Below are 143,794 nucleotides of genomic sequence, written 5' to 3'. Positions count from 1 at the left end.
AGCAAAGCATCTCTCCGTCTTGCAGCTTCCAGCTCTCTCAAACAACTCTGGCTGTTTTTATTCTAGGCAGGCGAGGGGGGGGGGGAATTCCCAACACTCCCACCATTCCTGTAGAGCACCATCACTTAGTCATAGCTCTTGCACCCTGGCTCATTTTTTGGGGTGCTTTTGAGGGAACTCAACTGGCCAGCCAAAGCCATTGCCATAGCAAAGGAACTGGTTTGGCATTCTCCTCAGCCCTTACTGGATACAGGATAGCAGACCTGGAAGGGATTCAAGGACATCATCCAGCCTTATACAAACACCCCCGCCACAAACCCAGAACAATATCGATACAAGTGCCTTGAACCTGGTCTGGCTGAAGATTTATTTCTTCCAAGGCTCTCTCTCAAAAGAGCATTTTAGAAAGCACAAGAGTGAGATAATATCCTGCCGTGCCTGGAATTTATTCTTCAATCAGCTGCATATTGTTACAAACGCGACGTAAAGTGCTTTTTTTGCCCCGGTTTAGCCTGCTGAGGCATGTGATTTACAAAAACATTGCCAAATGAAAAGCAATTCAAGGCCGCAGAGCTAATAATGATTTGAAATGGATTAAAATGCCGGCGAGAACAAATCGAGCAAGCCCACAATTTAAAAACAAAAGGAAATATTCCATGCCACTGCGAGATGGAGAAGCTCTTGGCCTTTCGTAATGAACAGTCTGCTGAAAGTCAAGCGTCAAAGCGTTTAGGTCTGTCATATTTGCCTTGATTCTGGCATAAACTTTAAGCTAAACATACGCCTTGAGCTATACTGTCAAACATGCCTTATCCCCACCCCCTCATGCTCTTTCAAAATAGAATCATAGAATCTCAGAACCGTAGAGCGGGAAGGGACCCCAAGAGTCAATCTAATCCAACCCACTGCAATCATAGAGTTGGAAGAGACCACAAGGGCCATCGAGTCCAACCCCCTGCCAAGCAGGAAACACCATCAGAGCACTCCTGACATATGGTTGTCAAGCCTCTGCTTAAAGACCTCCAAAGAAGGAGACTCCACCACACTCCTTGGCAGCAAATTCCACTGTCGAACAGCTCTTACTGTCAGGAAGTTCTTCCTAATGTTTAGGTGGAATCTTCTTTCTTGTAGTTTGGAGCCATTGCTCCGTGTCCGCTTCTCTGGAGCAGCAGAAAACAACCTTTCTCCCTCCTCTGTGTGACATCCTTTTATAGAATCATCTCAGCTAAAGCATCCATGGCAGATGGCCACCCAAGCTCTGCTTAAAAACCTCCCAGGAAGGAGAGTCCCCTAACGCTAGAGAGAGTCTGTCCCACTGTCAAACAGCTCTTACCATCAGAAAGTTCTTCCTGGTGTTTAGGTGGAATCTTCTTTCTTGTAATTGGTTCAAGTCCTGCCCTCCAGAGCAGGAGAAAACAAGCTTGTTCCGTCTTCCATGTGGCAGCCCTGGAGATATTTGAAGATGGCTCTCATATCTCCTCTCGGTCTCCTTTTTTCCCAGGCTAAACATACCAAGCTCCTTCAACCATTCCTCATCAGGCTTGGTTTCCAGACCCTTGATCATCCTGGTTGCCCTCCTCTGCACACTTCTCAGCTTGTCAACATCCCTCTTAAATTGTGGTACCCAGAATTGGATACAATATTCCAGGTGTCATCTGACCAAGGCAGAATAGTGGTATTATTACTTGTCAGGAGTTCAGCCTACACTCGAGTAGGACTCTGGCAGAGACACATGCCCAACTGGCATGTTCCTTCCCTCCTGGTTGATCATTCGGGAGCTTCAAAAGCTTTCTTCTGCCCGAATGTTATGTACTGAGTTGAATAGGATCCAAACTGCAGCAGTCTGATTGGTCCTAGAACAATAGGATCCAAAATGCAGCAGTCTGATTGGTCCTAGAACAATAGGATTCAGAATGCAGCAGTCTGATTGGTCCTAGAACAATGCAGCAGTATGATTGGTTGGCAGGAACCACCCAATCATGCTCCAGATATAAGTGAATCCACAACCTGATTGGCTTACAGTAGAATTCCAGAATTAGCCAATCATGTGCAGCCCATTGTGTAAATAATGTATATAAAGCAGATACTTTGAGGGGACTTTCATTCCTCCTCACCACTATGAGCTGAATAGAGCATGAAATCACTTTGCGACTCTGAGTATATTTCACCGAACATCACAGCGACCGATGCCAACCAACACCGGCACACTTAGGGATCCGCAGAGTTTGTGCAGCTTGAGTGACAGACCTCAGCAACTCAGCATTTTGGCTAATCTACTTTATTTACATATAAGGACACACGGAGCACTGCAAAATGGCTCCCTCTCTCTCTAGCATCAGACAGCAAAGAGAAACAGAACAAGGGACAATAGTCCCACTTCACAGAACACAGTAACAGAAACATCCTGTCTCCGTCACTTCCCACTCTGTGGAGTCAAAACATACACCGTCATGTGATAGACAACAATCCCATGACTGCAGACACGGAGCAGGAATTCTAACATTACTTCCCTTGATCTGGACACTATTCTTCTGTGGATCTCTCTCTCTCTCTCTCTCTCTCTCTCTCTCTCTCTCTCTTTGCTGCTGCATCACACTGTTGACTCATGTTAAGCTTGTGATCCAACAAGATCCCTCACAGTAGGGCTAGTCCTGACTTATGTGTTGTATTCACACCCCACCTGTTTCTCCAAGGAACTCAAAGTGATATATATGGTTTTCTCCACCCCTCATTTAATCCTCACAACAACCCTTTGAGGTAGGTTAGGCTGAGATGTTCAACAGTGGAATGGAGTCCCTCAGGAGGTTGTGGACTCTCCCTCCTTGGAGGTTTTAAACAGAGGTTGGATGGCTGTCCATCATGGATGCTTTAGTTGAGATTCCTGCATCGCAGGGGGTTGGACTAGATGACCCCTGGGCCCTTCCCAACTCTACAGTTCTATGATTCTGTGAGATGCAGTAACTGGCCCCTGAGGTCATCCAGTGAGCTTCATGGCTGAGCAGAGAGTTGAGCCCTGGTGTCCCAGGCCCTAAAAGGTAAAGGTAAAGGTACCCCTGACCATCAGGTCCAGTCGTGACCGACTCTGGGGTTGCACGCAAATCTCGCTCTATAGGCCAGGAGCCGGCGCTTGTCCGTAGACAGCTTCCGGGTCACGTGGCCAGCGTGACTAAGCCGCTTCTGGTGAGCCAGAGCAGCACACGGAAACACCATTTACCTTCCCGCCGGGGAGCGGTCCCTATTTATCTACTTGCACTTTGCGGTGCTTTCGAACTGCTAGGTTGACAGGAGCTGGGACCGAACAACAGGAGTTCACCCCGTCATGGGGATTCGAACCGCCGACCTTCCGATCGGCAAGTCCTAGGCTTCACAGCGCCACCCGCGTCCCTCCTCCCAGGCCCTAGTCAGCAGCAAAAAAAATTCTGGCCGCAGTTAATAGATGATACATTAATTCCCTGTTGTCTATTAGTACAGCTTCTCTGAGGTATCCAAATATCAGAGGATCCTTGGGTAAAGCGTAGCTAGTTAATCATTCTGAAATGTTGGAAATTCTGTTCCTGAATCCCATCTAAGGCGGCCCCCTGATACAGGAGAGACACAGAGGAGAGTCAAAACTGTTGTTCATTTTGCTGGGGGCTTTGTGCCCCCACGAGAGCTTGAAAATTGAGTCTTGCAATGATAGCTGTTGCCGCTGGTTCTTCTAGGCGTGGAAGTCCCATTCAGTGCATGAGAAGCTGCTCTTTATTTCCACAACTGCTAATGTTTGCCACTGCTTGACAAAAAGGCAGGCAAAGCTGTTTTATTGCTGACACATTGCTCTTTACTTTGCCAGTTTTCTTTCCCCCTGGGGGAGGGCGTCCCTCTCCCCCCCCCCCCATCTGCAAAGGGCCCCCACTAAACAGCCTGTCACTCTGAGCTTCAAGCCTCCCGACCTCCGTCAGTTTAAGCGAGACCTTTAATGCTCTTTAAACACAGATTTCTGAAAGTAATAGAATCATGCAGGAGGAATGATGCCGTATGTCACATAAAACGAGATGTTAAAAGGTACCGTAATGCAGTAATGTGGTTCTCAAGCCTGCCAGGATGCCCTCGCTAAATGAGAATTGATTTCCGCCACCCATTCCCACCCCTTTCCCTTCTTCTCCCCAAGGATTCTTCAACTGGGCAAAATAAATTGAATCTACGTTTTAGTTTTATTTGTTTGAAAAATCTTTGTTCCCTCTGTTCAACAGGGGATGGAGATGCAGAGGAACATTGTAATAAATTAAAAGAAGATCAATTATACCCAACAGGTTGTTGAGCATTGCCAGTTATGAAATGTTTTATATCTGCAGAAGCAGAACCACCGCAGAGGAAGGGTGCCTGTAGATGCACGAACATGTTGATTAATTGGCATTTCTTACAACTCAGATTGTGTAGCCGACGGGTCTGGCTCTCTTCTCACCTGATTTATTTAATTGTTCTGTTTCTCCTTTTGAAGTGAACTGGGTGCCTTTGACATGTGAGAAACAATCCTTTTTGCGAGTTCAGACCTTTAAACCTCCCCCTTAAATAAATTCAGACAAGACTCAAATTTTGGTTTGGTTTTTGGCAGAATTTTTGCCACAACTTTATTGATTACAGCATGTGAGTGGTTGCATAGGCTCTGGTACGACTAGCTCCGTTGCAGGTATCACTGACCCAGGGCACCAGGATAGGTCAGCCTAGGGTGAAAACCTGGATAAACAGAAAGCCGGGAACGGGCTAACTCTGTCACCCAAATACCCCCCTGGATTCAGGCACAGGCACAACCCCCTCTCAGGGGTTGACCAAACCATCGAGTCCCTGGATTCCTTTAACGGAATACCCTTCACATAGGGATGGTGAGAGCGTTCTCCCATCCCTATCACCTGAACCAGAGCCTATCCGCAACCTTACAAGTTGTGACGATTTGCTACGTGGCAGGTGAAACCCAAATGGCACCAGCCAATCAGCCAAGTGGGGAAAATTCCTGCCGTGCCCCTGTCCCAACGACAGACGACACACAATGGCATAGCAAGGTCAAGCGCAAAGCTTGACCTAGGGAGAGGTAAGCAGGTGTTCCGAATGCACGCACCGAAAGAGGAAGCTCTGGGTCACGTTTCATGGGCATAAATAGGTCCCTCGAACCATTTGGACTGCGTCCCATTGGCCAGATTGCACCCAGCTTTGAGGGACCTACCAATCGGGTGTTGTGGCTGACCAGTTGTACCCACCCACAACACAGGGTGTCTGTTTTCCAGGTCTCACCTCAACACGTGCCCTCTTTAAGGGAGGACTCGATTCAAGTTGCTCGTAGGCCCTGCTCTTGACCTTCCAAAGGCTACATGCCTTGATTCAAAAGGCCTTATGACTCCAGGGGAGGAAAAGAAGAAGGAAAGCTGTGTCAGTCCTGGGTTCAAATGCTGATTCTGCCATGAGATCATCAGGTGGCCTTTGCCCTGCTGTTAACTCTCACCCTGAGGACCATCCCGTATATTAATAGCAAACTCTTCCTCCAGGCATGTAGGTGAAATGGCACGATTCATGCGCAAGAGGAAGCTGTGAAGAGGCTCAGGGAGGGGGTTGCAAATGTACATGAAAAAGTTGGGGCAGAGGATTAAGCAGCTCGACAAGGACTGAGCATGCTCAGTGAGCATGGAATGCTGACTCGCGGGGGGGGGCAGGGTTGGAAAGGTCCCGTATTAAAATCAAGTCACTCTTTGACTATTTAATAAAAATAAATAAATTTCAAATAAATAATAACAATAATTTAAAAAGTTCATGTGATCAGCAGTTTGAAAAGCTGTTTTTAAACGCCTTTTTTCTTTCTTTCCTGATATTTTATTGTGATGGCATTTTTACGTGGAGCGTGGATCAATTTGATGGTGATACTGCAACGTAAAGGTGCGATATAAATTTAATAAATAGTTAAATAAAGCTGTCTTGGTTTCTCTCTCTTTTTTCGTATGAACAAATGACTTCAGCAAAATGTAGTTTGCTTCTGCCAAAATATTAACTGAGCAAATTTATTCTCTCCCTCACCCCTCGCTAATATCTTCTCCCCTCTCCTTACGGGGCCATTAAGTTGCCTGCTTGGCATTGTGTATTTCTTCTGGTTACTGCTCTGCTTCCACCTTTCCAGCTGGGACAATCTCATCCAATCAGGTCTCAGATACTGCATCGTATGTCTTCACAATTCTGTATAGCCAGTAGGACACAGTTGTGTCATGATGACATACTAAGCACTGATGAGATTGTAATGCCCCCTCCAAGGGTAATTCAAAATAAAAACAATACTAAACCATGACTTTTTTATATAAAAAAATGACACAAAGCTTACATGCATGCTGAGATGGACATGCATGTATGTCATATATCACTCAGCTGTCTCTGTAAAACCAAGACATCCCTTTTTCCCACGCGAGAGCACGGCGGCCATTTTGGGCGCCACAATCTCACCCCGAAAAAGTGCTTTTCTGGGGCCACAATCTCATGCAGTGCCCCCAAACGTTCATTTTTTGGCACCATGCTCTTGTTCGAAAGCACTTTTTCCGGGCCACAATCTCATGCAGGTCATGTACGATGTCCTGGTTTTTCACCTCAACGTGTTAGAGGGTATGAGGCATCTAATCATAGCCTGCATTTTTATTAAGGCTTGATCAGGGCCTGTATTTTAAAATGAGCTTAAAGATTTTCAAATGTTCATGCCAGGTAGAAGACCAGCTGCCTAAGAACCTTGGCAAGATGTTTATTCTCCTGGACAAGGGGGCCCCCTGATTTATAGCAGAAAACAATTCTCAAAGTCGTAAAAAGGGAATTACAGGCTGACAGCCAAGGTTACACTGACCCTACATATTACAGAAGATAAAAAAAAAGAGATAAACATAATTAAGAGTTGATAAATAGTAAAATAAAACCATGTGCCTCCCATTAAACTTGAGCCATATTTTCCTAAGGTTGAAAGGTCAAGAGCAGTGAAAAAGGCAACTGGCTTGGCTGGAGAAGATAGGTTTCTTCCTATCTTATTTTGAGGCTGGAAACTGTTCCTTCCTTTTTTACTTTGAAAAGGTTTATTCTTCTAAAAAGCTATCTATGTTATGTATTAAATATATTGGCTTAAATGTAATTATGCAAAGGATTTAGAAAGAAAGAAATGTTAAATCCTTATGCTAGATTCTTATTTCATATAGTTGGAAGAGATCACAGGGGCCATCAGCCATCAGCCCAGCCCCCCCTGCCAAGCAGGAAACATCATTAGAGCACACATATGGTTGTCAGGCCTTTGTTTAAAGACCTCCAAGAGAAGGAGATCTTTCAATGATGATGTGAACTCAAGATCCTTGACATCTGTTTAAGATAAAAATTTAAGATTAAACCATCTGTTTTGGAGGGCAATAGGGCGAGGTGAGCTGGTAATTAAGGTTCCTTGTTGAGACACATGTAAGATATATTACTACTTATTTGTCATTTATAGATAGAAGAATATATAGCTTTTTGTTTCCCATAAAAGGGCAAAAGGAAATGGGTGTATCTTTTGTGATTGGTTCTAGCAAACAGCCAATAGGAATTTCAACCAGGCTGACTGGACAGAGGCAGCCACAGGAGGAGCAAGGGGGCTGGATTAAGGAAATATAAGTGCTGGCCAGAATGGCAAGAGGCCAGGCCAGAGCTTGGTAACCATATACCACTGTGCCTCATATTTATTTGTCTGACAAATAAATTACTATTTTAATTTCTCTATTGCTGCGTTGAATATTTCATTCCAGCTAAGCGTTAACCACAAGCAGGGTGCTACAGGTATGGTCACATATGATTTTATGTCACATATGATTTTGATCTCTGATAGTCGGTGTCCCCCCCCCCCCCCGGTTTAGGTGGTGATGAGTGATAAAAAGAGAACAGGAGATTGCTAGACTTAAACGCCGCTCTACAATCTTTCCCCATTTCCTCCATGATCACTGCTTAAATGCTTCTTTTATGAAATGACAAATGACAAATTCTTTTTATAAAAAAATCTCATTTTTTGGTGCCCCTGCTTAGTCTTTAACCCAGCACTGATGACTCAGGATGAGGACAACTGAGAAAGGCAGAGCAAGTACAAGGAATGAAGGAACGAACAGTTTCTGCTGAAAAAATCATTGGGAAAGGGAACTTCTTTTGGCACCGTTGCGAAGGTTTGTGTAAAACAACGCATTGTTCTGGAGCAGAGCTGTGACTTATTCATTGGAATGGGAAAGTGGAGAACAGCCGAACAGCTGTGGCCACCATCTTTTTTCTCCTTGTGAAATATTGACCATGGAAGCACTAACCACAGCACTTTAGAAGCAAGGCCAAAAAAAGAAGAAGAAAAAGCTTATGGAAGAGAGTGGCCGGAAAGAGAATTTCGGGGGGGGGGGGACCACCCCAGGGCTGTCACCTGACTGAACAAATCAAAGTCAGTGAACCATAGATGCCTGAGGCTGCACTTACTTGGGAGTAAGTGCCATTGAATTAATCAGGACTTACACTTTTGTTAAAAGACCAGAAGCTTTCTAGCTAGGCATTACAGGTCAAGACTTGCCAAAAGAGCAGAAGAAATTATTCATGTACGCTACAACAGCGGCTCAGATACTACTAGCCCCACCCAAAATGGAAAGACGACAAGATGCCAAAGAAAGAAGAACGGCAAGAAAAACTGATGGAATATGCTGAAATGGCGAAGCTAACCCGAAAACTTAGAGACAAGGACAATAGAGATTTTAAAAAAGACTGGGAACCATTTATGTTGTATTTACAGAAATATTGTAAAGAAGGGGACTCACTAGCAGGGTTTGAGTAAACACTTACAAGTAACCGAACAAACACAGAAATTAAGATAACTGGAAAAGAACAAAGTGTAAGATACAATGTGAAAAGAATTATGGAACAAAAATGACAAGGTTATAACTATATTTAATTCAAAGATTACAATATTAAGGTAGAACAAAATAAGCAGGAGAAGCAAATATTTAAAGAACCAGAAGAGGACGTCACAGGGATGGGGGTGGGGGGTTTCCCCAGCCACTCTGGGAGGCTCCCAACAGAATATTAAAAACACAATAAAACATCAAACATTCAAAACGCCCCTAAACAGGGCTGCCTTCAGATGTCTTCTAAAAGTCTGGTAGTTGTTCTTCTCTTTGACATCTGATGGGAGGGAGTTCCACAGGGCGGGTGCCACTACCGAGAAGGCCCTCTACCTGGTTCCCTGTAACTTGGCTTCTCGCAGTGAGGGAACCGCCAGAAGGCCCTCAGAGCTGGACCTCAGTGTCCGGGCAGAGCGATGGGGGTGGAGACGCTCCTTCAGGTATATTGAAACTTGGGTGGACTCCGTGAGATTTCAGAGAGCATCCCAGAGCTTTCCACAGCTGGTACAATGAGTGGGTCTTGCTGCCCAGTCAAGGCGGAAAGCTTAGTAGCTCTTTTTTGTGCCAGGTAAGCCCAATCTGACCCAACACAAAAAGAACTTTTAAGCTCTCCACCTTGCTTGGGACTTGCTTTGTTCAATTTCAACCTGCCCAAATTGCACAAATCAAAGCACATAAGATGAGGGATTACTGTATTTCCATTTAAACAATTGCAATTGTTTCTAAATTTGAGCCTACGCCTCTTTTGTGATGGTTAGGTACCACCTTACCTGAGGCATCTTGTTGACCACAGTGAAGCCAGAATGCCAGACAAGATGAATATTTGACCCAACCCAGCCTCTTCTTATTAGCCTTAGACTTCTCATGCCCTTTAAAGGTAAAGGTAAAGGTACCCCTGCCCGTACGGGCCAGTCTTGACAGACTCTGGGGTTGTGCGCCTATCTCACTTAAGAGGCCAGGGGCCAGCGCTGTCCGGAGACACTTCCGGGTCACGTGGCCAGCGTGACAAAGCTGCATCTGGCGAGCCAGAGCCGCACACGGAAACGCCGTTTACCTTCCCGCTGGTAAGCGGTCCCTATTTATCTACTTGCACCCGGAGGTGCTTTCGAACTGCTAGGTTGGCAGGCGCTGGGACCGAGCAGCGGGAGCGCACCCCGCCGCAGGGATTCGAACCGCCGACCTTTCAATCGGCAAGTCCTAGGCGCTGAGGCTTTAACCCACAGCGCCACCTGCGTCTCATGCCCTTTATCTTGGCATAAATAAATGTGTGTGTGTATCTCTGTGTGTTGCCTGGTTAATTAAGGGCATGTTTTTAGTCAGTCAGAAGGTTTTTAATTAATTAATATAGCCAATTAATCAGCTAAATATTGCAGCCTTTTTCTTTTTAAAAAGTGTATTATGAGGAAATTTATTACCAGGAGATGATTCCTCCCAGAAACAAAGTGACACGATTGTCAGCGCTTGAGTCGCTGGGCATGTCATTTTGAAAAATACATCTGAGTTGTGAGGATGAGAAAAGGCTTCGATTTGCTGGAGGTTGTATTAAAGCTCTGTGTCTTAATGAGCTCGCTGAATTTAAAACCATTGTGCATCTGTGTTTACAGCTGCGTCTTAGTTAAATGTTTGGCTTGCATTATTTATAGAGGCTTAAAACTCAATAAGGCAAATTTTGGAGGGGAAAAACAAGCCACAGAGTGATGAAACCAGGGACTTAGAAAATATATGTTTTCAGAAAAATAATATAACAGCTTCAGTGCTCGGTTGCATACTAAATAGGCCCAGCTACCCAGCAAGTAAATTCTCATAACCTGATATTGCATAAATTTACGAGGACACCAGCCATATTTGGAGCTGAAAGAGCAGGCAGCATGGCTACAGAAGCTCTTCACCTCTCAGTGGGCTTTATGCTATGTTCACAATGTACATTTCAAGAGCTGTGATACCACCTTAAACAGTTATGGCTCCCCCCAAAGAATTATGGGAGCTGTAGTTTGTTGAAGGGGCTGAGCCTTGTTTAAGAGGCTCCTATTACCCCCACGGGACGCAGGTGGCACTGTGGGTTAAAGCCTCAGCGCCTAGGGCTTGCCGATCGAAAAGGTCGGCGGTTCGAATCCCTGCGGCGGGGTGCACTCCCGCTGCTCGGTCCCAGTGCCTGCCAACCTAGCAGTTCGAAAGCACCTCCGGGTGCAAGTAGATAAATAGGGACCACTTACCAGCAGGAAGGTAAACGGCGTTTCCGTGTGCGGCTCTGGCTCTGGCTCTGGCTCTGGCCAGAGCAGCGATGTCACGCTGGCCACGTGACCCGGAAGTGTCTCCGGACAGCGCTGGCCCCTGGCCTCTTAAGTGAGATGGGCGCACAACCCCAGAGTCTGTCAAGACTGGCCCGTACGGGCAGGGGTACCTTTACCTTTACCTTTATCACCCCCACAGAACTGCAATTCCCAGAGTTCCTGGAGGAGAGATTTTATTCTAAAACTACTTATAATTGTAGCTCCAGGGGGGAATAGGACAACTCTCAGCACCTCTAAAAAAAACTACAGCTCCCAGGATTCTTTGGAGAAGCCATGAGTGTTTAAAATGGCGTCACAGAGTTTTAAATGTATGATATGGATGTGTCCCTGATGTCGAAAGGACTTTTCCAGGAGTGACCACCTTGAACCCACTGGATTTTACTTCCACGTAGACTGGGCTGTGATTTACCTGAAGAGACAGGTAGCCTGTGACCCTTCAAGCTGAGCAGGGCTCACCTGAGTGGGTGGCATCACCAAAAAGGAGGAAAAATGAGAATGTAGTTATAGACCCTCGAAGTGTCCCTATTTTCCAGGGACGTCCCTGATTTAGAGAAGCCATCTTGGATTCCGATTTAATCCCAGAATGTCCCACTTTTCCTTAGGATGTCCTGATTTTCACTGGAGAAATGTTGGAGGGTATGGAGTTATCTGACCTTTGAGCTGCGTGAAGGCAGTCCTGTATAGGGAAGAGTTTTTTTTATATAAAAAAATGTCTAATGTTTTATTACGTTTTTATACATGTTGGAAGCTGCCCAGAGTGGCTGGGGCAACCTAGTGAAATGTGTCGGGTATAAATAGTAAAATTATCATTATGGAATCGTACGTCCCTATTTTCATCAGAGAAATGTTGGAGGGTGTGCAGTTTTGCATGAATTTTGCATATCCCCATTTATATGTACAGATGAAAACTTATAATTACTATAATTTAAATAGAATTTTGACCAACCAGGTGAACCATGTGCCCGGTCAGTCTGCTGCCCAGGTGATCACAGCGGATGTGCAACTTCAACTCCCCCCATGCCTAGGTAGCAGGACCAGCGGTCAGGGATGATGGGAGTTGTAGTCCAACAACATCTGGGGATCCAAGGCTGAGAAAGGCTGATCTAGATCACAAATGGAGAACACGTGGCCCTCAGTATGTTATTGGACTACAACTCCCATCAGCCTCAGCAGAGGCCAATGACTCAGGGATGGTGGAAAGTTAGAGTTCAGCAATGTTAGGACGGCTGCAGGTCTCACACCATGAGATCTAGCAACATGCGTTAGTTTTTTTAAATGATCATGTTGCCCAGCCCAGTTGGCGTCAACTCCTCTTCCAAAAACCAGAGTACAATGAACAGGGGAGTTCGGCTTTGGGATTTTTTTAATGGTCTCCAAGTGCAGAGTCTGCTTCATGCAAAAATAAAATCAAAGAGAAACAGCATTTTTCTCTTCTCTGACAACATGTTTTAATGTCTCTGGCAATATCACTAGAGGAATATGCATATTTATACTCTCATAGGGCTTGGCACAGCTGCCTTGAAAAATGTTAACTGTGAAACACATGACAATTGTGGCCGCAAAGCGCAAACACATGCAAATAAAACTTGCAAAACAAAAGTTTTAAAAGGGAGGGAGTCCATCATATATTCTCCGAAGCTTACGTAAGGAAGAAGGCCTTACACGGAGCGAGACCATTGCATCCATTGAGCTCGGGCGACTGGCAAAAGCTCTTCAGAATTTCAGACAGGGAGCCTCTCCCAAACCTCCCTGGAGATGCTGGTGAGAATTGGAGGGATGCGGGTGTCCATGTTCACAGCAGTGTTTCAGGGTCTGGGATGCTCCTGCCCTGGCAGCCCTAGAGTTGAACCAGGGACTTGAGAACATAAGAAGTGCCTCCTGGATCAGGCCACTGGCCCAGCTAGTCCAGCATCCTGTTCTCACAGTGGCCAACCAGATGCCTGGAGGAAACCAGGGAGCAGAATCCATGTGCAAGAGCAGCTTTCAGCAGCTGGCATTCAGAAGCATTGCTTCCTCCAGCTGTGGAGGTGGAGCCAGTCTTTGGCGATCCCTCGTAGCCGAGGAAGATTGTCTTCCTTGCGGCAGCTAAAAAAGCCAATGCAATTCTGGGCTGCATCCATAGGAGTATAGCATCTAGATCAAGGGAAGTAATAGTGCCACTGTATTCTGCTCTGGTCAGACCTCACCTGGAGTACTGTGTCCAGTTCTGGGCACCACAGTTCAAGAAGGACACTGACAAACTGGAACGTGTCCAGAGGAGGGCAACCAAAATGGTCAAAGGCCTGGAAACGATGCCTTATGAGGAACGGCTAAGGGAGCTGGGCATGTTTAGCCTGGAGAAGAGGAGGTTAAGGGGTGATATGATAGCCATGTTCAAATATATAAAAGGATGTCACATAGAGGAGGGAGAAAGGTTGTTTTCTGCTGCTCCAGAGAAGCGGACAAGGAGCAATGGTTCCAAACTACAAGAAAAAAGATTCCACCTAAACATTAGGAAGAACTTCCTGACAGTAAGAGCTGTTCAACAGTGGAATTTGCTGCCAAGGAGTGTGCTGGAGTCTCCTTCTTTGGAGGTCTTTAAGCAGAGGCTTGACAACCATATGTCAGGAGTGCTCTGATGGTGTTTCCTGCTTGGCAGGGGGTTGGACTCGATGGCCCTTGTGGTCTCTTCCAACTCTATGATTCTATAATTCTATGATTCTATTATTCTTCCATGAGCACGGTCTTAACAGTGAGTCTGTAAGTGACTGTGGAGGCCAATTCTGGATCCACATGTCCTTCCACAGTGGGGACATAGGTTTCCGGGCGGGAGTTTATCATGGTGAGGGTTTGCCAAGCGTGCCTTCCTCTTAGCACGTTTCTCCCTTGCGTCGTGAGTTTGAGCGTCTTCAAAGTCCACGACACCTTTGGTAAAGGCTGTTCTCCAACTGGAGCGCGTGCAGGCCAGTGTTTCCCAGTTGTTGGTGTTTATACTACATTTTTTTAGATTTGCCTTGAGAGAGCCTTTCTGGCTAGCAGCCATCAACAGCCCTTTCCTCCATTAATTTGTCCAATCATCTTTTGAAGACATTGAAATTGGTGGCCATCACAACTTCCTGAGGGAGGAAGTTCCATAGCTTAACTCAGTGCTGTGTGAAGAAGTACCATATTTTTCGCTCCATAAGACACACTTTTTTCCCTCCTAAAAGGGAAGGGGAAATGTGAGTGCATCTTATGGAGCGAATGGCACTGTGCAGAGAGGGAGAGCTGTACAATGACCGTTCAGCGAAGTGGGAGGAGGAACAGGAGGAGACCCTGTGCGGAGAGGGAGAACTGTGCAGCGCCCCTTCAGCGACGCGCCTGTCCTGGCTTCTGCCTTAGCCGCGTGCAACCTCTTCGGGCAGGGGGAGCCTTCATCCCACTGCCCTAAAGAGGCTTGGCGTGGTTATTCCAGAAGCCAGAACAGCCACACAGTATCCCAGAAGCCAGATCCCTCTTTCTGTTCTGGCTTCTGGGATTCAGAATATTTTTTTTCTTGTTTTCCTCTTCCCAAACCTAGGTGAGCCTTATGGTCTGGTGCGTCTTATGGAGCGAAAAATATGGTACTCTCTTTTATCAGCCCTGAATGTTCCAATCTTCCAACCTCTGATTCCTGACTCACTGTCCACAGTGTTCAACATGCAGAGAAGCATTTCCAGCAAGCTGAGATGGCTCAAGGCTCAGGTTGTGTCCCTTCGTCTGCTCCAAGGTGTTCAGAGTCCTCATACTCATCTGGAATTGCTGGAGGGGGTGTAAAGGAAGGAAGCTGACTAAAAAATTTGTCCTCTACATCTGCAGGGGATAATGCAACGACATGTCGGCTGTCTTTTTATTCCACCCATTAACCATTTCGAAAACATTAAAAATGCACAGCCACGGGGGAAAAATCACACCTCTGAATTAGAAAAGAGTTATAAAAAATGTTGATTTAAACCCCTCGTAAAAACTAAAGGCGCCAAGACTGTAAGGAGGGCTTCCAGTTGAAAGAGACAGAGCAATATCCATTTAAATGCACAATAATTCATTTTGCAAATGTGTACATGAACTCATGCAGTTCCACCCAGCTATAACAAATGTTTCCATTGCAGCAAAAGGATTCCTTTCTCCCGGGTCCCCACTGCCGCTCCCTGGCGTTGCAATGAACAGGCAAGTGTGGAGGACTAGAACATCTGTTTCTACACAGAAACTGGAGCAAATGGGGTAGTGAAAACGTGGTGCTCCAGAGGTTGTTTGACTCCAGCCCCCAACACCAACCAGCAAAGCAAAGAATGGTGGGAGTTGGAGTCCAACAAGATCTGCAGGACCACAAGTTCCCCACATCTGAGCAAGACCGAATTTCAGCTTGGGGACAGAGCTATGTGTGCTACTTAGACAGAGCTGTGCATGCTCCCTAAGTTAGCCTGGTGCCCTGCCCCATCACCACCAGTCAGAAATGAAATTCAACGGGCAATTCAGTCAGCTTCTGCACACAGAATGGGGAGGACACCATCGTGTCCTTAGCCTCAAACAGCAGAATGTCTAGGACTGGCCTTGGCTCTGAAAACGTAGCCCCCACAAGTATCTGGGTGGTTGCATTTGGCGCCAACAGGAGCTTATGTTTGTTGAAGAACTTAAGAAGAGCCTGCTGGATCAGGCCAATGGACCATCTAACCGAGTGTGATGGCCTGGGACTGGGGCTCGGACTCGGAGCCAGAGGAGATTCAGTCCGCACCGGATCCTTTGCCTCAGGTGGCATCTGAACCTAGTCTGGGGCCTGATTCTGAAGAGACCCAGTCTGCACAGGTTCCCCTGCAACAAGCACCAGCTGGGCCGTGTCAGGGGCCTGAGCCTGCCCTGGCTCCAGATGCGGGGATGACCTCGTTGCCTTCAGCTGGGCCATCACTTACAGCTGCTTCACTACCGGTTGGGTCAGGGGAGGCTGAGGCGGCCCCTGGGTCTAGTCACCCACCGATGTCTCCCAAGCTGCAGAGACTGAGGTCTGAGAGAAGGAGAGACCTGAGTACTCGCAGGAGGAGTGCTCGCCTTCGGGCAAGACAGGGAGGTGAGTCACTGGGGGATCAGGACCGGCCATTACCCCAACAGAGATAAAAGGCTGTCGGACCCCGCCCCAGGTTGCGGGAGCAACGTTGCTGTTTGCCAGAACCTGCCTGTGATCCTGTGCTTGTCCTTGCCTGGTTTCCTGCCTTGTGTCCTGCCTTCACCCTGTCAGACTGACTCCTCTCAGAACCCTTGGATTTGGGACTGGACCTGGACCGCATTACTTGGGTTACCCCCGGGCCCAGCACACCAAGCACCCTATGCTCACAGTGGCCAACCAGACGCTCATTATGGGAAACCTTCATGCAGGACATGAGCAGAAGAGGACTCACCCCTCTTGCAGTTTCCACCAAGTAGTCTTTAGAAAGCGTTACCACTTCTGACTCCAGAGGCAGAGAACAGACTTCATGACTAGTAGCCATTGATAGTCTTCTCTATGAATCTATTTGATCCTCTTTTAAGGCTGTCCAAGTTGGTGACCATCAAAGCTACATGGAGGACGCATCAAGGCCAGCAGGGCTTGGTAAACAATGATATGGAATGGCTTCTTCAGAGACAGGACACCTCTGAGTTGCTGGGGAACATCAGGGACACATAAAAAAGCTATTGCTTCCAAGCTTTGCTTGTGGGCTTCCAAGAAGCGCATGGTGGCCACTGGATTTTCTTGCACATGCTTCTGTTCTCCCTAAGCAGCTCTTTTCTGACTCCAAGGAACCACAACACAAACACCGAGAGAAACCAGCTGTCAGTATGAGGGCCTAGGATGCTATCCATGTAACCCACTGCTGTTGAGTTTATGCAGTCACCCTCACCAGCTTCACCAGCTGCCAGGCCCAGTCCACTGATGAGGCAGGGTGACGTGCCCACCTCGAGTGGCAGAAGCCTCCTCCACTGCCAGCGGAGAAGTGGCATTGGCAGTGCCACCAGTTTCTGGTGATATCTCACCCAAATCTCATGAGATCTCACAGTGCACATGAGATCTTGCAAGCGTTTGGCGAGATTTCCCTGGAAGGTGCCGCTGCCAGTGCTTGCAGGTAAGTGGGGCTTGGCGGTGGGGTGGCAACAGGAGGCCGGGCAGTAGAAAGCAGGTGGCATATTCTCTGTCTCAAATGGCGAAGCGGGATGCACCACTCCTGCCTGCTCCTTTTTTTGCAAGAGAGCATTCCTGGCCATAACTGTGCTGGGCAACATTACTCTCCTTGTTTTGGAAAGTTTTTGAATAAAGCATGCCTCTAGATCAGGAGTCAGCAACCTTTTTCAGCTGTGGGCCAGTCCACCGTCCCTCAGACCAGGTGGGGGGGGGGCGGACTATATTTTGGGGAAAAATAATGAACGAATTCCTATGCCCCACAAATAGAGATGCATTTTAAATAAAAGCACACATTCTACTCGTGTAAAAACACCAGGCAGGCCCCACAAATAACCCAGAGATACATTTTAAATAAAAGCACACATTCTACTCGTGTAAAAACACCAGGCAGGCCCCACAAATAACCCAGAGATGCATTTTAAATAAAAGGACACATTCTACTCATGTAAAAATATGCTGATTCCCGGACCATCTGTGGGCCGGATTGAGAAGGCGATTGGGCTGGATCCGGCCCCTCGGCTTTAGGTTGCCCACTCATAGTCTAGATTTCATTATGTGCCCAGGGGAACTGCAAAGTTTCGCACTTTCCTTCAATAAAAACTCAAGAAATTTTGCACGTGCACACACACACACACTAACAGTTTGGGAAAGGTCCAAAACTGAGTGCTGCTTTGCACGTAAAGGTAAAGGTAAAGGACCCCTGACAGTTAAGTCCAGTCGTGACTGACTCTGGGGTTGCGACGCTCATCTCGCTTTACTGTCTGAGGGAGCTGGCGTTTGTGTGCAGACCATTTTTCCAGGTCCTGTGGCCAGCATGACTAAGCCGCTTCCGGCGAACCAGAGCAGCACATGGAAACACCATTTACCTTCCCGCCAGAGTGGTACCTATTTATCTACTTGCACTTTGATGTGCTTTCAAACTGCTAGGTTGGCAGGAGCAGGGACCAAACAACGGGAGTTCACCCCATTGCAGGGATTCGAACTGCCGACCATCTGATAGGCGAGCCCAAGAGGCTCAGTGGTTTAGACCACAGCTCCACCCACATAGAAGCTCCCAAATTCAGTTTGTGGAATTTCCAAGTAAATGGCCAGGGAAGGACCTCAGCCAGAGTCACAGCCCATCAGAGTAAACGAACCAGAAGGCCGGTGGTCTTTGTTGGTGTGAGGCAGCTTCCTGGGCCCAGGTGGGGAATATTCCCCAGGTGGTGGTTGTTTTCCTCTGCAAAGATGCCACATGCAAGAGGCATCCTCTCGCTGCGTCCTTCTACCCGGACTTCATCACTTTTACAAAGTGCGCTGTGGCACATTTTGCTAGTACACTGCGAAGCCTGATGAATAATTAACGCCCAGCCCGCACTTGTCAGAAACAAATGAACAAAGCCCATTTTGGTAATGCGGCTTCCTTGATTTATTTTTCATCGCGTTCACTTAGAGCACTTGCTAATTCACAGCATCCAGCCATCCCGCCTCAGCCTTTCCAGCCGTTGAAGGCAGACAGGAGAAGTTTGGCCATTCGCTGTCATGACTTTGCAACGGGAGAAGAGAAGGAGGTCGGGGGCAGGAAGCCAGAGCGGGGGAACTCACCACCAGGCACACGTCTCCGGAAGCGATGCTCCCAAACATAAAACTGCCAGTTGAGTCCATTTATTTTGGCGGAGGAGGAGACATTTGCATTAAATTTACATTAACCCAGGAATATGGCAATAATTATGCCTATTTGCTATCTTGCTATCTGACATTGTGCCTCAGGCTTTGGAGCAAATAACAACAGTGCATACTAAAGGCACCTATTAACAATTAACACATAAGCCCAGGCACAAGCATCCATAGAAGGGCATTCTCTAAATTGTGGGGCCACCACAGAAAAGGCTCTGTTTTGACCATGCAGATGGCTTTCAGGAGACTGTGCCTGCAACAGGTAGGGCCGATATATGCAGCTGGTACTGCGTACAGTTCTGGTCCTCAGATCTCCCAAAAAGGATGCTTTAGAGCTTTCCTATTCACTCGGAAATAAGCTCCACTGTGTGCAAGGGGGGTCATCATGGCTAACCAGAGTCCGAGTCCTCCTTTAATCCCCACAATAGTGGAGAGGAAGTGATTGGCACCTGAGCTTCATGGCTGAGTGGGGATTCACACCCAGGCCTCCCAGGTCACATTTCAGCCCTCTAACCCAGGGCTCAGCAAACTTTTTCAGCAGGGGACCAGTCCACTGTCCCTCAGATCTGGGGGGGGGGGGGGGTGGACTATATTTTGAAGAAAAAAAAGAATGAATTCCTATGCCCCACAAATAACCCAGAGATGCATTTTAAATAAAAGCACACATTCTACTCATGTAAAAACACACTGATTCCCGGACCGCCCGTGGGCCGGATTGAGAAGGCGATTGGGCCGCATCCGGCCCCCGGGCCTTAGTTTGCCTACTCATGCTCTAACCTCTTCACCACCCTGGCTCTTAAGGTACCCGGACACCTGCCTTCCTATTGGCATTTTTGCTTCCGTAGAAGAAAAAAAACCCAAAATATCATTTATCCAAACCAAAAAGGAGATGCCCAGGGTAGGCACTGATTCATTCGGCTTTCACTGAGCAAAGCATTAAACAGCAGAGCCTGCAGCCTTCCTTTTGTTTCCCAGTACAGCGCTATGTAATGGGCTGATAAACCACACAGTTATTGTCTTTTCAGATGCCAACTGCTTTCTGCAGGGCATCAACAAGCCACTATATAGGGCAAGCTGTAATCAGCTCTGGCAACGGTAAAAGCAAAATGAGAAATGACACTTTTCAACTCAGCACAAGAAGAGGGGAGAGAAAAGAACTGAAAGGGGGGGGGACACGGAGGGGAGTGGGATCCCATGTTGCCGCCCCTACAAGCACTTGCCCCCTTTGCCAGCGGGCACAGCTGTCACTTCAGACTAGGTTTGGGAAGGAGGAAGCCTCAGAGGCTCCCAGCTCCCCCATTTTTTATTTTTATTTTTTTATTTCATTATTTATACCCCGCCCATCTGGCTGGGCCTCCCCAGCCACTCTGGGTGGCTTCCATAGAAACCAAAAATACAGTAAAATCACATGTTAAAAACTTCCCTGAACAGGGCTGCCCTAAGATGTCTTCTGAATGTCAGGTAGTTGTTTATCGCTTTGACATCTGCTGGAAGGGTGTTCCACAGGGCGGGCGCCACTACCGAGAAGGCCCTCTGCCTGGTTCCCTGTAGCTTTGCTTCTCGCAATGAGGGAACTGCCAGAAGGCCCTCGGCGCTGGACCTCATCTTCCTTCGCACTCTCTTTCCCTTGCTAACAATGTTGCTCTCACAAGCTTGCCTTTCCCCTGCTTGCACTTCTGCACAACTGTCCTCCTCTGATCTCGGGCTGGTGTATCGTAGCCTTCTGTAGAAAGCAAGCAAAGGCACCGGCCCCGCAATAAAAAATATATATCACACAACGATAGCAGAATGACAGCCTCTTATTTCGCAGTGGCTGCTCTTTGCGGGCCCAGAGCTCTTCCTCCTGGCAACTCCGCAAATGGTGGCAGGCTGGCATCTTTCCGGGTCAAGCCAGGGTGGCTTGTGTTGTGCTGTAAACAAAAAATCTGCCCTTTTCCCCTAATGGGGTATCCAAGAGCCCATATAGAGTTCTTACATAGGTTCCCTATTGGTAGGAGAAAATAACAGAGGCCAACCAGAGAATATTGAGAAGCAAAGCAGCTAGTAAGCTTGATCTTTATTGATCTGTTGCAACAGGGTCCTCGCTCACCACACGCAGGAGGGAGGAGGAACCCAGAACAATGGCGCGCAAGGCCTTATATAGACATTTTAAATTCCCTGCCCTGGAGCTCAAGACCACCCCTCCAGACACATCATACCTACATCACAGAAAGGGGTGTTTACAGCAGAAATCTGAGTGGTTTGTTTACAACCTGTCTGCCAGGTTACCTGTTTAATGGTCACTTGATTGGATTGCCTGGGGAGCCTGGCCAGTCTTTTGTAATGATAATTACTTAGTTCCTGAGCCAGGTCACAGCCTCACACCCTATTCATATCTTAAGACAGGATTTGTGAAGGAAAAGACAATGGGGAGGCTTTTCCATTTTCCTTTGACCTTGCAGAGAAACATTTGCTCAGTTTGGGAATCAAAATGGTTTCAGGTCGGTCTTCCTGTGCTGATCTATGTACGTGCTTGGTTGGTACATTTATGAACATTTAACATATATCTAAGACCTCAAAATTCCTATCACAGTTGGGATGTGAATACGTGCAAGGAGATGATATATTTATCCTTTTTTTCCTCATGTTTGTAAATTCTCTTTGCAATCCCTTTGCAGATTAAATGGAAGCTCAGATAGGCCGGTTTTAGCCTAAGTAATCTAGGATGTTTTGAGGCAGACTGGCTTTTCCTGCTATTTCCCCTGTTTCTACCCCTTTAAATAATAATCACACAAAGAGTCTTGTAAAAGGTAAAAGTAACATTTACTCAGAACACTTGCAGAAGAGGAACAGATACAGGAGCTTTGTTCAGGCAGGCTTAAAATGGTAATTCAGTTACAAAGACAACCTGAAGTCTAGCTAAAATGTAGCCTGAGCAAGGAGCTCAGACTTAGCAGATGCTCTCACATTGCTGGCAAAGCAGAAGAGGTGGAAAAATGAAGAGGTTGTCCCCTTGCAGGTGTAATAAATGGAAATCTGCCCTTATTCCCTTATGGGGGACACAAGAGCCCTTATAGAGTCCTTTGCAGGTTCTCCATCAGTCAGACAAAATAACAGAGGCCAAACAGAGAATATTAAGAAGCAAAGCAGCTAGTAAGCCTGATTTTTATTGAACTGTTGCAACAGGGTGCCCCCTTCACACGCAGGAAAGGAGGAGGACCCAGAACCAAGGTGTGCCCGCCCTTATATAGACATTTTAAATTGCCCACCCTGGAGTCTAAGCCCGCCCCCAGAAACATCATACATACATCACAGAAGGAGTATAGCTCAAGACCACATGAATTGTTGGCTTGGCTGCACTTTAAATACCCCACACATCTTGTTAGTCTCAGAAGCAGCAGGGAATGGCAGCTGTGGACTCATCTCTTTTCAGGATGTTGGGTTAGCGAGGTTCAATACCTCTGTGTTGTGAATGTAAGCCCAGTGTTTGGATCCAGGGCTGAACCAAGACCTTGGGAGGCCCTGAGCACCGAAAGCGCTACGGCGTCTCCTTCCATATGCAATTCAAAACCAAAACCATACTAAACTGTGAAATAAAAATTTAAAAAGCTCAGATTTGTTGCAATACATGACAGGATCCGATCTCCTTGCATTGGTTTGATCTGCATTAGTAGGTAGGACAACCCCTGGCTCGGAGGGGGAGAGATAATAAAGAGAGCAGAATAATGGGGGGAGATTGGGTAGAGTATGTTTGGCTAGGATAGGTAAGGAAGCCTTAAAAAGTTATGATTTTCCCCATGGTGGTTATTTAAATGCTTAAAAATAATAATCAAAAGTCATTTTAAAAAAACCCTCTCTCTTTTTTATGCCCCTGCTTTTCTGGTGCCCTCTGTACATGCTTAGCCTGCCTATTGGGCACTCCAGCCCTTCTTGCATCAGTAGCCCAGGGCAGAGGAAAGAGAGAGGGTCTCTTAGGTTTGTAACAGACTTATTGTTCCACTAGCTTTTTGCATGGCTATTTCTTGAGAACTGTCCAAGCACCACTGATAAGTTGCACAGGTGACCTGAGAAACCCCATTCACACAGAAGCCCTGGTTCACATGGTATACTCTGAATGAAACAGACCAAGACACAGAGGCCACTGGCTTCAGCTTGAACCCATCCCCACAATGAGAGGTCCCAGGTCCTGACTATTTGCTGGTTTAATCTTTACCTTTGCCCTCCACATGTAGGTCCTGGTCCTGACAAGGAATCCAAGCTCCCACAAGGTCCTAGTGCCTGTTAGCTATTGCTTCCCACTCCGAAGGCATTTGGAGCCGAGATCTGTAAGAATCGGCCTGCAATTTTGCAAAGTAGCTAAAGATTAATGGAATCTGGCGGGATAATGGTGCTATTCATATAAAGCATCATTTAATTTCATGGCACCAGACTGGCATGCGTAGATTTCTCACCCTCTTTGCTTTTGTTCCAAAGAGGGCCATTTGAAAAAATTCAACACTAGGTTTGACATTTATGGGTTAATAAATAGCAGCCGTATAATTCTGCATCCAGGTTGAATCCCACATAACTGTAATTATCAGTGAAATATGAGCACTATTTATAAGCAACCTGAGACTCTCTCCAAAATGATGTTTACTTTTGTTCCTGAAAAAGAATGGGAACGCCAGAATGTAGAGAGAGCAAATAGTGCCAATGAAAGTCAAATAATTTATCATCAGAAAATCGTCAAGCAATCAAATATACTAACATTATAACGGTGATCTCCCAACATCACTTTCCTCCTAGCTCACTTAAATTCTAGGACTTTATTTGAAGAAGCTTTAGAAGTTGATGGGTGAAAGCCTGGCCTGCAGCTTCTAGTGTCCTTCCAGAGCCCTTCAGTTTATATAGCAAGTTAACTTTCAGGAATATGTTATATGACCTTTACTGCATTTAGCTTCACGAATCATTGAGAGGGTGGTCACATCTGCACAATGGATTAAGAGCCATTCCCTTTCTCCCAGAGCTAGGAAATCTCCAACAGAGTTTTTTCAGCCAAAACTAAAATGCACAATTTTATTTGGGGGGGGTGGGAGGAGGAGGGAACTAAATGGACATTGAACTGCTGCAGGTCCTATCAGTGTGTCCTATTGAGGGCAGCTACATACAGAAAGGACAGGGCTCTTGCATGTTTAATTGTTCCTTCCCTGACGAGTCACACCAAATAAAATCCATTTTCCTACCCAGCCATTAAAGGCAGAGGAGCTACACCTGGCTACCCTCGTCCTATTACTCCCATTTTACAGATGGCAAGCTAAGGCTGGAAGGCAGCAACTTGCACGATGTTGTAAATCAGTGACTCCTGGACTTTTTCGAGTGCCCCTGTGATGGATGACCTTTGTTCCAAAAAGTGTGGTCAAAATTAAAGGGTTCAGGAACTCAGACCAGACCAAATTTCATGAAATCATCCACAGTCTTTACTAAAACAAAATGGTGGTACTGGAAGGTGGTACTGGAAGGAATTTTTTAGAGACCAATTAAGTTTGTTATTGGTATGAATTTTCGTGTGCATGCACACTTCTTCAGCTCATACCAATAACAAACTTAGTTGGTCTCTAAAGTGCTACTGGAAGGATTTTTTTTAAAAAAAAATTTGGTTTCGACTACAGCAGACCAACACGGCTACCTACCTGTAACGTTTACTAAAACAAAACTCGGGTTAAGAACTTTGCTTCAGGATGAGAAGAGAAATCGTGCTCCAGCGGCTTGGCAGCAGCAGGAGGCTCCATTAGCTAAAGTGGTGCTTCAGGTTAAGAACAGTTTCAGGTTAAGAACGGACCTCCAGAACGAATTAAGTTCTTACCCCAATGTACCACTGTACACACATTAATATAGCTCAGAAGGTAAGACAACAACAAGCACTAACTTATCCAGCTAATTAACATAAACGCTTACACTTAAATCTCAGTAGGTTGTGCCAAGGAACAAGAAGCTGTCAAAAGCCCAAAGAGATGCTGACCTTCTACCAATCCAGCTTTTATGGGAACTTAGACCATGGGCATTCAAACACCTCTTCCACCCAATTACCTTGTGACACTGGCCTTGAAGCCTTAACGGGAGACAACTGTCTGTAAGCTCATTGTTTCTGAGGTTCGACCCCATTCCCATAAACCAGTCTTAAAGGGGCGATATCAGCCCCCTCATAAATTCATCCCCAGTGCCCTGTACCCCTAAAAGCATTGTTCAGAATAGCAGTTTGCACAACCCACGAAGGAAGAGAACAACGCAATGAAATTCAAAACAGTAACGATTAATTGCACATTTATTCAAAATCCAATTAAAACTATTCTGTTTAATTAATCCAACAAAACTGATGAACTGGATCCAGCGATACCAGCTTTTCAGATAGTCATTTACACTGGCAGCGCCCCCTGCCACCTCCTTGCCTCTTAGTGTACCCCTGTGTAATCCAACCATCTCCCAGGAGGCAGTGCCTCCCACTCTTATAAATAAACCATGATTCAATAACAGAGGCAGGTTTGCTAGACCTCTAGGACTGACATGAAGTTTCCAGTTTAACCCATTCCAATGACTTGAATCTCCAGATGGGTGAGTGTGGAGGAGAAGGAGAAGGGGGCTGTGCATGCAGCTTGCAAGCTGTAGCCCAGCAGCAGCTGGTTGCAAATTATAACATGGAGACCCTGGTGTTTCTGCTCTCCTCTGCCCCCCCTCCCAATTAACCTCCTTCTCCAAAGACCACTTCCATTCCATCACCAGGGGACACTCCTAGATCTCAGGTTTGGGCCCAGAAATCTTAGGGTCTGTGATGCTCCTGGCCGACCACACATGTTGGAAGTGGCATTTCAAAGTTCCCATCAACCTCTCGATCAACTTTCCTTTTGGATGAAGCCCATCCATTCTGCAATAGCTGCTTCGAAGCTCAGCATATTTTTGCTTTCACAGTTCCGTTTTTGTGACTGCGTGTTGCTAGTGATAGTGTCTATAGAAAAATAAAATTCACACCTTTTCTTGTCTGGAAGCTGGCTCCAAATCAAATTCACCTCCAGGTGAATTATGTTCCTGGAGCTTTAAGAAATTTGTGGTGAAGAGAGATAGAGCTGGCGCTCCCAGTCCAAACCCAGGAATCTGGGCACCCTCTGTCCTACCTAACAGTGGAGGGCAGCACTGCACAGAAATGAAGGGGTAGTCTGCCTTGGCCAACCAGGCATGTTCCAGATGTTTTGCACTACAACTTCCATCATCCCCAGCCAGCACAATAGTGAGAATACAGTGCAATAAACAACAGTGGCCAACCAGGTGCCCCAGTGGGGACAGAGGTGGTTAGTTTACAGGCCCAATTCAAAATGCTGGTTTTTACCTAAGTAAAGGTAAAGGTAAAGGGACCCCTGACCATTAGGTCCAGTCGTGGACGACTCTGGGGTTGCAGTGCTCATCTCACTTTATTGGCCGAGGGAGCCGTCGTACAGCTTCTGGGTCATGTGGCCAGCATGACTAAGCCCCTTCTGGCAAACCAGAGCAGCACATGGAAACACCGTTTACCTTCCCACTGGAGCGGTATCTATTTATCTACTTGCACTTTGACATGCTTTTGAACTGCTAGGTTGGTAAAATGCCTCAGGACTGCAGTACCTCAAGGACCTCTTCTCTCCATATGAACCTACCCAGACCCTGAGATCATCTTCTGAGGCCCTCCTTCCTGTGCCTCCCTCACAAGATATATGGAGGGTGGCAACATGTAACCGGGCCTTTTCTGCAGTGGCTCCCCATGTGTGGAATGTTCTCCCCAGGGAGGTTTGCCTGGCACCTTCCTTGTGCACCTTTAGGCATCAGGCAAAAATGTTCCTCTTTTAACAGACCTTTGGCTGATAGACACCCAGTGCCCTTTAAGTGTGTTGTGGGAGGGCGGTTATTGGTTGGTTTTGGTTCTTATTTTTATTATGTATCTTGCGTTTTTCATGTTGTGATTTTATGTTTTTCATGTTGTGATTTTATGTTGTGAACTGGCCTGAGATCTACAGATGAAGGGTGGTATACCTGGCTGTAGCCATCAAGTAAATAAAAAAAACATACTTAACTAAAAATGGGGGGGGGAGAACTAGCTTATCAAAGCATCTTTGAATCTGCAAAGGCGTAAAGGTAAAGCTAAAAAGGTAAAGGACCCCTGGATGGTTAAGTCCAGTCAAAGACGACTATGGGATTGCGGCGCTCATCTCACTTTCAGGCCAAGGGAGCCGGCGTTTGCCCACAGACAGCTTTCTGGGTCATGTGGCCAGCAGGTCTAAACTGCTTCTGGTGCAACAGAACACCGTGCTGGAAACCAGAGTGCATGGAAACACTGTTTACCTTCCCGCCGGAGCGGTACCTATTTATCTGCTTGCACCAACATGCTTTCGCACTGCTAGTTAGGCAGGAGCTGGGACAGAGCAACAGGAGCTCACCCCGCTGCGTGGATTCGAACCACCAACCTTCTGATCGGCAAGCCCAAGAGGCTCAGTGGTTTAGACCACAGCGCCACCCGCATCCCTCCTGCAAAGGTATGGCACTCTGCTGACCTCACAAACATTAGGAAGGAGGGATAATAGCCAATAAATATACCCTCTCCAAGCATCTATTCACATCCCAACGAACATCGTATGGATGAGGAGGAATTAAAGGAAGCACAAGGGGAAAGGGAAACACAAGGGGTACATATTCGTGTTAAGCCAAGGTGCACAAAGGCCTTGTGTGTCTCTCCTTGGCTCTAGCACCCCCTACTGTTCGGCTCCTTGCTGTCCACCCTACCAGTTCCAAGAGGCACCAGGCACCCCTGACAGAAGCGCCCAGTACCTTAAGCAGAGATAATACCGCATTCTTGGAGCTTGCCCCTTTCTACACATCGCTGCTGCTGCCGCCTGCACTGCACTTCTCTCTCTCTCTCAAATTATTGTTTAGATCTCACTATAAATACATTGCCATATATTAATCATGACAGTGGTGATTATGATTATTCTTGCTGCGCCATTGCCTATCCCACTGTGTACAACTCTTAAAAAAAAAATCCCTTCCTCCTGACCTTTCTTGCTCAACTTCAATGAGGTGATATATCCGTTCCGAAGATATATCTGTGCAGGTATTTTTTTTTCCACCTCTCAATTTGTTTCCATTTAAAAATTAGCTAATTGCTAATAAAAGAAGAAGAAGAATCGTTGACCTTTAAAAAGATAGTGCCAAGGTATTGGCTTCAAACCTTAACTTTGGCGCAGGAGGATAGAGATGGAAAAAGAAAAGAAAGGTTCCCTGCCTTGCACTTGGTACTTCTGGGTTTCTTTGACAGAATAGCCGTGGCGCTTGATGGATGCTGGAGCACTTTGCAGCTTCACTCAGACGCTCTCAGGGCGGTGAGTGGAGTTTGGGGAGCAGGTGGGAAGTGCCTTGGTCCAAATCTGGGAACTAGGAGTTCCCTTTCCTTCTGTGCAACAGATGTCTTGGGAGACCCCGGAGACAGAAGTTGCTTGGCTCTACGCAAGCGTTGTTTTCGCCCCCTGTAAAATGGGGTCTTTGCGAAAGAGGTTGCCAAGTCGGAATGCATTTCTTGTAAAAGTTCTGGGGAAGAGTGGATTTCAAAATGCCATAATGAAAAGTTACAGGGAAGTAACTCAGGCCACATTGACACCGTGCATTTATTTACCTTCCAACATGACGTGGAGGAAAATTCGGACGCACGTCTTTTGGGGCCACGCTCCCACTTTTCTTTCCTGTTGGAATTGTCTGAATTTCTGCCTTCAATATTTCACATTTTAAAAACTCCCATCAATCACTCTTCTCAAGGAACTCTGAATCATAGCTTTAGGAAGAGAATAGGAAGTCCTCTTATAGTCTTCTTGTCCAGGAGGGTCCAATAGTCAGTTTGGGTGGACGGTGTTAGGCCAAAAAATTTAGCTGCCAACTTAATATTTGGTTCACTACGTGGGTGAGCTTCACACATAATTGCAACCACTCCTGATAAGCTGCCTGGACTGAGGGGCAATATGAGGCTGTGGGCATCCATCTTTCTTGTGCCTCTGGGGTGAAGTCAAACCGCTGCATTAGCAGCACCAAAGTGACTACCCCAGGGTGCAAGCCTGGAGGTCCTGGGCGGCCCAGACATACAAGACCCCTCTCTCGGCCTCGTTGATGGGGTCCAAAGGAAGGTAGAGCTGGGCTGCAGGAGTTGCCAGAAGGAGGCGTACAAGGCGCCATACCACCGCCTTAGGGAATCACTCCAGATTTGTGTAGGGTTTACTCCTGAGTCTTTTCTTCTCCCAAATTTGTCCTGCAAGGAAGTGGAGGTTTAGGATCAGAGTTTTCCTTCTCCTAGATGGGCTCCCTTCCCAGGTGGACTAGCCCCGTCTGCCCCGTCTGCCCCTGTCTCCCTGTTTGACAGAAGAGGGACTTCTCTGATGAGGGAGCCTGGGGGTGGCAGCTGTTCTGGAAGCCACTAATCCACAGGTGGGCAGCCGAATAGAATAACAGCCGTGGATGGGGAAATCAGTCCTCAGAGGGGAGAAATAATGGAGCGTGGTCTACTATCATAATTAACGCTAATGATCTCTGAGGAGTCACTGCATATATAAAACATGAGGACACCGTTTACGGATGGCGTTCCTGAGCTCTAAAACACTCCGAGCAGTGGAGATGTTGGGCCCACAGAGGAGAGTTCAGCACTGCAGCATTCAGGAGGGATGCAAGCGATCTATTCTCAGATCAATAGGTTGCGAAATGCATCCCTCCTCTGGAGGGACTTCCTGGGCTGTTATGCTGATAAACAGCCATAGTTTTGAGGGGAGGGGGGCACTCCTTGCATGGGTTGCTGTGGAATTGCTCTCTAGGGAGGAGAGAAAGAGGAGTCTAAAAATCAACAGATTGGGAGCTGAAATGAATGCACCTCCCAGAGCGATCAGACTCTCCAAAATGGGATGGCTGCGACCCAGCCTCCTTCCACACTGATTTAGGGCAGCCCTGGCAGTTCACTGCAGACCTTATGCTGCTCACAGCTTGGTGCCCCCCCCCCCTTTTCCAGTGTTGGCACAGCAAAGGAAGATGAGAATTAACAAATACAACAAGAAACCACATCTGGAAACCAAGCTTTAGGAGGAACAGTTGAAGGAGCTGGGTATGTTTATCCTGGAAAAGAGAAGACTGAGAGGTGATAGAATGTTGTTGTTTAGTCGTTTAGTCGTGTCTGACTCTTTGTGACCCCATGGACCAGAGCACGCCAGGCCATCCTGTCTTCCACTGCCTCCCGCAGTTTGCTCAAACTTATGTTGGTAGCTTCGAGAACACTGTCCAACCATCTCGTCCTCTGTCGTCCCTTCTCCTTGTGCCCTCCATCTTTCCCAACATCAGGGTCTTTTCCAGGGAGTCTTCTCTTCTCATGAGGTGGCCAAAGTATTGGAGCCCCAGCTTCAGGATCTGTCCTTCCAGTGAGCACTTAGGGCTGATTTCCTGCAGAATGGAGAGGTTTGATCTTCTTGCAGTCCATGGGACTCTCAAGAGTCTCCTCCAGCACCATAATTCAAAAGCATCAATTCTTCGGCAATTAGCCTTCTTTATGGTCCAGCTCTCACTTCCGTACATCACTACTGGGAAAACCATAGCTTTAACTATATGGACCTTTGTTGGCAAGGTGATGTCTCTGCTTTTTAAGATGCTGTCTAGGTTTGTCATCACTTTTCTCCCAAGAAGCAGGCGTCTTTTAATTTCGTGACTGCTGTTATAGAATAGCCATCTTCAAATATCTGAAGGGCTGCTACATGGAAGATGGAGCAAGCTTGCTTTCTCCTGCTTTGGAGGACAAGACCTGAACCAATGGATTCAAATGACAAGAAAGGAGATTCCAACTAAACATCAGGAAGAACTTTCTGGTGGTAAGAGCTGTTTGACAGAGGAATGGACTTCCTTGGAAGATGGCAGACTTTCCTTCATTGGAGGTTTCCAAACAGAGACTGGAGAGTCATCTGTCAGAGATTCCTGTTTTGCAGTGGGTGGACTAGGTGAACCTGGTGTCCCTTCCCTCTCTACAATTCTATGAACAGTAATAAATCTGCTCCCCACCTCGAAATACACATAGAGAAAAACTTAAAGTAATTGGGTTAATAAATCAAATCACTTTGTCAAACCCAAGTGTCATACCATCAATCCCCATATTGGTAGCCTATATGCATGTTCCTTTGTTGCCACGTAGGAAATAAATTTGTACCAATCTGAATAAAAAAGGTCTGTCCATTTTTCATAAACATGAGTTGTTAGTTTATCCATCAATGTTAAAGCTGTGGTAGCCAGTTCCCAAACATCTCTGTATTCAACATTTTCCAATATTTGGATGATGATTAGACACAGGTGGCACTGTGGGTTAAACCACAGAGCCTAGGGCTTGCCGATCAGAAGGTTGGCAGTTTGAATCCCCGCAACAGGGTGAGCTCCCATTGCTCGGTCCCTGCTCCTGCCAACCCAGCAGTTCGAAGGCACCTCAAAGTGCAAGTAGATAAATAGGTACCACTCTGGCGGGAAGGTGAAAGGCGTCTCCGTGTGCTGCTCTGGTTCACCAGAAGTGGCTTAGTCATGCTGGCCACATGACCCAGAAGCTGTAAGCCGGCTCCCTCGGCCAATAAAGCGAGATGAGCGCTGCAACCCCAGAGTCGTCCACAACTGGACCTAATGGTCAGGGGTCCCTTTACCTTTACCTTTAGTCTTGCTGCAGTCATTAAGCTGGTGATTAGACCTTTGTGTGATGAAGTGAGACTCATACATACGATTTGGGGCAGAGTGTCCCATACATATGATTTTTGTGCAGCGTCTATCCACACAGTGCCATCCTCATCAAAACACCATCCTGTATCTCCTATATCTTACCATTTCTGCAGGGATTTTGTTACCTATCAAATTTTCCAGGGAAACAATAAATCTGGTTTAAATGGGAATATGAGACACTGTTTTGATGAGCAGCACGGAGTACAAGATAAACTGCCATGTGGAGCAGCCCTGGGTGTTCTGCTTTTACAGAGGGTGAGCCTCTCTTTGAAATGTTGGCTGGCCTCAGTCCAGTTTAAAGATGGAGGAGGAGGAAGAGGAAAACCTGCAGGGTTCTTGAAGTTGCCCATCAACAGTCACAAAGATTGAGCAAACACGCAGCTCACCTGGTCACTGTCTTTCCCACTAGGATGGGATATATTGCATTTCTTATTTAAATTAAGGTACTGTAATGTCTGTCAGCAGGAAACCACTCCTGCTGGTTGAGAGGGGGAGAAGGTTGAGGTTCAGAGTGAATCATGCAATCATAGAACTGCAGAGTCGGAAGGTAACCTGAGGGCTTAAAGCAAAATAAAAAAATTCCTTCCAGTAGCACCTTAGAGACCAACCAAGTTTGTTATTGGTATGAGCTTTCATGTGCATGCACATTTCTTCAGATACACTGAAACAGAAGTCACTAGACCCAAGTGAGTGCTAACATCAAGGCTCTTTTAAGCTCCTGTGTTTGATGGCTGGTTCACATTGTATTATACAGTCCTAGCTTTTTGAAATGGCTATTGAAAAGCTTTCTTATGGCTCAAGAACACATCTATGGGGACATCTTCTCAACCATGACTAAGTCTATTTCAATAGCTGGTGCCTCTGCCTACTTCGAAAGTAGGATAGGCTGAGAGATTGTGACTTGCCCATGGGCTTTGCAGCCAGGAGATTTGAAGCAAGGTATCTCGGGCCCATAGCCAGTGTGGCATAATGGTCAGAGTGGGACCTGGGAGAGCAGGGTCTGAATCTCCACTCAGCCATGAAGCTCACTGGGTGACCTTGGGCCAGTCATAATCTCTTAGCCTAACCTACTTCACAGGGTTGTTGTGAGGATGGGATGAAATGTGGCAAACCATGTACACCACCTTGAGATCCTTGGAAGAGAAAGGTGGTATATAAATGTAATAAACAAAACAAACAACCCCCTGCAACACAGGAATCTCAAGTCCATGACATCCAAGCTCTACTTAAAACCCTCCAAGGAAGGAGAACCCACCACCTCTCATGGGAGACTGTTCCACTGCTGAACTCTCAGAAAGTTCTTTCTGATGTTCTCCTTTCTTTCTTTTTTCTGCTATCCTATAAATATTCAACAATGTCTTTTCAGTACAGTTGGAATCCCTTTTGGACTGATTATTGGACTGCCTTGAGGGCCACCTCTCCAGCACGCAAACTTGCAAAAGGATATTGTGGAGCTGGAAAGAGTTCAGCCAAGGGCAACCCAACTGATCAAGGGAAAGGAGCTGCTCACTTATGAGGAAAGGTTGCCACGTTTGGGACTTCTTGGTTTAGAGGAAAGACGGGTTAAAGGAGGCATGCTAGAGGTTTATAAGATTGTGCACGGCATGGGGAGAGTAGAAGGTTCACGGCAGATCAAAGAAAGGGCTTCTTCATGAAGACCATAGTTAAACAATGCAACTTGCTCCCACAGGAGGCAAGAACCCACCTAAATGTCTTTTAAAAATTAGACAAATTCGTGGAGGAGAGGGGTACTGATGGCTTGACTCTGCCTCAACTGTTGGGGGCAGTGGTACCTTTTATCATGTGTGGTGGAACTGCAATGTAACTAAAAAAATCTGGGAAATGATATGTAATGAAATGAAAAAAAAATGTTTAAAATAACCTTTATTAAAAAAAAAACAGAAGCTTTGCTATGAGGAATTATAGGTACCGAAATTCCAAAAGATCAGAGGAAATTGTTTATGTATGCTACAACGGCCGCCCAGATGTTACTAGCCCAGAGGGGGAAGGGCGAGACAGCCCCAACCAGAGAAGAATGGCAAACCAAATTAATGGACTATGCTGAAATGGAAAAATTAACAGGGAAGCTAAGGAATCAAGAAGACTAGAAATTTAAAAAGGGGGTGTCAGGGAACTGCCATCGGAGCCAAGAGTGGAGGTAAGGCTCCCCAATGACGCCGGAGAGGGGACCAGCAAGGAGAGAGGGAGAGCTTCCTCTGGGGAAGGAAATCAGCGTTACGCCAGGAAGAAAGGGGAGCCTGAGAGGGCTTCGGGGGGAGGGCTCCGAGACTCTTCCAGCGAGACCAGCGGGGAGAGCACAGGACCTCCCCTTGGGACGCCCACTCTGCGCAGAAAGCTTCTGCGCAGGGAGGCTAGGCGGAGACTTGGTGTCAAAGAACTTTTATGTTGGAAGAAGTTCAGGAAACGCCCACTGACGGATACTGCCAGTGATTAGGACAGCCACGGAGAAAGGGCTGTCCAGCCAGGGAAAGGTTTTAGCCGGACAACCCAGTCTGGAGCAGTTGCGGCTTACGCACAAGCAACCCCAATTCCCATTACAGGGGGGGATGTTTATAATGTAAATACAAAATCATTGTAAACATGCTGTACGGTTTTTAATATTCAGTTGGAAGCCGCCCAGAGTGGCTGGGGAGACCCAGCCAGATGGGCAGGGTATAAATAAATTATTATTATTATTATTATTATTATTATTATTATTATTATTATATGTTAAAACAGTAGCAGGATTTTAAATACACTTGTAATGTAATTGATTATACAGTGGTACCTCGGGTTAAGAACTTAATTCGTTCTGGAGGTCCGTTCTTAACCTGAGGTACCACTTTAGCTAATAGGGCCTCCCACCACCACCACTGCGTGATTTCTGTTCTCATCCTGAAGCAAAGTTCTTAACCCGAGATACTATTTCTGGGTTAACGGAGTCTGTAACCTGAAGCATCTGTAACCTGAGGTACCACTGTACAGATACCTTAGGAGGATGAAAAATTGGAGAAGTTTGATATGCAGTTGAAAATAGAATCAGAAGGACCCATGGAGGTGATGGGGGGAAGTCAAGAGATTTAGAGTAATCACGTTATTTGAATTTTGTACTGTTTTTTAGTTGTATGTTTCTTCTTTTGTTATCTCTTTTTATTTTTTTTGTTCTCTTTTTATTCCTTTTGAAAATCAAATAAGATTTATTTATTTTAGAAAAAAAACTGTTGGGGGGCAGTAATGCTTCTGAATGCCAGATACTGGAACCTACAGGAGGGGAGAATAGTTCTGCACCCGTGTCTTTCTTGTGGAGGCAACTGGTTGGCCACTGTGAAAACAGGATGCTGGACATAGATCTGATCCAGCAGGCTCTTCTTCGGTTCTTAATGACCGCTCCCCACATTAAATGGGGGGCGCCCTTTGCGTGGTCGTGCAAAGCCCCTGGACCCTATGCGGCACCATTAGCACAGGCTTGGCTTCGCCTCCCTCCAGGTGGGATACCTGGAGGTCTCCACCTACCTAAGCCAGTTGCCCAATCCCACCAAGGTGATCAGGCCAGGTAGGGGGAAGGACCACCTGCCCACACAATAGAGGGAGGATCTTACCTGGGAATCGTCAGTTGGCTCCAGAGCTTCTCCCACCCTACCCAACCTCAGTTAAGACTTCTTTTGGGAACCAGGGAACCAGGCAGTGGGCCTTCTCGGTAGTGGCGCCCGCCCTGTGGAACACCCTCTCACCAGTTGTCAAAGAGAAAAATAACTACCAAACTTTTAGAAGACATCTAAAGGCAGCCCTTTTTAGGGAAGCTTTTAATGTTTAATAGGTTATTGTATTTTAGTGTTTTGTTGGAAGCCGCCCAGAGTAGCTGGGGGGAGCCAGCCAGATGGGCGGGGTATAAATAATAAATTATTATTATTATTATTATTATTATTATTATTATTATTATTATTTTGCAGGTTAACCTTTTCTCTACAGGTACGCAGGCACTGCTACATCTAGGTCGCTGCCTAAGGGCCGGAAAGGAATTCCCCTGCATTGGCAGGTTTGCCTTTCCCGTAGCAAAACGTCACAACTTTGGCGGTATCAGGCCTTGGGCAGAATCCTTTAGTCTATCTTCCCTGAATGGGGGGGCGTGCAGCGGTGACCCATGCCCCCCTCCTCTTTGCAGCTGCGATACCAGGGTTCCCAGTTAAAGGGGCTATTTGAGGGGAGACTTTGGCCGTACGCCTAGAGGTCGTCATTGCTCTCCCCTGCGACAGCGGTGTAACGGGGGCGGGCTCTCTTTCCTTGAACATATGTTCTCCAGAGCCAGCCCATCCCCTCCCCACACTGGATAACCCTGATGTTCCCCAGATCCCTGGTGGGGGACTGAGAGGGATAAACGCCCAATGCCTGAGCCAAGGTCTACCCACATCTGAAATATAATAAAGTTGGGGCCAATTTTCATCCCATAGCACGTTGTCTTGAGTCGTTATTCCATACAGGGGGCAGCCCAGGGTTTGGGGGACTGTCCACACAAAAGAACTTCCAGGGCCACTAGAAAGGCAGAAGTTACCATGTCAGGCCTTTCCTCATGGCCCCCTGTGAAAGGTTGCCTCAAAGGGCACAGGACCCACAGCCAATCTGGCTCTTAAAACCACGTCTCCCCTGTCACTGTGCCGGCAGAGAGGGGCCTGTCTTGGCCTTGGCAGGTGGGAAATGTAGTACGCACACCCAGTCTTAGGCCACATGGCATTCTTGCAAGGAAACACGGCAGGCAAGATTGGAGCTGCCATAAAAACAGAGGCAGTTGGCTATGTAACAGAAGGAGTGCCACAAAACCACAAGATCCTGTGGGTGTTTCAGAGCTGACATCCCCAAACTCGGCCCTCCAGATGTTTGGGGACTACAACTCCCATCATCCCTAGCTAACAGGATCAGTGGTCAGGGATGATGGGAATTGTAGTCCCAAAACATCTGGAGGGTCAAGTTTGGGGGGTGCCTGTTTCAGAGGACAGCAAAATTATCCTCCAGCAGCTGGAAAGGTGAGCATGGCCAATACAGACTAGATTGGAACTGCCATTGAAGCATAGATGTGATCACTGGCAATGTAAGTGAAGGACTGCCACAAAACTAAGAGGGTTAACAGGAGCTTTTTTTCTGGGGGTACTCACAGGTATGCAGAACCTGCACCCCTTCTTTTATAGAAGAAAAGCAGTGGTTAGAAATATGGCACTTACTGTAAACCATTTCATGGTGAGTACCAGCACCAAGAAAAGCACTGGAGTTAGCAAATGGTTTAGAGAGCAGCAAAATGAGATCAAGAAGGCACCTTTTTCCCGGTACTCTTTTCGGCTCCTTCGAAACACATCCCTATCTAGACAAGATGCTTAGAAAGTCTAGGTGATTTTAATCTGCTTTAGTATTTTAACTTCCGTATGTTTTAAAGTAGAGTTGATTTTTTAAAAATTGATTTCTCTCATTTATCTTTTGTAAACCGCTTTTAGGTTTTCTCTTTTTTGCAGTCAAGCGGTGTATAAATTTTATAAAATAAATGAGGTTCACAGAAGCAGCCGGCCTCTCCCTGTCAACTATAGAGGAGGCTGAGAAAGATTTGGGGAGGAGGGCGGTATCCCAGGGTGGCCCCTTGAAAAATCCGACACCCCCCCCCCCAGCGCTTTCGCTCCTGCTTTGCGCGCCCTGGTTGCAACGCTTCCCGCGTACCAAGCGCGCTGTCGCGGACTCTGGCGCTCGTCTCAATGTGTCAAAGTGATTGCGCGCGCCTGTGCGCGCACTTCTCTTTTAAAGTTTTTCTGCAACTCGGCTTCCTGCCTCTTCCCCCCCACACCCTCTTTCCCTCTTACCCCGCCTCCCGGCCTCTCTCCGCGATGCCTCATCCGCGCCCCTCCGCCGGGCGTCCCCAGCGCGCCTGACTCCGCTCCTCTGCCAGCAACTGCCTCGCGTCGGATCCGAGCAGCAACAAGCGCCAAGGATGCGCTCCGGGATCGCCCTCTGGGCAGGCAGTCCGGCTCGCGAAGAAAACTGACAAAGACACCAGAGCAGGTAAGATCCGCTTCGCTTCCGATTCTGCTTCAGGTTTTGTTTCTCTTTCAATACCGAAGTAAAAACTGGCTGGGAAGCTCGGTTCCAATGCGATCTTTATGGGACCGATCATGGACTCTCTTCCTGGCGCACGTGGTGAAGGATTGGCAAAATAATCTTTGGCCACTCTCGCTTGCTCAGTCCTGGGCACCCTGACATGCCTACTCCGGAGTAAGCCCAGCAGTGCCGTTCAGGAAGGAGGCAGTGGCGGAGAGTTATTGGTCTATTTCATTTATCTCATAAAATTTATACATCGCTTGATTTTTTTTAAAGGAAAAAACCTCAAAGTGGTTTACAAAAAGAAGAAAGCAATAAAATTATGGGCGAAAGCAGTTAAAGACAACTATTAAAAATTCTAAGTCAGTGACAGTGGCGTAGCGTGGGTTGTCAGCACCCGGGGCAAGGCAAGTAATTTGCGCCCCCTAGCCGTGTATTTGCGCCCCCTAACCCTACCCCTAATCCTAACCCCCAGATGTTGCGCCCGGTGCGGCCGGCCCCCCCTGCACCCACCACGCTACGCCACTGGTCAGTGATAAAAAGCACATGTCAGCATGCTACCTGGCTGGACAGGCTCGTCTAAACAAAAAGCAGGTGTTTTTAGCAGGTGCCAAAAATGATATGGTCAATAGGCAGGGAGTTCCAAAGGGCCATTGCTACATTAAAGATTGATTTATTACCAATGTGGAAGGAATATTATGTGGTGCCAGTAAGAGGGCCGGTTCTGCAGATCAAAGTGGTGGAGAAACGCCCACAGTCCTAGTTATTACTCCCAATTTGAACTTTGACTACGACCGACAGCAGATTTCCTCTCCCCCCCCCCAACCCAGAAATCACCTGGAAGTCACTGAAATTGCCTCCATCAGCTGGAGAACTTGGCCTTCACATTTCAAGTGGGCATAGTGGGAAAGATCTTCTCACTTAATACAGAAGAGGAGGTGCTGGTATCCCAGAGTTTCCCCTGGCTTTAGGCAGAAATCCTAAATCCATTTTCCTGGGAATAAGCCTCAGTGGATTTAATAGGATTTACTTCTGAACAGGCATGATTAGCCTTGCACCACAAGTCCCCATTCTCTGATAAGCATATCTATATCTAACTGAAAGTAGTGCTCCCTCCATTATAAAAGCTGGCATAAGAGCTTATTGTTTATCTATTTTTCAAAATGATCACTTAATGTAACAAAATCTCTGAATGGTTTACATCCTCCTCCCATTTTCCTTCCTTTCTTCCCTTGTCTCCCCTGATTGGAAGGTCTTTGGGGCAGGGATCTGCCCTGTTGTCCTTCATAAAAGAGGCAGTTTGATGACAATTCATGTCTACCATCACCATCATCGGTGCTACAGCAACTCTCTCCTAAACTGAAATAGTCTTCATGAGTCAGACTCAATGGGACTTGTACATGCATGACTCAATTCATCTATACGAGGTTTTTTTTAATTCATTCATTCATTCATTCATTTATACATAACATTTCTATTTCACTCTTCTTGTGCCCCTGCACCACATGGAGTGGATTGCAACAATTTAAAATTGCAACACAATTAAAAATATTAAAATACATGTGATAACAACCTTAAAAATTAATTTGTTAAAAATCAGCAATGGCCTAGATCAGAGGTTTTCAACCTTTTTGGGTCCACAGTTCTTTCAACCAACTGCATTCTTTCTGTGGCATCTGTGCTCAGGAGCCCAGTTATGTCACCCCTTGCCTGCAGAGCTGGCGGCCCCTCACCCCTTTTCAAACACCCTCCCTTGTGGAGTGGTCCCTCAGCCACTGCTGCCTCCTCCTTGGGAGTCCTCTGGGCAGCCACAGCTGCTGCCCCTGGCTCTGAGCTGCCCCCCCCACCCCAAAGTGAGGTGCCTCTTCACACTGCCCCACAGAGGCCTGGGAAGCACCCCCTGGCCAGCCCCAGAGGCACCATTCTCCTGGGGAGCTTGTAGCCAGGGCAGCTGCAACAAACAGCTGTGCAAGCCTTTGGGAAGCAGAGATATGAAAGGGCACCAGAGGAGGGAGGGAAGGAAAGAGGGAAAGAGGCCAGTGTTGCCTGCAGCACCCCTAACCATCACTCAAGGCACCCCAGGATGCCACAGCAGACAGGCTGAAAACCACTGGCCTAGATCACAGAAAAAAATTTCTGCGTATGTAAATCGTAGCAGGCAAAAGTCTGCCATAATTGTTGTTGTTTAGTCGTTTAGTCATGTCCGATTCTTCGTGACCCCATGGACCAGAGCATGCCAGGCACTTCTGTCTTCCACTGCCTCTTGCAGTTTGGTCAGACTCATGTTTGTAGCTTCGAGAACACTGTCCAACCATCTCGTCCTCTGTCGTCCCCTTCTCCTTGTGCCCTCAATCTTTCCCAGCATCAGGGTCTTTTCCAGGGAGTCTTCTCTTCTCATGAGGTGGCCAAAGTATTGGAGCCTCAGCTTCACGATCTGTCCTTCCAGTGAGCACTCAGGGCTGATTTCCTTCAGAATGGAGAGGTTTGATCTTCTTGCAGTTCATGGGACTCTCAAGAGTCTCCTCCAGCACCATGTATGATGCTGTATGATGCTGCCATAATTAAAGATGCCTTTTCTGGCTCGAGAAAGGAAGCCAAAGGGTGTTGTAGGGGTGGATACTTCATGGGGTGAAGTATTCCACAATATGGATGCAGCCACTGAAAAGTGGGCTAGTGTGGAAATGCCAGAGCATCATTTGGAACCCTAATTTTTGATGTGCACCAGTCCTATAAGGAGCGGTTGAAAGATCTGACTGTGTTCAAGCCCAGAGAAGAGAAGAATCAGGGGAGACATGATTTCCTCCCCAAAGACTACAGTAACTGTAGTTTACCACTCACAGCACCCTCACAAAGAGCCGTTCTCAGGATTATTTGTGGGAAGCCATGTGCTTCCAATGTGTGGTGTGTCTATCACGACAGTGATCTTTAAATATCTGGGTGATAGGGTTGTCACACAGGAGACATGCCAAGCGTGTTATCTGTTGCTTCAGAGGGCCAAAGAATGGAAATGGAAGATTTTGGCTAAAGGTTAGGAGAGGCTTCCTGCTGCTAAGAGATCCTGGGCAGTGGGAGCAGCCAGCCTCCAGGGGCATCCTGCTCTCCTTGGCTGGAGGCATTTCAGCAGAGGCTAGACCGGGTCATCTGCCAGGGTTGCTGTTACTGAAAGATCCTGCATTGAGCAAAAGGGCTGGGCTGCCATGGTCCCTTCCAACTCTGACAATCTATGACTCTGCATTTGTTCCTTTGCAAGGGGAAATTCCCTCTGCTCAGGGGCACTTTGTGCATTCTGGAGTTGAGTGTTGGCACTGAGCACAGGCATGGGGGACCTGAGACATGGCACAAATTAACCTCTTCCTTTGGCACTCCGGCAACCTGGCGGAAAACAAGCAAGGCTATCTTGCCACTCCAGATGCTTCCAAAGGAACAGCAACTGCAAGGAAGAGGAAGAGAAGGAGCAAAAGGAGGTGGGAGAGAGGCAATTCCGACAAGTGGCTTTTGTAGATTGTATGCATAGGAGCCTGGAGAGTTTGAATTGCTTCCTATCATATGGCTGTCCTTTTCAGGCTTTCTGGGCCAGACACCTTTCTCTTTCAAGAGATTCCTGAATGTTGCAGTTCATTCTTGAGCATGTTCCAAGGCAGAAGCTGGCAGAAAGCAGATTTGGCGTCTAGCAGGTAGATCACTGGGCGATCTGCAGTAGATCGGCAAGCCTTTCTGATTCTAAACATCTTAACAAAATTGAATAATATTGCACAAAGACAAATAATTGCCTGTTTTTCAGCCCCCTGTAAAAAAGAGCATTACCTGATAGTCTTTGGCAAGATCTTTGTTCAACTCTGCTGGCTGCTTTGAACTTAGCAACCCTGATAATTTAAGAATTCAGATGTTGATCTGTTCTGGTAGATGCAGACCAGCCAGTGCCAGATTTGCATATAAGTTAAACAAGCAACAGCTTAGGGCCCCACTCTTTGGGGGGGGGCGCCCAAAAAATGTAAAGGAAAAAAACAACTGGATGTACATTTCCAAAATATAAGATAAAATACGTATTTTGTTATGTGCAAATGGCTTTGGATACCTATTAGGTCCATAAAATACCATATTCAACACACAAAACCATCAACAATTTGTTGTTGACAAAGGACAGCTGGACATATAAAGGGCCCCATTACCTTCAGTAGCTGAGGGCCTCATCAAACCTCAATCCGGCCCTGAGACTAGCCCATTGCGTGGCTCATTCTAGTACTTGACACTGAGCCAGCATTTTGTATCTGACTCTTGTCTGGTAGACCATGAGAGTTCTTGTAAAAAGGAAGGAAAACGATCCCACCGCAAGCTTGAGGTCTGTCCACCACAGCTGCAGGGTGCCTCTTGGTCCTCACCCTCCCCACCACAAAAGCAACACACTTCCTACAACACAGCCATTGCTGCATGTTGCACAGAGAAAATCAGGAGTGGTGGGCAAGTTTCCTTTCAGGGAAGCTCTGCCACCATTCCTGAGTTTCTCACTGATCCTGTTCCCTGGTGCACTCTTTGAAAACCTTTCTTTGGTTATCCCTAGCAGCCGAGTAAGATTGTCTTCCATAAACATGGTTTTAACAGTGAGTCCGCAAGTGACTGTGGAGGCCAATTCTGGATCCACACGTCCTTCCACAGTGGGGGCATGGGTTTCCGGGCAGGAGTTGATCGCGGTGTGGATTTGCCAAGCGTGCCTTCCTCTTAGCATGTTTCTCCCTTGCGTCCTGAGTTCGAGTGTCTTCAAAGCCCATGACACCTTCGGCATGCAGCACCCTGGGTCTGGTCTACATGGGCAACAGAGAGCCCAAGGTTAGAATTAATGGAGGTGGCAGCATGGACTGTACCACCTCAGACTGCAAGTGGGAAATCAGGCTGTTGAAAATTATTTGCTATAGTACAAAAACAGCAGGGAGCCTGCAAGTAGAAAATTAGCAGCAGGAAAAGGCAGAAGTAGAAGCTGATTTTTTTTCTCTTTACAGTGAGTTTTTTGTTTTTGTTTTATGTAGCATTCAGAAATGACATTCCCCACCCACAGTCTGCAGAGATGCAATTCATTCCACCGACTCTGCTTTTGCACCTGTGCATGCAGACCGGGCCTAAATGGTTGCGGTCAGAATGGGGTGCACAGGCTTCAGGCTTGCGGGACCTATATTTTGCTAGAATCCTAAAGTCCACCAACCATCGCCAGGGCTGGGTGGGTGCAGGGCAGTTGGTGATGGCAGATACGGCGGCTCAAGTGAAGGAGGTAATTCCCAGCATATCCCTATCTGAGTTCCTAGCACCGATTTCAGAATCAGGACTGAGATTACAGAACTGAGATCCACTCCCCCCCCCGCCCCCCGCAAGCATTCTTGGGGCACTTCCACATGGCCTGTATATGTACCATTCTGTTATCAGGAAGAATAGGCAGCTCCAGCTATTTAATGAGCACAGTTATCTCACACTTACCAGTGCTCCTCCCTGTCAATTTCCTTACTCCAAAAAAAGTCTGATCTTTTAGGGAAGCGGGTTTCTTTCGCAAGACCTCCCAATCAATTATAATTGTGCAACCTGACTTTGTGTGTGTAGGACTCCCACCCTGAAAACAACATCAGTCTGGGAAAACCCTTTGTTTCAGGAGCCTTATTTGGGACTTGGGGAGGAAAGAGTTTTGTTGCCACTGTTGCCGTTGGCAAACACTTATGAGTCATATACAGTGGTGCCTCGGGTTAAGAACTTAATTCGTTCCGGAGGTCCGTTCTTAACCTGAAACTGTTCTTAACCCGAAGCACCACTTTAGCTAATGGGGCCTCCTGCTGCCGCCACGCTGCCAGAGCACGATTTCTCATCCTGAAGCAAAGTTCTTAACCCAAGGTACTATTTCTGGGTTAGTGGAGTCTGTTACCTGAAGCATATGTAACCTGGAGCATATGGAATCTGAAGCGTCTGTAACCCGAGGTACCACTGTACTATTCTGTACCTTCTGGCTGACTCTGCCTTCCAGCATCCTGCAAGTAGGATCATAGATCATAGATCATAGAATTATAGAAGTGTAGAGTTGGAAGGGACCCTGAGGATCATCTAGCCCAACCCCCAGAAATGCAGGAATATGCAGCTGTCCCATGCAGGGATTGGACCTGCAACCTTGGCATTATGAGCACCACACTCTAACCGAGCTATGTAGGATCACCCCCATGCTGTAAGCTGTTCTCAGATGTCTTCTAAATGTTAGGTAGTTGTTTATCTCTTTGACATCTGATGGGAGGGCATTCCACAGGGCGGGTGCCACTACCGAGAAGGCCCTCTGCCTGATTCCCTGTAGCTTTGCTTCTCGCAGTGAGGGAACCTCCAGAAGGCCCTCGGCACTGGACCTCAGTGTCCGGGCTAAACGATGGGGGTGGAGATGATCCTTCAGGTACACTGGGCCAAGGCCGTTTAGGGCTTTCAAGGTCAGCACCAACACTTTGAATTGTGCTCAGAAACGTACTGGGAGCCAATGTAGGTCTTTCAAGACCGGTGTTATGTGGTCTCAGCAGCTGCCCCCAGTCACCAGTCTAGCTGCCTCATTCTGGATTAGTTGTAGTTTCTGGGTCACCTTCAAAGGTAGCCCCACGTAGAGCGCATTGCTGTAGTCCAAGCGGGAGATAACTAGAGCATGCACCACTCTGGCAAGACAGTCCACAGGCAGGTAGGGTCTCAGCCTGCGTACCAGGTGGAGTTGGTAGATAGCTGCCCTGGATACAGAATTGACCTGTGCCTCCATGGACAGGTGTGAGTCCAAAATGACTCCCAGGCTGCACACCTGGTCCTTCAGGGGCACAGTTACCCCATTCAGGACCAGGGAGTCCTCCACACCTGCCCGCCCTCTGTCTCCCAAAAACAGTACTTCTGTCTTGTCAGGATTCAACCTCAATCCATTAGCCACCATCCAGAATATGCTCTAACCCCCTGAGCTATGCACTTTCCCTTGCATGTGGCTTGGGAAGAGGTGTTCTTGAAAAGCTGCATACACTTTTATTAAATTAATAGAAATAAATGAGATCACGGTTGGGGCAAGGTGAACTGGGGAAAGGATGTTTTGATCCTCAGACACACAGCAGGGGGGGGGCATTTTCCCTCCCTCACTGTGCTTCCCTTTCGGGAAAGGATGTGTGACACAGACTTTGCCCTATAAATAGTCCCTTTGCATGTTACTCATTCACAATCTCGTCTTCTTCCTCTTCTCTGTTTCTTTCTTCTGGCCTCCCACACACTCTTCTCTCCTTCCCACAGTTTGCCGTGCTCTTAACTGCAGGCCCCGCCGTGATTATTTCGCTAGCAGAACTCTCACTGCTGCTTCCTCCCCAGCGACGGTGTTTCGCCCACGTGTTTCCACTCCCTTTCGCTTCCCTCGATCGCAGGCAAAAGAGGAAAAGGACGATGCAGGCCGGCCTGCAGGGAAGAGCAAAGGGAGACATAGCCTTGCTAGTTAGTCTGTGAAGCCTTGGGATACATTTGTGTACAGAGAGTCCCTGCACATGCTCAGAGGCACTCTCCTCTCTGCAGTTGTTTCATGTGTTTCCAGACTACACCCTGGGCTTGGAAACAGGTTCTGGGGCTGAGCCCTCACAGGCAAGACAGTTAGTAAGACAGAGTTTGCACTTAATGGTTAGAGTGCCGGGCTTGGACCTGGGAGAGTCCAGAGTTCGAATCCCACACTCGGGCCTGAAGCTCACTGGGTGGTTGGGAAGTCGGTCAACTTCCTCTCTCTCAGTCTAACCTACATTGCAGAAAACAAATGAAATATCGTGAAAATCCCTGAAACGAGAAGTAATCAACTATAAATTTTATCTTATGGAAATAAACTAAATAATAAAAATCAAAAAGTTTAAGGAAAAAAATAGAAAAACCTAAAATTGAACAAAGCCTTAACAGGATGCTGGCTACAAACCTTATTTCACTGAACTATTCAGTTTCCTCAGAAGGAAATAGAGGAATCATAAACCTTAAATGACCAAATTTTTTAAAAAGGGTAAAACTCTCAAAAATTCTGAAGTATTATAATCCTCGCTCGACCTAGGTGAAGCAAAGCGCAGTAATAAAGGATTGAGGACTCAAAGGCACAGTTTCTAATACTGACTTTACAAAAAAGGTTTGAAAACCTCAATGGCAAGTTTTAGACACAGCCCAGCTTAAAGAAAGCCAAGTACAGTAATAAAGAGTTAAGAACTCATCTGTCAAAATTCTAGTACAGTAATGCCTTTACAAAAAGGTTTAGAAAACCTAAATGGTACAAATTCAAAGAAATTAATACAAGATAAGCTGTTTTAGATTTTAAACAAACTCAAGAACAGGGCTGAAACGCTCCCATGGTCTAGATGTTACTGCTGATGTTACTGCTAACCTACGGTACATTGCAGGGCTGCTGTGGGGATTAAATTAGGAGGGGGAATAATCATGTACGCCAACTTGGGCTCCTCGGAGAAGGGGGGGGGCAATAAATGAAATTAAATAAATTAATAAGTCACTTTAAATAAGTTTCTAAAACCACCCACCAAATCTGTCAGTTTGAGGAATCTGTTGATTTTGGCTTCTCTCAGTTTCACATTCTCCCTTTCTCCACATTCAAATATCAGTTTGTGATTTCCTTTCTTAAAAGGTAAAGGTAAAGGTACTCCTGCCCGTACGGGCCAGTCTTGACAGACTCTGGGGTTGTGCGCCCATCTCATTCAAGAGGCCGAGGGCCAGCGCTGTCCGGAGACACTTCCGGGTCATGTGGCCAGCGTGACAAAGCTGCATCTGGCGAGCCAGACCCGCACACGGAAACGCCGTTTACCTTCCCGCTGGTAAGCAGTCCCTATTTATCTACTTGCACCCGGGGGTGCTTTCGAACTGCTAGGTTGGCAGGCGCTGGGACCAAGCAATGGGAGCGCACCCCGCCGCGGGGATTCGAACCGCCGACCTTTCGATCGGCAAGCCCTAGGCGCTGAGGCTTTTACCCACAGCGCCACCCGCGTTCCTTTCTTACTTTTCTTTAAAGTCCTCATAAAAATTCATCAGCATCATAGTGCAAATTTCTCTTAATATGTGCATTTTTTGCAAGGAATTCCCCTGAATAGAATGCATTTTGGTATGGTATTTTTTACATCTTTATGCATATGCCTCACCCGAACATGCAGATTTTTGCACACATTGATTGGCTGGAGACAGTGACATCTTTAGCATATGCGCCACTGGGTGCAAAGATCCACCCAGCGCCCCCAATTTTACTTTAGCTGCCCCCAAAGGTGTCAAAGGTGCCACTGACCCCTCTGCCGTATAGCAGCTCAATACAATACGTAACATAATATTTTGATGTAAGAGTTAATTTCGTGTGCCATTGTGAATGACAAGTGCCGCCCTGGCGTGGCGCATCTTTGGTAAATGAGCGCACAAAGTCGAAAGTTCTTTAGTCAAACAGTAGGTATACATTTCAGTAATACCTAGGTATATATGTATTTTGTTTTTCTAGCTTGATCAAAATTATTTATTATTTCATAACAGGTAGATAGTTAAGAACTTAGTGTCCCCCAGAATTTGGCGCCCAGGTGCCCCGCACCTCTTGCATCCCCGGGTAAAGACAGCCCTGAATGGAGAAGCACGTTGCAAAAAATAAAAATGGAGAAGTGGAAATTTCGATGGAGATTCGCTTGTTGTGCGATTCAGTAGATCTGAATGGGATTTCTGTCCTTTTCTTAACTGCAGCCAAGGGGAACCATGTGAGTGTATAGCAGGGGTAATGGTGCCAATTGGGGCTAATGGGAGCTGTGCTCCCGAAATATCTGCAGGGCACCAGGTTGGGAAAGGCTGCTTTTGCCTGCTGGGCAGCCTCCCCAGGGCAGTTCCAGTCTCTGTTACCAAATTCCTCAACATGCCATGCTTGAATTCTGCTGGATTATTACGATGTTTTAACAACCCAATAGTGCAGTAGCAGGGTGTTACATCACACTATATACAAAGCAAGCAAACAATAAATAGTAAGAGAAAGAAATTGATCAGCATTCGTCTGTCTCGGGAGACAATGAAGGAGTGCGCCTTCAGAGAGGAAGGTTGCAGAGCCTGCTGTGGCTGTAGAAGCAGATATGGGAGAGACATGTTTTGTTGCAGCTGGGGCAGATGAAGGCGTCCAGTTGTGCTGCTGCAGATGCATCATGGCATTTCTTCTCTCTGCGCTCCTCCCAGTGGTCATTCTGCATAGATGTTGCTGAGACAGGAGTGAATAAATTGGGACACACCATTGTAAATCAAGACACCCATATTTCCCAAGCTGGTGTGGATGGTGAATGTTGAGCATCTAAGTCCAAAGCATAATAATGTCCCACCAGATGACATAAATGCGTTCTGGACCCTCCTTCCCTCTGGAGACACAGTTTATGTGTGATTCCCCCCACACACAATAGCCAAAGTCCGTAAGTTCTTATACCACACAGAGAAATGCCAATATTTCACCGTTTTCCCATTCTGGACTATTGAAATCCTAGCTGCAGCCAACACCCATGTCAAAAGCAAATTCTTAGGTGTTGAATTTATTGTTGCATTTTTACTGCTGGAGAACAGGAGAGGTGATTGTGGGATTTCATGCCTCGGGTCCCCAAAGGACTTGGGTGGCCTTGAGTCCTATACACCCTGACTCCTGGGGTAGCGGGTGCACCAATTGCTGTTCCCCTTTAGGCAATTTCTTGATTTCCCATTGCTGGGCTACCAAAATCCAGGCTGCAGCTAACATCCACGTCAAAAGCTCTTTAGAGTGGAGAGCTCCCATGTTGCGTCCGTGTCTTCAGCTGTGGCAAAGCCTCAACAGGTGATTGACTTAGTTTAGATATTTCTTGATATCCTTGAGACCAGAATAATGAATCTCACTGGTTTTGATGATCAGGCTCCTTCGCAAAGCCTCCCCTTCGCTTCGCTTTCTGCTGCCTCAAAGCCCATAACAGGACGTTCCATCAGGATAACAGATGGACAGCAACTCTGCGTCCCCAGACCATGTAAACAAGTTGTATAGCTCCCAGCCCTTTGCTGTTTTATTAGTCGTGGGGAACTTTGGCATTGACCTCTGTTGCGATGACTTGGGTTTATTAAACTGCCTTCTCTCCACTGCTCCTTTCATTATTATTTTTTAAGCTCGGTAGTTTATTTTCAGTTCTGCTGATGGAATGCTCACAGGCATAGATACATGTTTGTGTGTGGAAACGCCTAAGAGTTACTTGCCTGTGCGAACGTTCCCACTGCTTAGAGGCTGCTCCCCACCCCCTCCAGCTCGGGTCAATAGTTTTAATGGAGGTGAACATTTTTTTGAGTCTAGCCTTTCTGTTTTCCAATATCTTTGCGGGCTTTTTGAGTTACAATGGGTTGCTCTCAGAAGTGCGTAACTGGAACCTGTAGCACGAAGCCAATGAGTTGTAAAAAAGGGGGGGAGCATGTCTCTCCACTTCTTTCTCTCCTCTTTGATTCCCTGCAAAAGTTGCTCGGGGTTTTGCCCCTTTTCACTAGAGCAGGGTCAGCAACCTGTGGCCCTAGGGCTACAGACAGCCCTGTGGAGAAATTTCAACTGCCCTCGTAAAATAATCTATACAAACCGCTGGAAGGAGCACTGCGTCTCTGCAGCAGAGGAAGAGCGGGAAAACAGAGAGTGAATGGGAGTAGCTCCACCCACTTGGGGCTCTGGCCCCACCCACTTCTGGCTTTGGCCCCGCCCACAGTTAGCATGCAGCTCCTGACAGATGTCCAGCAACATCTGGTACAAAGACAAGAGTCACCTTCATTGCTCAGTCAAGTGTTGCCTCTAGCCCTTCTTCTTCTTCTTCTTCTTCTTCTTCTTCTTCTTCTTCGGCTGTCAGGGCGGTTCACAACATAAAGTTACAATATAAAAAGGTAAAGGGACCCCTGACCATTAGGTCCAGTCGTGGCCGACTCTGGGGTTGCACGCTCATCTCGCTTTATTGGCCGAGGGAGCCGGCGTACAGCTTCCGGGTCATGTGGCCAGCATGACAAAGCCGCTTCTGGCAAACCAGAGCAGCGCCCGGAAACGCCATTTACCTTCTTGCCAGAGTGGTACCTATTTATCTACTTGCACTTTGATGTGCTTTCAAACTGCTAGGGACCGAACAACAGGAGCTCACCCCGTCGCGGGGATTCGAACCACCGACCTTCTGATCGGCAAGTCCTAGGCTCATAAAAAGCACAAAATACGTGGTAAAAATCAGAACAAAAACAAACCAATAATAACCCCCTTCCCACAGACACATTTCAAAGGCCATAGAATGCTAATCAGCTGGACACCTGGTTGAAGAGAAACTTTTTCACCTGGTGCCTAAAGATATTTAATGAAGGCACCAAGTGAGCATTTCTGGGAGAGCATTCCAGAAACGGGGAGCCACCACAGAAAAGGCCGCTTCCTACGTTGCCACTCTCCAGACCGCTCATGGGGGAGGCGCTCAAAGAAGGGCTGCAGATGATGATTGCAGGGTCTGGGTCGGTTCCTATAGGGAGAGGTGGTCCTTGAGGTAATGCTCTCCTGAGCTGTTTAAGGCTTTGTAGGTCAAAACCTACAAAAGGGATGCAGGTGGCGCTGTGGGTTAAACCACAGAGATTAGGATTTGCCGATCAGAAGGTCGGCGGTTCGAATCCCCGCAACGGGATGAGCTCCCGTTGCTCGGTCCCAGCTCCTGCCAACCTAGCAGTTCGAAAGCACCTCAAAGTGCAAGTAGATGAATAGGTACCGCTCCGGCGGGAAGGTAAACAGCATTTCTGTGCGCTGCTCTGGTTCGCCAGAAGCGGCTTAGTCATGCTGGCCACATGAACCGGAAGCTGTACGTCGGCTCCCTCGGCCAATAAAGCAAGATGAGCACCGCAACCCCAGAGTCGGTCACAACTGGACCTAATAGTCAGGGGTCCCTTTACCTTTACTAGGTCAAAACCAGCACTTTGATTTGGGCTCAGGAACTAACCAGCAACCAATGCAGTCGGGCCAGAATTGGTGTTATATGCTCAAACCGCCTTGGCCCGGTGAGCAACCTGGCTGCTGAATTCTGCACTAGCTGAAGTTTCCGAACTGTCTTCGGAGGCAGCCCTATGTATAACGCATTGCAGGAATCTATAGGTGGCCCCTGGAAGTTTCCCACACCCCAGCACTGAGGGCTCAAGGTAGGACAGTTGGCAACCTTACATTCAAGTTCCATGCTGCTGTAAAAGGTTGCAGGCGAGGTGCAATAGACTCAGCAGGAAGAAAAGATGCACAACCCATTCTAATCAGGTCCCTTTGCTGCCTGCCGCGCAGCGGAAGAGGAGCGTATCAACTATCACCAGAAGATTATGGAAAATGTCAGTCCAAGGCTATAATCCTCCAGCCAATTCCTCTGAAAGCAGCCTGCCGACTTTGCTGGAACTACTCCAGAGTAAAGCATCTGGAGACACACACCCGCCCTGGCCCTAAATGTTTGACATGCTTTTGTTGCAAAGGTTAAATATACACACAGCATTGTCTAAAGATTAGGAAGAAGTGGCTTTTGTAAACTGTTGTTCTCACAAAGGGCTGGCCTCGGGAAGCAGACGCAGCCATTGTGCCGGCAGAGGCTTTGCCTCCTCGTCCCTGAAGCCCTTTCAAGGATGCTCTCCAGCTACACAAAGCAGCCTCTGTAGTTTGGCAAGTAAAAGATGTTGCATTTCAAAGCAAACAGTTGAAGATGGTTAAGGGCCCATCCAGCCAGGTCCCTTAGTGAGCACTGGGGTGTTTTCTGGGGGATGTGCACCCTCAAAACTTTAAGGTTGCGCACACAGCATCTCTTGCAATCCATGTCTGCTTTGCAGCTTCCCCTCCCCACAAATGCAAATATTCAGAACGCATAGGTTTCAATTTTTTATTTACTTAGTTCATAAAATTTATACAGTGGTACCTCTGGTTATGAACTTAATTCATTCCGGAGGTCCGTTCTGAAGCTGAAACTGTTCTTATCCTGTGGCACACTTTCACTAATGGGGTCTCCCGCTGCGCGCACGCCTCCAACGCGCAATTTCCGTTCGCATCCTGGGCCAAAGTTCGCAACCGGGAGCAGCTACTTCTGGGTTAGCGGAGCTCGTAACCTGAAGCGTTCGTAACCAGAGGTACCACTGTATTCCACTTGATTGTAAAAAAAGGGAAAAACCTCAAAGTGGTTTACGAAAGGAATAAAAAAAATAAAATCAAGCAATTTAGACTGTCAAAAATATCAATAATAATAACAATAATAATTTATTATTTATACCCTGCCCATCTGGCTGAGTTTCACCAGCCACTCTGGGCGGCTCCCAATCAAGTATTAAAAACAATACAGCGTTAAATATTAAAAACTTCCCTGAACAGGGCTGCCTTCAGATGTCTTTTAAAAATAGGATAGCTACTTATTTCCTTCACATCCGAAGGGAGGGTGTTCCACAGGGCAGGCACCACTACCAAGAAGGCCCTCTGTCTGGTTCCCTGTAACCTTACTTCTCGCAATGAGGGGACTGCCAGAAGGCCCTCTGGGCTGGATCTGTGTCCGGGCTGAATGATGGGGGTGGAGACACTCCTTCAGGTATACAGGACCGAGGCCATTTAGGGCTTTCAAGGTCAGCACCAACACTTTGAATTGTGCTCAGAAACGTACTGGAAGCCAATGCAGATCTCTCAGAACCGGTGTTATGTGGTCCCGGCGGCCACTCCCAGTCACCAGTCTAGCTGCCGCATTCTGGATAAATTGCAGTTTCCGGGTCACCTTCAAAGGGAGCCCCACGTAGAGCACGTTGCAGTAGTCCAAGCGGGAGATAACTAGAGCATGCACCACTCTGGTGAGACAAAACACGCAACAAAGTCCAAACACACCAGCATTCCAGATATTTGGGTAGGCTTGTCTAAACAAAAAAATGTTTTTAGCAGGTGCCGGAAAAAGCAAAGCAAAGGTACCCATTTGATGTCAATAGGCCTTTTCGTGGCGTTCCAGTTTGGTTGCAATTTGCTTTGGGTTGCCTTGGGCAAGGTAAAGCGACTAGCAAATTTAATAGATAGATAATTTCGTCCTAGGGCAGCCTGATCTTGTGGCGACTTCAGTTCGCTTCTTGGTCGTGCAGCCACTCCCACGCACTTCCTGTTAGTGCCGTTTCGGTGGAAACGAGTGAAGGTTTAGCATGGAGATTACATCTTTTATGCTTTAAAAACAACAACAGGTGATGGGGCAGAAGGTCGCCTGGGGCCCCGTGGGACTCTGGCACTAGGAGAGCTGGCTTCCTTGCTGTTGCCGCTGGATTGGTTGGCATTTACGGAGCTGGTTAGAGGTTGCGTGGCCATCTGCCGGGATTTCTTTGGTTAGACTAGATGTCCTTTGGGGATCCCTCCCGAATCGACAATCCTATGAGTCTATGGAAAGCAGGAGGGGGCGGGTGCCTTTTGCAATGCTCCGTTGACACAATAAGAGTGCATTAATGGTGGATTCATACTGGACCATCCTCACATCTTTTTGCTCCCACGTCATTGTCACCTGGAGGGGAGTGCTTGCTCTATAGCTCAAAAAAAAACAACAATACCACCACCAGGACATTTACTGATTGGAAACCAAGCAGTAGGGCCACCCCAAAGCTTTTTGCAGGTCAAATAATATTGAAAGGGGGTTCGTTTATTACTGCCCTGAGCAAAAAAATGAAAAATTAACAGATGAACAATGAAAAGGACATCTGGAGAGGCCCTTTCTCAGGTTAAGCCCCACTGAATTTGCTGAGGCTCACTCAGAGGGGAAATGCAGACGATTGCAGTGGACTTTTCCCTTTGCCTTTCCAGATGATGATCTTAATCTGCCCCATTTTGCAGCCTGGATATCTCCCCTGTGCACTCTCTCTCTCTCTCTCTCTCTCTCTCTCTCTCTCTCAAAAAGTGTTCACGTCAATGGCCTGCCTGTCACCCATTCTCATTTTCGGACGCCGCTGTGAATGTGTCGGTTTACAAAGTGTTACTCCGACTCGAGGCTTGCCACTTCCCAAATAGGGGAAGTGTGAAGAGCATACGTGGAAACTTTGAAGCATCCTCTGGTTCTTGTGCTGTAAATGAGCGGGTTTTGTTTCCTTCTGCTTCATATTTTGTAACCTTTTCTCCGTGAGGCATTAACATATGAAAAAAGATGGTTAAATATTTGTTTGTAAGGCAGAATGAACCCCTAGGCTCCCGTGATCTTAAATTAAACTGAAGTTTGGGGGAACAATGCTTCACTCACAAAATACTGTTATGTGTTTTGGAGGGGTCAGTTTGGATGATACCTGAGGGTCCCTTCCAGGCCTGCTTAGAATCTAGTAGAAGAGGCTGCTGAGCCAGCCCAACCAGTTCCTTTGTTAAGGGAATGGGGTTGCACTAGATGACAACGATTCTATGATTCTATGCATGGCTTTGGCTGACCAGTTGGGTTCTGCTAGTTACCATATCCAAAGAGGCTGCTCTGTTGCCATGGAGACAAATGCACGGGGCCTTTTCTCACCACAGAGCATGGGCCAAGTGAGAGCTGTGTATGAAAGAGTTGTATCTGTGGGTTTGGACTGTGCTGGCAGCTGCAGAGACATGCCTTGCTCTGTGTCTGACCCATTTGCCATGCCAAAGTGACCTCCCTCGGGTGGAAGCCTGGACAGTGTGGATGGAAGTCCTAGGCTGCCCAGATGACTAGATGCTCCTCTCAGCCTCGCTGATGGGGTCCAAAGGAAAGCAGAGCATGATGTTTGGCACCAGCTGGGCTGGCCAGAATTACTCCTGAGCCTTTTCTTCTCCCAAAGATGTTCCATGAGGCAGCGAAGGTTTAGGATCAGAGTTTTCCTTCTCCTAGATGGGCTCCCGTCCCAGGGGGACGAGAACACCTGCCCCTCACTTCCCTTTACAGCAGTGGGTAATACAGCAGTTGCTAATCCCCTCTCTAGAGTGGGTGAGGGGTGCAGATGGCACTGTGGACTAAACCTCTTGGGATCAGAAGGTCGGCAGTTCGAATCCCCATGATGGAGTGAGCTCCTGTTGCTCTGTCCCTCCTCCTGCCAACCTAGCAGTTCAAAAGCACACCAGTGCAAGTAGATAAATAGGTACCGCTGCAGCAGGAAGGTAAACAGCATTTCCGTGCACTCTGGTTTCCGTCATGGTATTCTGTTGCACCAGAAGTGGTTTAGTCCTGCTGGCCACATGACCTGGAAAGCTGTCTGTGGACAAATGCCAGCTCCCTCGGCCTGAAAGCGAGATGAGCGTCCCAACCCCATAGTCGCCTTTGACTGGGCTTAACCATCCAGGGGTCATTTACCTTTACCTTTTTTACCTAGTGGGTAATAGTAATAACAGTAGTAGTAGTAATAGTAGCAATAGTAGTTGTTGTTTTAATGGTTTTCTGGCCTAGCCCTCCTTCCATAGACTTCAAGTATCACTTTCCTGTGAGTTTTCAGCCATCATTGCCCCATATTAGGCAGTCATCTGTTCTATCTTTCTGTCCACATACTGTACTGAGTTATCCATTATTTCTGCCAGCCTTGCTGCGGTAGGAGAGGAATCTGAATTAAGCCATCTCAGTTAGAGAAACCCAGTGGCGGTTGCATAAAACAAGGGAATCAAAATCCAAATGTCCGGAAGAAAGCAAAATAACTAGGTATTAAAGCAACTAGGCTATTCTCTGTGGGCAAACAGCGGGGAGATATTGGCAGGGATAGAGGTGCATGCTAAAGAATGCCAGGGAGGCTGAGAGGAACCCTTCTGCCTCTTGTTCAGTCACCCAGGTGGGTGGGCAGAGGCCACAGAGGTTGGGGTGCAACTCAGCCGGAGCAGGGATACAAAATAAATTGTAGGGAATACATCAGGGTTTTTAAAACAACCTGAAATTATGCAATAATTTCTTTGCAGTAAGGGCTATCAGAAGGTTCGTGGGTGGCGCTGTGGTCTAAACCACAGAGCCTAGGACTTGCTGATCAGAAGATTGGCGGTTCAAATCCCTGCGGCGGGGTGAGCTCCCGTTTTTTGGTGCCTGCTCCTGCCCACCTAGCAGTTCGAAAGCACGTCAAAATGCAAGTAGATAAATAGGTACCGCTCTGGCAGGAAGGTAAAGGGCGTTTCCTTGCACTGCTCTGGTTCACCAGAAGTGGCTTAGTCATGCTGTCCACATGACCCGGTAGCTGTCTGCGGACAAATGCCAGCTCCCTCGGCTTATAGAGCGAGATGAGCACGCAACCCCAGAGTCGTCCGCAACTGGACCTAATGGTCAGGGGTACCTTTACCTTTAAGTGCTAACAGATCCCCCCCAGCTAGAAAAGCAGGGTCCCCCCCCCGATTAGAAAATTAAAATCCAGATATCAGCCTGTGCAGAGGTTCAGTATGAGCAGTTGGCCAGAGACGTATGCATATGAGTCATATGCAATGAAATCCAATGTGATCGGCTCCTTTACTCCCTGATTTTTGCATTGTTATTGTTTTGTTTTGTTTTAAATAAATTTTTATTAAACTTTTCCATAAAATCTCCAATCATACATAATTCCACATCACATATTTTAGCTTATTGGACCTCCCTCAACTTCTCTGACAATCATTAGTAGTTAAATTTCTATCTTCACGTTCCTTAATTTTGATATTGCCTTTAAGTACAATATTTCTGTCCTCATTTACATTCTTGCAATATTCCTTATTTTTTCACAAAGCTTCTTTAAAACACACTAGCGTTGTATGTTCCTCACATACAGTTTTCAAATATTCTCTAAATTTTCCCCAGTCCTCTAAAAACTTATGGTCCCTTTGAAATCTGATTTTTCCAGTTAGTTTATCCAGTTCTGCATAGTCTATCAGTTTTGTTCTCCATTCTTCCAAGGTCGGTACTTCTTCTTGTTTCCATTTTTGAGCCATCAATATTCTCGCTGCTGTTGTTGCGTACTGAAAGAGTTTACAGTCCCTCTTATTTATGTCCGTTCTAGTTATTCCCAGCAAGAAGGTTTCTGGTTTCTTAACAAAGCTATATTTCAGCATTTTCTTTAACTCGTTATAAATCATTTCCCAGAACCCCTTTACTTTCTTACATTCCCACCACATATGCATAAATGTACCTTCTTTCTCTTTACATTTCCAACATTTGTTACAAGTTTTGTACATTTTTGCTAATTTGGCTGGTGTCATAAATCATCTATATACCATTTTCATAACATTTTCTTTTAATGTAGTACATGCTGTAAACCTCAGATTTCCATTCCATATTTTTGCCAGTCATCCATATCTATATTATACCCTAAATCTCTGGCCCATTGAATCATTACCACTTTTACTTCCTCATCTAACGTGTGCCATTCCAATAAAATTTTGTACATTTTTGAAATTATCTTACAATCATTATTGACAATTTCTGTTTGGAATTTTGAATCTTTTTCTTTATACCCTTTTTCTTTCACATCTTTTTTAAACATATCACTTATCTGGTAATAGTGCAACCAATCATATACATGTTATTTTACTTGCTCATATGGTTTCAGTCTCCATTTCTCTCCTTCTTTCACCACCAAATCTCCATAAGTAATCCATTCACTCCTCATATTAATTTTTTTAACCCCTATAACCTCTAATGGGGATAACCAATGTGGGACCCCCATTTCTAGTATATTTTTGTATCTGTCCCAAACTTCAATTAACGATCTCCGGAAGATATGGTTTTCAAACGATTTGTAACCCTTTTTCTTTTCTTTCCATAGATGCGCATGCCACCCAAATCTGTTATCAAATCCTTCTAAGTCCAGGAGTTTTGTGTTTTTAAGTTTTATCCATTCTTTTAACCAGCAAAGACATGATGCCTCATAGTATAGCTTCAGATCTGCTAGAACCTCCAAACAAGCATTGTTATTGTTATTAACCCCAGTCCTGCTGATAACTTCATCCAGTCCCATTATGGCTACACTTCAATGCCACACAGCCACACAGCCAACCGGATCCCAGCAGTGGGATTGGACAGAGGAGCCCTGGTGCAGATATGGAGGAGCACCTCGCCACATTCACTGTGCTTCCTCCAGTTTCCTGTTGAGTGATGGGTGGGGAGTGCTCGTACTTCCTCAGAGCCCCAGGAGAGCAGCTGGGACCATTGCAACAGAAATTCGCCAGAGCTAGGCGTTCACTTAGAGTAGTGGTGGCCGGACTTGTCCCTCTGGCTGTTTTGGGACTGCAATTCCCATCATCCCTGACCACTGGTCCTGTTAACTAGGAATGATGGGAGTTGTGGTCCAAAGGCAGCTGGGGGGCCAAGTTTGGCCACCACTGCCTTAGAGGCATGCTCTGCAATGGAGACACATCTGGGCCCAGATGCGAAAGGCGCGGCAGCTGGAATTGCTGCTATGCCATCCAACAGGTGAAGGCAGGGGGGTTGTGGCTCTTTGCTTCCCTTCCACCTCCACTGGGGCCTGCAGGAGGCGGCCGCAGAGTGGACTGGACCATTTCAGACGGCGTAAAAAGGATGCCATTTTTGAAGAGTTTCCCCAGGCTAAGGAGAAGCCCTCTGTCAGCTTCAGGCACAAACATTGCATGTTTCCGCAGGCATTTTATGGGGAATTTTCGTTGTTCATATCTTTGCATGCTTTTATTTTTTGCTTCAAATTTTATGCACCCTCATTTAAAAAAGTTCACAGTTCAGTATATAAAGGCCTTCAAACAATAAATCAATTGGCTGGTAAAAAAAGAAAGGAAAGGAAAGGAAAGGAAAGGAAAAAGGAGAAAGGAGAAAGGAGAAAGGAGAAAGGAGAAAGGAGAAAGGAGAAAGGAGAGGAAAGGAAAAAGGAAAGGAAAGGAAAGGAAAAAGGAAAGGAAAGGAAATTCGCCAGAACTGCTGTTCAGCCACCCCAGGTCCTCAATACCTACTGCTCAGGATTGCACCCCAGGGAGGTCATTTAGGTGCTACTAGCGCAGAGGTTTGACTTTGCCCCCAGAGGTGCACTCCATTGCCTCTCGTGGCAGACGGATGCCAAACAAGCAACTAAGGGCCCACCTGCTTTCTCTCCCCACCCAAAGTCCCAAGCACAGTAACTTCTCCTCCTAGGACAGTTGCTCTTCCAGGCCCCAGATAATTTGGGTCCCTTAAAATCCATCTGAAATGCTGGTCATCTTCACCTTTCATGGCTTTTCCATTTTGTCTGCTTTAACAAGGCTGCCTTTTTATCCGGGATGAAGACTTCTGTGTTTCCTGAAAGCAGATCCATTTATTTATGCTTGCCATTTTCATCGTACCTTTCCTCCAAAGAGTCCATAATGCCTTACAAGGTCCACCTCCAATTTCATCCTCACAAGAACCCTGCTCCAAGTTCACCTAGTAAGCTTCACAGCCAAGTGGGAATTTGAACCCAGATCTCCCTGGTATCAAACTGGCACTGCGACACCACAGATAGGCTTGGGTTGGCCAGCATGGTGTGGTTGTTAAAGTGTCAGACCAGGGTTCAAATCCCTCGCTTGGCCACGAAGCTCTTACTGGGTGACCCTGGGGTTCAGTCACTGCCTTTCAGCCTAACCTACCTCACAGGGTTGTTGTGTGTATTCAGTGAGGAGGAGGAGAACCATGCATGCCACGTTGCACTCCTTGAATAAAAAGATGGGATAGAAATGCTTCATGGTTGAGGGCGGACTTGATTTATTATATTTAATAATCATAAAGGTAAAGGTAAAGGTACCCCTGCCTGTACGGGCCAGTCTTGACAGACTCTGGGGTTGTGCGCCCATCTCACTTAAGAGGCCAGGGGCCAGCGCTGTCCGGAGACACTTCCGGGTCACGTGGCCAGCGTGACATCGCTGCTCTGGCCAGAGCCAGAGCCAGAGCCGCACACGGAAATGCCGTTTACCTTCCCGCTGGTAAGCGGTCCCTATTTATCTACTTGCACCCGGAGGTGCTTTCGAACTGCTAGGTTGGCAGGCGCTGGGACCGAGCAGCGGGAGCGCACCCCGCCGCAGGGATTCGAACCGCCGACCTTTCGATCGGCAAGTCCTAGGCGCTGAGGCTTTAACCCACAGCGCCACCTGCGTCCCATTTTAATAATCATAATAATAATAATAAAATATTTATATCCCACCCTCCCCAGCCGAAGCCGGGCTCAGAGCGGCTAACAACAATAAAAGTAACACAGCATTCTATAATCAATTCATTCAATAATCAATTCAAATCAAATTAATGGCAACCATTGGGCTAGAGTACTATGAGGATTACCGAAGGAGGGGGTCAGGCTGTGCCTTGGCCAAAGGTCTGGTGGAACAGCTCTGTCTTGCAGGCCCTGCAGAAAGATGTCAAGTCCCGCAGGGCCCTAGTCTCTTGTGATGGAGCGTTCCACCAGTTTGGGGCCACAGCCGAAAAAGCCCTGGCTCTGGTTGAGGCCAGCCTAACCTCCCTGTGGCCCAGGATCTCCAAGATGTTTTTGTTTGAAGACCGTAAGGTCCTCCGTGGGACATACCAGGAGAAGCGGTCCCGTAGGTACGAGGGTCCTAGGCTGCATAGGGCTTTAAAGGTTTAAACCAGCACATTTCTATGTGCTTTGCATTCAAATGAATTGCAAAGTGGCTTACAAAAATAAATAACAATAACATCCTAGAATTGTAGAATTGGACGTGGCCCTGAGGGTCATCTAGTCCAACCCCCTGCAAGAATATGCAGCTGTCCCAGGCAGGGATCGAACCTGCAACCTTGGCGTTATCAGCATCATGCCCCTAGTAATTCACAAATGTGGCATAAAACATATGGACTAATTAACAAATCGTAAGTAAAACAATTACAGTCTAAAAACGCTATTAACAAAACAACTAAAAGAAAGAAAGAAAGCCAAATAGCACAATTACAACAAAAGCCACATTAGCGCATTAACAAAGCACTACGACATTCATAATCTATAAAACAATATTAACAACATCAACAAAACAGCAGCCAAAAAATAAACTAAACACTGTTGAATTCATGCACACTCCCCACATTCCCAAGACTCATAATCTTTCACTCTGTTCAGCTCATTAAAATGCACATACACATAATGTCCGTGGCAGCAGCTCTCTTCTGAAGGTGGGGCAGCGCAGGTGAAAGCAACCCCCCACACACACACACAGTGGCAAACAGAGTCTCTCTCCCCTCACAGTTCTTCCTCTGGAAACAGTTGCCTTATGAAGGCTCCTGGGATTGGAGGGTCAGCCAAGGCAGGTGGGAAAAGCCATTGCCTGATGGCCAGCATAAAGTCTTGCTCCCCTCACCCAGATCTCCCAGATTGCCATCGGATACCCTAACCACTGTACCACACTGTCCCACACTGGCGTTTCTCCTACTGACAATTCTCACCTTGTTACTGATCACAGGCAGTGCCGGATTTACATATAAGCCAAACAAGCTAGAGCTTAGGGTCCCACTCTCTTGGGGGCCCCCAAAAAATTAAAGGAAAAAAACCCCTAGATGTACATTTTCAAAATATAAGATTAAAATAAAATAAAATAAAATAAAAGAACCTGCAGTGTGTATTTCACTATTAATATACTTCTTCTTGTGGAAGACAGGAGTGCCTGGTGTGCTCTGGTCCATGGGGTCACGAAGAGTCGGACACGACTAAACGACTAAACAACAAATAAAGGTAAAAGGTAAAGGTACCCCTGCCCGTACGGGCCAGTCTTGACAGACTCTGGGGTTGTGCGCCCATCTCACTTAAGAGGCCAGGGATTCGAACTGCCGACCTTTCGATCGGCAAGTCCTAGGCGCTGAGGCTTTAACCCACAGCGCCACCTGCGTCCCGTGTAAACAACAAATACTTCTTCTCAATTATATTTCAGTTCAACAATTACTTTGATAAAATACATGTTTTGTTATGTGCAAATGGCTTTAGATACCTATGAGGTCCAGAAATTACCATATAGCATATATTCAACACAAAAAAGTGACAATTTGTTGTTGACAAAGGACAGCTGGACATATAAAGGGCCCCATGACCTTCAGTAGCTGAGGGCCGCATCAAACCTCAATCCAGCCCTGGTCACAGGCAGAGGAATTGGAGTGCATGTGATGAAAGATGGTAGTGAAAGAAGCCTTTACTGAAAAGTAGAAGAACCCCAAAGTGTTAACCCAGTTACTGCAGAAGTGTGTCCACATGACACTTCGTGTTTGTGTTTTATGCTTGAAGTTTCAGTGCCTCTGCCCATCTTCTCTTCCACAATGACTTCATTAGCAGCAAGCTGCTAATTAAATTCCATATTTATGATTGGAAAATAAAACCATTCGACCCTTTGAAAATAGATTTTTACGACTCTGAGCTGTGGCAGCTGACTCAGCAATTAAGAATGTGCAAAGCTGGAAACTTAAAGGCTTCCATGAGGAAGATAAACAGAATGAGAAATGACAGATGGAAAGGCTTGTCGGAAATCCCACCTCATTTCTGGGCTGTGTTAATTTTTCAGCCAAAAACAAAAACACAAAAGCGTCATGTTGCGTGCGTGCTTTCCTCAACACCCTGTGTGGCTCAAGAGATCAATATCAGCTGCTTCTACAGAGGGCTTTTGGGGTAGCCGTGTATTGCTATTCTAAGCACCAAAAAACCCTACAGAACTTGATACTGGACAGGACATTCAGCCTGTTGAGAATCTTGCACTGTTTGCAGGGAAAGGGCAGGTTTCTAGACCTCATGATTGCAACAATATGCAAACTAGTGTGTGGGTGATATCTGCTGTAATCTCAGAAGATGGATAAGATTTCTGGAGGTTGTAGGCAGCACCTCAGTATCCTCCTTCATTGTGTACTCTTCCTCCTGATTAGCAAAGCCAAAATAATTATGCAAAACCATTGTCAGTATTTGGAGTCAGCAATAAAAAAATCCCACAGGTATCAGTGAAGTTACTTCTTCATTCAAATAAACCAAAATAGTGCAGGCCTAGTGATCCTACCAACTCCTCTCAGTAGCTCTTGCCCCAAGGAGGCAGCTGTGAGCACTGAAGGTCTTCCCACAGTCCCCTCCTCTCCAGGGTTTCTTTCCAAGCAATCTGAGACTTTGTCTGTGCACAGTCAATCTCTCTTCTGCTCTTTTCATGTGTCTGTTGGTTCTGGGAGATCAGGGGAGGAGAGCTAGTCACAGCAGGAAGGGAAGATTCCCCGGCTTCTGCAGCAGTCTGTCTCCATTCTGCTTCTTCGCTTCTGCCTCTGAATCTGGACTGCTCTCTGCCCCAGCCTCTTCCAGCTCACTCAACCCTGTTGCCTCTCCAGATTATTATTATTATTATTATTATTATTATTATTATTACTTATACCCCGCCCATCTGGCTAGGCCTCCCCAGCCACTCTGGGCGGCTCCCAACAGAATATTAAAAACACGATAAAACATCAGACATTAAAAACTTCCCTAAACAGGGCTGCCTTCAGATGTCTTCTGAAAGTCATAGAGTTGTTTATTTCCATGACATGACGGGAGGGTGTTGCACAGGGCAGGCGCCACTACTGAGAAGACCCTCTGCCTGGTAATCTGTAACCTCACTTCTCATAGTGAGGGAACCACCAGAAGGCCCTCGGACCTCAGTGTCTGGGCTGAATGATGGAGGTGGAGATGCTCCTTCAGGTATACTGGGTTGAGGCCATTTAGGGCTTTGAAGGTCAGCACCAACACTTTGAATTGTGCTCGGAAATGTACTGGGAGCCAGTGTAGGTCTTTCAGGGCTGGTGTCATATGGTCTCAGCAGCCACTCCCAGTCACCAGTCTAGCTGCTGCATTCTGGAGCTGCAGTTTCCAGGTCACCTTCAAAGGTAGCCCCACGTAGAGCGCATTGCAGTAGTCCAAGTGGGAGATAACTAGAGCATAATAATAATAATAATAATAATAATAATAATAATAATAATTTATTTGTACCCCGCCCATCTGGCTGGGTTTCCCCAGCCACTCTGGGCGGCTTCCAACAAAGATGAAAAGTACACTAAAATGTCACATATTAAAAACTTCCCTGAACAGGGCTGCCTTCAGATGTCTTCTGAATGTCAGGTAGTTGTTTATCGCTTTGACATCTGATGGGAGGGTGTTCCACAGGGCGGGCGCCACTACCGAGAAGGCCCTCTGCCTGGTTCCCTGTAACTTGGCCTCTCGCAGTGAGGGAACCGCCAGAAGGCCCTCGGAGCTGGACCTCAGTGTCCGGGCAGAACGATGGGGGAGGAGACGCTCCTTCAGATATACTGGACCGAGACCGTTTAGGGCTTTAAAGGTCAGCACCAACACTTTGAATTGTGCTCGGAAACGCACTGGGAGCCAATGTAGGTCTTTCAAGACTGGTGTTATATGGTCTCGGGGGCCTCTCCCAGTCACCAGTCTAGCTGCCGCATTCTGGATTAGTTGTAGTTTCCGGGTCACCTTCAAAGGTAGCCCCACGTAGAGCTCATTGCAGTAGTCCAAGCGGGAGATAATCATAGCATGCACCACTCTGGCGAGACAGTCCGCAGGCAGATAGGGTCTCAGCCTACGTACCAGATGGAGCTGGTAGACAGCTGCCCTGGATACAGATTTGACCTGTGCCTCCATGGACAGCTGTGAGTCCAAAATGACTCCCAGGCTGCGCACCTGGTCCTTCAGGGGCACAGTTACCCCATTCAGGACCAGGGAATCCTCCACACCTGCCCGCCTCCTGTCCCCCAAAAACAGTACTTCTGTCTTGTCAGGATTCAACCTCAATCTGTTGAGCATGCACCACTCTGGCGAGACAGTCCATGGGCAGGTAGGGTCTCAGCCTGCGTACCAGATGGAGCTGCTAGACAGCAGCCTTGGACACAGCTTCCGACACCTCCTCCTCCCAGCCTTCTCTCTCTGATCACTCATCGTCATCCCACCACCAATCCCCTGGCTTGGAGCCTTCTTCCCCTGGGGGGGGTTCCTTTGGGGGTTCCCCAGATGGTTCCCCCTCCACTCTCTGCATCCAGCCAGTCCATGGCAGCCGTATACAGAGGCAGAATCAATTATGCAAAATAAGAGGAAAATGTGGACAGCGGCTTAATTTGTAGGAACTGAGCTTTCCATAGCACCAGTAGCTTAGTGATAAATTCAGAAGCGCAGAGTCCCTTCACAGCCACTGTGAAGCCACACATCCCCCAAAGATTATACAATAATCATCACAAGGGTGCATTGCAGTGATTGGTGCGGATCTCTTTGTGTTCCCTTTCTACTGTTTTCTATGCATTTCCATGGGCAAATGATTTTGGTGTGCTCCAATATCTTATCTCAGAGTGACTTAGGTTGTCTTTTCCTTGAAGTTCCATTGCATGTAAGAGAACCTGCACACCGTTCTCTTGAAACTGAAGCACTTTGTGTTCCTAAATGCTTAGCTTCAGAACATATTGTGGACTCCCCTTGCTCGGACATCAGTCATGGAATGCTTCAGCTGAGATTCCTGCATTGCAAGGGGTTGATTCTATATAGTACAACTCCTTGACGTTCTTCCTTTGTGACTTCTCCAGAGTGATCCTAGGAGCCCATCCTCAGTGTCGGGCTCCAGTCACACCTTCTCAGTGGCTAAAAGGCTCTCCTTACAGTCTGATTGGCCAGTTCAGGGATCCTGGAGACAGAGACCCTGCTGCAGAAATAGAATTGGATCTTCAATCCCTCCACCCCCCACAATCCTGAACTACAACACCTCTGCTTAGCACAGAATTTGGATTATTTTTGCACAGTTTCGGGGGTAGTTTGTTTCATTATCACACCAAATCCATGCTTGCAATTTCTCATTATGGCGGATAGGATGGTTCTTCTTTGTTCCTAACTACAATTCTACGATTCTGTGATTCTGTGAAAATGGCTAAAATGGAGGCAAAGCTTATGAGTTTCATGAAGGGCACTCCAAATGATCAAGCACCAATTCCTGAACATTTAGACAGCAGTACTTTGCTTTTTTGCTGTCTCAGTGGGGATGGGTGATTTTGTCAATTTCTATTCTCTCAGGTTCTCATGTTTTCCAAACCTAAAATTATCCACATTTCTGCAGCAATTTACCATGGAAAAAAAATCCTGGCAAACATTCACGAGTGTTTTCGTGTAACTCTCTCCTAATAAACACATTTTTGCATGCCGTTTTGACTAAGATACACATTTTTGCAATGCAGCTTTCCCTAAACAGATGCAATTTTTAATGCTACGTTCATTAAGGTGTGTACGATTTCCCCTAATCTCTGTATTTTTGTAGACAGCTCCTGGAAAACTGCAATTCAGCATTCAGAGAACTGTGGATTTCAAATGATGGCCGTGCTTCAGTTTGTGTGTTGCTTTAGTAGTTTTGAAACAGATAGTTTTGCCTTTAAATGCAAACTGAATCAAATTCCTCCCCCATCGCACCCCTCAGACAAATATCGGGGGAGGGGGTGTGCAGTTGATGGTCTGGGGGTCGATTTTCCAGGTGCTGCTCTCCCCCCCCCCATTAAACGCCCTCTCTAGGTGGCGAGGACGTTTTCTGGCTCCCAGATAAAACTTCCTTTCTGGTTTTCCCCTTGTAAGAGGAACCACGCTGCATTGCTGCAAGCTTCTCTCTGCCTCTGAACAGAGAAGAAGGGGGAAGCAAGGCTGGCCCCTGCCCCCCCCCACCCCATGCTAAATATAGGCACCAGGTTTACAAAGGCCAGCAATGGGTGGGTGGCTGGTTCCGGAAGCACGTTGCACCGTTCCACAGCAGCGATGCTTTCAGGGGTGCAAGCAGAGCAAGAGGAAGAAGGCCAAGATGGTGGGACAAAACATGAGCGGTTCTGCCACTGAGCGGCGGAACAAGGTGGTGGTTTGAAAAGCTCCGAAAGTGAAGCTTTCTCTTGGACTGCTCTCCAGCAACAAGAAGTGTCTTCCTGCAAGGTTCTAAGGTAGGCTCTCAAATTGACTCAGCTCCTACTTGGGTTTCTGCAGAATCTCTGGAACTTTAGAGAAGGAGTCTGGCTGCCTCTTCTCCCTGCCCTTCCAGACGCTGTCGGACTCCAATTCCCAGAAGCCTCAGCACCCCAGCATGGCCAATGGTCAAGGGTGATGAGAGAACACCCAGCCTCCCATCCTGGTCTCTGCAGGACCTGCAGGAGTTCAGCATCTACAGGAATGTCTTGTGATGCACTCGCTGACTTATTTTGTGACACTGCCCAAAATCGATGGGCACCCTTTGAGGGACCTCCTCTGTTATCTGAAGTTAGGTGGGTGGTGAACATGGAGGGAGAGCCTCTCCACTGATGGTGCCCCGTCCATGCAATGTCCTCCGCAGAGGAGGAGGGATGTGGGAGGAAATTTGAGCCAGTTCTCAGTTCAAGCCGAATTTAGCAAATTCGCTTCTCAAAGCAATATGGAAACTGAAGCACCGCTGTCACTCAAAATTCGCACTCATCCGAAATTTGCTGTGCAGATCTCCAACCCAAGGATGTTTACAAACATGCATATATTAGGGAGAGGTGTGCAAATGTGTGTCTGTGTGTGTGTGTGTGTGTGTGTGTGTATATATTTCAGCAAGAATGCATCATATTAGGAGAAATTGCTTTTAAAAATGTGTGGATTAGTGCATTTGGAGAAATTTGCACTAAAATGCTGATGAATTTTCATGATAATTTTCCCCCGTGTTTTTTTTTTTTAAGTAAACCACTTGGGGAGGTTGGGAATAAATAACCCAAAAAAAGGACCCTCTGGGTGTATGAAGTTTATACTCTGTATGCACAGTTGTGCTTTTTTAAGGTTTTTTCCACAATGTTGCTGAATGTACACAGGACATGGAGCCAGCGGGCATTATCCTGCTCTCTAACCGCCCCCCTCCAAGAAAAATCCATGCACACACACACACACACACACACACACATTCAGTCCAACCTAATATAGTACTGTGGTACCTCGGGTTACAAACACCTCCGGTTACAAACACTTCGGGTTACAGACTCTGCTAACCTGGAAGTAGTACCTCAGGTTAAAGAACTTTGCCCCAGGGTGAAAACAGAAATTGCATGGCGGCAGCAGCGGGAGGCCCCATTAACTAAAGTGGTCCCTAAGGTTAAGAACAGTTTCAGGTTAAGAACGGACCTCTGGAACGAATTAAGTTCGTAACCAGAGGTACCACTGTAAAAGGTAAAGGTAAAGGGACCCCTGACCATTACATCCAGTCGTGACCGACTCTGGGGTTGCGGCACTCATCTCGCTTTATTGGCCAAGGGAGCCGGCGTACAACTTCCGGGTCATGTGGCCAGCATGACTAAGCCGCTTCTGGCGAACCAGAGCAGCGCATGGAAACGCCGTTTACCTTCCTGCCAGAGCGGTACCTATTTATCTACTTGCACTTTGACGTGCTTTCAAACTGCTAGGTGGGCAGGACCAGGGACCGAGCGACGGGAGCTCACCCCATCGCGGGGATTCAAACTGCCAACTTTCTGATCAGCAAGTCCTAGGCTCTGTGGTTTAACCCGCAGTGCCACCCGCGTCCCTCACTGTACCTGCACATTATAGTGTCACTTGAGGATTTAATTTGGTCTGCAAAGTGACCCCCCTGATTTGCACTTCCTGTGTATGCAACATGCATTTAGAGTACATTTAAAGCAGATGGCTCTCCTCCAAAGAATTGTGGGAACTGTAGTTTATTCCCACAGAACTACAATTCCCAACACAACAAACTACAGTTCTCAGGATTCTTTGGGTGGGGAGCAACACATCTTAAACATGCTTTAAATGTATGGTGCCACAGTCACCCTTCAGTTTGCACACCTCTTAATTTTGAAGAAGAATCCTCAGCTCAAAAGTTGCAATCGTTTTTTGCAAATTTCAGGATGCAATTGTGTGCCAAAAATGTGTGATATATTTTTTTAAATTGAAATTCTCTGATGCAGAAATGGGGATGGGGTGGACTTTGGAAGAAACTCTTGAAAATTACACAGACCCCAGATAGATCCATCCCGCTTTCTGTGCTGCCCTCCCACAAAACCAAGGTCAGGCGCCAATCAGCCCCAAAGATGAATCTGACCACCCTGACATTTGGCCCAAAGTCAGGACAGGGAAAGAAACCAAGCGCTGCAGCTGCTTCCTTTTGTGTGACCATCTTTTCAGCAAGAGGGCTGGGGAAATGGCAACAGAGGATGTCCTGGAGGCCAATGCAGTGTTCAAAACAGCAAAAAAAAGTCCAGCTCCTTGCAAGCGTTTGCCTTCTGTTGCCTCCATAACCATTGTCATCTCCCCCCCCCCCCCCTTCATCATTATGCGTAACAACACGGAGGGTGTGTAGATTAAAGCCTTTATTAAATGCCAAGCTTTCATCTCCTTTCTCGCGACTTCTGAAATCCCTTTAAATAGATGCACTAAATTCCTGTGGTAAATTATTAAAATTATTGTGCCATTACTTTGATTTGCATGCTCTGAGCTAACACTAATCCTGAGGACGCCAAGATCCATCTCAGGACCCTCGTTCTCTTTTTATTTCCACCCTCGTTTTTTTGTGTTTGTGTTTTCTCTTGATTCCTCCTCCCTTGGCCCACCCCACCCACAGAGTCTGATTCCCGATTCTTTCTGTTTCCCCCAATCCTTTTACATTTGGGTGCTCAAAGCTACTTGTTTCAAGCAGGATGAATCTCAGCAGGGCAGGAATGTGCCTCAAAGCGGCATCAAAGTCTACCCTCCCTGGACCTGTGCACAAATATATATGTCCATTCCTTGGGAACCTCCCCCTGCCCCCACCTCTCCATGCCACACTGAAGGGCTTTTGCCCGGCTGGCATTTGCCCTTGGACTTTGTTAGCGCATCTTCCTTGAACAGATGGAGGATGGAGAGATGCATGTGCAAAAACCTCTGGCTTCTATGTGGCTGGAATGCAGCTCACTGCACAGAGGAAACTGCACACAGGTGCGCATCACATCCAAGACTCTGCCCACTTTTGCTCACGGTTGGCATCCATTGGGAATTGTGCATCTTTGCGGGTGAAGTCAAATCATTGGAAGGTTGCAGCACCTGCTGTGGCTGTAGAGACCGACATGGGAGAGACATGTTTAGTTGCAGCTGGGGCAGATGCACCACAGTGTTTCTTCTCTCCATGATCCTCCCAGCGATCATTCCTCCCAGTACGTTTCCAAGCACAATTCAAAGATTTGGTGTTGACCTTCAAAGCCCTAAACGGCCTCGGCCCAGTATACCTGAAGGAGCATCTCCACCCCCATCGTTCAGCCCAGACACTGAGGTCCAGCTCAAATGGCCTTCTGGCGGTTCCCTCACTGTGAGAAGCCAAGTTACAGGGAACCAGGCAGAGGGCCTTCTCGGTGGTGGTGCCTGCCCTGTGGAACGCCCCCCATCCAATGTCAAGGAAACAAACAACTATATGACTTTTAGAAGACATCTGAAGGCAGCCCTGTTTAGGGAAGTTGTTAATGTTTGATGTTTTATTCTGCTTTTAATTCTGTTGGGAGCCATCTAGAGTGGCTAGGGCAGGCATAGGCAAACTTGGCCCTCCAGATGTTTTGAGACTACAATTCTCATCATCCCTGACCATTGGTCCTGTTAGCTAGGGATGATGGGAGCTGTAGTCCCAAAACAGCTGTAGGGCTGGGTTTGCCTATGCCTGGGCTATGGGAACCCAGGCAGATGGGTGGGATATTAATTATTATTATTATTATTATTATTCCTCTGGTCACTGCTATGGATGCACAGCCTGATTGTCTATCTCCAGGCATGTAGTCATCTGCATGGCAGGGCCAGTGCTCCCAGCCTTCATTCACATCATGTCTGCAGACATCTTTGTAACACAGATTTGGTCTGCCAACTGGCCTGCTGCCAGAAGCCAGCTCCCCATAGAGCACGTCCTTGGGGATCCTGCCACCTTCCATTCTGTGGACATTACCAAGCCAGTGTAGACATCACTGAGACAGGAGTGTGAACATGCTAGGAATGTGCGCTTGGGAAAGCACATCTTTGTTTGAGACTCTCTCCTTCCATGTGATGCCCCAAATCTTCCTGACGCAATGGACGCGGAAGTCATTGAGGCATCACTCCTGATGGTTGTAAGCTGCCCATGACTCCCTACCATAAAGCAGTGTGCTCAACACACAAGCCTGGTAGACCTTCATCATGGTTTGGGTCATTAGCGTCACATCTTCCCAGACCTTTTTGGAGAGGCGAGCCATTTCCGTAGCTGCCTTGCAAATCCACTTGTCCAGCTCAGCATCGATGGAGAGGTTGCCGGTTATGGTGGAACCCAGGTGGACAAAATTGTCTACCACCTCAAGCATTGCCAGTGATGACTTGAGGAGTTTGAGCAGCTTCCTGACCCAGGATGAGCCTCTGTAGATCTTCCTTGGAGTGCGCTTTCAAGGCTACCTCATCTGCAAGCAACATCTCTCAGATAAGGATCTGCCACACTTTTGTCTTGGCGTGAAGGCGTGCCAGGTTGAATGGACCCCTGTCAATCCTCAAATCAAAGCATGTGCTGCCTTCAGTCGAGCTGAAGGCATATGAGACCACCAGGGAGACAAAGATGCCAAAGGGAGTTGGGGCTGGAACACAGCCCTGTTTCACACCACTCTTTTTTTTCTTTTTCTTTTTAAAATAATTTTTATTTGTTTTTACAAGCGTAAAGTTAGAACAACACCAAATAGATATCCACATTTAGAGATTTCTCTGAATCTCTAGACTTCCTCCCATCCCCTTCATGGGTCTTATTGTCAACTGCACATTATTTCATATTCCATATTTTGTATCTGTCCATATTGTCCCTAATAATTGTTACATTACAAGTGTTATTGAAATCCTGCTAATGTTTCCCTCTGCTCACAGTGGTCTCCTAAATAAGTTATAATTTTTTCCCATTCTTTCTTAAAGCTTTTGTCCTCTTGGTTCCTGAGCTTTCCGGTCAGTTTTGCCATTTTAGCATAGTCCATCAGCTTGGTTTGCCATTCCTCTCCGGTCTTCACTTTGTCTTCTTTCCATCTCTAGGCGAGTCAGATCTGTACGGCTGTTGCTGCATACATAAAAGGTCTTTTCTGGTCCTTCGGGATATCGGTACCTACAATTCCTAATAAAAAAGCCTCTGATTTTTTAAAATAAAAGTTATTTTAAAGATTTTTTTCAAATGTCCGGCCCCCCACAAGGTCTGAGGGACAGTGGACCGGCCCCCTGCTGAAAAGGTTTTCTGACCCCTGGCTTAGGGACTGCATCCCACTCCCATCCAAGGTTCAGAGAGCAGTTAAAACAGACATTTAGGGCTTTAGAAACCAACAGCTTGAACTGGCAACCAACACAGCTGTTTTAAAGCAGGAGTCATATTAAATCTTAAACAGATCCAAGGGCTTCTGTGCTCTGGAGCAGTGGAACTTTCCATGTCATCTTCCAGGACAGCCTCGCGCATTGCCATAATCCAGGCTGGAGGTCACCAGAGCATGGAGGACAGTGGCCAGGTCATCGGTGCGCAAAAGGGGCCCCAGCTGTCCAGCCAGCAGCAGCTGGGGGGAGAGTTGCCCACAGACCAATTGCAGACACCTCCAGGTCCAGGTCCTCCCTTGAAGAACCCAGTGGGCATGTGAGCAGACTCTCCTTGCTGATGCCCTCAGGATTGTGCATGTGTGAACTGGTGTAGAGTCCATGCGCACCCACCTGCATTGACCATACAGTGCAAATTACTCAATGTTACTCTGTTGAACTCAGGTTCACCCCTAAAGCCAAGGCCACTCCACATATCATGTGTTTGCTGAAACTGCTCGAAGCCACAGGAGGGAGAAAATGGTCTTGTGTTCAGATCCTCCTTTCTGGTTTACCCCTGGGGCATCTGCTCGGCTGCTGTGAGAACAGGATGCTGGACTAAATGGGCCTGATCCTGCAGGCTCTTCTGGTGTTCTTATCATAGCTGTCAACGTTTCCATTTTTTAAAGGGAAATTCCCTTATTTTGAATAGGATTCCTCGCAAGAAAAGGGGAAAGTTGACAGCTATGGTTCTTATTATGAATGAGGAGGGAATTATATAGTTTTGTGGACTACAGTGGTACCTTGGTTCTCAAACTTACTCCGTTCTGGGAGTCAGTTCAACTCCCAAAACTGTTCGAAAACCAAGGTGCAGCTTCCGATTGGCTGCAGGAGCTTCCTGCACTCAATCGGAAGCCGCATTGGACGTTTGGCTTCCCAAAAACGTTCGCAAACTGGAACACTTGTGGCGTTTGGGAGCCAATTTGTTCGACAAGTAAGCCCTTGGAGAACCAAGGTATCGTACGGCTGTATTTCTTAATGAGATGCTTTCCTTGTTGATTATTTAGATTTTGTTATATTTTGTAACTTGTGAATTATGTAACTTTCTTCCCCCATTTTGTGAGCCGCCTAGAGCCAGTGGCGTAGGGAGGGGGTGGAGGGGGCAGGTCGCCCCAGGTGCCACTCTGGGAGGGGTGACAAGATGGCCCCTGCCTCCCCCCAGCTGTAGAGCGGCCGAGGGCGCCCGCAGTCTGTATAGGCACCGCTCGCACCTCGTCTGTATGGACTGCCGCTCTCGCACAGCGTTCGTACGGGCATCCGTACAGACTGCCACTCTTGTGTGCCATCCATATGGGCTGCCTCTCGCACGGCGACCGTACGGACTGCCGTTCTCATGCATCGTCCATACAAGCTGCCGCTCTCGTGCACTGTCCATACAGGCATCCATACGGTTTGCCGCTCTCATACACCATCCGTATAGGCTTCCTCTCACACGGCGACCATACGGGCTGCCTTCTCATGTGCCATCTGTACGGCTGCCACACGCGAGCAGCATCCCATATGGCCACCGCGCGTGCGCAGTCCTTATGGGCTGTGCTGCCCCGGGTGCCAGTGAGGGTTCCCCCGCCACTTCCTAGAGCACAGTTTGTTGTCAAAAGGCATCATGCAAATAAATGATGAGGATGACTCCTGTTTGGGAGTGGTAAGATTTCCAGCAATAAAGTTGGTGCCTAGTCCATACCTTCCAACGTTCCACATGAAGATAGGGACATTTTATTCTAAAGCAAGTGACGGTGTGACCACATTTGGAATACTGGGTGCATTTCCGGTTGCCTCACCTTGAAATGGCTATTGCAGAGTCGGCAAAGATTCAGATCAAGGGGATGGAGGAAAGGCTGAAGCATTTGGGACTTTATAGTTTAGAGAAAAGGGAACTCAGAGGCAACATGATAGAAGTTTGCAAAAGTATGCAAAGCATGTGGAAATCAGATAGAGAAAAGTTTCTTTCCCACATTCATAACACTAGAACTTGCAGACAATGAAGGTGAATGTTGGAAGATTCAGGATAGATAAAAAGAAAGACTTCTTGATGCTGCACATAGCTACACTATAGAATCAGTGCATATGGGAGCTGGTCCTTTGTCTCTTTCTGTTGCACCGTCAATCATCCCCCTCTGCTTTTCTCCTCTTGTTCCATTGCTGTTAAAAGTGCTACCATTTTTGAATGTTTTGTTTTTAAAAAACGTCTCTCTGCAAGAACCACAAGCGATGCAAGGCTGGCAAATTTTGCTAGGTGCGTTCACACTTGTGTCACATGTTAAATGTGGAAGCAGATGTCCACACTGGCAAAGGCCATGTTTGCCACCACCTCAATTTTTCAGATACTTATCAAGTTGTCAGCAAGGGTCAGCGCTGCCACTGTTCCATATGCTGCTGCAGCTATCTGCAAACTCAACTAATGCAACTAATTCCTTAATTTTATTATGTTTTCATCCACGATTCTGATTCACCAATATTCAGGAGTCCTCCATTTTTCTTCTGAATTTTAAATGTGGCTCCTTCTGCACTCCAGCGCAGCTGTACTGAAGGTACAACTTGGCTGCCAAGATAGCTAGCTGGAGAGTTTGTGCCATGCCATATATCTGGTGAGGCAGTTCTGGTGACATAGAGCAAGCTCAAACCTAGTACAGTTGTACCTTGGAAGTCAAACAGAATCCATTCTGGAAGTCCGTTCGACTTCCAAATTGTTTGAAAACCAAAGCGCAGCTTCTGATTGGCTGCAGCAAGCTCCTGCAGCCAATCGGAAGCCACGGAAGCCCCGTTGGATGTTTGGCTTCCAAAAATATTTCACAAACTGGAACAGTCATTTCCGGGTTTGCGGCATTCGGGAGCCAAAACGTTCGGGAACTAAGCTGTTCCAAAACCAAGGTACAACTGTAGTCTGCTATTTAGCAACATTTCCCCTTCTGCCTTACCATTCAGTGCAGCAGCACTGGAGTGCAGAAGGAACTGTGTTTGATGTAGTAGCACCAGAGCGCGGAAGAAGCTACACCCAAACTCCAATCAAAGCCTGACGCTGTTTAAAAATAGATTAGAAACTGAAAGTGTACTTACATTATTGTTTAGCTCGAAAAGCGTAACTAACATCCTGATCGAAAATGCATTTACTTTGAAGTAAGTCAATCTTTGCTAAATCCAGAGGCTACAAATCTATCTAGTCTCATTAAGGACATGAGTGGGTGAACCAGGAATATAAGACAACATTCTTATTCTTTTCTTTTCTTTTTAAAAAGGTGGTGTACACGTCTTTCTTATTTTTAAAAAAACATGAATCATTGATTTTGGAGAGACGGGGGACATGCGGTACCAGTTGTTTCTGGGCACACCTGATAGAAATACTCAGAAGCTGTGCATAACATTACAGGAACACATGTGCAGGGCCAGATTGAGGTTTGATGAGGCCCTAAGCTACTGAAGGTAATGGGGCCCTTTATATGTCCAGCTGTCCTTTGCCATCAACAAATTGTCACTGTTTTTGTGTGTTGAATATATGCTATATGGTAATTTATGGACCTAATAGGTATCTGAAGCCATTTGCACAAAACAAAATATGTATTTTATCAAAGTAATTGTTGAACTGAAATACAACCAGTCCTTGCAGAATGTAGGCACCCTATATATAGAAGTGAGCAAACCAGCGATATTTCAGGGAGCAGGCTAGCAGGCCGGGCCCATTATTACATCACAGGAGCCTACACAACACAAAACACTGTTGCTGTATGTAGGTTTTATTTTATTTGCTTTTTATCTTACATTTTGGAAATGTACATCCAGGTTTTTTCCTTTAAAATTTTTTGGGGCCCCCAAGAGAGTGGGGCCCTAAGCTATAGCTTGCTTAGCTTATACGTAAATACGGCACTGCTCATGTGCAGCTCCGGTACAATTCCATATGTTTTGCACAGGAGTTCTTCCCTGGGGGATTTCTGCCCTGCAGCTGCAATGCAAAACATCCTTAAGCAGAAGGAGGGCTCAGAGAAGGAGCCATATCTGCTTGGCAGAGTGCATGCTCTGCACTGTGCCGTATCCTCTGGGTTTGGAAAGGCTCTTGCATGAGGGAAACCTTGCAAGAGGTCTGCCCTAAGACTAGGAAACAGCAGGAGCCAGGATAAGTTTGGTAGCTGCGTTGATTTACCAAATACACGGTTTAGCACTGAATTGAAACAAGCAGCAATTGGGTTTTCCATGGATTGCTGTTTGTTCCGATTCAGCACTAAAGATCAGGTTTTCCTGGAGAAAGCGGAAGGGCAAAGGCAAAACTGCTCAGACCCACAAACGGCACAAGCAGAAAGCCGTTTGGACCCCTGCTTTCTAGGCACAAGACAAGCCCTAAGTGGAACCTCCAGAGGCAGAGGTAGCCTATCTGTAAATACCTGGCACTGGGAGAGAGCAAGTGAAGACCATTGCCTTCATACCTCTCCTGTGAAACAAGATGTTGGATTAGATGTTGGATTAGTTGGATTAGATGTTGGATTTTGATCTGATCTGCTCCTACTGCAGCTGCGGAGCTACTCCCTGCTTTGTTTAACAAAGCTCAAAACTGAGGAAAGCTAAGCAGTTGTTGTTGTTGTTGTTGTTGTTTAGTCGTTTAGTCGTGTCCGACTCTTCGTGACCCCATGGACCAGAGAACGCCAGGCACTCCTGTCCTCCACTGCCCCCCGCAGCTTGGTCAGACTCATGCTGGTAACCTCGAAAACACTATCCAACCATCTCGTCCTCTGTCGCCCCCTTCTCCTTGTGCCCTCCATCTTTCCCAACATCAGGGTCTTCTCCAGGGAGTCTTCTCTTCTCATGAGGTGGCCAAAGTACTGGAGCCTCAGCTTCACAATCTGTCCTTCCAGTGAGCACTCAGGGCTGATTTCCTTCAGAATGGAGAGGTTTGATCTTCTTGCAGTCCATGGGACTCTCAAGAGTCTCCTCCAGCACCATAATTCAAAAGCATCAATTCTTCGGCGATCAGCCTTCTTTATGGTCCAGCTCTCACTTCCATACATCACTACTGGGAAAACCATAGCTTTAACTATACGGACCTTTGTTGGCAAGGTGATGTCTCTACTTCTCAAGATGCTGTCTAGGCCTGTCATTGCCCTTCTCCCAAGAAGCAGGCGTCTTTTAATTTTGTGGCTGCTGTCACCATCTGCAGTGATCATGGAGCCCAAGAAAGTAAAATCTCTCACTGCCTTCATTTCTTCCCCTTCTATTTGCCAGGAGGTGATGGGACCAGTAGCCATGATCTTCGTTTTTTTGATGTTGAGCTTCAGACCATATTTTGCACTCTCCTCTTTCACCTTCAATAAAAGGTTCTTTAATTCCTCCTCACTTTCTGCCATCAAGGTTGTGTCATCTGCATATCTGAGGTTGTTGATATTTCTTCCGGCAATCTTAATTCCGGCTAGGGATTCATCCAGCCCAGCCTTTCACATGATGAATTCGCATGATGAATTCTGCATATAAGTTAAATAAGCAGGGAGACAAAATGCAGCCTTGTCGTACTCCTTTCCCAATTTTGAACCGGTCAGTTGTTCCATATCCAGTTCTAACTGTAGCTTCTTGTCCCACATAGAGATTTCTCAGGAGACAGATGAGGTGATCAGGCACTCCCATTTCTTTAAGAACTTGCCATAGTTTGCCATGGTCGACACAGTCAAAGGCTTTTGCATAGTCAATGAAGCAGAAGTAAATGTCTTTCTGGAACTCTCTAGCTTTCTCCATAATCCAGCGCATGTTTGCAATTTGGTCTCTGGTTCCTCTGCCTCTTCTAAATCCAGCTTGCACTTCTGGGAGTTCTCGGTCCACATACTGCTTGAGCCTTCCTTGTAGAATTTTAAGCATAACCTTGCTAGCATGAGAAATTAGTGCAATTGTGCGATAGTTGGAGCATTCTTTGGCACTGCCCTTCTTTGGGATTGGGATGTAGACTGATCTTCTCCAATCTTCTGGCCACTGCTGAGTTTTCCAAACTTGCTGGCATATTGAGTGTAGCACCTTAACAGCATCATCTTTTAAAATTTTAAATAGTTCAGCTGGAATACCATCACTTCCACTGGCCTTGTTATTTGCAGTGCTTTCTAAGGCCCATTTGACTTCACTCTCCAGGATGTCTGGCTCAAGGTCAGCAACCACACTACCTGGGGTATATGAGACATCCGTTTCTTTCTGGTATAATTCCTCTGTGTATTCTTGCCACCTTTCTTGATGTCTTCTGCTTCTGTTAGGTCCTTTCCACTTTTGTCCTTTATTATGGAAATCTTTGTACGAAATGTTCCTTTCATATCTCCAATTTTCTTGAACAGATCTCTGGTTCTTCCCATTCTATTGCTTTCCTCTATTTCTTTGCATTGCTTGTTTAAGAAGGTCTTCTTGTCTCTCCTTGCTATTCTTTGGAAATCTGCATGCAATTTCCTGTATGTTTCACGATCTCCCTTGCATTTTGCTTGCCTTCTCTCCCCCGCTATTTGTAAGGCCTCATTGGACAGCCACTTTGCTTTCTTGCATTTCCTTTTCATTGGGATGGTTTTCGTTGCTGCCTCCTGTATAATGTTACGAGCCTCCATCCATAGTTCTTCAGGCACTCTGTCCACCAAATCTAAATCCTTAAACCTGTTCCTCACTTCCACTGTGTATTCATAAGGGATTTGACTTAGATTGTATCTTACCGGCCCAGTGGTTTTTCCTACTTTCTTCAGTTTAAGCTTGAATTTTGCTATAAGAAGCTGATGATCTGAGCCACAGTCAGCTCCAGGTCTTGTTTTTGCTGACTGTATAGAGCTTCTCCATCTTTGGCTGCAGAGAATATAATCAATCTGATTTCGATGCTGCCCATCTGGTGATGTCCATGTGTAGAGTCGTCTCTTGTGTTGTTGGAAAAGCGTGTTTGTGATGACCAGCTTGTTCTCTTGACAGAACTCTATTAGCCTTTGCCCTGCTTCGTTTTGATCTCCAAGGCCAAACTTGCCAGTTGTTCCTTTTATCTCTTGACTCCCTACTTTAGCATTCCAATCCCCTATAATGAGAAGAACATCCTTCTTTGGTGTCACTTCTATAAGGTGTTGTAAGTCTTCATAGAATTGGTCAATTTCAGTTTCTTCAGCACCAGTAGTTGGTGCATAAACTTGGATTACTGTGATGTTAAAAGGTCTGCCTTGGATTCGTATCGAGATCATTCTATCATTTTTGAGATTGCATCCCAGTACAGCTTTTGCCACTCTTTTGTTGACTATGAGGGCCACTCCATTTCTTTTACGGGTTTCTTGCCCACAGTAGTAGATATGATGGTCATCCGAACTGAATTCACCCATTCCCGTCCATTTTAGTTCACTGATGCCCAGGATGTCAATATTTATTCTTGCCATCTCATTTTTGACCACCTCCAACTTACCCATGTTCATGGTTCTTACATTCCAGGTTCCTATGCAATATTTTTCTTTACAGCATTGGACTTTCCTTTCGCTTCCAGGCATATCCGCAACTGAGCGTCCTTTCGGCTTTGGCCCAGCCGCTTCATCAGCTCTGGATCTACTTGTACTTGCCCTCCGCTCTTCCCCAGTAGCATGTTGGACGCCTTCCGACCTGAGGGGCTCATCTTCCAGCGTCATAACTTTTATATGCCTGTTGTCTTTGTCCATGGAGTTTTCTTGGCAGGGATACTGGAGTGGCTTGCCGGTTCCTCCTCCAGGTGGATCACGTTTGGTCAAAACTCTCCACTATGACCTGTTCATCTTGGGTGCCCTGCTCGGCATAGTTCATAGCTTCTCTGAGTTCTTCAAGCCCCTTCGCCACGGCAAGGCAGTGATCCATGAAGGGGAAGCAGTTGTTAGACGTGGATAATTATTCCAGGGTGGGTGCAAGCAAGCTCTTAGTGGGATGGTTAAGTTGACGGGTACTGCAGCAAACCTGTTTGCTGGTGGCATTGCATAGAATTGAAGGTTTCGGATCACTGCCCAAACCCTCTTTTTTATTTAAAAAAAACAACACAAAACAACAACTAAAAAAGTATTAAATTAGCTTGTGGTATCATTTCCTGCCCTTTTCCTGTCTTCATCAGTCTGCTTCATTAGCATTTTGCCACATTTGGGTGGTTTCCTGTGGATGCGGAACTTCGCTCTATAACTCCAAATAATTTACAGAGAGATATGAAATACTTTTGCTGTTCTCTTTAATAAGGCCGAGAGCAAATTCTCACCGGCATCTCTTAGGTATATGTGTTTGGGCAATTCTCCCAGTTAATGATATAAAGCATTCATATTTATTAGGTGTGGAGTCAATAGAATTAAATTCCATGCCAAGATCTATACAGGAACATCTCCAATTTAGCTTTCTGGTTGTTAAATCACGGCCATGAACCCGCCATGTAGTACTCTGTGTGGCCACATACGTGCCTTTATGTTGTGTTTTCGCTGTGACCCACAGCCCTCTCCTTTTTAATTTTGCTGCCCTCTCCTGTGGGAGAGGCGATGGTGCAATTGCACTGGAGATTTTCCACCCCATTTTCTGTTTTTTAAATACAGCAGGCCCCAAAGTGACGCGGGGGTTACGCCCCAAGGGTCTGCACAGCGCCGGATTTAGGTTTGATGGGGCCCTAAGCTATTGAAGGGACGCAGGTGGTGCTGTGGGTTAAACCCACAGAGCCTAGGGCTTGCCGATCAGAAGGCCAGCGGTTCAAATCCCTGCGACGGGGTGAGATCCCGTTGCTCGGTCCCTGCTCCTGCCAACCTAGCAGTTCGAAAGCACATCAAAGTGCGGTTCAAATCCCCGTGATGGGGTGAACTCCCGTTGTTCGATCCCAGCTCCTGCCCACCTAGCAGTTTGAAAGCAGGTTGAAGTACAAGTAGATAAATAGGTACCACTCTGGCGGGAAGGTAAACGGCGTTTCCGTGCGCTGCTCTGGTTCACCAGAAGCGGCTTAGTCATGCTGGCCACATGACCCGGAAGCTGTACGCCGGCTCCCTCGGCCAATAAAGCGAGATGAGCGCCACAACCCCAGAGTCGTCCACGACTGGACCTAATGGTCAGGGGTCCCTTTACCCTTTAAGCTATTGAAGGTAATGGGGCCATTTCTATGTCCAGCTGTCCTTTGTCAACAACAAATTGCCACTGTTTTTTTGTGTTGACTATATGCTATATGGTAATTTTTGGACCTACAGTATAGTTATCTCAAGCCATTTGCACATCTTGCCATGCAACAAGTCCATGCAGAATGTAGGCACCCTATATATAGAAAGGAGCAAACCAGTGATATTTTAGGGAGCAGGCTAGCAGGCGGGGCCCATGACTTACATCATAGGAGCCTGCACAACACAAAACACTATTGCTGTATGTAGGTTTTATTTTATTTATTTTTTTATCTTATATTTTGGAACTATGGTTTTTTTCCTTTAATTTTTTTTGGGGGGCCCAAGAGAGTGGGGCCCTAAGCTATAGCTTGTTTAGCTTATATGTAAATCTGGCACTGGCTCTGCACTTGTGCAAAGCCAGGAAGACCTCTGCAACCGCCCTGCTCACATGCGTTTGACCACCTCTGCCCTACTGGACAGGTCGTGGAAGGTCTGTGGATGGTTGTGGGTGGCTCCCACAAGAAGCATGGTGGGGGGCTCAAAAACTCTTACTTTGCTAGGTTTTGCTTCCACAGAAAGAGTTTTAAGCCCTCTGCTTTGCCTACTGGGCTCTTTAAAGGTTGTATGAGATCTCATGCGGCCTTCACGAGATCTCGCGAGATCTTGGGTGACACCTTCCAACCGTCATTCCCACTCCCCAATTCTCCATTTATTTATTTCCACCATCCACGCAAAGCTTCAGTTGCATAAGTAAATGTGGTCTAAACCACTCAGCCTCTTGGGCTTGCCGATCAGAAGGTCGGCGATTCGAATCCCTGCAACAGAGTGAGCTCCTGTTGCTCTGCTCCAGCTCCTGCCAACCTAGCAGTTCAAAAGCACACCAGTGCAAGTAGATAAATAGGTAGCGCTGTGGCAGGAAGGTAAATAGTGTTTTCGTGAGCTCTGGTTTCCATCACAGTGTTCCGTTGCGCCAGAAGCGGTTTAGTCCTGCTGGCCACGTGACCCAGAAAGCTGTCTGTGGACAAACACCAGCTCCCTTGGCCTGAAAGCGAGATGAGCGCCGCAACCCCATGAGCTGCCTTTGACTGGACTTAACCGTCCAAGGGTCCTTTACCTTTACCTTTACCTATTGTATCGTTGCCCATGTGGCATGTGAAACACAAGAGCAGTCAAGTACCACATTCCTAGAGTGAACATGTTTACACATGGGGAGGAATGTTTATCCAGCCAGCAGGTAAACTTCCTGTTTCCTTCTAGGCTGGGACAGATTTCCTCTGCATGTGACTGGAGGTGGGTGTGGCCTCACTTGTGCAGGTACCGACAAAAGCACAGGGCAGGGCAGCCATCCCTCTCTTTTTTACTACATGCATCAAAGAAGCAACATCTGCTTAGCCAAAGATGCTGGACAGAGGGACTGTCTCCTTATGGGGTAGTTTCCAGGTGTATGTTACTTTTCTAAGCTAAGTCTTCCTTCTGGGATCCGATTGTGAACAGAATGTGAGTAAACTCTTTTTATACAGTGGTTCCTTGGGTTACATACGCTTTGGGTTACATATACCTCAGGTTACAGACTCCGCTACCAGAAATATTACCTCTGGTTAAGAACTTTGCTTCAGGATGAGAACAGAAATCATGCAGTGGTGGTGCAGCAGCAGCAGGAGGCCCCATTAGCTAAAGTGGTGCTTCAGGTTAAGAACAGTTTCAGGTTAAGAACAGACCTCCAGAATGAATTAAGTTCTTAACGCGAGGTACCACTGTACTTTTATAGAAGACTGTGTTGTGTCTTATCTTTTATGAGGGAATAAGGGGGAAATACCAGAACAGTAGGGACGCAGGTGGCGCTGTGGGTTAAAGCCTCAGCGCCTAGGACTTGCCGATCGAAAGGTCGGCGGTTCGAATCCCTGCGGCGGGGTGCGCTCCCGCTGCTCGGTCCCAGCGCCTGCCAACCTAGCAGTTCGAAAGCACCTCCGGGTGCAAGTAGATAAATAGGGACCGCTTACCAGCGGGAAGGTAAACGGCGTTTCCGTGTGCAGCTCTGGCTCGCCAGAGCAGCGATGTCACGCTGGCCACGTGACCCGGAAGTGTCTCTGGACAGCGCTGGCCCCTGGCCTCTTAAGTGAGATGGGCGCACAACCCCAGAGTCTGTCAAGACTGGCCCGTATGGGCAGGGGTACCTTTACCTTTACCTTTACCAGAACAGTTATTATAGAGGCTTTAGTGAGCCTGAGCAAATGCATCCGCTGTGAGTTTAAAAAGGGGAATGTTACTCTGCTAAATTGTGAACTTGTTAACACAAGTTGGAAAGGCTATAAACAAAAAACATATGCTCTCCTGCATCCCTGAACATTCCCACAGCCCACACCCCAATCTCCGAGCACCAAGAGATTCCAGGGGTTGCTGTGCTTTCCCGGAGCTTGGTTCCTTGGAATGAAGGTCAATAGAGACAATGGTTTCGTCTGGATACATGGTTTCATTTACACACCTACACAACCTCAGCTTAGGATGGAGGTGCTTAAAGCATTCACACCCCAAGAGAAAGAAGGTTCTTTTTATTGTATGTGGTGGTCTTGTAGTAAGGTTAAAGCTTATTAGGAAATGATATACAATGAAATGAAAAGGATGTTTAAAATAGCATTTGTAAAACCAAACAAACCCAGAAGCCTTTCTCTTGGGGAATTATAGGGATAGAACTACCTAAATTGTATATAAATTTATTCATGTATGCGACTACAGCGGCAAGAATGTTACTTGCCCAAACATGGAAAGAAGAAGAAGTCCCAACAAAGGAGGAATGCATACAAAAATCTATGGAATATGCAGAAATTGCGAAACTTACCGGAAGAATAAGAAATCAAGATAACAAACTTTTTATAAATGAATGGAAAGGGTTTACGGAATATTTACAAACAAACTGTAAGCGAATAAGAACATTGGCAGGATTATTGTAATAACTTGCAGTTTTATAGGAATCTATATTTAAAGTGGATGAATAAATGAGCAGATTAAGTTACTTTGGATTTGCAGAAGATATTAAAAATACATTTAAGGAACCTCAGAAAGAGGGGGAAGGAAGTCAAGTTTTAAAATGTCAAAATGACTGTAAAATCAGTGAAATGTATATATCTGGAAAGTATATATATATTTTTAAAGAGAGATCTTACTTCTCCATTTGGTTTCCAGGGAAGCCCCCAACTCACAGACTTGGGTCCATCACATAGCAAGACACATCTCTGTGTCTCCATCTTCCAGTGCCGTCCAAAACTCAGACACACTTTTCTCTCACGCACAGCCCTGCTTGACCTATTGTTCTCCACCCTGGTATGATGCGGCATCCCGACGTATATTGTTCATTGATGTATATTGTGCTCTAGGAGGCTTCGTTTGATTGGAATCAAGTATACCTTTCTAGAGATAACACAAAATAACATCGCTTCTGGCAAATGAGCCACCATAGCTGCGAGAGGACCGCGAAAATTTGTGTCCCCAGCTTTCCAGACTCATCTGCTATACAAATCCAAAGGGGCACATTGGTTGCCAGAGGTGAAACATATTGGCATTATTTTGACCTCTCCTACCCCACTGTGTGCAACCTCCAACAAGGAACCCTTCATTTTTAAGCACTGAAACAGCTGGACTGCAGCCCTCTCACAGATTCCTTCATTCACAATGAGTGCCCTTAGAAGCTGTGGTTCTCCTCTGCCTTTAAACTGGGAGAACCCCAACTATTCTTTGGGTCTCTTGTTGCATGCTGTTGTTGTTGTTGTTGTTGTTGTTGTTGTTGTTACCCCACCCATCTGTCTGGGTTTCCCCAGCCACTCTGGGCAGCTACAAAAGATTAGAAATACATTAAAACATCAGTCATTGAAAACTTCCCTAAACAGGGCTGCCTTCAGATATCTTCTAAACGTTAGATAGTTGTTTATTTCTTTGACATCTGATGGGAGGGCATCTTCATATTTCTCGAAGTGAAGTATTAGGCCTGACCTGGACTATGTGGCTGCCTGGTGTATAGAGTGCTCTCCCTCTCCTTCAACGCACAGACACACACTCCATGGAGTGCAGTTGCTGTTTGCTCCTGGAAAAAAGAAACCAGAGTTCTAGCTGCAAGCCGATTTGAGCAGAAGCACATGTGCATTTGGCGTGATCTGCAAGGAAGTTAGTCCCTATGAGAGATGCACTGGGGGCAAAATTGCTCCGCTCTTTCTCATCCCTGCAGTGGAGAACTTTGAAATCATAGGCATGCAATAGCTCAGGGGTGACCAAATCCCAAGAGTCTGTGATCTACTCACAGAGTTAAAAATTGGCAGTGATCTACCCCCCCCCCCTTTTTGGGGCGTTCAGGTCATAGTGGTTGAGCTTTTTTTAGGGGAGCCTAAGATGTTGAGCGTTTTTGAGGGGGAGCCAGTGATCTACCACAGATGTCCAGTGATCTGCCAGAAGATCACGATCTACCTGTTGGACATGCCTGCAATAGCTGAATTAGACAAGGCTGATCCACAAATAAAGGCTCCTGTTATATGCTAAGCATGGTGTGTGTGTGTGTGTGTGTGTGTGTGTGTGTGTGTGTGTGTGTGTGTGAAATGCCCTAAAGCAAGCAAACCCTTTGCTATTCTGGTTATCTTCTTTTAAGACATGCATATGACATACCCCCCCTCTCATTTTGAGTCAGGCCACGTTGATGACTTCACACCTGCAGTTTGCGACCAACGCTGAGACGTTTCCATGACACTCGAGTAGTTTTCGCAAGGTGTCGCGTGTACCTTAAGTGGCACTCAAATCAGAGGCTATAGAATATAGAATATTGTCAGAGAGCAAATGTGCTAAAATTGAAATGTGTTAGGAGCCTTTTGAATATCTTCTTGCAGCCTTGCTTGAAGTGAAGACAGCTTCCTTTCACCCAAGGAAGGAAGGAAGGAAGGAAGGAGGGAGGGAGGGAAACTTTCACTACAAGGGATCCAACTTGATTAAGAATAGCTGTAGAAATAATAACACACAACAATCAGTTTAGTCGCATGAATGTAAAACCAGAAATGTTACAGCAGCAGAGGGCCCAGCAATTCTGGATCCTTATCAATAAAGGAAAATTAAAATTAAAATTAAAAACATGTTTCCTCAAACCAATCTTTCTTCGCTTCACCTCTCACCACTTGTCTGTGTTGTGTAAGATGTTCAGGCAAGGCTATCAATTATCTATGCCTTGGGGGGGTGTTATTGGTCATTATTGTTTGACAAATGACAAGTGTGTTTTTATTCAAAATATCCGACAGACAGAACATCTATCTAAAAAAAACCCCAGCCCACCTGCCCCCTGAAATATAGACCCTTACTCCTGGTACAGTAGAAAAAATATTAAAAACAATTTTAAAATATCAAAATCCATCAAAATTTCCAGGCTTGTCAAAAACTTACTAGAATCATCAACAGTATTAAAATCCTACTCCAGCCTCCTCTCTCCCAATTAACCTCCATCTCCATGGCTAAGTGATGGGAGGGAGTGCAGAGGAGAAATCACCAGGGGCTTTCCCTGTCAGGTTTGGTCCCTGAAATCTCAGGTCCTGGGACGCTCCTGACCTGCAACCCTAGCAATGGTGGATATTTTTGGAGGGCTTTTGGGATGAAAATGTGGCAACACCTGCCAAGATGCACCCTCGTGCTTGCTGGTGAGGCTGAGATAAATCACCAGCCCTAGTTCATATAGAAGCAGAGTAACCTTTCCTGATAAAATTCATGTGCACCTTCTGTTGATGCATTTTTACCAACAGGGTACAGAACTTCCCTAATTATTCTGTTTGTTGACCTGTCCATCCTCTTCTTCTCACCATCATTTTCTAGGGAATAGAATCAGAAATGGATGATCTCAGTATGGACACCCTGAAGGATGAAGTGGATGCCCTCTGGGAGAATGTCGAGTGCAATCGCCACATGTTGACCCGCTACATCAACCCAGCCAAGCTGACCCCTTACTTGCGCCAGTGTAAAGTCATTGATGAACAAGATGAGGATGAAGTGCTCAACTCACCAATGCTGCTCTCCAAAATCAACCGAGCAGGTACAGCCAGGTGCCCACAGCTACACTGATTCGGACGTTACAATGGCACCAGTCTTCTGTCAGAACATTTGTACCAAATTCAGGGTTCCTGGTAGGGTTACAGCAAGTGAAAAGCTGACCCTGGGTACATTGGGAGAGACATTTAGTGTTTTGGGAACTTTAAATTGCATGTTGGGGAAAGGTTTGCCATATTCCTAAACCAGGACACACCAAAAGCTGTTGAGCTTTTTCTGGACAAATCCCAGAGCTGTTGAGCTATTTTTTACAAAGACACAAAAAAACCCCACAATTTTTCAATTGACTTGCCTAAGATCCAGGACAAGCACTGCCTTTTGAACGCCAATTTCGTCTTTGAAATCCAGACATATAGCAGCCCTAGGAAAGGTGCTTTAGCTATAGAAGGAGACACAGGGAGACCTAGGAGACTTCTAAGAGACCTCTAAGAGACCTAGGAAAGGTGCTTTAGCTATAGAAGGAGACACAGGGAGACCTAGGAGACTTCTAAGAGACCTCTAAGAGACCTAGGAAAGGAGCTTTAGCTATAGAAGGAGACACAGGGAGACCTAGGAGACTTCTAAGAGACCTCTAAGAGACCTAGGAAAGGAGCTTTAGATATAGAAGGAGACACAGGGAGACCTAGGAGACTTCTAAGAGACCTCTAAGAGACCTAGGAAAGGAGCTTTAGATATAGAAGGAGACACAGGGAGACCTGGGAGACTTCTAAGAGACCTCTAAGAGACCTAGGAAAGGAGCTTTAGATATAGAAGGAGACACAGGGAGACCTAGGAGACTTCTAAGAGACCTCTAAGAGACCTAGGAAAGGAGCTTTAGATATAGAAGGAGACACAGGGAGACCTAGGAGACTTCTAAGAGACCTCTAAGAGACCTAGGAAAGGAGCTTTAGATATAGAAGGAGACACAGGGAGACCTAGGAGACTTCTAAGAGACCTCTAAGAGACCTAGGAAAGGAGCTTTAGATATAGAAGGAGACACAGGGAGACCTAGGAGACTTCTAAGAGACCTCTAAGAGACCTAGGAAAGGAGCTTTAGATATAGAAGGAGACACAGGGAGACCTGGGAGACTTCTAAGAGACCTCTAAGAGACCTAGGAAAGGAGCTTTAGATATAGAAGGAGACACAGGGAGACCTAGGAGACTTCTAAGAGACCTCTAAGAGACCTAGGAAAGGAGCTTTAGCTATAGAAGGAGACACAGGGAGACCTAGGAGACTTCTAAGAGACCTCTAAGAGACCTAGGAAAGGAGCTTTAGATATAGAAGGAGATGCAGATAGCCATTTCAAACTTTCTGTGCCACTTTTGTACACCCTCTTCGAATTATATTGGAAAGTTAACGAAACGAGAGTTCTCCTCCCTCTTCTCATCCAGATGTCCTGTCTTGGTCTCCCTCTAGGTCGGCTGCTGGACATCCTCCACACGAAAGGAGAGAGGGGCTATGTGGTTTTCCTAGAAAGCCTAGAATTTTACTACCCAGAACTGTACAAACTGGTGACGGGGAAGGAGCCGACACGGCGATTTTCTACCATTGTTGGTAAGTTAGATCCAGCCTTACCAGGGCTCAGTGGGGGAAGCAGAATCATTGCAAGGAAAATCATGAATAAAAAGGTGTGCATGAGCTTCCCCGGTTCTTACGCAGAACACCAATGGGGCCAAGACTGGCAAAGTGGGGAGGAAGATCAGAGCAGCAGGACAATCAGGTGGGGAAGCTGTGTGGTTGGTGGTCCCTCCAGATGTTTCTCAACTACAACTCCCATCATCCTTGACCATTGGCCAGGCTGGCTAGGGCTGATGGGAGTTGGAGTCCAGTGACATCTAACCCTGCCTTTCTGAATCAATCCAAGGGTCCTTCTCTCACCAAGCATCCTGCACCCCCCAGTCTGGGGTCATGGGGCTTTGATTCTCCAAATAAACCCAAGGTTATCTGAGTGTTGGGAGATTAAGGTGATGGCCACCAACTTGGATGGCTTTAGAAGAGGACTAGACAAATTCATGCAGGTGAGGGCTACCAATAGGTGCTAACCATGGTGGCAATGTTCTGCCTCCATGGTCGCAGGCAGTAATGCTTCTGAATACCAGTTGCTGGAAACCTCTTGTGCTCGGATCCTGTTTGTGGGTTTCCCATAGGCATCTGGATGGCCACTGTGAGTACAGGATGCTAGACTAGGTGGGTCACTGGCCTGATCCAGCAGGCTCCTTTTAGATTCTTCTGTTTTGTTTGGACCAGCGGACCCTGGTTCTCTCTTCATCACCTCGATCCATGCTCTGCTACTCACTTGAGGCAATGTAACCCTGTCAAGCCACGTAGCCCTGGTACCCTGTGTCCGTCTCCTTTCCATTTCAGTAGAAGAGGGTCACGAAGGCCTCACCCATTTCCTGATGAACGAGATCATTAAGCTGCAGCAGCAGGTCAAGACCAAGGATGCTCAGCGCTGCGAGCTCCTGGCCAAATCCCGCCAGCTGGAGGATGAGCGGAAGCAGCTGAAGCTCAACCTGAAGGAGCTGCTGACCTTCCAGGAGAGGTACAACAAGATGAAAGAGGAAAGGAACAACTACAACGACGAGCTTGTCAAGGTGAAGGACGAAAACTACAACCTGGCAATGAGGTATGCCCAACTGAGCGAAGAGAAGAACATGGCGGTGATGAGAAGCCGGGACCTCCAGCTCGAGGTGAGAGAGGCATTTCGGGAAGAGAAGAGGGGCTGTTTTGACTCCACATCTGGCTGCAAATATCTTCTTTGCCCATTTGTCAAAGACAGAAATGGAGAACCTACAGCCCTCCAGATGTTGTTGGACTCCAACTCCCATCAGCCCCATCCAACATAGCCAGCGATGATGGGAACTGGAGTCCAACCAAATCTGCCCTTATACTGGTTTATGAATCATTCCGTCAGGCTTCGGGGAACCAGATCCCTCCCATGGTGGCAGCCCAGAATCAGAGAAATTATAAATGTTCTTACCAAACAATAAATTCAATAATTCACAGAGAATGACGAAGGAATGCAGGCTTCCCTAATAATGGCGTTGCTCCAAGTAAAGTCCCTCCCCCCATCTCTCTTATCCTACATCATCCCTGGGCTTTCTGTCTCTGAGATTTCTGTTTGGCTACTCTCACTGCACATCTAGTCCTGGGGGAGCCCCCTCCCCCAAAATGCTCTCCAAAGACGCTGGGTCTCTCAGCTGTCTTTCCCCCAGTGTTTCTGCTTCCTCTTCCAATATTTCCCAGCTTTCCCCCTCTACATTCTCTGAACTATGTCCTTCTGCAAACCACTGTTCTAAATCTATACTGTCTTCCTGTTCTCAGGAAGGTTCAGGAGAAGGGGCGCAGCCGCCACCGTTCCTCCTCAGTCCGGCCCTGACACATTCTCTCCCAAAGGACCCACGGGAACGCTAGTTCTGTTAGAAAACATGATGATCTCCAACTGAGAAGTACCAGCACTCTCACAAAACTATAGTTCCCAGGATTCTTTTGGGGGAAACGACAACAGTTAAAATGGTATAAAACGAAGACACATTCAGGGTTTTAATAAACCCGACGTCCAAAAGCTGAATGAATGTCTTTAGGCAGGGCTTGGTCATCAGTCACAATGTTCTGCCTTTTGAAACATAGGCTGTGCATACCATTCATCAGTGTGGAGTCTAGTTTTAGGGGACAAGCGTTTATTTGATGTTTCTTTGCTTATTTCCCTCTCTCTCACACACATTCGCTCTACACTGGTAGATTGACCAGCTGAAGCACTGGCTGAACAAAGTGGAAGAGGAATGTAAGCTCGAGAGAAACCAGTCCCTGAAGCTCAAGAATGACATTGAAAACCGGCCAAAGAGGGAACAAGTCCTGGAACTGGAGCGAGAAAATGAGATGTTGAAGACCAAGATCCAGGAGTTACAGTCCATAATTCAGGTGAGCAAGGATTAATTTCTGGCTCATGGCTGGTTATTTTTATTAAATTTATATAACGCCCTTCATCTGAAGATCACAGGGTGGTTTACATAATAAAAATACATAATGAAAACACAAAAGACCTATCATAACAACAGCAACAGCCAACAGCCCCCTTCCACAAACACATTTAAAAAGCAATAGATGGTTTAACCAGCCCAAGGCGTGGTTCAGCCCAGACACTGAGCTCCACCTCTGAGGGTCTGCTGGCGGTTCCCTCACTGTGAAAGGTGAAGCCACAGGGAACCAGGCAGAGGGCCTTCTTGGCAGTGGCACCCATCCTGTGGAACACCCCTCCACCCCTGTCAAATGCCAAGAAGGTAAAGAACTACACAACTGTTAGAAGACACCTGAAGGCAGCCCTGTAGTGGGAAGTTGTTTGACCTTTTCTTGTGTTTTTATAGGTGCTGGAAGCCACCCAAAGTGGCTGGGACAACCCAGCCAGATGGGCGGGGTACAAAGAATAAAATTGTTCTCATTATTATTTATTAAACCGTAAAATAAAATTTAAAAAATAAAAAATTAAGCAAAACATAGATTTACTGCAACACATTGCCGGATTCAATTTGTTCACATTATTTCAATCTACATTAGTATGATTCCCCTGGCTTTGGGTGGGGAAAAGCGAGTAATAAGCAGAGAGGAGCAAAATGGGAAAAGAATTTTTGTGGGAGTGTAAGAAACTCTTTAACAAGGTTCTGATTTTTCCCGTGATGACATCAACGCTTTTTTTTTTTTTTTGAAATATCAAATGTCAGATTCTTTTTTTCTTTTTAAATGTTCTTCTTCGGTGTAGCTGCTTTGCTCGTGCCCTAAGCATGTGCATAGCCTGCCTCTCGGGTAACCCAGCAACCCTCTGGCTCATTCACTTTCGGCGCATTCCACCTTCCATCTGAGACGACCCTCCCCATATTCCCTTCTGCCATCTTCCCGGGAGATGCCTTGCAACTAATAATTTGGAAGAGTGAGAGCGTTAATCAGTTAATCAGCATGACTAACTTGAGCTTAATCACAAGCTGGAAACAAAGCAGTGAAGAAATAAAGTTGTAATTAATTGGAGCCAGACAGATTGGCTCACCCAGGAGTGCAGTAGAGAAACAACTACACAGAGATATGCACGTCCCCCTTGAACTCAGCGGGACTTAATTTTGGGGAAAAAGAAGTGCGTAGGATGGAGAGTTCTGTGGGGTTTGGATCTGAGATCTCATAGCAGAGCAGTGGATGGCTGTGTCAGGGACTTTAAAAAAGCGAACGCTTTTTATTCTTTGCTTGTCACGTATCTGTACCTTTCAACTCCTAGTTTATGAGATTATTTTTGGACACCTGAAGGGAGAGGGGGGAAGAGTCGCGAAGTGAACATTTGTTCTAGTCGGCAGCAGGGAGGAAGACTTCAGGGACTGTTCACAGTGTAATTTTCCGGAAACGTGGAGGAGAGGGCTATTGATGGCTACTAGCCATGATTTCTAGAGGGACGCAGGTGGCGCTGTGGGTTAAAGCCTCAGCGCCTAGGGCTTGCCGATCGAAAGGTCGGCGGTTCGAATCCCTGCGGCGGGGTGCGCTCCCGCTGCTCGGTCCCAGCGCCTGCCAACCTAGCAGTTCGAAAGCACCTCCGGGTGCAAGTAGATAAATAGGGACCGCTTACCAGCGGGAAGGTAAACGGCGTTTCCGTGTGCGGCTCTGGCTCGCCAGAGCAGCGATGTCACGCTGGCCACGTGACCCGGAAGTGTCTCCGGACAGCGCTGGCCCCTGGCCTCTTAAGTGAGATGGGCGCACAACCCCAGAGTCTGTCAAGACTGGCCCGTACGGGCAGGGGTACCTTTACCTTTACCTTTAGCCATGATTTCTATGCTCTGCCCCCAGGCAGAGGCAGCGATGCTTATGAATCCCAGTGGCTGGAAACTGAAGGAGTGGAGAGTTGCTCTTGTCCTCAAATCCTTCTTGCAGGTTTCCCTTAATGGGCATCTGGTTGGGCCACGGTGAGAGCAGGATGCTGGACTAAATGGGTCACTGGCCTGATCCAGCAACCTCTTCTCAAATGGCTCTGCACAATTTAAGAACCTCTCTGCTTGTGCTTTCAAACCCTGCTCTGTGGGACAAAGGATACCTTTTTTGTTTGTTGACATTTTATTAATTTTCCAAAAATAACAAAAATAAAAGCAAGAACAATACAAAATCAAAAACCATGGTTTTTTTTGGTTGTCTTCCCTCCCCTCCCCCTCTTTTTTCCATTATATTGAACTTATTCATGCACGTCCATAAAAACTTATACAGTCATACCTCGGGTTACAGCCACTTCAGGTTGCGGTTTTTCAGGTTACGCACCCGCCGAAACCCGGAAGTACTGGAACGGGTTATTTCCAGGTTTCAGCAGTCATCCATGCGCAGGAGCTCTAAATAGCGCTTTGCGCATGCGCAGAAGCGCTGAATCACAACCCACGCGTGAGCAGACGCACAGATGTGGGTTGCGAACGCTGCAGGTTGCGAACGTGCATCCTACATGGTTCACGTTCACAACCTGAGCGTCCACTGTATTTTTAACAATCCAGTTTTGAAACGTAACAGACAAAGGACACATTTGAGGGCTTATCCGCATCCTGCCTCCAGGACAGAAATAATGTAGCCCTCCTGCCCAGTGGCCATTTTAAATCAATCTAATAAATGAATGCACATCCCACAACCTTCTGCATAAATACCCTTAGAGTAGCTAACCAAATCTGACCGTGTGAGCGATGACGCATCGTCGTATCATTGTTCCGAGGAGCATTCTTGGGGGGGGGGGAATGGTGCATGTCCTTCTGTGGGTTGGACACAGTTTGTCCTCCAGAAGCCCCTTACGGGTGATGCTAGCCTACGTTTGGGAAAGCCACACAGAGGGGAGCTGCTGTCACTGCAAAACATGGGTGGCGGCAGCCCAGAAAGGTGAAGCAGCGAGTAACTGAACCCATCTTTTGCCCCCTCCAAAAACCCTGTTTGGCGGAACGTTCGAAAAGTCAGAGCTTTCTGCCTGTCTCTGTTTATTGATTGACCTTGGATAAAGAAATATATGACAAATAAGACTGATGGTACAAATTGCTGTAAGAATCTATTGGAGAATATATAAAGAACAGGGAAATGGCGGTAGGTACATTCACTATCAGAATAAAATCATACGACGGGAATTGACAGGAAGCCCAAAGCTTTTATGATATTTTTTGTTAATAATTTTGGTTAACGCTCTTTGTTAATAATCGCATAAAAAGCAGCATAAATACAGCTGAATACAGCCGAAGCTTAAGGTTTATAAATATGTAAGAAAAGATAAGTATATGTTTTTGTTTTTCTCTTTTTTATGTATATGATTGAAATTTTAATTTATTTTATGAGATGTTCTATATATATATGTAATGTATTGCAAGATTATTAATAAAGATGGGGGTGGAGAGAAAGAAAGAAAGGAAGGAAGGAAGAAAGGAAGGAAGGAAGGAAGAAAGAAAGAGCTTTCTGCCCGTTTCTGTTTATCACACTAACGGTGACCACCGGACGTAGCCTAACGCTTTAGAGCCATAGTCCAGTGGGAGAGAAATCTGCTGTGACCCCAAAAGGTCCCAGCTGCAACCCCCCAGGTAGGGCTGGGAGAGACCTGCTGCCTGAAACCCTGGAGAGTTTCTGCTAGTCAGTGCTGACCATACTGAGCTAGATGGAGCAAGGATCTGAACTCGGAAAATGCACCTGCCTGTGTCTCTTCAATTATAGACTCCTGCAGGCTTTTCTACACCTCCTCTGTGATTATATGTACCCTGCAATCACCTGTCCTGGCGTCTGAAGATGGATGTGTTGGTAAACAGCCTGTAAAATTTTCTTCTTAAAAGAGCAAAAATCTCATAATGCTTAATAGCAGGTTTAATCTCGCAGCAGCAGCTGCTGCTCCTCTGCCTGCCACGCTGAGATTTTACTTCTAGCCTGAAGAGCGTGTTGAAATCTGAAGAAAAGGAGCGCATGGGTGCATGCTCCCAGCAAGCTTTTTGAAAACCCATTCCTCCCAAAGGCAAAGATGTGACAGTGGCTTTAGCTGGCAGGGACAGGTACCTGGGCTGAGTGGAGTTTATGCTTTCTGAACATAGAGCATGATGTGCATCTCTCACTGGGATTGCATGGGCACAGAGACCCCCTGGGAAAGGGGGTGGAGGGTTGGAGAATGCAGGAATGCTTAGGATGGCGCATTCGCGCCACTTGTGTCATGCACATCCATTAAAGGGGGCTGGGAGAGCTTTGGCAGAACCCACTGGGATCCGTGCTAAAAGGACTGTGATCATGGCAGTGCATGTTTCTAGATGCCCTCCAGATAGGATGCAGGCTAAAATATATCAAAGGCTATGTTATAAAATATAGCACGGAAAAGCAATATTTACTTTGCCCTGTGAGACTTTGTTTGGGTTTCTTTGTTTGTTTTCCTGAAGATGCCTACAATCTAAGGAAAGATCCACCTTTCATTTTCTCCCTGTGATCCGTGTCTCTTCTTTCCCTTTCCCTGTTCCTTCCACCCACCACTGGCCTCTATCTACGCCTTTTGCACAAATGTCTTTCAGGCTGGGAAACCCAGCTTGCCGGATTCAGACAAAGCCATTTTGGATATTCTAGAACACGACCGCAAAGAGGCCCTGGAGGATCGCCAGGAGTTGGTCAACAAGATCTTTAACCTTCAGGAAGAGATCCGCCATGCGGAGGACCTCCGAGATAAGGTGAGGGGGAAAGCAAGAGGCGCTAAGAACAGAAGCAGGGAGCTTAATCTAGATCTAGCGGTTTGGGGTAGGAGGTGCAAAGTGCCAGCAAAGTGCCCAATGGCATTTTTAGGGCCAGGGCAAGATTTCCATTCCTGTGCACCCCCTTTGCATCAAAATTAGAACTGTGGGTGAGCTGAAAAGAATTATCATTGCCCTAGCTTGGCAACTCTTTTGCACAAAGCCAGCTGCTGTGTGCTGTGTTAGGCTGCAGGCAAAGGATTGACAGCCTGGCTTTCTGTCCTCACTAAGCCCCTGAGCATAACACCATCGGGCTATTTGCCTGCCATCTTTAGTAAAGGTAAAGGGACCCCTGACCATTAGGTCCAGTTGTGCCCGACTCTGGGGTTGCGGCGCTCATCTTGCTTTATTGGCTTAGGGAGCCGGTGTACAGCTTCCGGGTCATGTGGCCAGCATGACTAAGCCACTTCTGGAGAACCAGAACAGAGTACAGAAACTCCGTTTACCTTCCCACTGGAGTGGTACCTATTTATCTACTTGCACTTTGACGTGCTTTTGAACTGCTAGGTTGGCAGGAGCAGGGACCGAGCAATGGGAGCTCACCCCATCGCGGGGATTCGAACCGCCAACCTTCTGATCGGCAAGTCCTAAGCTCTGTGGTTTAACCCACATCGCCATCCGCGTCCCATCTTTAAAAGATGCTTAATTATTCCACGAGCAGCATATAACATTTTATCTTGTTGGTTATCCAGCAATATGATACTCATTTTACACACTGTGCAAAGGATGCCCTAGTTATGCAGCCTACCCCATCATCAACAACAACATTATTATGGTACTGCTTGACCAACTCTTCTAACGGAGGCACTGTCTGCAACGAGGCCTTGCAAACCGATTTCAGAGAATACCAAGGTCATGGGACTCAGTACCCCCCAAACCCTCTTGCCTCGCTGCCACCTGGCGCCCTGACATGCGGAGATAGATCAGCAGGGGTTCCCCGCTTTGAAGCAGGCTAGCCCTTCATCGATCACCTTGGTGCCCTGTGCTTATTGATTGCTTGCTTTGTAGTACCTCGAGGAGAAACAAGAACTGGAGTTGAAATGCTCCACTCTGGGGAAGGACTGCGAAATGTACAAGCATCGGATGAACACGGTGATGATTCAGCTGGAAGAAGTGGAGAAGGAGAGAGACCAGGTACTGTACTTGGAACCACAAGAGCTGGGGAGGGAGGGAGAGAAGTCAGGGAAGGAATCGGAGTGAGAGTCGAGCAGAGAGTTCTTACAGGAACTTTTGCAGCTCCTGTTTCAGGGAAGAGGGAGGCAAAACATTTTGTGGAACGATGCCTCCCTGCCAGGCGTGGGGTATCCTCTCCTCCCCTGGTAGCCTCAGGGTCAAGAAGAACAAACACTTCGTATTTTATGGCTTTTTATTCTGTCATCTGGTTGCAAGCTGTCAGGGGACTGCCATTAGAACAGGGGAGGGAGGCAAGGGGGGCGTGGGATACAGAGAGCCTCCACAGCTCCTGAGGAGCAGTTCCTCTTCCAGCAATGGGAAAAGCCACACCTCCAGCAGAGAAGAGAGGGAAGGGGCCAGCCAGATGAGGGAAGGGCTTGAGGATGCTGAGGAGAGCCCCAGCACCTCGCCTCGTCAGTTCCATCACCCAGCTTGTGCAGAGGGGTGAAACACAAGGACGGGAGGAGGTGACTTGGGGTGTCAAAGTTCTTATGTTGGGGGAGAAGCCGGAAGGGGCCACTCCCGGATTCTGCAAGTGACTAAGACGGACATGAACTTTGTAGATCTGCACTGTAAATAGTTTGCACAATAAAGCCTGTAAAAGACAGGTCAGAGTCCTGACTGGTTACTCACGAGCAACCACCAGCAGCATCTGACACAAGCCAAAAGATCCATGTCTCCACGCATAGGAGATGTTGCCTGCTCTGAGTTCCTCCTCTTCCATCTCCCACAACATCCTGGGAACCTACAAGAGTCACATCCCTCCGCATTCTCTGTTCTTGAATGTGGAGGAACCTGCGAGTCTTTCGACTAGGAGGGCCTCCCACACTCTCCAGGGAGGTCTCTGCTGTCTGCTCTCTAACTTACCCCTCCTCCTGCTCCACTATCCCATAACTAGGCATTTCCTCATTCAGCTGTACATCATCCCTGTCTCCCTCTCCTCCTGAAACTGCTGGAGACTGAGAGGGCAAAACTTCCCACTCCTTCTGAGAGGAGCCAATCAGACCGAGGGCTCATTTCCCACTCCTCTTGCTCAGTCCAGTCCCTGACATCCCCCCTCTGCTTTGGCTCCCAGTGCGTTTCCGAGCACAATTCAAAGTGTTGGTGCTGACCTTAAAAGCCTTAAAACGGCCTTGGCCCAGTAGACCTGAAGGAACGTCTCCACCCCCATCGTCCAACCTGGACACTGAAGTCCAGCACTGAGGACCTTCTGGTGGTTCCATCCCTGTGAGAAATGAGGTTACAGGGAACCAGGCAAAGGGCCTTCTCAGTAGTGGCGCCCGCCCTGTGGAACGCCCTCCCATCAGATATCAAGGAAATAAGCAGCTATCTTATCTTTAAAAGACATCTGAAGGCAGCTCTGTTTAGGGAAGTTTGTAATATTTAATGCTGTATTGTTTTTAACATTCGATTTGGAGCCGCCCAGAGTGGCTGGGGAAATTATTATTATTATTATTATTATTATTATTATTATTATTATTATCATCTTGTTGACACCGTCAGTTCAGTCAGTGGCTCTCCCTGCTGCTGCTCTGTGCCGCATCCCACATATCCACTGTGACGTGTGCCTTAGTTACATCCCGGTTGGACTACTGTAATGTGTTCTACGTGGGGCTGCCTTTGAAAAGTGTTCAGAAGTTTCAGCTGGTCCAAAGTGTTGCAGCCAGACTGCTGACTGAGGCTGGTCACAGGGAGCATGTTATTCACCTGTTAAAGCAACTTCACCAGCTCCTCCTCCTCTGCTTCTGGGCTCAATTCAAAGTGCTTGGTTCTGGCCTATAAAGCCCCATCTGTCTTGAGCCACCTGAAAGATTGTATCTCTTTATGCGAACATTTTGGGTGCTAAGCTCCTCTGGCAAGCACCTTCATCCGTCTCTCTTTGCTTTCAAAGGCATTCCATTCACGGGATGAGGCTCAAGCCCAGTATTCCCAGTGTCTGATTGAGAAGGATAAGTACCGGAAGCAGATCCGGGAGCTTGAGGAAAAGAACGATGAGCTCCGAATCGAGGTGGTCCGGAAGGAAGCCTGCATCTTTAACATGGAGTGCAAACTTAGGCGTCTCTCTAAGGACAACTTCTTTGATCAGGTAGAGCCAACAGAGGTTCTTGCTCTGTGTCACATCACACATTGAATTTCTTTTGGGGGGGGTATGTTTACAGCCAATATTTGTTTAAGTGTGCAATGAGAATCCTAATGTGCGAATGCAGCATCCATGCGCCTGCAACCATCAGGAATCCTTCCCTGGGTCCCAGGTCCAGAATATCCTCCAAGCAGGGTGGCACTGACAAAAAATGGGCAGGACTAGGAGAGGGCTCTGGGAACATCTTGAAGCAATCCTAGAACTTCTTGTCAGCTCTGGGACATTAGCCCATGGTCCATATACAGTGGTGCCTCGCAAGACGAAATTAATTCGTTCTGCGAGTTTTTTTTGTCTTGCGAATTTTTCCTCTTGCGAAGCACGGATTTTGGAAAAGCTTCAAAAATCACCAAAGTCTTCAAAAACCTCAAAAAAGGCTACCACACCGCGTGCGATGAGTTGCTCCTCGAAGTCAAGTCGCAACTGCACCCCCTGAATGCACCCTGGGTATTAACGGTTTTAAGAAAAGGGAAACAAACTTGCAAGACGTTTTCGTCTTGCGAAGCAAGCCCATAGGGAAATTCGTCTTGCGAAGCAACTCAAAAAATGAAAAACTCTTTCATCTTGCGAGGCATTCGTCTTGCGAGGTACCCACTGTATTTGGAACTCTCCTTCCTTGAAGGTTTTGAATGGCAGAGGTTGGATGACCAGGGAAGATTTAGATGAGATTCCTTCATTGAAGAAGGTTGGACTAGATGACTCTCAGGGTCCCTTTGGACTCTACTATCTGGGGCTGGTGGGAGCTGGAGTAGAATAACATCTGGAGGGCCACAGGCTCCCCACCAGTGCACTGGGTGAATTATTTTGAAGAGCAGTATTCGAATGCTAGAATCCTAGAGCCCGAAGGGACCTTGGAGGTTGATTATGCCAACTCCCTGCTCAGTACAAGATGCCGCAGATGCAGGATGCAACCACCACATCCCAGATGGTGGCCAGCCTCTGCCTAAATCCCATTGCCTGCTGGAACCACCACTTCCACAGCTGTTACCATTAGGAAGCTTCTCCTATGGTCTCTTGGTGGCAACTCTAACCATGTCTACACAGAATTGAGTCCTATTGAATTCAAAGAAGCTTCTTCCCACATATGTGAGGTTAGGAATGCAGCTCTAATTAGGGAGCCACATTGAGCTCACCGGTCACTAAAGTCTTCCTTCCGTTTGCTTCCAGAGCTTACCAAGGAATCTGCCCCTCACTGTGATTTCTAGAGCTCCCAGCCCCAGGATCAACGGCCAGGAGGCAGACGATTCCTCGACCTCTGAGGAGTCTCCAGACGACAGCAAGTTCTTCCTGCCCAATCAGCCTCGAATCCGAAGGATGAACCTGAAGGGAATCCAGGTATGTTCCAACACAAGGCAAAATTCTCAGAGGCCCAAGATCATGATTTAAGACCTCTAAGATGCCCTTGGTCAACTTAGTACTTGCAAAGGTTTCAAACAACAATTCCCAACAGCCCCAGCTGGCTGGTTGAAACTGGTGGTACTCCAAAACATCTGGAGAGCGCCAGCTTGGGGAAGGCGATACTGGGGCATGTTCTGCGGGGAATCATCTTGAGGGTGTCAGGAGCTCAGCCTACCCTCGAGTAGGACCCTGATAGAGACACATGCCTGACTGGCATGTTCTCTCCCTCCTGGTCAATCATTTGGGAGCTTCATAAGCTTTCTTCAGCCCGAACATCACAGCAACTGATGCCAACCAACACCGGCACACTTAGGGATCCGCAGAGTTTGCGCATCATGCATAACAGACCTCAGCAACTCAGCATTTTGGCTAATCTACTTTATTTACATATAAACACACACGGAGCACTGCAACATGGCTCCCTCTCTCTCTAGCATCAGGCACCAAAGAGAAAGAAAAAAGGACAATAGTTCCACTTCATGGAACACAGTCACACAAACATCCTGTCTCCATTACTTCCCACTCTGTGGAGTCAAAACATACACCGGCATGTGATAGACAAAAATCCCATGACTGCAATCATGGAGCAGGAATTCTAACATCGGGTAGGCAAGCATGGATGCCATGGTATTGATAATATCCTGCCTTTTGGATGGAGAATACAGGAAGTGCAGATAGAGGACCCAGGGCCATTATAAGAGAACAAGGGAAGCATTCAAGGTGAGCTGCAGCACCTCTTATTGGAATGACCATACCTGGGTCAAACCTACAAACAGCTGTCAGTATGGTGCAGTTGGGCCAACTCTGTGGAGAACCATATTTTGGGAGTAGGCAATCCACTCCTCTGTTGCATTCTGTGGAATACAGTGTTTCTCTGGCTTCTTGATAGTTGCAAGAGCAAAAAAAGAAGAAGAAAGAAAAGCTGGAAAATTGGAGTGATCCTTTAAGCTCCAGCGCAAATGGAAAAGCTGATAGACAGCAGAAGGCTGATGGAAAAGTTTCCATTGGGTGGAAAGAATAATAGGGAGAAGACAGCCAAGATCCAGAGGAAAATTAGCTACCTAATTTAGAGTTAAATTAAACCTTGTCTTTTTTACTCATTCAAGTGTACAGGGAAACGTGCTTGAAGTCCTTGATTCTGCTTGATTGGCTGAATCTTCTGCCACTGTGAGAAACTGCAAAAAGTTTCACTAAGACAAATTTAGCCACAATGGGGGGGGGCAGGGCTTTTTTTAGATTTAGGGTTCCATTTAAAACATTGCCAGGATTTACCACATGGGTAGGCAAACTGAGACCCAGTGGCCGGATCTGGCCCAATCACCTTCTCAATCTGGCCCACGGACGGTCCAGCAATCAGCGTGTTTTTACATGAGTAGAATGTGTGCTTTTATTTAAAATGCATCTCTGGGTTATTTATGGGGTACAGGAATTTGTTCATTTTTCCCCTTCAAAATATGATCTGGCCCCCCACAAGGTCTGAGGGACAGTGGACCGGCCCCCTGCTGAAAAAGTTTGCTGACTCCCTGATTTACCATAATCTGCTAGCCTAGTCCTGTTTGGAGTTCTCTACCCACCCACCCCATGCCTTGATGATACCATTAGCACACATCCTACCCAAGAGGTTTTCAAAGGGGCTGTGGCTTGGATGTCATGGCTTAAGGCATTTATTTACTTCATTAGTTTGCACTCCATTTTCTCTCGAGACAGACGGATGCCAACAACAACTGTATTAATAATAATTTATTATTTATACCCAGCCCATCCGGCTGGGTTTCCCCAGCCACTCTGGGCAGCTCCCAACAGAATAATAAAACATGATAAAACATAAAACATTAACAACTTCCCCAAACAGGGCTGCCTTCAGATGTCTTCTAAAAGTCAGATAGTTGTTTATTTCCTTGACATCTGATGGGAAGGTGTTCTACAGGGAGGGTGCCACTACTGAGAAGGCTCTTTGCCTGGTTCCCTGTAACCTTACTTCTTGCAGTGAGGGAACCGCCAGAAGGCCCTCAGAGCTGGACCTCAGTGTCCGGGCAGAATGATGGGGGTGGAGATGCTCCTTCATGTATCCTGGACTGAGGCCATTTAGGGCTTTTAAGGTCATCACCAACACTTTGAATTGTGCTCGGAAATGTACTGGGAGCCAATGTAGGTCTTTCAGGACCGGTGTTATGTGGTCTCGGCAGCTGCTCCCAGTCACCAGTCTAGCTGCCGCATTCTGAATTTGTTGTAGTTTCCAGGTCACCTTCAAAGGCAACCCCATGTAGAGCACATTGCAGCAGTATTAATAGATTTGTGCATTGCCTTTCCAAACACTTGTTCCAAACCACTTAACATGAAAATGTAAAGTCCATCTCCAGACCATTGTCCGTTGTTTCTTGGCAACAGTAATCACAGGTTTAATGCCTTTGAACTTTGGCGGTCCTGTTTACTTATTGTGGCTTAAATCCATTCATAGGCTGTTAGGAACTGGTGGGTCTGCATGTGGCTGCCCCAAGCGGTGAACCACAAAACAGCAGGCAGGAGCCTTCTCATTCTTCTGGACTGATCCTGACGATGCAGGCTTGCCATTGGATCCTTCTGGGCAGGAAGGTATAAAAGAGGGAGTCCTGTTCCAGTTGAGCAATGAGCAAAGAGATCATCCTGAGAGTTGCATGTTCCTGAAATTAAGAACCTAAGGAGAGCCCTAGTGACTCAGGCCAATGGCCCATCAGGTCCAGGATCCTGTTCTCACAGTGGCCAACCAGGTGCCTGTGGGAAACCAGGGAGCAGAACATGAGCACAAGAGCACTCTCCCCTCCTGAAATTTCCAGCAACTGGTATTCAGATGCATCACTGCCTCTGGCCGTGGGGGCAGATCATAGCCATCATGGCTAGAAGTCATCTATAGGCTTCCTCTCCATGAATTTGTCCAATCCTCTTTTCAAGACATCCATTATTGGTTGTTCTTTGGCCCAACCTTTATCAATGCTTCTGACCACTGATCCGTCTCATGGCTCCCAGAGTCTGACTCATCTCTGACTGCTGCCCATAGCCCACGGGTCAGTCCTTCATGAATTTGTTATATCCATTTGCAAGCCAACGACCTCCACCCGTGGTCATGTTCTCCATGAGATAACTCTCTCCCCTTTCCCACCATTCTCTCTCCCCTTTCCCACCATGCTCATAATTTTTATAAACCCTCCATTTGTGGAACTGATGTAATATTGTTCTCTTACATTCACGTGAACGCAATTTTAGTTAGTTTCACAAAGCTATGCTTATGCTTCTCTGCCCGTTTCTGTTTCTCCCCAAATTATAGAATTGCCCTTTGGCATTGGGAAAGCCTGAAAGGCGTTTCTTTTTATGAGGAATCCTAGCTTGTGTCCTGAGTTCAGTTTCATTTCTGTCCTTTTCCAGCTGCCAAGAACGAAATCCCCCGTCGGTTTGAGCCGAGCATCGGATTATCAAGGTCAGAGAAAGAACTTCCCTGCCTCGTCCGTCTTCCCTGTTAATGCTCAAGCTGTTTCCCTTGTTCTAACTAACGTTTCCAGCCAGGCAAGCACGAAACTCGCTCCCAAAAGATAAGAGCTGCAATGTGTATATATATGTGTGTGTATATATATATCCCTCCCTGATAGCAAACACTTTTTGAGAATCATTTAAAACAGACCGGCAATTGACTCAGGTCTGCTTTCTGTCACTCTGGAGCTGAAACATTCCTACACAGAAGCAAGGCAGGTGTCGAACCCAGCCCACAGTGCAGAGACCCAGAAGCAGAGGAGATCTTCCCAGAGGAGAACCCCAATGAGACCCCCGCCGTTAAACAAACACTTGGATAAGACAAATTAGTGTAGCTTTTGAGACAGATGGCTGTCCACCTGTATATCCAGTATTAGGGTGTGATGAAGCAAACATTAGCGGGAGTTGGGTGGCGCTGTGGTCTAAACCACAGAGCCTAGGACTTGCTGATCAGAAGGTCAGCAGTTCGAATCCCTGTGACGGGGTGAGCTCCCGTTGCTCGGTACCAGCTCCTGCCAACCTAGCAGTTCGAAAGCACATCAAAGTGCAAGTAGATAAATAGGTACCACTCCGGCGGGAAGGTAAATGGCGTTTCTGTGCTATGCTCTGGTTTCGTCAGAAGCGGCTTAGTCATGCTGGCCACATGACCCGGAATAACTGTCTGCGGACAAATGCCAGCTCTCTTGGCCAGTAAGGCAAGATGAGTGCCGCAACCCCAGAGTTGTTTGCGACTGGGCTTAACTGTCAGGGGTCCTTTACCTTTACTTTTAAGTGAATATTTGTCCTGGGGGGGGTGTTGAATTCATGTTGATTGCTTGGGGGTGGGAGAAGGAGCGCTTTAAGAAATGGATCTGCACGAGTGAAACATCTGCGCCCAAAGAGGTGCATATGTTTCTGCTTAGGGCAGCCTTCCCAACCTGGGACTCTCCAAATGTTGCTGTCCTACATTCTCCATCTTCCCTGGCCATTGGCCAGGCTTGCCAGGGCTGATGGGAGTTGGAGTCCAGTGACCACTGGTGGACACCAGGCTGCAGAAGACTGGCTTTGACTCATCCCTCCAGCCCTGAAGTTTTGGAACAGAGAGGAAAGTGGTGGGAAAAGTTCAGGAAGTGAGAGAGATTTTTTGCACCACGGAACAGAGAAAAATAATAACGGCAGCACCGCGAGGGGTTGGGGCTGCCGCCGTGAACCAAACGAGAGCAATAATCGCATGTGATAGAAATCTTGTTTGCACAGAATTATTTCCACCGAAGCGGGCCTTAATGCCAATATCTCGCGTGTCTCTCATCCTCCCTGACTTCCTCCGCTTTTGTCATTTGTGAGCCCAGCAGTTCGAGGACACGACGAAGACAAGGGTGAGGCCAGCAGCAGCAGCCATGCGGACACCAATTCCTCTAATCCCATTTCCATCAGCAACTCGGTGGGCAGCTGCGAAGTTGGCAAAATCGTAAGGAGCTTGCGGGGGCCTCGCTTCTGTGACCTTCCCCCTATAATGTGCCTTTCTGCGCCGGCGACGATTCCAGCCCCTGCGAAAGAGGGAGGCCTCGCCAGCCAGCAACCTTAATCCTTTTAACATATTCTCTATATTAGAACGTTATTAACCTTTCCTCTTAAAATGCATCCCGCCGCTGGGTTATGTTTATTTAAAGCTATTTCACCAGGCTCTCGCTGTCTCGTCGCTCAGTTTTAAAACTTAGCAGTGGGGGGAGAGAAGCGGTGATCCTTACCTCACTGCATTGCAATTGCTTGTTTTTGCTTTATTCTTAGCGAAACATTTTGGATTCCTCGCAGTTCCTAACGCCCTTCATGTTTGTAAGTCAAAGCTGGGTCAGGAATGGGGCGGATGTCTTCCCATTGTCTCTCAAGGCAGACATCCCATTAGGCACAATGCGATCAGCGGCACAGCAGGTTGGCAGTTAGTGGCGGAGGGAATTGGTCAGAGAACAAAGGTGTCTTGCTGGTGGTTTGTAGGAAATGCTGCCCCAGTAAATGAAAAGGATGTCTTCCCTCTATAGCTGGAGTAGCAAAACATGAATTATACTTCCTGGGTTCAGATGCCTAGCCTGGTACCCTCCCAGCTTCAGCTCCTGCCATCTCCAACCACTGGCTGTGCTGGAGTACATCTGGTGAAGGATAGTACAGTGGTACCTTGGTTTAAGAACAGCTCAGTTTATGAAGACCTTGGATTAAGAATGCTGCTAACCCAGAAGTAGGTGTTTTGGTTTGTGAACTTTGCCTTGGAAGCAGAACATGTTCCGCTTCCTGTTGAGTGTGTTCCATTTGTAAATTGAGTCCCCCGCTGCTATGGGAAAGCACACCTTGATTTAAGAATGCTAGAGAGCCAGTGTGGTGTAGTGGTTAAGAGCGGTAGACTCGTAATCTGGTGAACCGGGTTCACTTCCCCGCTCCTCCACCTGCAGCTGCTGGGTGACCTTGGGCCAGTCACACTTCTCTGAAGTCTTTCAGCCCCACTCACCTCACAGAGTGTTTGTTGTGGGGGAGGAAGGAAAAGGAGAATGTTAGCCGCTTTGAGACTCCTTCGGGTGGTGATAAAGCGGGATATCAAATCCAAACTCCCCTTCCTCCTCCTCTTCTTCTTCTTCTTCTTCTTCTTCTTCTTCTTCTTCTTCTTTGGTTTAAGAACGGACTTCTGGAATGGATTAAGTTTGTAAACCAAGGTACCACTGTACTGGGTTCAAGAGCTGATTTTGAGTCTTCTCAAGACTCCAATTCTTTAAGGACCACTTCTTCTCCTATGAACCAACCCAGATCCTATGATGGTCATCAGAGGCCCTTTTTCATGTGCCTCCTCCACGAGAGATCTGGAAGCGTGGCAACATGAAAACAGGCCTTTTTGTGGTGGCTCCCTGCTTGTGGAATGCTCTCGCCAGGAAGCTCGCCTGGTGCCATCCTAGCAGAAACGTTCATTTTTAACCAGGCTGGTTGGCCAGCCTTCTTGCTTGGTTGGTATGTTTTAATCTGGAGCGGGGGTGGTGGTTCTTAATGCTGGTTTTAATGAAGGTACATGTTTGTTGTGTGCTTAAAATATTGCAAGTCACTTTGAGTTGCTGTGGCAAAACCTAATAATAATAATAATAATAATAATAATAATAATAATAATATACTTGAAGGAGCGTCTCCACCTCCATCGCTCTGCCTGGACACTGAGGTCCAGCTCCGAGGGCCTTCTGGTGGTTTCCTCACTGCGAGAAGTGAGGTTACAGGGAACCAGGCAGAGGGCCTTCTCGGTGGTGGCGCCTGCCCTGTGGAATGTCCTCCCATCAGATGTCAAGGAACAACTGACTTTTAGAAGACATCTGAAGGCAGCCCTGTTTAGGGAAGTTTTTATTGTCTGATCTTTTATTGTGTTTTTAATATCGAAGCTGCCCAGAGTGGCTGGGAAGGCCCGGCCAGGTGGGCAGGGTATAAGTTGTTGTTGTTGTTGTTGTTGTTGTTGTTGTTGTTGTTGTTGTTGTTGTTCTACAGAATCTGTTCTGAATGAGGATGCTAGTAATGAAAGTCCATGAGCGGTTAATGGGAAATAGCACAATGTTGATCTCTATGCTTTGGCGGTTTGAGAATATTCAGTACACCAAATATATATATAGACAACTTAACACCTCAGAACTGAACTGAGCTGCTTCCGGCGGAACTGCAGACATGATAAGAAGTGCGAGATAACCCTTTGGGGGGTCTCGAGCGGTGTGGGGGCTATTTGAGAGGTTTCGCGAAGGCTACGGGGACCTCGGATCCTCGGGAAGAGATCCTGAGGGGCACTGGCACCCAGCGGTGCCCAGAGGTGCTCTCTTGCTCCCTGGGTCTTAATAATAGACTCAGGGACGGGATTGAGCTGCGGGCACGAAGGGGGAGCAACTTTAAACCCACACTGTGGAGCCTCAGACTTCTTATGAAAGCAGTTAGCTTCCAAAACCAACAACAAATTAGGACCTACAGCTGACGGAGCTAATCCGAGCACTGCTTTAAAACTTGAAATCTATTAGAATTCGGCAAGTTACGGGATGCAAAAAGGGAGTCCGTCCCGGACAACTGGGAGAAAATGGCGCACGGCGGAAGGTTGGAGGAAGGAGGAGAGGAAAAAAGCCAGCCAGTAAATACCCTCGAACTCACTGAGGCTTGTCTCTGAGCAGGCGTTCATAGGCTTGCCCTGTTGATGTTTTGCTTTTCCTTTTGGGATGCAGCAAACGCTACGGAACCGCAACCCCAGTGTCATGTCCACAACCCCAGAGCCCCCAGGAAATGACTCCATCCTCCGTCGTTGCAAAGAAGACGCCCCACACAGGTAAGGGCTGCCATGCCTGTTAGGCTGGGCTTTCCAACACAGTGCCCAGGGGCACCATCCGACATGCCTGCCAAGGTGCTCCCCAGCCCCTCTCAATCTTTTGCTTTGCAACTGAGGGTTAATTTGCCCAATCCTCTTTTAAAGCTTGGTGTCCGTCACGGCCTCCTGTGGAAGTGAGTTCCATAGATTAACGATGTGCTTCATGAAGGAGCGATTCCTTTTATCTGTCCTGAACCTCCTGAGATTTAAGCTTCTTCGGACGTCCAATAGTTCTAGCATTATGAGGGAAAGGGGTTAAAAACTTTCCTCTTTCCGCTTCATCGTTTGATAAGCTCCTATCACGTCACCCCTCGCTCACCTTTTGTCCGAACTCAAAAGTCCAGAACACCAAAACCTTTTTGCTCCATCCCCTTGATCATGTTGGTTATCAGAGGGAGGGGAATAGCGGTTGCTAGTTTGTGGCCACAAGCACTCAACTCTTCACACACCCGGTTGCTTTTCCTCTCACAGCGACAAGTTAGCATTTTTGTTTCCCTGGGGAGGAAAACACCTGCTTGGGGTGAAATTTTAAGAGGAAAAGCAGCCCCTGTGGAAAGCATTTGGATATCCCTGCTGGCTGCTCTTCCACTTTCAGTTCCAGCCCCCACAGGCATCCTTTTCTTTTAAATCGTTGGGGGAATGATACGCATAACTGCTCATCATGTCCAGCGTGGTCCTCAGTGAGCTGGGAGCAGGGGCTGGTCAGCGGAGGACGAGGACGTCATTCTCCTACCTCTCTGAGACCACGGCTGTCTTTTGATACTGCTTCTAGGTGCTGAGTTAGTGAAAGACGCACACATACACACCCGGGGGTGGGAGGAAGCATGCATGAAATTGTCAGAACACTTTAGATTGCATCTGACAAGGTGAACGGGGCAACTCTGTTTTGCCTCTGCTTCTGAGGTCCCTGAAAATTCTTCCCTGAGATGGGAGCGTTGCCACCGGTGAACCGGTGACATTTTGCCTGCGTCGTGGAATAAAGGAAACCACAGACAAGCAGAGAGTGCCTGGATATGAGGGTAGACCTTCTCTGTGTGTGCAGCAGCCTCCCACAATGTTTCAAAGGGAAGAACTGAATCTACAAGAGCCAGCCGAACTAGTTCAAGGTTTCTGGAGGAAACCAGGGTCCTCCTCCCATAGGAAACCGCCTGACTTTCCCCCACCCCGTGCCAGTGATTCCTTCCTTGAAAACATCCTGCAGATGTCCTCCTGATCCTCCAGATGTTAACCTGGGCTAGCGGAAAGATCACATCTCCCTATACAGATCTGCCAGGGTGCTAAGATCTCACCTCTCAGTTCCAGCATCATCAAAGGCATGGTTGGTGGTGAAATGACAGACAGACAGACAGACAGACAGACAGACAGACAGACAGAGATTTGTGGGGGGGGGGGGAGCTGTGCCCATATTGTTGGCTTCCCTCTGTCAGGGCAAACAATACTTTAATTGCCAGTTTTAAATGTGTCCAGATGTATTTCAATTACTGGTTTTAACTTGTTTATTTTTATGACTTTGTATTGTCTAATGATGTTTTTAAATGTTGGAAGCTGCAATGAATCCAAGCTTGGGGGAAGGGCAGGATAGAAATACATTCATAATAATAATAATACTGATGATGAGAATGATGATGAGAACAACAGCTGCTTAAACCTTGGCATCTTCCTGCCCTTTCATCGGCCGCTTCCAGCAGTTAGCAAAACTCAATTCCTCTCCACTGCACACTTCCCTCTGCTAGCTGAGTCCTGAAATGTGTAGAAAGTCAGCAAAGGTAGAGCGGAATAATCTTTCTTCCTCACTTCCAGCCTGACTGAAGATGACAATGACAGTTTTGGCTGCGACGCTTTGGAGTTGGAAGGTAAGGACTTGCAGAAGGCTCTTGCCTCAAAAATCAGAGGCCCCAGTTATAGTAGCTGGTGGGGAGCAGTTTGTGACCAAGTGGTCAGGAGCGGTGGGAGCTGCAATGGCTTCCAGGGCATTCCAAGTTGGCTTCCCACACAGCTTTTTCTTCCATCTCTACAAACTAAGAGTATAACAAGAGCTCTCCCTTCTTACCAAAAGACCTGCCTTTCTCCTCCTCCTCCTCCTCCTCCTCCTCCTCCTCCTCCTCTTCCTCCTCCTCCTCCTCCTCCTCCTCCTCCTCTTCTTCTTCTTCTTCTTCTTCTTCCTCATCCTCCTCATCCTCCTCCTCATCCTCTTCTTCTTCTTCTTCCTCCTCCTCCTCCTCCTCCTCTTCCTCTTCTTCTTCTTCTTCTTCTTCTTCTTCCTCCTCCTCCTCTTCTTCTTCTTCTTCCTCCTCCTCCTCCTCCTCTTCCTCTTCCTCTTCTTCTTCTTCTTCTTCCTCCTCCTCCTCCTCCTCCTCCTCCGTCTCCTCTTCTTCTTCTTCTTCTTTTTCCTCCTCCTCCTCCTCTTCTTCTTCTTTTTCTTCTTCTTCTTCTTCTTCTTCTTCTTCTTCTTCTTCTTCTTCTTCCTCCTCCTCCTCCTCCTCCTCCTCCTCAGTGAGGAGGAGGAGTCTGTAAGTGACTGTGGAGGCCAATTCTGGATCCACATGTCCTTCCACAGTGGGGACATAAGTTTCCGGGTGGGAGTTGATCACGGTGAGGGTTTGCCAAGTGTGCCTTCCTCTTAGCATGTTTCTCCCTTTCATCCTGAGTTTGAGCATCTTCAAAGCCCATGACACTTTTGGTAAAGGCTGTTCTCCAATTGGAGTGCTCGCAGGCCAGTGTTTCCCAGTTGTCAGTTCTCACGCGCTAGATCATCACCTCGTCATGATGAGTGGGCTTGCACGTCCCTATGACCCTTGTGAGTGAAGCTGTCGGGAGTCTTGTACTCCCATCGGGGTCACCCAAGGCAGTAAGGTCAAAGGGAAGGAGCTAGACAAAGAATGACCCAACAGCAGAACAGGCAGAAGATAACAAGCAGTATATTACAACGGGTGTGAAGGCAGGTGAAGGCTGCAGCAGATAAGGATCTACCAGTCATCATGACCACTCATGCCATCGGAACAGAGCCTTACTGCAAAGACTGTGCGTGGGTCAGTGTGCACTGATCTACACACATAAAACCAATTCACGCACAGGCATAGAGCTTTCTGCTCCTACAGTGGCCAACCAGGTCCACCTAGAGTTGAAACCCATTTTAAGCCTTCAGCTGGGGACTGAAAGTGGGACGTTCTGCCCCCAAAGTAGCTCTGCCAGGGTGCGACAGGCTCTCGCCTATACATACATGAGGGCAAAATGGCAGGGGAGGGCAAAGTCAAGAGGAGCTTGGAAAGATGCTTGTGTTGGCATCCATGGTTTTATTTTGCTTTGGTGCTTGCTACTGGGACATGATTTCCCCCCCCCCCTTCCTTTTCTTTTTCCTGCACCTCCTTTTCCAGACGACTTCCAGGACAGGCATTCTCACGGACCTTCCTCGCTGCCTTCCTCTTCGTCTTCCCACCACTCTGAGGGGCTGGATCTTGAGCAAGTCAACTCCATCTTCAGGAAATTCTCTCTGGAGAGGTACTTAGGAGAATGTGGGATTTCTGCACCAGTTCATGCAATCAGCAAAACGAAAGGCTTATCCACATTTCTTTGTGTCTCACTTCTTTCCCCTGGGGGAAAACTGCTCTTTAGCACTCAATTGGAGCAGGTAGCAATTCAGGGGGTTTCCAGATTGATGTTTGCTCTGATTTAGAGCTTAAGAGTGGGTTTTCCCTGGGAAAGTGAGAAAAGGGGGGAACTGCTCAGTCCCGTATCTAGCAAGTGTGGCTCAAGAGGAAAACCACACTGGGTTAAAGCTGACCAAAAGTCCAGAGGTAGCATTATTATCAATTTACGATGGGGTGGAAGGTTTGCGGGCTAGGAGGGGCTTGCTCACACATTTATTGACAGCTGCACAAGTTATTATAGCTAGGAAGTGGAAGGGGCAAGCAGATTATAAAATGGAAGAATGGTATAAAGAGGTGTGGGATATAGCTAGTAATGATAAATTAACATGTGCCATTAAGGTAAGACGGGGAATATGGAGGAGAAATAATTTTGAGGAGATATGGAGGGTGTTTGTAGAATTTGCGCTGTTAAAAATGGAAAGGGGGTCAAACGATCGCAAGAGGTGTTGAAATTTTGGGAGGCTGGAATGGTCTTGGTGGTGGGGTCACATTTTTATTCTTATTTATTTATTATTATTACTTTGTCAAAAAAAAATGATAGATAGATGATTGATTGATAGATAGACAGATGATGATGATAGATAGATAGATAGGTAGATAGATAGATAGATAGATAGATAGATAGATAGATAGATAGATGATAGATGGATGAAGAGATAGATAGATGATAGATGATAGATAGATAGATATAGATAGATGATAGATAGATAGATAGATAGATAGATAGATAGACAGACAGACAGACAGATAGATGATAGATAGATAGATAGATAGATAGATAGATAGATAGATAGATAATAGAGAGATATAGATGATAGATAGATATAGATAGATAGATAGATAGATAGATAGATGATAGATAGACAGATAGATAGATAGATAGATAGATAGATAGATGATAGATAGATAGATATAGATAGATAGATAGATGATAGATGATAGATAGATAGATAGATAGATAGATAGATAGATAGATAGAAATAGATATAGATAGATGATAGATAGATAAAACAAACTATAAACGAGAGGAAAACCAAACAGACCTGTGCTTGCTCAGGATGAATAGGAGTGTGGATGAGCCCTGAGTGACGAAATGTCCTCCATGGATAAAGCCAGCTGTGCAGCCTAACTTGCAGGGTTCAGCCTCGCCTTCTCCCTGTCATGCTAGATCTCTCAATGCAGGGAGAATTCTTTTATGCAGGGAGGGTGTTGCATTTTTGTTCTGCAAGGAAGCATTCAGATATGCAATACCTTTCTGATCCTTCATAATACCACCCCAGATCTGCATTTCTGGATGGCTCTGCTGATCCCGTACAGGGTGCATTGAAGAGGGAGTATGAATGAGCATTTATGGACATAAACGTTTGCAGAAATATTGCAAATGTTTAATCCTGAAATTCAGGCATCACCACAATTCGCACTATTAAATATATGGGACGCTACTCTAAACCGATTCTCCTCGAAGAAAATGTTAATTTGGTTTCTAGTGGCTGCCAGACTTCCTATTGCACAGAAATGGAAGAACTTAAACGGTCTGTTTCTTGAATTGTGGCATAAGAATTATGGAACCTCGCAATTGCTGAAAAGATAACCCACAAGATTTGTGCAATGAAAGGCAAAGAGCCAGTAGAACAATTTTATGTAATTTTGTGGGATTTTGTCTTATGTTTCAAATGATAACCTATGTGACGCCTACAAGACCTGCACCTGAAAAAGAAATATGGTCTGCTTAAATTATATTATTCTGTTTAATATACCTAAGCAGAATTGTACTTACCATTGTTGTATAAGCATCTCTCTGATGACTTTCCGCATTCTTGTGTTGAAAAGTTAGAATATATATATATAGCACCTGCCTTTCACCAGCAGGTCCAAGGGTGGATTGCAATGATTTAAATTTAAGAATTAAAAACAGTTAAAATGTATTAGGTTCTGTGAACTATTTCAATTCCAGCTGGTCCTAATAAGAACTGCAACTTTTAAGAACCGGTGCCTAAGCTTGCATTTTTCCTTCTCCTTCCCCATCCCTTTTTCCTTATGTGACATTTCTTTTGGGGACCGTCTGACTGCAGTTGCATGTGTGAGCTTGTGTTTGCATGTATGTATGGGGGGGGAGCCTGCCCCCTACTAGCTCAGGGCCTGGTGATGCTTTCATTTTGGACCCCCACGCCTGGCTTTAACCTGATTTGACTGCAAACGAAACCAGCCATCGCCTCCTTGCCCCTTGCCCCTCTGTCACGGGTGCCATGTCCCCACTTTGAAATCCCAGGTGACTAGGGAGAAGTCAAGGAGAGTGTTGCCTGTGTCGCCATTCCTTCCTTAGGCCCTTCCGCCCCTCGGTGACATCTGTCGGACGCCTGCACACCACCTACCACGCCGTCCAGCAATTCATGTTGAACGGAGACAGCCTGAGCTCGGAGATTACTCTGCTGGGGGGCAACGTCAAAGGAAACTTCGTCAACTCTGTCAAGCTGGATTCCCCGGCGGAGAAAGCCGGCCTTCGCGAGGGGCTGCAACTGCTTCTGGTGAGGGTTTGGCATCAGGGAACAGGCTTGAGCATCTATTTTCTTCCTGACTTCCTTGTTTGTCCATCTAGTCCAGCGTTCTTCCCTCCTAACGCTCCAGGGTGTTGAGCAGAGAAGGGTCTTTCTGGACCCTTTCTTTCAACTGGACTTGGTTATGCTAGTACTAATTACAAATTAGGTAAAGGTAAAGGGACCCCTGACCGTTAGGTCCAGCCATGCCCGACTCTGCGGTTGCGGCGCTCATCTCGCTTCATTGGCCGAGGGAGCCGGCGTACAGCTTCCGGGTCATGTGGCCAGGTCATGTGGCGAACCAGAGCAGCACATGGAAACGCCATTTACCTTCCCGCTGGAGCGGTACCTATTTATCTACTTGCACGTTGACGTGCTTTCGAACTGCTAGGTGGGCAGGAGCAGGGACTGAGTAACAGGAGCTCACCCCGTTGCGGGGATTCAAACCACAACCTTCTGATCAGCAAGCCCTAGGCTCAGTGGTTTAGACCACAGCGCCACCCGTGTCCCTAATTACTAATTATGCTGTACTAATTGCTTGAAATCATTAGATGTCCATAGCGCACTGGGTTACTGCAATGTGCTCTGTGCGCTCTCTGTGGGCTTTTACCCGCTGAGAGTGCAGATTCCTGCAGCGTGAGTTGCTGAACAGGACTGAGACCCCATCAGCACATCACACCTGTCCCCAAACACCTGCACAGGTTGTCGACTTGCCAAAGCCCCTAACAACTTGGGGCCAGTATACCCGCAAGTTTGGCTTTCCCCCCATATATGCCCACTCAACCATTTTGATCTGCAGAACTGGCATTGTGGTTGTTAAAAAAAGTTATATTTTATTAAATTTTCAAAAATTTCACATACACATTCCAACGCAGTGGTACCTCGGTTTAAGAACAGTCCTGTTTACGAGCTATTCGGTTTACGAACTCCGCCAAAACTGGAAGTAGTGTTCCGGTTTGCAAACTTTACCTCGGTCTACAAATGGAATCCGAACTGTGGAAGGGCACTAGTGGCGGGAGGCCTCATTAGGGAAAATGAGCCTCGGTTTAAGAACAGATTTGGTTTAAGAACGGACTTCAGGAACGGATTAAGTTCGTAAACTGAGGTACCACTGTACGTAGATTTTTCTTTTGTTTTGTCATCTTCCCATCTCATTTTCCACGGTGCTTTTTTATTTTTTCCTCTTTCAGCATCCTATCTTTTCTCTCTTGTATCGTGACAATAGTACAATAATCTCTATTTCCTTCTGTTGCTCATCGTTCAAATCCTGCTTGCAAATTCAGCATACTGTAATATTTCTTTAGATAGTCCAAAAAGAGCTTCAATTTTCCCACAAATCAATCATCATTAGGTTCTCTTATTTTAGCTGTTAGCTTTGCTGATTCCGCATAGTCCATCACTTACCCGTTCTAGAACTGGCATTGTTATGGGTGCTACATAATGTTCAATCCACGCTTGGAAGAAGAGGCAGAGGATAGCCATCAATAGCCGTCTTCTCCATGAATTTGTCCAATCTTTTAAAGCCATCCAAGTTGGTTGCCAGCACTGTATCCAGTGGGAAGGAATTCCATAGTTTAACTATATGCTGTACTTTATTTTAACTCTCTGGAATCCTTGCCAGAAGCAAAAATGGTAGCATAAGACTTGTCTCATTTCCTTGAAGGTAGGCGTCCCTCACAGCCCTTCAGCTGCATTTATAGAACAGTCACGGATGTCCAAACCGAGTTATCCATCCATCTAGCAATTGCTGCTATTTTATAAACATGGGGTTGCAGGCAGCAGAGAAGGGAGAGAGAGAGAAATGATTATCATGGCAACTGCTGAATAAGACAGGCTGCGTGTTCCAAATTGATGTTGGCTACATAATTTAATAGGTGAAATAATTGCCTCCGAGGAGCGAATAATGCTGTTCGCGTTTTTCCAGGTGGAAGGGTGCATCAAAGGGGAAAACACAAGCGCTCCCTTAGATACCTGCACAAAGGAAGAAGTTCATTGGACGATTCAGAGATGTAGTGGGCCAGTTGTGCTGCACTGCAAATCAAACCACGAAGGTAAGAGATGTCCTGTTGCTCAATGCAAACTTTCAGACAAGTGAGTATATTTATAGACAGCATACAGGGCCAGTACAATAGGCAGTCAAGGAAAAATCCCCAGCAACTGGGATGGTCTACAGTTCTTTCATCCACCCCTGCCAGTTCCCTCAATTGACAGTAAATGCTGGCAAAGCGGGTGTGTTAATGGAGACAAATATATTTTATGTCTTTGCCCTGAGAGCAAGGAATTGTGGCTGAGGGTTTTGAGAAACCAAATTAGGAGTCTCTTTGTTCCCACGGTGCCAGTGAAAATCTAAATTTGGTTTTTGGAGAGCTCAAGGTTTTTGAAGGGTTTGCTTTGCCGGCTGCCCTTGGCCAAGCTGGTGATCGCTAAAACAACAGACAGGGCGACAGACCAGGCTTTGCGAGGCTGGCGTCCTCTCCAACTGTTCCAGGGCTCATTTCACCCCCCTCGATCCTTCCTTCGCTTTGCTCCCAATTGAGTCGAGCTTTGTTTTTTGTTTTGTTTGAGATATAAATACATAGAATAGAGCGGTGCTATGACTTCCCTCGATCTGGGCATTATACTTCTGTTGATGCAGCCTAGAATAGCATGAGCTGTTTTTGCTGCTGCAGCACGTGATAGACTCATTGGTTAGAGCGTGGTGCAGATAACGCACACGCAAAAGCGTTATGCGCGCTTCTCACATGTGCAGGAGCACTCTATTGCATCACACTCATACGCAGAAGCGGCACTCTACTTATGCAAACGGCACCCCAGAACAGATCACGTTCATAAGTAGAGGTACCACTGTAGTTACAGAACATAGTGTGAGTTCATCCCTTATGGGGATTGAGCCCGTGTGCTGCTGGCTAAGAGCCAGCAGACAGCAAAATGCATTAAGAGAACAGCATCAAGAGAAGAAAATGCCATCAAGAGAAAGATGGCTGTGTGACTTGGCTCTTCTATGGAGTCAGCCAGGGCCATGCCCATCTCTCTGGTCACATGCAGGGGGAGGACGCTCCAGACCAGTGGAACAGGAAGTTATACTGGCTGGAGTAACATCCCCCTGCCTGTGTCCACTCTAGGGAAACAACGAATGTTGTATTTGACTGCTCCAATGGATTACATCCCACATCCATGGGTCTTGAGCTCCTTGATGTTCATATGCAAAAGCACCCGAGTCTGGATTCTATGCTGTGACCCCACTGAGTCAACAATCATTTGGGCCGGGAATTCAATGGGTGGCTTATACGCACAGACACCACAATTTGTGTGATCACAACCATCCTCTTTTCTTCTTTTCCCCTTTTGACCCACTGCCATTTAAACAAGATATTTTGAAGAGTTACAGAAATACCACACAGCTGTCACCCAAAGAATCGGAACATCGCAGCAGTGGGCGTATCGCAGAAAATGCTTTAAAATAGCTCAAAAATCAATTTTTTAAACTCCGCGGAAGATGTACTTGGCCTCTGCCAGTGCAGGGGGTCAGGGGAATTCAGAAAGTGGAATTTCTCCCCGGGAAAGTATCCTCCCTCTTTCTCTCCCCTCCCCTCCCAAACTCTCCCACTCCTCTCCTTTCATGTTTTCAAACATAAAAATGAATGTTAGACTTGGCAGGAGCAAAAAGCAAGAATCAGATTGTGCGAGGTGCCAATTAGAGTTAATTATGAAATGATTGAGCTGCACTTTACACCATGCACGTGCGCACAAAGAAGAAATCACAGCGCACTTTCAAAGATGTAAACCTTCCGTTTTGTTTTATTTTTTACTTCCACTGACAGCACTCACATGAATAGCTGCCAGAAAACGGGGTCACGGTACCTGTTCTTTATGAGAGGTTCTTTTTATATAAATGCTGCCTGCCAGCTGGAAAGATTTCTCCGTGCCTTCTAGCTGCTAGGTTCAAAGTGGGCAGCCTAATGAACGAGCCCGGAGCTCATTTGTGGAGTAACTGTTTGGTATGCAGCAGGTCTCGGGTTCAGTTCCCTCATCTCCGGCGTCAGGTGGCGGGGGGGGAGTTAAGATATTTGTTTGCCTGAGACACTAGAGAGCTGCTCCACTGTCAGGGACGAGCAGCATGCTTGCGGGTGTGCGCCGGGGGAAGCGGGGCTGGAGTCTGACTGGGAAGAAGGGGCCAGGGAGTTGTGCCAGCCAGGAGGCAAGCAGAGGAAGCTTCAGAGCTGGAGGGGGGCGCAGGAGGGGTCAAAAAAGAAGAGGAGGAAGAGGCTGGTCAGGCAAATGAAGGGCCAGGGGCTTCCCCACCCTCTCAACCAGAGTAGCTCAGTTGGTTAGAACATGGCGCTGATAACGCCAAGGTTGCAGGTTTATTTATTTATTTATTTTTAATATTTTTTTATTTCATTTTTCACAAAAAAGAACAAAAAAGCAAATTTTCACAAACATTACAAAAGAAAAAGAAAACAGACAAATAAAGAAGACAAAAAAATGAGATTTTAACATAAAAAAACTCACTTTCCAATTATAACCTTCAAAACCTTATTTTCCTTACTTCCACCCGCCTCCCGATCTTGTATTCTATGTAATAATTAGTTCAGCAAGCTCAATCTCCAAGGTTACAGGTTTAATCTCTATGGGAATGTTGTGGATACTACGAGAGGATATATTGATTAAATATTACCCTTCCTCATGCACGCTTGTGAGTCAGTAGCAGAGTACATTCCCCAGTATATAGCAGGAAGCTAGTTGGTAGGTTCGTTTGAATCTCTTTACTTAAGCAATCCAATCTGGCTTTGTCCAGAATGGGTTATTCCTGGTAATTTCCCCTTTAAAAATAATAAGACGTTTACTCACATTCAGTTCACAGTTGGTTCCCTGAAGGCAGGCTTAAGCTTGGAGTTACAGGACGGAGTTTGAGTTCATCCCATATGGGAATGAGCCCATGTGCTGCTGGCTGAGATTCTCGGGGGAGCCATTTTCTAATTTGCATATATATATATATATATATATATATAGTTTTTCAAATTACAGTTTTACAATCACATATCCAACATACAACATAAAAACAAGATTCCAAGGAATCTCCTGGACTTCCCTCCTCCCCTTTGTGGGTCCTATTGTCAGTCATTTCCTCCTGCATCTTTTTTAATAATCCAAATCTTTTACATCTCTATTAAATCCAAAATTCACCGTTAAACTACAAGTGTTATTCTTCCGGTCATTTTTGCCGTTTCGGCATAATCCATCAACTTAATCCGCCATTCTTCTCTGGTCGGGACTTTATCATCTTTCCATCTCTGGGCCAATAAAATCCCAGCAGCCTTGGTCACAAACATAAATAGTCTTTACTGCTCCATTTTCTGATTTGCTTCAGGCGGCAAAATGCCTTGGGCCAGCCTTGCTTGCAAGCGAGACAGTCAGCATCAGGTGTAGCCGAGCCATTTGACTAGGCTGAACCCAACTGGCAACTCCCCGCTGGGCCCGCATGGTCAGCTGAGCCCAGATCCTTCCTGCTGCAGGTTACCGGAAGCTGGTGTCCGAAATCGAGGAAGGCCTGGTCACTTCCGGAGACTCCTTCTACATCCGCCTCAACCTGAGCATCACCAGCCAGCTGGACTGCTGCTCCCTGTCTGTGAAATGTGACGAGATCCTGCACGTCCTGGACACCATGTATTATGGCAAGTGCGAGTGGCTTTGTGCCAGAGTTGACCCCTTCACGGACAAGGATTTAGAATCAGGGACCATCCCCAATTACAGCAGGTGAGCACAAATCCCGATTTTCGCACTCGGGGCCAGCACTGGGTTTGAGGTAGGGATGTGGGCAAAGTGTCCTCTGGTGTGGGGCTGGTTGATCTGGGGCAGAGAAGAGGAGGGGCAGATAGATGACCCCAGGATCTTGTGGGCTGGAAAGGCGTCTGCCTGGACTGGGAGAGCCTGAGGAAAGGGATGCTGGAGAGTGTTCCCTCTCATAAGAAAATAAGAATAGGCTGCTGGATCAGGCCAAGGGCTCATCCAGCATCCTCTTCTCACCATGGTCAACTAGATAGATGCCTGTGGGAAACCCACAAGTGTCAGGCTTCGGGGAATCAGCTTCCTCCCCCGTGGCAGTAGATAAGCAGAACAAAGGAAAAGGAGTCATCTTACCAGTTAGAAACTTTAATAATCACGGCAAGAGAACAAAGAACACATCTCATAGTCATGGGGGTGCTCCCAATTAAGGATTCCACCCCCTTTGGTCCCTATCAATCTATGTCACTTCTGCATCTCGTAATCTGAGTTTGTCCTCCCTGTGCTTTCTGTTCTATCACTTTCTGAGCCCTTCTCGACTTTGGGGAGAGCGGTGAAGGAAGGCTGTCTAGAGACTGTGAATCTGTTAAACCCTCTCCCTTCCAGTGTCTCTTCTCCTAGCTGTTCCCCATCCAGTATTTCCCAGCTTCTGCCTTCTGAACTATGTCCCTCTGCAAACCGCTGTTCCAAATCTATACTGTCTTCCTGCTCCTGGGAAGATTCAGGAGCAGGGGGAGGCTCCCACCATTCCTCCTCAGTGCAGCCCTCCTCAGCACGGCCCTGACACAAGCAGAATTCAAACCCAATAACACTCCCCCTTCCTGTGGCTTCCAGCAACTGGCCGTGAAAGCAGAGCAGAGCTGTCATTCCCAGCAGCCATCAATCACTCTCTCCTCCATTAAATCTGCCCAATCCTCTTTGAAAGCCATCCAGGCCGGTGACCATCGCTGCCTCCTGTGGAACTGAGTTCCATAGTTCAACTATGCACTGTGTGTTCTCTTCCCTCCACCCCTGTTTCATCCCTCCCTGCTGCACAAGCCATGGGCTCCCCTCCCATTCCTGGAGCTCTAGGGGCCCAGTTCCTGCTCAATCACTTTGTCCATTGCCCCACCAACTCCGCCTTGAGTTTTCAAAAGCCACATCCAGTCCCACCTATCCAGGGGATGTTGTTGCCCTGCTTTGTCTGTCCACGGTGACAACCCCTCTACCACCTGGCTTGCAGAGATGCCAACACAGACGGAGCAGATCCTGCCTTCCTGGAGAACTCTCAGGTGGCTTTGCCAGTCTAAGGACCAGAACTGCTTGCCATGCCAAGTTGTGCCAACCCCATTCGTTGCAAGGGTTGCAAGGGGCGTGTCGTTGCTGGATCAATATATTTGCTTGTGTAGCATCTGCTGGGCCTTTTAACTGCATTCTGGCTGTGTGAGCCAGTGTGGTGTAGTGGTTAGGAGCAGTGGACTTGTAATCTGGTGAACTGGGTTCACTTCCCTGCTCCTCCACATGCAGCTGCTGGGCTAGTCACACTCCTCTGAAGTCTCTCAGCCCCACTCACCTCACAGAGTGTTTGCTGTGGGGGAGGAAGGGAAAGAAGATTGTTAGCTACTTTGAGACTCCTTAAAAGGTAAAGGTAAAGGTACCCCTGCCCGTACGGGCCAGTCTTGACAGACTCTGGGGTTGTGCGCCCATCTCACTTAAGAGGCCAGGGGCCAGCGCTGTCCGGAGACACTTCCGGGTCACGTGGCCAGCGTGACATCGCTGCTCTGGTGAGCCAGAGCCGCACACGGAAACGCCGTTTACCTTCCCGCCGGTAAGCGGTCCCTATTTGTCTACTTGCACCCGGAGGTGCTTTCGAACTGCTAGGTTGGCAGGCGCTGGGACCGAGCAGCGGGAGCGCACCCCGCTGCAGGGATTCGAACCGCCGACCTTTCGATCGGCAAGCCCTAGGCGCTGAGGCTTTAACCCACAGCGCCACCTGCGTCCCATTTGAGACTCCTTAGGGTGGTGATAAAGCGGGATATCAAATCCAAACTACTAGTACTACTACTACTCCTCTTCTTCTTCTTCTTCTTTCTAAACAAGCATTTCCACAGAAGCTACAACTTTGAGTTCTGCATTGAGTGGTTGCTGGGACAGCCCCCATCTGATGTTGATGGCCCCACCCTGTCTTACCCTGTCTCACTACATGCCAAAGGGGGCTGGGAATGGGGCAATTTGATTTCCCACAATGCTCTGGAACACCCAACATGGTGTCACTCTGGGGCACTGGGAGAACTGAAGTGAAGGGCTTGGGGCCGTTTCCAAAGCTGGTGGGTCAGAGGAAGCCAGGGGCTGATAAGAGGGCTGTCCGCACTAGAGCAAGTGGAAGCAACACAGTGAAAATGGCTTGGCTGCCCCGATGGTGCAGTGGGTTAAGGGAGCTGTTCTATGCAGTAGCTGCTTCGAAGATTCCTGCAAAATTGCTTCCAGAGACAGCTATGCATTGTCATGGTGATGCCCTGATTTAAGGGTGATTTTTATTATTGATTTCTTTGCCTCTGTGCGTGCACGCATTTAAAAAAAATAAATACCTCTGCTTTCATTGCCTGCTTTTTATCCTCGATTCTGGCTTTTATTTACTGTGTTTTATAGACATGGTGTTTTCGGTATTTGTATTTGCAATTGCGGTTTGCTTAATATATCTTCGAGCTCGTTTGAGTTTTGCAAAAGGCTTTGGCTGCGAGCAATAAAAATCTTCTGAGAGGCCGGAGTCGTAGATCGCATTGTTTTCTTGCACAAGGTCCATTGTGCAACCCGTGATCACTCAAGTCTCTGCTGCCAGTCAGAGTGGCCAATGGAATGGGACTTGGAATGAGACAACTCTGTGTGTTTGCATTTGAAAATGCCATAAACAAGGAGTTAGGGATGGGATAAACATTTGACCGGGTTCGCATTTTAATGCAAAACCTACCTAATTCATGCTTCCCAAAGCAATACACAAACAGATACTTAGTTACCGTTTAAAATTTATGCACTTCTCTAAATTTTACAATGCGGTTATCCTGCCAGTTAATGAGTACAGTCTGTATATTATGTGAAAGTGAACACAAAAATATATCTATTAGTAAGAATTGACCATCCTGTTTCATTTTTGCCCTGTTTTGTCCATTCCTTCCACCTTTTCATGGATTTCTTGAAATAACGCATGAAAAGTTTGCATTTAACTTGCATGTGTTATTTTATGCATGCATAATTTTCAATGCACCTTTTCGCAAAATTCGCATTCTGTACACATTTTAACAGTAAAAGAATGTGTTTTCATGTGCACTTTCCGCTTGGCAAAACAGCATTGTGAAATCTGGGAAAGCACGTAATTCCATCAGGAGTTGCTTTCCAACCTGCCAACGAGTTCCAGACTGTCAATTTGGGTAAGCCCACTGCAAAAAGCAGACCGGCCAAATCCCTCCTCAATCCCTATATGTTAGTGACAATAATCTCAATGGTTTGCAGAGCGCAGCAGCTCCTCCTAGTGAAACTTCAGCGCCTGATGAATAGAGGTAACAAGGATGAGATTGACAGTTCGTACGGTACACTCCGAACCCCTCGGGTGAGTAGCTGATTCCACATCCACTTCAGCTTTAGAGTCTGAGCTGCCCTCTGCCACAGCCTCTTCCAGTTCACTAAACCCTATTCCCTCTCCTGCTGCTGACATGTCCTCCTCACAGTCTGATCCTTCTCCTCCTGGCCGCTCATCGTCACCCAACCACCAGTCCCCTGGCTCAGAGTCTTCTTCCTCTGGGGGTTCCCTAGGGGGTTTCCCCGGCTGCTGCCTCCCACCACTCCTGAACATCCAGCCAGTCAGCAGTTGCCATCCTGGAAATTCTTCAGATCAAGGGGATCTCATTATGATGACAGAAGTTTTGAACCCTGGGAGGGAGGGAGGAGAAGACCACTCTAGAACAGGGCCTCCAATCTGCAGCGTTCAATTCAGAATGGTACTATCAGTGCTTTTCCCCCCCTAAAAAATGTTTAAGGGTACTCTCATTTTCCTACTCATATTGAAATACTGCCCCTCAATGAGGCCAAACTTAGATTCACAAAATGTTTAGGGGTATGTGTACCCCCGTGTCCCCCCATAAAAAAGCACTGGGTACTATGGTCAATGGTATCGAAAACTGAGGAGAGATCTGTTGCTGGACTGCACCTCTCACAATTCCTGGTCCTTAGCTATGCTGGCTTGGACTGATAGGGTTTGGAGTCCAGCAAGTTCCCCACACTTGACCTGCATTCCAGGGGGGGTTGGCCTAGATGAGCCTCAGGGTCCCTTCCAACTCTACAATTCTACGATTCTAGGGCCTAGAACTGCCAACAAAGGTGCATTGAACAGGCTTGATGATTCTTTCTCCAATGTTTTTCTTTTCTACCAGAATACACTGCAGCCGGAAGAGGTTATGCCACCAAGTGACCCCAAAGCCAGCCCTCGCCTCTCTCGGGCCAGTTTCCTTTTGGGTCAAATCTTACAGGTAGAAAAGTAACTCTCCAAAAATCCCTTTTGTGCCATTTGGCACAAAAACATATGTTTTTAGCTTGCAAATGAAATAATAATAATAATAATAATAATAATAATAATAATAATAATAATAATAAAAAAACAGGGCTGCCTTCAGGCATTCTACAGGGCAGGCACCACCACCGAGAAGGCCCTCTGCCTGGTTCCCTGTAATCTCACTTCTCACAGGGAGGGAACCGCCAGAACGCCCTCGGAGCTGGACCTCAGTGTCCGGGCTGAACAAGGGGGGTGGAGACGCTCCTTCAGGTATACAGGACCAAGGCCGTTTAGGGCTTTAAAGGTCAGCACCAACACTTTGAATTGTTCTCGGAAACGTACTGGGAGCCGATGCAGGTCTCTCAGGACCAGTGTTATGTGTCCCGGCGGCCACTCCCAGTCACCAGTCTAGCTGCTGCATTCTGGATTAATGGCAGGTTCCGGGTCACCTTCAAAGGTAGCCCCACGTAGAGCACATTGCAGTAGTCCAAGCGGGAGATAACCATAGCATGCACCACTCTGGCGAGACAGTCCGCAGGCAGGTAGAGTCTCAGCCTGTGCACCAGATGGAGCTGGTAGACAGCTGCCCTGGACACAGAATTGACCTGCACCTCCATGGACAGCTGTGAGTCCAAAATGACTCCCAGGCTGCGCACCTGGTCCTTTAGAGGCACAGTTGCCCTATTCAGGACCAAAGCCTGCCTTTTTCACCGCAGTTCCCTTGGCTTATGGCTCATTTTTTGCAAGTCCCGTTTCCCCATTGTTGCCTACCGGAGAAATTCATGAGGCCGAGTTATGGGTGGGGGGTACCTCTTTTTAAATGGGAACAGAGGGTACTGCGCTCCCAAACCAATGACTCTGTCATGGGGATGCAAGTGCTTCCACTCCGTGCTTCCATCCTGGTTGTTCGACAAGCAACAAGTGGCCTGCCTTGGTGTCAGGAACAGAAATGCCAACAAAGCTTGCCTTGACAAGGGTCTCTCCTCTGCTCTCAGTTTGTCAGCAGGTCAGAGAACAAATATAAGCGCATGAACAGCAACGAGCGAGTCCGCATCGTCACTTCGAAAGACACGCGGGTCAGGACAGAGGGGCACCCGGTGACAAAGGCCCTGCTGGACAGATTTGAAGGTACCAAGTTATGCAGCAGAGGGGCTGGCATTCAATGGTGTACCTGGGAACTTGGCAGGAAGAGAACGCTACGAAGAGCAAAGTTGGTTTGGAGTGGTCAGGACAATGGCAACCAGGAAATCCTTATTGCATCCCTGCTGGCTAGTGAACACAGTGTTGCACCCGCCCCAGTTTCCAGGGGATCCTGTGCTTACCCAGGGTTTGGTTTCCTTGGAATGATGGGTAGTGGAGACTGTGGAGCCTTTAGGATACAGTGGTGCCTCGCAAGACGAAATTAATCCGTTCCGTGAGGCTCTTTGTATAGCGGTTTTTTTTTTTTTTTTAATAATATTTTTATTAAATTTTCACATTTTATAGAGACAAACATACACACACAAAGACAAAGACAACACGTATGAAATTTCATAACCTTACTTTCCTAACCCCAGTTCTTGACCTCCCCCCACCCCCCCTTCATACATCCTAGTTCAATTACATTAACTCAGCAAATTCAAATCTCTCATCCATTGCATATTATTACTATATCTATATATATATGTTTTTTCTTTTTCTTTTTTTTAAAAAAAAATCATTTACTTGGCCAGATTTTACTTATCCAATTTTCTTATAAAACATTAAAACCTTTTCTAAGGTCGTCTCGAGTTCCTTCCACGAATTTCCCTTTAATCTTAAAAATAGGTCATAATAATCAAACACAAAAGTCATAAAGATTTAAAAACAAGTTCTCCTTTCCCCCCCCCCAGCCCCGGTTTCTGTCCCTTCCAAATGTCCCCCCATCCATAACAACAGTTTTTAGCCTGGGTTCCTCACATCTGAGGCCTTTAAGTCCTTGTCAGTCTCTCTTTGCCGATCTTGTTGGTAACCCTCCTCATTGGTCCTCAGGTTTCGGGGAAATTTCAGCTCAGTCTCATCAGGATTTCTTCCATCCAAAGTACTTGACACCAGCTGCTGCAGAAGATCAACCAGTCCATACTCAAATAGGAAGCCCCAGTCATATTTCTTATTTCTTTTAAAATCAGGTATTCCAGATGTTCCAGGGGCTTCCTCCCTCCTCTTTCGCATCTTTCGCAGATTTGTAATCCAAGGGTCTTCTTCTTTGTATTCTAACAATGTAGGCTTGTGGTTGGTAGTCTCCATCTGTGCTAGCCCTTGCTCGCTCTCCCCCTGTTCCGAAGTTATCTCTTCTGATTCAGCTGCAGATTTTTCCCCAGTCAAATCCATTGTACCTTCAGCAGAGTCATTTATTTTAAAGTTCAAGGTTATGAGTTGTTTACTCATGACCGTGGTCTGCTCCTCCAGTTTTCCCACAAGAAAAAACATTCTTTCTAGCTCTGCCTGTAGTTTTCCAGCTGCAGCCATTGCAATGTTTCAATGTTTCCCCTAGGGGGATTCTAGTTACTTAGTAATCTTTTCCAATAGTCCTTTACTTTATTATTTCCCTACTTTGCTTCCAACCACTTTAGTTCAAATGTAACAAATTAAGTCCAAAAAGTGTTAAATAATAGAGTTTTTCACTTTCGCTGCCCGTTTGACAGCTCCTTTGACAGCTGTCAAACTCCTCGTTCCTTATTCTCCAGCTCACATAAAAGGACACCCCCGGGTCTGGGGGGGTTCAAACAAAAACTTCTAAAAAATCACTCTTACTCTCCAGCACACATCTTCTTCTGTCAAATTCATGCAAATCTTATCTTTTACAGAACACCAAGGAAAGAACTCTCCACCTTAGTTCTCCGATCTTTGCTTTAAATTTTCTGTAGGCAGGGGGGGTGCGGACTTCCCTTTAGCACATCCCCCGATCGTGCCGAATTCAAGGATAAGCTTTTTAGAGTCCAAATTCCAATCTACTCACGGATTAATTAGAGTCCGAATTTCAGGGAAGAAAGTCAGCGGTCTCCGGCCATGGCTCGCGGCTTCGCTCCACTGCAGTAGCGGTCTACTCACAGCACCACGCCACTCCCCGTACCCTCTCCGCAGCCTTTAAAAAGGCTCTTCGTGGGTCGGGGGGGGCGCTTTAGGTGCCCGCCGAGTCACCAGGTCCGCAGGCTTCCGCGCCTGCGGTTTCTAAGGGTCCCCGCGTCGCCGTCGCGGTGAGACCCGTTTGCAATGGAGCCGATTCCCTCCGGAGCTCGGAGGGAATCTGCCATTACTCGGATCGCGCTAACCCGGAAGTTTGTATAGCGGTTTTTTCGTCTTGCGAAGCAAGCCCATTGACAGCGAATTAGCGCTATTAGCGGTTTAGCGGCTTTTAGCGGATCAGCTGATAAGCGGCTTAGGGCTTAGGAAAAGGGGGGGAAAGGGGAAAAAAACCCTGCAGGAACTCACAAGACATTTTCATCTTGCGAAGCAAGCCCATAGGGAAATTCGTTTTGCGAAGCGCCTCCAAAACGGAAAACCCTTTCGTCTAGCGGGTTTTCCGTCTTGCGAGGCGTTCGTCTTGCGGGGCACCACTGTATTTGGTTTTATTTGCACATGAATAAGAGGGATGCGGGTGGAGCTGTAGTCTAAACCACAGAGCCTAGGGCTTGCCGATCAGAAGGTTGTGTTTCGAATCCCCGTGACGGGGTGAGCTCCCATTGCTCGGTCTCTGCTCCTGCCAACCTAGCAATTCGAAAGCACGTCAAAGTGCAAGTAGATAAATAGGTACCGCTCCGGCGGGAAGGTAAACAGTGTTTCTGTGTGCTGCTCTGGTTTGCCAGAAGCGGCTTAGTCATGCTGGCCACATGACCTGGAAGCTGTACGCTGGCTCCCTCGGCCAATAAAGCGAGATGAGCGCCGCAACCCCAGAGTCGGCCATGACTGGACCTAATGGTCAGGGGTCCCTTTACCTTTACCTTTTACCACCTGAGTATAGGATAGCGCAGGGTTTCCTAAACTTGGGTCTCCAGCTGTTTTTGGAGTACAACTCCCATCATCCCTAGCTGGCAGGACCAGCGGTCAGGGATGCTGGGAACTGTAATCCTAAAACAGCTGGACACCCAAGTTTGGGAAACCCTGGGATAGAGGGGCTCACAGCATCAACTCTCCAGCAAATCTTGCTCCCCTATTAGGATTCCAGCAAAGCCCAAACTTTGGGTCCAGCACAGAGCAGACATGTCTCTTTCTCTCCAGCTTCCAGCATACCAAGGCAGTGAAATCTAAAAGCACAGAAAACTACAGGGGCATTGGAGAAGTTTTATTATTGAACCCACATTCAAGATTTTCAGTAGCAAGGTGATAAGTGCTCTGTGGTGCACTTATCTATGGTGTTGAAACTTAGGGGTCTGGCTTTGGTTTCATTAAATGCTTAGAAACTGTGCAGAATATAGGTAATAACCAACACACTTTGATGTAACAAACTGTAATTTGAGCAAGATTTTAATTTTTTGCACCATATTTAACAAGCAGGGACTGTGCAAATCCATTATTTGACCTCTTCTGACACCCTGTTGCACATCTTGCACATTACACACTTGTTTTCTAGCCAGACTGGTAGCTTCTGTTGCACCCGTCACCACCTAGCCTTTTGTCTGGTGGATGCATTTCTCTGTGTTCTGACACCACCCTTCCCACTCTAGGACTTTTCATAGTGGTGCCCTGAGTGCGTTTCTGGAGTTTAAATGCTCCCCTCTCTCCCCAGAATTTGACTCGGTGAGCGAGATCAACAAGAGCTTCAGCCTGATCCCGTACAGCTCAGTGAGACCCATCCATTGTGACCGTCGACGCCCTGTCCTCTTCACACCCACAATGCTCTCCAAGACCTTCATCCAGAAGCTTCTCAACTCAGGAGGGGCCCTGGAGTTCAATCTATGCAAGCCAGGTAATCTCACCAGGGAGAGCATCTGCTGGGTGTGTTAAATGCCTACCTGTCAGGTGACAGAGGAAACAACCCCCACGGCAGGTTGCCAGGAATGGATAATACAAGGAAAGCCCTTACCATCTGCTTGGAATGCAGACTCTTGGAATAATGACATTGTCCCGAGTGACTCTCCACTCCCTTTTTCTCCCACTTCCTCATTCGTCATCTCTTCTATGGATGCTTCTGAGCCTTCTGCTCTACTACTTTCAAAGCTCTCCAGATTCTGGGAGAGGGGAGGTCTGGAAGGCTTTCTATAAAGACACGGTGTCCTTCAGCTGTTGCCCTCCTGCTGCTTCCTCTTCCTCCTCCTCTTCTCCCATTATTTCCCAGCTTTCCCCCTCATCTGCCTCTGAGCTGTGACCTCCCTTAAACCCCCGTTGTAATTCTGAACTGTCTTCTTCTCTGGAAGGGTCAGGCTGGGGAGGTGGTCTCCACCATTCCTCCTCTGCCCAGTCTCTTGCACTACCTAACCCAGGAATAGGCAAACTCAGCCCTCCAGATGTTTTGGGACTACAACTCCCATCATCCCTGATCACTGGTCCTGTTAGCTAGGGATGATGGGAGCTGTAGTTCCAAAACATCAGGAGGGCCAAGTTTCCCTATGCCTGACCTAACCTGTCAATACAGATCCACAACTTCCTTGCTTCAAACTAAACAAATGCAACATATTCTTTAGGCCATACTGAACAGAGTAGGGATTTCTTTCCAAGTAAATGTGCATAGGATCATGCCCTAATCATGATTAAGGGACGCACACTGGCACCAGTGGCCTTGAATAAAGATTGGACAAATTCATGGTGGGCGGCCATTACAGCTAAAGAGGGTACCCCACTCTAAGAAGCAAGAGACCTCTAGATCTGTTTTAACCCAACTGGTGCCCTCCAGAGTTTGGGACCTCAACTCCATCAGCTCCATGGCTGTGCTGCCTGGGGCTGATGGGAGTTGTAGTCCGATACATAGATATCACACAGAAGCTGGGAATATATAGTAGAAGTCAGCCATTGTCTGAAAGCAGTCTTTGTATAATTCCCAGAAGAATTTATTTGGCTGCTGCTGAGTTCTGGATTAGATTCACCTCCTTGGTATGCTCCAACAAGCAACACAATCCTTGGGTTGTCAGACCCTTTCCATGCATATCCATTTGTTGTATCTGTTGCAGATATTGCACACATTGTCAAAATACGGCCTTTCAAAGGTGTCTGACACTGCAAGGTGGGCTGGCAATCACACAGGCGCCAGCTATTCTCCTGTCCTGGCAGTCCCTGTGCATTTTCTTGAAACAGATCATGCTCAGGTTCAGCAGATTTAACTAGCTGGTGGATAAACACACAGCCAACTATGTCCTCTGCCAGCTAAAGCCCTGGAGTTGTAAATCTGAGGATAATAACAAGAGCAAATCATTATCCTGTACCTTTTATATGCTGTGTCCTATTTATCTCAGTACTTTAGGGTTTCTCAAGCATTGACTGTGGCTCAGTTTGGATTAAAGTCAAGTTTCAGACGTAGGAATGAGGCAAGTTGGATGTGCAAAGCCTCCATCTCATCATAAGGGCTTGTGTGGTGCACCAGATGAAATGGTGGTCTTAGATGTGGGGATCTTTGATCTACATCCCCCCGACTCATCTGTGAAGTCAACTGGATGACTTTTAAAAGCCACTCAACCTAACCTACCTGAAAGGGTTTTTAAGAAGCTGAATGGGCTCCTCTTGACTATTGCACAGGGGAAACAAACCACAATTCCTGTCTTTGTTATCATTCTCTTCTCTTTCCTACTAAAACAAGTTCTGAAAAAGTGTGGCAAGGGTCTGCCCCTTCTGAGTGTTCCCTCCAGTTTATCAAGGAGTAGGGGAAGTGTTTTGAGGTCTTACGAAAGCAAAACGCTCTTTATTTGCCATCTTTATTTGGCATCTGAAAGTGACCTGGTTTTGGTGATGTCTGTCCGTTAGCCGCCGTTGTTTGATGATGGCGAGGATCCTCCAAACCATGATTGGAGATCTTCCATGCTTACTAAAAAGTTTGTCTTCGTCTGCCTTCTTTTCCAGATATCATAACAAAAGAAGAATTCTGTAGGAGGCAAAAGACAGAAACAATCATCTATTCCCGCGAGAAGAATCCTCACACGCATGAATGCATTTTTACTGCAAATATTGAAGCGGTCGCTGCCAAGGTAATTGGGGTAGTCCTGGGTCACCCTTCCCCAATGTACTTTGGCCTGACCCTGGAGCGAGGAACCCTTTTTTTTAATGCCAAGGTCCACGTCCCTTGGGGGGGGGGGCATCCTGTGAAATTGAATGTTGCAAGATTCAACTGAGATTTTTAAAAAGTATTTTTACATGCAGCACAGAGTTAAACTTTGGAACTCCCTGCCACCAACTTGGGTGGCATTAAAAGAGGATTGGACAAATTCATGGAGGAGAGGGCTGTCAATGGCTACTAACCCTGTTGGCTCAAGGCGGAGTTGGTGGGGCGATGGACAAAGTGATTGAGCTGGAACTGGGTCCCCAGAGCTCCAGGAATGGAAGGGGGAGTCCATGGCTTGTGCAGCAGGGACGGGTGGAGGGATGAAACATGGGTGGAGGGAAGGGAACACGCAGTGCATAGTCGAACTATGGAACTCACTTCCACAGGAGGCAGTGATGGTCACCAGTCTGGATGGCTTTCAAAGACGATTGGGCAGATTAATGGAAGAGAGAGCAATTGATGGCTGCTAGGAATGACGGCTCTGCTCTGCTTCCATAGTCAGAGGCAGTGATGTTTCTGAATACCATGGGAAGGGAGAGTGTTGCTCTTGTGTTTGGGTCCTGCTTGTGTGTTTCCCATAATGGGCAAATGGGCATCTGGTTGGCCACTGTGAGAACAAGATGCTGGGCTGATCTCGCAGGCTCTTCTTTTGTTCTCCCCAGCTGTTTTTTAACTCCCATTAGCATCTGCATAGGAGTTACCATCCAAAACAGCTGGAGGGACCCTACACCAGAGAAGGCAGGCCTACGTTGTTGGGAAATGCAGAGCATATGCCTTTTCTGTAAAGCTGAAGGTCTTGTGGTGGGGTCTCCCAAACCGTGAGCCATTCCCAGCGCAGTGCTATTGGGTTCTGTTTCTTTTGGGAAAGGAAGGACAGGAGCACTTAAGGTATCTTTGTAAGGGTGTGTGTGTGTGTGTGTGTGTGTGTGTGTGTGTGTGTGTGTGTAGCATTAAGGGTGGGATACAAGCAATCCTGCAAAGCAGGAGAACGTTGAATATCTTCTCTCTCCAAGCAGCCTCACCCTCCTCCCCAATTTCACCCGTCTCTGGTTACAAATGTGCAGGTCTTTATCACATACACAGCCCAACAAGACAATGACAAAAATCCACCAACAGCATGCAAATCAATATGGCTGACCTAATCCAAAACACCCACCCACCCCACTCACACATGAAAACAAAGACCACCACAGCCAACCACAAATGAACAGCCACACCCTAGGCCAACCCCAACCTCTCTCACCACCAAAGGAACACAAGTGAACAGCAAAGAAGCTGTACAAGCAACGCTGACACCAAACCCCACATATAGTAAGTAAAATAGAAACATCGCCACCCGACCCCACCCCCACCCATCTTTCCCCCCTCCACCTCTATCCCACTATTCTTCCTAATGTCTCAACAAATGAAACCAATTTGTAAAAAAAAAAAAAAAAGTGTTACATGGGGAAAAAATACGAGAGAGAGACATTGCACATGCCTTTGTAAATCAAGAAAATATTTAATAAAAATACATTAGAAAAAGAAAAAGAAATGCGCAGGTGCCCCAGTTCTCTCTGTGTTTTCTGAATCTGCCAACAGCCTTTTGCACATACACACACATTTTCCACCCTCCCACCAACTAGAGGTTTTCACCTTTCCCAAACACTCTAATAGAAGGGTCACCAACTTGTTTAGGCCTGTGAGCACATGGAGCATGGCAGGGGCGCTACCCACACTGATCAGGGTCTCACTCCCCCAGATCACCCCTGCCCAAGAAGAAAAAGGGCGTGCGCACACTCACAGTTCATTTTCCCAAGGGATCTGTGCATAAGTCAGGTCCAATAGAATTCATCTGAGCACTGGAAAGAATACAGAGCTGAAAGAGGAAGGGGGAACTTCCTCCTTTACACTGTATGCCAGGGGTAGGCAACCTAAGTTCCGCGGGCCGGATCTGGCCCAATCACTTTCTGAATCCGGCCCACGGATGGTCCGGGATTCAGCATGTTTTTACACAAGTAGAATGTGTCCTTTTATTTAAAGTGCATCTCTGGGTTATGTGTAGGACATAGGAATTGGTTCATTTTCCCCCCAAAATATAATCCGGCCCACCACATGGTCTCAGGGACAAGGGACCAGCCCACGGCAGAAAAAGGTTGCTGACCCCTGCTATACGCTTTTCAAGGAGGGGAGAGAGTAACCACATCATAACCAAGGAGGTGGGCTCAGAGACTTCAGGGGCACCAGCGAAAGACCTCAAGGGCACCATGGTGCCCACGGGCCCCACATTGGTGAGCCCCCACTGTAATAGGTGTCCCGGGAGAGGGAGAGATAACAGAGGAGCTGTCCAACAGAGAGTAGAGGTGTTGCTTCAGCACTGCTTAGACTTCAAGGGAGCCGCTTATAATAGTTGGTAATGCTGTCTCACCCCTTCCTGGCCTGTCCTCAGGGCCACGATCCAGAGAACTTGAGGAATCAGGCATCTCCCTTGTGTGTAGGGCTCCAGAGACTTGTCCTCATGCTGCTGAAGAAGCATTTTGTACCTGCCTACTCTGAGTTTTCATTTGGACACCCCAACACTTCTGCCCCAGGAGGCAACCCTGGTTGACTGGGAGAAAGTCACAAGCAGGGGGAGGAGCCCAGTTAGGGGGTCATTTTTTCTTCCAAGCCTTACTCCATCCTCCCTCTGAGGAAGCTGGGTGGAATGGCTACTGAGAATTTTAGGCATGTATTTTTCCAGGGCAATACTGGGCATGCTTAACGGAACTGCTCCCCAACTGGGGTGAGAGTGGAAGAACGCTTACCAGCTGTCCCTTTCGTATAAAAGTCAGCTGTCATCGTTTTCTCCCTCAGTTTCAGCTGCTGAACAGGTTGTAACTATTCTCCAGAGACAAAGAAGAGCATCAGGTTTAAAAAAAAAAAAAACCCAAAAAAATAAATAAAAGAGGAATAATTACTGAAAATATGTATGACAGCAGACATTGCCATATGACTAAATAAACCACATGCAGTGCTAATCACAAATCAGGATAAACTCTTAGACCATGAAACAATTTATCAGGCCCTGTGCTCTCTCGCTCCCTTCCCAACCACCTCAAACTCCCACAGAATTTTGGGCACTGTCTCTTTTCAGAATCTCACAGACTAGATAACCCTATTCTTGTTTAAAACTGTTTTTCATATTTTATTTTTTAATTGCCGTAACCCACCTTAAAGTGAAGGGCAGGTAAGAAATAAATAAATAATAATAATAATAATAGAATTGGGGCCTGCAACAGAATGTTGCAGCATAGCACTCCTGTGCAACGTTCCAGCCAGTTAGCCACACCACCTTCCAGAATACTCCATTCCACTCCCACCCCAGTTGGGGAGCATGCTCACTAAGCATGCCCAGTTCCTGTTGGATCCTCCCCCTTAGGGGAAGAATGTTGTACTTCTGCCAATCTTGAGTTTCCTCCAAACCTGCTGCTTCTCTCTTCTTTTGCCTTGGTGGTGCCCTTTTGTCCACATAAATACATGCTCATAGTTCACTATTTGCAGATACATATACTAGACTAGAAGCTTCACCCCACCGCATTAACCTCCTAGTGCTTAATATTCTATTGTATGAAGGTACTTGACACAAAACTCGGCCATTGTTCCCTGTCAGTTTCCTCCGTCCCTGCTTTACCCAACCTTCGGCAGCTGTTTTAAACCACCACTTTCCGCCAGTCGGTCTCCCTCCCCTCCCACACCCATGCCATCACTACTGGTGTTGTGCAACCTGTCTTCTCTTTTGCTCTTCTACCTCACCCTGATGTTGCTCTAGAAATCTTCCAGTGGGGTTTGCGCTCTGACTTCTTGCACATCTAGGACTGTGATGCATCAATACAAATCTTTCAATGGAGGCTGTGTGATGACAGCCTTACGTTTTTATGTATATAAGAAGATACATAGAATGGTGTGGGATCCTTCTCTTATTCTCCTTTCTGTCACTCTCTTCCTAGTTTGATAATGTACTTTTCTTCACAATTAATCTTTTCTCTTGCCATTCTTCGTCTTTTTCCCCCATTATCAGCTCTCCCTTCTCTCTTTCACTCTTCCTCCACTTTTTTTTCCAGTCCTTTGTTTCGTGATCTGCCTTGACACAGCCAAGCACCCTTTAGTTCTCAAATTCACTTTTAGGTTTCATTCACTGGGTTCATGCACCGATATGGAAAGGATGGGAACCTGTTAAAGAGAGAGAGAGCTACACACACACACACACACACACACACACACAAAAGGAGGATCTGAGCTGCAGAAAGACAATGATGTTTAGAACAAAGATTATAATGTCAAACCCAAACAGATGGCATGAAATGCCGGATGCTTGTTACGCAGCAGGGAACAAACAGCCAGACGAGAGTAGTGGAGGGTTTTTCTCTTTCTTTTGAGAAGTAATTACAGAACATGTTGCAACTGAGCAAACAAAGTTCAATTATGTCGGTACGTTTGGTACATGCTACCTTCATTTTGACATAATCCCCGCCTTCAGATCAGTTAATTCTCTTTTGGAAAGGGGGCCTTTGCAGCAAGTTATCCCGTGGTGAGAGAAAGGATGGGTTTTGTCGATGGACTGCCAAAATCTTTAGTGGTGCAGCATCATCCAAGTAACATGGTGATTTATGGAGGGTTGGGGCCAGGGGTTGGGGTGAGCCACAGAACTGGCACCAGCCATAGATTGAGAACTTCAGAACAGCCTGCTAGATCAGTCCAGAGGTCCATCTCGTTCTCGGAGTGGCTGAACAGTCAGCTATTGTGAGAAACCAACACACAGGATTTGAGCACATGAGCAACTCTCCCCTCCTGTGGTTTCATGGGTCCCCACAATGGCCTTGTAGTAAAGTTGAGTTTGGCAAGATGTGGCTGTGTGAGGGTGGTGGGGGTACCAGGCCTAAGGAGACGCAAAGCAAGATGGGCAGAGTCATTTAAGAGAGCAGAGCTGGAAGAGCGAACGTTGTAGGCAGAAATATCCGGGCTAAAGGACAAGAGGGGCAAGTCCTTGGACAACTTCAAAGGGAAGGTTGACGCACAAAGCCATTTGATCAGTGGGACGTGATTGGCCTGACCTGTTGGAGATTGTGTGCTTACAAGCCCCAAGATGTGCATACCAAAGTCTTTTTCCTGACTTCCTGTTTACAGAACAAACATTGCCTGCTTGAAGCTGGGATCGGCTGCACAAAGGATTTAATCAAAGCCAGGATATATCCTATTGTTCTCTTTATTAAAGTCTCGGAAAAAAATATCAAGAAGTTCAGGTATGGCGCAATTCAATACCACATTCACAACACACATGGCTCCACTTTCACGCCACCTGTTTAAAGCAATATCCTACCACTTGAAACTGTCGTGGGTTCCCCCAGAGGCTTCTGGGAGTACTTTGATAAAGGCGCCGAGAGCTGTTTGGATAACCCACAAGTTCCCTCCCAGAGCTGCAAGTCTCAGAGTGGTTTAACAGTCAATCCTTCTTCACAGAGAACTCTGGGAAGTGTGCCCAAAACTGAGTGTAAAAAAAAAAATGCATGATACAAACCGCATTGCATTCGGGGAAGTTGGATTGCAGAATTGTGTCGTGCAAAATTCACATGAAAGTACTGGCGAATTTTCATGAGGATTTTTTTTTTTTAATTGAAACTGTGGGGAACGGAACTTAAACTTGGAAAAATGAGAAGCTAAAAGAAACCAAAACTGACATATTTTCCCACTCTTAAGTGTCATACAGGTGCATTCATGAAAGAATCAGGCCTATACGCTTCCTAGTACTTTGCTTTTTTGTGGGGGAGGGGCTTGGCTCAGGAGTGCAAAAATGAGTTGGGGGATTTGTTCGAACGGAAGGGAAAAGAGGCTGTGTGCACATACATACGTATTAAATGCATATCCCCTTTGGTTTCCTTGCATGAAACAGGAAGCTGCTCCCAAACCCATTGGTTGAGGACGAATTATTACGGACCTGCCGCCAGAATGAAAAAGAACTGGAGGGTTTGCCGTGCCTTTACTCCTCTTTGGAGGCCGATGCCTGGAGCAGCATTGAGGACCTCCTGCGGATCATCAAGGAGAAGGTTTGGGAAGAACAGCAGAAGACCATCTGGATCGACGAGGATCAGTTGTGAAGCCCAACAGGGGGTGCGGACAACGAGGAACTAGCTGGTCGTTTCAAAGAGCTGCGCTGGAGGCTCTGAGATACCTCTGATGTAGAGCCCTGGTTCCATCCATAGCAGTGGCAGGGACTCTCGACAACTGGCAGAAGGTGGAGCATGAGAGAGGAATCAAAGGCTCTGAGCGCACAGCAACGGGCATCCCAGATGCCTCTTTAGGATTTCGACCAGGATTGTGTCGCTCAGAGGAGTTGACACTTGCCTCTTCCAGAACAGCCGTGAGTGAAGGATGGAGATCTCAAAGAGAAGCTCAAAGCTTCTTGTTGCAGTTCTCAACATGGGAGACACACTAAGAGGGCTTCCGCAGTTGCTGGGGAGAACTGGCCGCACCCTGCGCCACCTCCCTGCACTGACATAGTCTCTTCGGAGAGACCCCACATGCCGACCACAAATGAATGTATTCCACAGAAGAGGTTTCGGGCTGCTCAGCGCTTCTATTTCACTACAAAATGCATAACCAGTTTCATGCCAGGTTGCCACAACTTCCACCAAAGAACTTAAAATTCTTAGATCCCCAACTTCCTACGCCTTCCCTTCTGCCCCCCATGGCATCACAACGTCCAGAGTTTGCCCAGGTTTGGGAAAGGCTGTTTTGTGCTACTGCGTGGAATACAGTGGTACCTCAGGTTACAGATGCTTCAGGTTACAGACTCTGCTAACCCAGAAATAGTACCTCTGGTTAAGAACTTTGCTTCAGGATGAGAACAGAAATCGTGTGGCGGCAGCGGGAGGCCCCCTTAGCTAAAGTGGTACCTCAGGTTAAAAACAGTTTCAGGTTAAGAACGGACGTCCAGAACGAATTAAGTTCTTAACCTGAGGTACCACTGTACTCTGCATTTTTCAGTTTTCAGATAGAAGAGTCATCAATCTTGGAAAAGCAGAAATATTTCACATACTTCATCTCTGCAAACATTCACATTTCCCCCCCCCCCAACCCTGTTCTGCATCATGGCTCCCCACAGCAGGGGCTGCTGCAGCTTTGGCAGAGTTCTCCCGCCCACCCCCCAGCTCCGACGGTGACTCCCGCCTCCTCTATAGATTAATATTATGTGTGATGCCACCCAGTGAGCATTCCACCCCCGTGATCCCACCCAGTGAGGGATCAAGAAGTGCAAGATGGCTACATCTCGGCATAGCCAATCAGCTGCGACTGTGTGATGACATCGCCAAGGTCATAGAATCATAGAATCATAGAATCATAGAATCATAGAGTTGGAAGAGACCACAAGGGCCATTCGAGTCCAACCCCCTGCCAAGCAGGAAACACCACCAGAGCACTCCTGACCAGTGGCGTAGCGTGGGGGTGCAGGGGGGGCTGGCCGCACCGGGCGCAACATCTGGGGGTTAGGGGGCGCAAATCCACGGGTTAGGGGGTGCAAATTACTTGCCTTGCCCGGATGCTGACAACCCACGCTACGCCACTGCTCCTGACATATGGTTGTCAAGCCTCTGCTTAAAGACCTCCAAAGAAGGAGACTCCACCACACTCCTTGGCAGCAAATTCCACTGTCGAACAGCTCTTACTGTCAGAAAGTTCTTCCTAATGTTTAGGTGGAATCTTCTTTCTTGTAGTTTGGAACCATTGCTCCGTGTCCGCTTCTCTGGAGCAGCAGAAAACAACCTTTCTCCCTCCACAGAGAGCAGGGCAGCGCAAATGAATAGATGGATGTATCCCCAAGGAGCGTCGCAAGCTTGCTGCAAAGGGGAAGGCCTTTCTCAGCACTGCCAAAAACATTGACGGGAAACGGCGAGTCTTTTAGCCGGAGCTCTCCTGTTTAAACCAGCTGAAGTCCATAGTGCAGATATGCCAGGCACAGGCAGACTCAGCCCTCCAGGTGTTTTGGGACTGCAACTCCCATCATCCCTGACCACTGGTCCTGTTAGCTAGGGATGATGGGAGTTGTAGTCCCAAAACATCTGCCGGGCCGAGTTTGTCTATGCCTGAGATATGCCTTTTGCCTTATGTCACATTCACACCTGACATAGCAAGTGCTATGATTCCGCTTTAAACGGTCATGGCGTGCCCCAAGGAATTCTGGGAGCTGTAATTCGCGATTGATGCTGAGAGTTGATGGGAGATCGCCTATTCCCCTAAAAGAACTACATTTCTCAGAGCAGTGTAACAAGAAAGTCTGGGAATTGTGGTTCCGGAAGGAGAAGAGGGGTCTCCTACTAACTCTCAGCACCCATAGGAAATGACAGCTCCCAGGATTCTTTGGTGGGAGCCATGAATGCTTAAAGTGATATCACAGTGCTTTGGCCTTAGAAACCTTGGTTGTCTGTAGTATAAACAGAACGGTCCGCCAGGCCCTCCAGCCATGCGCTTCTATGTGCCTGTGTACCTCAATGGGCTAAAATAAATTAAGGTTGCACAGCTGCGCCTGGCAGATTGTGCCCTCCGCGTTCAGTCACCGTGCACTCTCCTCGTCCAGTCCTTTGAAGAATACAGATTGCCACGGGCTTTGGAGCTGGCAGCTAGAACAATTCCCCCACTTTAAAAAATCTTAAATTAAGCAGTGAGTTTTTCCACATGCCCATAGCAAGCTGCCTTGTCACTTGGCATATTTTCTTCTATATAAACATTTATGAGCACATAAAAATAACAGGCTCTTTCGTTCTTTCTGTCTCTGTCTCTCTCTTTTAATAAATTGCACCATTGGAAATGCTGCGGTTTTTAGTCCTTTCGCTGATTGCAACAGGCTGTGAGCCGAGAGGGAAGGATGCAAGGAACTCCAAAATAACTCAAATGTGGTTTTGGTAAAGTTGGTACCTGCACTGAAGAGGAAGGAAACCTCGAAGGTTATTTATAAATGTATAACTCGTTAGAGCGTAGTGCTGGTTAGAGCGTGATAACGCCAAGGTTGCAGGTTTGAGTCCCGTATGGGACAGCTGCATATTCCTGCATTGCAAGAAGTAGGACTAGATGATCCTTAAGGTCTCTTCCAGCTCTACAATTCAGGGTTGTGTGTGTGTGTGTGTGTGTGTGTGTGTGTGAGAGAGAGAGAGAGAGAGAGAGAGAGAGAGAGAGAGAGAGATACAGTCATACCTCTTGTTGTGTTTGCTTCAGGTTAAATTTTTTCAGCTTGCGTCCCGCGGCGATCTGAAAGTACCAGAAAGGGTTACTGTTAAGTTGTGCCGTCTTTGAGTGCCACCTGGTACGAGCGAGGTCCAGTGACTCCCACTACTGTGGCTGGCACCCAAGGAATGTCCCCCACATAGTTCCGGGCAAAGACCTGGTTTCCTGGGACAAATGACCGTGGCGCGTTGGCACAACCTGGGGGTTCAGCCACGGCAAAGTCCGGGTGTAGCCGGTCGAGCGGTGACCTGAGGCGGCGGCCCATAAGCAGTTCAGCAGGACTCCTCCCTGTGGCCGCATGAGGGGTGATGTGTTGCACGAACAAGTATTCGGCGACCCGCTCATGCCAGTCTCCCCGGTCCAGGCGCGCCAGTGCCTCTTTTGCCGAGCGCACCATTCTTTCCGCTTGCCCGTTGCTGGATGGATGGAAGGGTGCCGTTAGGGCATGGCGGATGCCCAGTCCCAAAAGATACCGCTCAAACGTGCCTGACGTGAACTGCGGTCCGTTGTCAGAGACAAGGACATCAGGACACCCATGCGTTGCAAACAGGCCTCGCAGCACCCGGATGACAGCTTCGGTAGTGGTGGAGGGCATCAGGGCGACCTCCAGCCATTTGGAATAGGCGTCCACCACTACCATAAAGGTCCGGCTGTGAAAGGGGCCAGCGAGATCGATGTGCACCCTCGACCAGGGTGTCTTTGGCGTTTCCCAGGTGTGTCCCTTAGCTGCCGGTGGTGCAGGCCTCGACTCTTGGCACGCTTGACAGGCGGACACCCAGGCAGTGATGGCATCGTCCATATTAGGCCACCAGACGTAACACCGAGCCAACGCCTTCATTTTGACAATTCCTGGGTGGCCAACGTGCAGAGCCTCCAGGACGCGCTGACGGAGTCCCTGGGGAATCACGACACGGTCTCCCCACAGCAGACAGCCGCGATGAGCTGAGAGTTCATGTTGTCTGGTTACGAAGGGCTGGAACTCCGATGCAAAAGGCCCTTGTGGCCACCCCCTCCACACCCAGTTGAGCACCCGGCTGATGGTGCGATCCTGGGCAGACGCGGAGGCCACAGTGGCAGCCGATACAGGCGCTGCCGGAAGATCCTCAATCAGAAGGAGCGATGAAGCTGGAGCCGGGTCTTCCACAAATGCTGGAAGAGGGCAACGGCTGAGGGCGTCGGCATGGCCCATCGATTTCCCCAGGCGATGGATGAGCCGGTAGTGGTAGGCAGTCAGGAAAACAGTCCATCGCAGCATGCGTGGCGAGAGGACCAATGGAGTTGGACGATCACCGGCGAGGAGGCTCAGGAGTGGCTTGTGGTCAGTGATGAGGTCAAAAGTCCTGCCATAGAGGTATTCATGGAACCTCTTCACTCCAGCCACAAGTGCCAGTGCCTCCTTGTCGAGCTGGCTGTAATTCCGTTCCGTCGGAGATAGCGTCCAGGAAAAGTAGGCGAGCGGTGCTTCTCTTCCGTCTGGAAAACGGTGACTAAGGACAGCACCGATGCCAAAAGGTGAGGCGTCGCAGGCAAGGACCAGCGGCCTGGATTCACTGTACTGTACCAGCACACTGTCTGATGAAAGGAGAGCCTTGACCGCGTTGAAGGCCGCCGTCTCCCGATGACCCCAGGCCCAAGGCGTCTTTGTGCTAAGGAGTCGGTGAAGAGGCTCAGCCACTGTGGCTTTGTGGGGCAGGAACATGTTATAAAAGTTCAGCAGCCCCAGGAACGCCTGCAACTCCGTCTTGTTCTTTGGGATGGAGGCCTGCTGGATAGCGTGGATCTTGGATGTGGTCAGGTGAAGGCCGGAGGCATCGATAAGATAGCCCAGGAACTCTACCTGTGGAACTGCGATCTGGCACTTCTCCCTCTTTACCTTGAGCCCTGCCTCTTGGAACCTGGTCAGCACGGCACAGAGGCGCTCGAACAGCTGCTGGTGTGAGTCTGCAGACACCAAGACGTCATCAAAATATGGTACCACGCCCGGAAGCCCTTGCAGGAGACGCTCCATAAGGCTTTGGAAGATGCCAGGAGCCACACTCACCCCGAACTGCAACCGGCGGCAACGGAATGCCCCCCGGTGGGTGACGATCGTCTGGGCTTCAGCAGTGGCATCATCGACTGGCAGTTGTTGATAGGCTTGGGCAAGGTCCAGCTTAGCGAAGACCTTACCCTCACCCAGGGAATGCAGCAGGTGTTGGACAACAGGAACCGGATAAGTGTGCTGCTGAAGTGCCTTGTTGATCGTGCACTTGTAGTCAGCGCAGATTCTCACCGACCCATCTGGCTTGACAGGCGTGACGATGGGGGTTTCCCACTTGGCGTGGTCAACTGGCTCCAAAACTCCTTGGGCGATCAGTTTGTCCAGTTGTTCGTCCACCTTAGCCTTGAGAGCAAAGGGAACCCGGCATGGCTTTAGCTTGATGGGGGCGACTTGTGGATCAAGGCTAGAGGAGATGGGTGTACCTGTATATTGCCCCAAGGTGCCGTCAAAAACCTCGGCAAAGTCTTTGACCAGACCCTCAGTCTC

The 143,794-nt window shown here is 47.2% G+C and overlaps 1 protein-coding gene and 1 long non-coding RNA gene across 3 annotated transcripts; one reads left to right on the top strand and one right to left on the bottom strand.

Annotated features, from left to right (window-relative positions):
* The first annotated feature begins 37,579 nt into the window (after window positions 1–37,579).
* Window positions 37,580–139,359, top strand: CARD11 (caspase recruitment domain family member 11). 2 transcript variants are annotated; one of them, XM_079953690.1, is made up of 24 exons: window positions 37,580–37,757; window positions 86,849–87,065; window positions 88,476–88,613; window positions 89,427–89,749; window positions 90,801–90,980; window positions 95,585–95,737; window positions 96,806–96,931; window positions 98,862–99,056; window positions 100,275–100,442; window positions 103,905–103,956; window positions 105,335–105,453; window positions 108,206–108,306; window positions 110,146–110,198; window positions 111,720–111,843; window positions 114,316–114,517; window positions 116,451–116,577; window positions 120,043–120,283; window positions 123,797–123,893; window positions 124,714–124,809; window positions 125,828–125,960; window positions 129,577–129,756; window positions 131,838–131,962; window positions 137,179–137,294; window positions 137,942–139,359. In XM_079953690.1, the coding sequence occupies exons 2-24, from the start codon at window positions 86,864–86,866 to the stop codon at window positions 138,144–138,146; spliced, it is 3,456 nt and encodes a 1,151-aa protein (XP_079809816.1). In that variant the 5' UTR covers window positions 37,580–37,757; window positions 86,849–86,863; the 3' UTR covers window positions 138,147–139,359. The 2 variants fall into 2 exon arrangements, with proteins under 2 accessions (XP_079809816.1, XP_079809815.1); XM_079953689.1 differs by having other exon boundaries at window positions 37,585–37,757; window positions 89,424–89,749.
* On the bottom strand, window positions 130,846–135,183 carry LOC307203346. The gene is made up of 3 exons (XR_013833167.1): window positions 134,820–135,183; window positions 133,820–133,894; window positions 130,846–131,859 (listed from the first exon to the last, which is right to left on the bottom strand). It is a non-coding gene; the product is annotated as an uncharacterized lncRNA (long non-coding RNA).
* Window positions 139,360–143,794: the final 4,435 nt, after the last annotated feature.

This window comes from Podarcis cretensis, assembly GCF_951804945.1.
Source record: "Podarcis cretensis genome assembly, chromosome: 14".
Classification (NCBI taxonomy): Eukaryota; Metazoa; Chordata; class Lepidosauria; order Squamata; family Lacertidae; genus Podarcis; species Podarcis cretensis.
The sequence above is the reverse complement of the archived record's forward strand: the minus strand, read 5'-3'. Positions and strand labels throughout refer to the sequence as shown.

Bases quoted from the DNA above. Each gene is read 5' to 3' on its own strand.
- CARD11 (XM_079953689.1), top strand. From the start codon at position 86,864: ATGGATGATCTCAGTATGGACACCCTGAAGGATGAAGTGGATGCCCTC. The intron at 88,614-89,423 runs GTAAGTTAGATC...TTTCCATTTCAG, and splicing joins GCGATTTTCTACCATTGTTG to TAGAAGAGGGTCACGAAGGC. The intron at 137,295-137,941 runs GTATGGCGCAAT...TGCATGAAACAG, and splicing joins AAAAATATCAAGAAGTTCAG to GAAGCTGCTCCCAAACCCAT.